General features: G+C 43.2%; 16 protein-coding genes across 16 annotated transcripts in view; 13 read left to right on the top strand and 3 right to left on the bottom strand.

Moving 5' to 3' along the window:
- Positions 1–3,730: 3,730 nt before the first annotated feature.
- Positions 3,731–8,796, top strand: LOC139339171 (zinc finger protein ZFMSA12A). Its single transcript, XM_070974666.1, has 7 exons — positions 3,731–3,883; positions 4,965–5,167; positions 5,747–5,839; positions 5,923–6,015; positions 6,142–6,252; positions 6,327–6,459; positions 6,876–8,796. The coding sequence occupies exons 1-7, from the start codon at positions 3,880–3,882 to the stop codon at positions 8,267–8,269; spliced, it is 2,031 nt and encodes a 676-aa protein (XP_070830767.1). The 5' UTR covers positions 3,731–3,879; the 3' UTR covers positions 8,270–8,796.
- A 262-nt stretch (positions 8,797–9,058) lies between these two features.
- LOC139339170 (zinc finger protein 11-like) lies at positions 9,059–14,323 on the top strand. The gene is made up of 7 exons (XM_070974665.1): positions 9,059–9,205; positions 10,080–10,282; positions 10,390–10,482; positions 10,706–10,801; positions 10,920–11,030; positions 11,139–11,268; positions 11,375–14,323. Exons 1-7 carry the CDS (start codon positions 9,193–9,195, stop codon positions 13,249–13,251), a joined length of 2,523 nt encoding a protein of 840 aa, XP_070830766.1. The 5' UTR covers positions 9,059–9,192; the 3' UTR covers positions 13,252–14,323.
- A 2,331-nt stretch (positions 14,324–16,654) lies between these two features.
- col6a1 (collagen, type VI, alpha 1) lies at positions 16,655–43,441 on the top strand. The gene is made up of 35 exons (XM_070974859.1): positions 16,655–16,901; positions 17,646–17,775; positions 18,530–18,730; positions 18,873–19,032; positions 23,402–23,515; positions 23,604–23,624; positions 24,448–24,468; positions 24,570–24,614; positions 24,717–24,770; positions 24,861–24,905; positions 25,686–25,712; positions 25,820–25,846; positions 25,974–26,018; positions 26,132–26,185; positions 26,802–26,864; positions 26,955–27,017; positions 27,104–27,157; positions 27,247–27,282; positions 27,365–27,427; positions 27,718–27,780; positions 29,349–29,411; positions 30,123–30,185; positions 30,298–30,348; positions 30,433–30,468; positions 30,661–30,723; positions 35,809–35,874; positions 37,710–37,745; positions 38,115–38,151; positions 38,364–38,372; positions 38,472–38,605; positions 38,994–39,100; positions 40,127–40,313; positions 40,426–40,597; positions 40,722–40,751; positions 41,196–43,441. Exons 1-35 carry the CDS (start codon positions 16,817–16,819, stop codon positions 41,798–41,800), a joined length of 3,030 nt encoding a protein of 1,009 aa, XP_070830960.1. The 5' UTR covers positions 16,655–16,816; the 3' UTR covers positions 41,801–43,441.
- A 4,874-nt stretch (positions 43,442–48,315) lies between these two features.
- On the top strand, positions 48,316–61,893 carry col6a2 (collagen, type VI, alpha 2). The gene is made up of 32 exons (XM_070974860.1): positions 48,316–48,494; positions 50,510–50,598; positions 50,770–50,870; positions 51,012–51,155; positions 51,737–52,099; positions 52,329–52,349; positions 52,451–52,516; positions 52,691–52,789; positions 52,909–52,935; positions 53,092–53,118; positions 53,232–53,276; positions 53,454–53,507; positions 53,599–53,661; positions 53,757–53,819; positions 54,280–54,333; positions 54,420–54,455; positions 54,538–54,600; positions 54,727–54,789; positions 54,901–54,963; positions 55,057–55,119; positions 55,212–55,262; positions 55,350–55,448; positions 55,543–55,605; positions 55,844–55,879; positions 55,981–56,026; positions 56,109–56,261; positions 56,381–56,475; positions 57,174–57,355; positions 57,463–57,641; positions 57,745–57,783; positions 59,734–60,068; positions 61,107–61,893. Exons 2-32 carry the CDS (start codon positions 50,526–50,528, stop codon positions 61,371–61,373), a joined length of 3,033 nt encoding a protein of 1,010 aa, XP_070830961.1. The 5' UTR covers positions 48,316–48,494; positions 50,510–50,525; the 3' UTR covers positions 61,374–61,893.
- Positions 61,894–63,251: 1,358 nt separating this feature from the next.
- LOC139339221 (D-serine dehydratase) lies at positions 63,252–68,372 on the top strand. The gene is made up of 11 exons (XM_070974728.1): positions 63,252–63,302; positions 64,609–64,764; positions 64,873–65,002; positions 65,179–65,329; positions 65,425–65,605; positions 66,708–66,826; positions 66,938–67,064; positions 67,315–67,377; positions 67,461–67,566; positions 67,665–67,896; positions 68,025–68,372. Exons 2-10 carry the CDS (start codon positions 64,619–64,621, stop codon positions 67,752–67,754), a joined length of 1,113 nt encoding a protein of 370 aa, XP_070830829.1. The 5' UTR covers positions 63,252–63,302; positions 64,609–64,618; the 3' UTR covers positions 67,755–67,896; positions 68,025–68,372.
- A 263-nt stretch (positions 68,373–68,635) lies between these two features.
- orc2 (origin recognition complex, subunit 2) lies at positions 68,636–72,873 on the top strand. The gene is made up of 15 exons (XM_070974240.1): positions 68,636–69,034; positions 69,171–69,326; positions 69,878–69,964; positions 70,121–70,210; positions 70,299–70,330; positions 70,444–70,501; positions 70,589–70,893; positions 70,975–71,084; positions 71,175–71,307; positions 71,449–71,545; positions 71,628–71,774; positions 71,860–72,031; positions 72,119–72,180; positions 72,279–72,397; positions 72,501–72,873. Exons 1-15 carry the CDS (start codon positions 68,965–68,967, stop codon positions 72,582–72,584), a joined length of 1,722 nt encoding a protein of 573 aa, XP_070830341.1. The 5' UTR covers positions 68,636–68,964; the 3' UTR covers positions 72,585–72,873.
- cfap410 (cilia and flagella associated protein 410) lies at positions 72,869–74,957 on the bottom strand. Its single transcript, XM_070974241.1, has 7 exons — positions 74,753–74,957; positions 74,594–74,612; positions 74,378–74,424; positions 73,995–74,224; positions 73,647–73,797; positions 73,452–73,551; positions 72,869–73,335 (listed from the first exon to the last, which is right to left on the bottom strand). Exons 1-7 carry the CDS (start codon positions 74,827–74,829, stop codon positions 73,171–73,173), a joined length of 789 nt encoding a protein of 262 aa, XP_070830342.1. The 5' UTR covers positions 74,830–74,957; the 3' UTR covers positions 72,869–73,170.
- A 236-nt stretch (positions 74,958–75,193) lies between these two features.
- rpl37a (ribosomal protein L37a) lies at positions 75,194–78,115 on the top strand. Its single transcript, XM_070974481.1, has 4 exons — positions 75,194–75,255; positions 76,044–76,172; positions 76,309–76,391; positions 77,949–78,115. The coding sequence occupies exons 1-4, from the start codon at positions 75,253–75,255 to the stop codon at positions 78,010–78,012; spliced, it is 279 nt and encodes a 92-aa protein (XP_070830582.1). The 5' UTR covers positions 75,194–75,252; the 3' UTR covers positions 78,013–78,115.
- A 1,217-nt stretch (positions 78,116–79,332) lies between these two features.
- On the top strand, positions 79,333–82,847 carry pecr (peroxisomal trans-2-enoyl-CoA reductase). Its single transcript, XM_070974611.1, has 8 exons — positions 79,333–79,467; positions 79,936–80,069; positions 80,376–80,541; positions 80,621–80,702; positions 80,790–80,886; positions 80,962–81,072; positions 81,539–81,650; positions 81,770–82,847. Exons 1-8 carry the CDS (start codon positions 79,356–79,358, stop codon positions 81,850–81,852), a joined length of 897 nt encoding a protein of 298 aa, XP_070830712.1. The 5' UTR covers positions 79,333–79,355; the 3' UTR covers positions 81,853–82,847.
- A 174-nt stretch (positions 82,848–83,021) lies between these two features.
- Positions 83,022–84,921, top strand: ndufb3 (NADH:ubiquinone oxidoreductase subunit B3). Its single transcript, XM_070973950.1, has 3 exons — positions 83,022–83,102; positions 84,461–84,589; positions 84,697–84,921. The coding sequence occupies exons 2-3, from the start codon at positions 84,462–84,464 to the stop codon at positions 84,845–84,847; spliced, it is 279 nt and encodes a 92-aa protein (XP_070830051.1). The 5' UTR covers positions 83,022–83,102; position 84,461; the 3' UTR covers positions 84,848–84,921.
- A 93-nt stretch (positions 84,922–85,014) lies between these two features.
- LOC139338698 (UDP-glucuronosyltransferase 1A1-like) lies at positions 85,015–88,623 on the bottom strand. The gene is made up of 9 exons (XM_070973946.1): positions 88,090–88,623; positions 87,220–87,283; positions 86,988–87,136; positions 86,699–86,826; positions 86,371–86,464; positions 86,082–86,207; positions 85,902–85,989; positions 85,406–85,625; positions 85,015–85,306 (listed from the first exon to the last, which is right to left on the bottom strand). The coding sequence occupies exons 1-9, from the start codon at positions 88,621–88,623 to the stop codon at positions 85,036–85,038; spliced, it is 1,674 nt and encodes a 557-aa protein (XP_070830047.1). The 3' UTR covers positions 85,015–85,035.
- A 1,494-nt stretch (positions 88,624–90,117) lies between these two features.
- Positions 90,118–94,766, top strand: LOC139339239 (uncharacterized). The gene is made up of 6 exons (XM_070974767.1): positions 90,118–90,271; positions 90,932–91,012; positions 91,151–91,617; positions 91,833–91,908; positions 92,027–92,155; positions 92,253–94,766. Exons 3-6 carry the CDS (start codon positions 91,185–91,187, stop codon positions 92,653–92,655), a joined length of 1,041 nt encoding a protein of 346 aa, XP_070830868.1. The 5' UTR covers positions 90,118–90,271; positions 90,932–91,012; positions 91,151–91,184; the 3' UTR covers positions 92,656–94,766.
- Positions 94,767–95,601: 835 nt separating this feature from the next.
- On the top strand, positions 95,602–97,267 carry LOC139338922 (C-X-C chemokine receptor type 4-like). The gene is made up of 4 exons (XM_070974273.1): positions 95,602–95,664; positions 95,759–95,967; positions 96,067–96,350; positions 96,474–97,267. The coding sequence occupies exons 1-4, from the start codon at positions 95,650–95,652 to the stop codon at positions 97,067–97,069; spliced, it is 1,104 nt and encodes a 367-aa protein (XP_070830374.1). The 5' UTR covers positions 95,602–95,649; the 3' UTR covers positions 97,070–97,267.
- Positions 97,268–102,280: 5,013 nt separating this feature from the next.
- mcm6 (minichromosome maintenance complex component 6) lies at positions 102,281–107,789 on the top strand. Its single transcript, XM_070974449.1, has 18 exons — positions 102,281–102,501; positions 102,683–102,829; positions 103,059–103,169; positions 103,314–103,401; positions 103,537–103,698; positions 103,815–103,980; positions 104,088–104,236; positions 104,366–104,516; positions 104,619–104,760; positions 104,858–104,999; positions 105,075–105,182; positions 105,532–105,687; positions 105,842–105,970; positions 106,060–106,224; positions 106,483–106,612; positions 106,709–106,954; positions 107,055–107,194; positions 107,293–107,789. Exons 1-18 carry the CDS (start codon positions 102,404–102,406, stop codon positions 107,401–107,403), a joined length of 2,541 nt encoding a protein of 846 aa, XP_070830550.1. The 5' UTR covers positions 102,281–102,403; the 3' UTR covers positions 107,404–107,789.
- Positions 107,790–107,915: 126 nt separating this feature from the next.
- LOC139338701 (uncharacterized) overlaps positions 107,916–115,076 on the top strand; it is a 147,855-nt gene continuing 140,694 nt past the window's right edge. Inside the window, exons 1-3 of the mRNA XM_070973949.1 lie at positions 107,916–107,966; positions 108,214–108,496; positions 109,023–110,324. Coding sequence (XP_070830050.1) covers positions 107,924–107,966; positions 108,214–108,496; positions 109,023–109,185 — 489 coding nt within the window. The 5' untranslated portion in view covers positions 107,916–107,923 and the 3' untranslated portion in view covers positions 109,186–110,324. The remainder of the gene's footprint in view (positions 107,967–108,213; positions 108,497–109,022; positions 110,325–115,076) is intronic.
- The window catches only part of LOC139338700 (protein lifeguard 3-like), an 8,441-nt gene continuing 3,683 nt past the window's right edge, over positions 110,319–115,076 (bottom strand). The window contains exons 3-12 of the mRNA XM_070973948.1: positions 113,728–113,795; positions 113,360–113,424; positions 113,222–113,275; positions 113,083–113,133; positions 112,958–112,997; positions 112,320–112,357; positions 112,147–112,234; positions 111,889–111,984; positions 111,751–111,804; positions 110,319–111,624 (exon numbers count right to left, since the gene is read on the bottom strand). Coding sequence (XP_070830049.1) covers positions 111,478–111,624; positions 111,751–111,804; positions 111,889–111,984; positions 112,147–112,234; positions 112,320–112,357; positions 112,958–112,997; positions 113,083–113,133; positions 113,222–113,275; positions 113,360–113,424; positions 113,728–113,795 — 701 coding nt within the window. The 3' untranslated portion in view covers positions 110,319–111,477. The remainder of the gene's footprint in view (positions 111,625–111,750; positions 111,805–111,888; positions 111,985–112,146; positions 112,235–112,319; positions 112,358–112,957; positions 112,998–113,082; positions 113,134–113,221; positions 113,276–113,359; positions 113,425–113,727; positions 113,796–115,076) is intronic.

The raw sequence follows: 115,076 nt of genomic DNA, 5'->3' as shown, positions 1-115,076 counted from the left end.
AAGTCAGATTCAAAACTGAGCAGTGTCTCTTCATTTTCTTCCATTTTAGATTTGACCTCATTACAAGGCAGGGTGCTGTTAAATCTCTGTCCCTGAGTCCATGTGTATAAAAAAAAACAGGACAGATGTGCAAACCTCTGCATTTCCACGGCTGTCTCTCCCTGTCAGTGTATTGCCCTTTAAAGCTCAAATTTGTTTATAATGCTTCCACAAACGCAGTACAATCACATAAAACCACAGAAATGTAGCCGAAATGGTCTGTGCCGATTAATGACTTCATCTATTCATTGAGGAATGTTAGTGGAGGATCACTCACAAAAAATACTACACCGCAATGCTGCTCTGTGATTAAGCACCTAAAAAAGAAAAAATCTACTGTAGTCATGGAAAAATCCAATAGTGCACAGCCATTTAAAAAAAAAAAAAAAAAAAACTAAACAAACTGGAATCTTTCACTTTTGGCATTTGTGTGTATTTTCTATTTTTAGGACGAAGCTCTTCCTTCCTCAAGATATCAGGGAATTTCATTACAGAAATGTTTTGTTTAGATTTCAGCGCTGCTGTCAAGTTAATAGTTGAGCACTGCCACATTTTCAGTTTGGAAAAAAAAATCATCAAGGGTGCCAATTTGGATTTAGCCCCAAAGAGATTTCCTCTCTCTGGTTGTCGGGGTGGTCAAATCCAACTCTGACCAGCTGGGATAGAGGGATAATCTGTGTGTAAAAAAAAAAAAAAAAAATCACTTGTTTTAATTACACACTCACAGACACACAAATGCACGCACACACTCTCTCTCTTTCTCTCTTTCACACACACATACATACAGACAGTACACATGTGGACATACATGCATTAACACAACTACCCCACACACACACACACACACACACACACACACACACACACACACACACACACCCTATGCTTTTCCCAGTCAACCTCATAATAGACAGATGCTTACTTTGAATTTAATTTCGGTTTGTGCATGAAGTGCCAGAAAAATGTGACTTGACTGAATGTGACTTGGTAATTGATCTGATTTTTTAAGCATTTGGACATGTGGCAGAGATTAAAGCTTCATCAGAGAGAGCAAACATTTTTAAAAAGATTAAAAAGGCACTATGTCTAATTACAAAATGCACCAGACCATAGTAAAACACAGCACTGTCAATGTAATGCATTACAAAATGTCTACATATAATGTGGACATGCTAAACTCTGATACAAAAGACATTTGATGAATTGCATGTTCTACGTGTGCCATTTATTCAAATGACATTTAGTTAAACGAAGGTCATGAGTCACATCAACTCTCATCATCATCATCAGTCAAAGGGGTCAGAGGGAATGTAATTAATTTTTCAACATGACAGTCTATGTGCCTTTAAATCTGTGCTTCACTAGAGTGAATTGAAAAGGGAAATATATATAAACTGCTCAGACTAAGCAATGTTTAAAGGGGAAGCAGGATGCATTCTGTTTTTGTTTTGTTTTTTCTTTTAGGAATCTGACTTTTTATGGTATGTATGGTTGTGTTTTTTACATCGAAGTCCATCTCTACCAAGAAAGAAAATAAAAGACATGAAACGTTAGGTTTTGAAAAAAGGTCCTAATTTTGGCTTAAACCCAGAGCAATACATATATAATACAAGGCAAACTTGTATTATATATATATATATATATATATATATATATATATATATACATACATACATACACATATGTGTGTGTGTGTGTGTGTGTGTGTGTGTGTGTGTGTGTGTGTGTGTGTGTGTGTGTGTGTGTATAAATATATATATTAGTGTTCATTTGAAGTCATGTTCTCAGTCACTTAGAAAATGTCCAATATTCACTTTTCTTTAAGTTCTTGTATGTTCACTAGCTTGTTGTGACACAAGGCCAACCCACTGGGTGCTACCCCAAGCCAGTAAAAATAATTTTTACCTTATGCTGAAATTTTCATTGATAAGTGTTTTACTTTTAATTTAGCTTTTCTTGGCCAAAAAATGACTTGTTTTAAGAACTTTAAAGGGTTTTCAAAAAGTAAACAGCATTTCAGAGGACTCAAACACCCAAATTTCTTTGTAAAAATACTAAGGACGTGCCCTTGTTATCAACAGTGGTCTCCTAATGGACATGCAATAAATTTAAACTGGTGACCCAGTTATTAGGAAACTTATGTACAGAGATTAAAAGTTTACTAAAAAGTACACTCAAAGTTACATTTAGCCCAGGTCTTAACTGTGGTTGTGAAATATTATCCCTGTGCTGCTGGTGGGTTGTTGGTGGTGACAAAGTAAAAACTGAGGCTGGCCTCACTAAACGGGCTGAGAATCCAAAAAACAGAAGAGTAGAGGAAATAGCCTTTTTAGGTACAAGAGGCTCCTTCTGTCAGTCACCATGCACTGCAGGGATTTACTTGGTGTCATTGGCCAACGCTGCCCAGATGGTCTGATGTGGCACGATCTAATTACTTTTCCCATGGTTCCTCTATTTCTGATGAATATTTACTGGGCCCTCTCTGTTAGAAAACCTTCACTGCCACCAACAGTGGATTTATGCATTTACAGGTCAGTCTGAGGAATGACTAAATAGTTTGTTGGCACGTAGAAAAGTTCCAGGTGATACTCTGGCTGGTTCGCAAATGGAGGGAGACAAAGGGCCGTAACAGACAACAGAGGGCAAAACAAGTTTTTGGTTACTTTAGTTGATTTTCTGTGTATATATGATTTTCCCTGCTCTGTTCTCTGTGTCAGTTTGGTTTAATCACAGGTTTTACATCAGTTGTCTTAGAGATAACAAATCAAATGTAGCCTTAAGTACATGATTTGTTATGTTTACATGTGCACAAGTATAGTTCAGTGATTGTCAAAGAGGCTTGGAAAGAGGTGGGGGGCTTAAGCAACTCTTTTAGCAACAGACTGCTGCATCCATTGTGTAAGACAAAACGCTACCCCAGGTCCTTCATCCCAACAGCTGTCAGACTATTTAACTCCAGCATCATTTAATGTGGCACTTTCCCATTTCAACGTTACAAACCTACCGTTTTTTGCACTACTGTTATTTTATGTTAATATAGGCTCACATCCATTACATCTTGTGCAATTTTTTCATCTGTGCAATAGTACAAGGACTGTATTTATTATCCATATTTGACTGGTGCAATTCAAGGTCCTTTTTATTCAACCATATTTTTCAAGTGCGATTCATCTCATGGATGGCACTGGTAGATTATTCATAATGGCAGCAGTTTCTTTATAATCTGTACGTAATGTACATATACATACATTTATTTACTTTTTTTTTTATCCTGTATCTTCTTATCTTTGATCCTTCTTTGTTACAATTTTTTAATACTTTGCTGACTGTCAGCTTAATTCCCCAGCGTGGGATTGATAGAGTCTACTTTATCTCATCTATCTCGTTTAACATTGTCTATGTGCACATTACTGCAACATTACAAATTATGCCTTCCCATGATGCTAGAGGATATGTATGTCTTTTCATGCCCCGTTTTTGTGTTACTTTTAAGTAAAATGTAATTCATTTAGTCATATTTGTTTAAATAAGTGATGGAAACTATGGAAATGAGGGATGAAATTGTATATCCTGACATATTACAGCTGTACAGTATTTGGTTGCTGCGAGTGAGCTGCCTGTAGCCGACGGTGGGTGGCGGTAAAGCAACAGAATGTTCACCGAAATACACGAAGAAGAGCCCGGAAGTGGCGTTCAGCCGCGTTTCGGAGTGGGAAGTAAACAGAGAAGTGTTGGACTGCAGGCTGGCTTCACAGTGTGATACTGCTGGAGGAAGAACATTTGAATTAGGAAACGTTCTTCTGTGTCGGTTCCACTGTCATAGCTCTTCGGGGGAATAAAATGGGTAATGTTTTGTATTTAGTTGGGGTCGTGCCTGTTTGTTTTGATGTTGTTAGCTTTGCTGCTAACATCAACTTCTCAGCTTTGACTTATCAGACTGTTCACAGTCAGAATCCTTCCTGAGGTATTTTAGTTAGACAGAACGTGAGGGGAGAGGCCATTGCACTTTCTGCGATATGTAACGTTATGTAATTTTTGATGTATAACGAACAGAAGAATGAAGTTTTCCAGTTCGAGAGAAACTTTTTGTTGTGCATCTCTAGCACCAGTCTACCCAGTATATAAACTGGTGACAACACATAAGTCGGATAACGGTAAAACAAAGACATATTAACTAACATAATAGTCACACTAACGTTAAAGTCTCTTTTTTAAGTGAGATCAAGCCAAGAAAGCAGCATTAAAACGCTAAACAAAACCCATCGACAGGCTTAGACACCTGTCACACACTGTCCTCAGTGTCCATTAATACAAACTGCTGCTGGGTCATACAGCATAGACGGTAGATGCGTGCGATACAACAAGGAACTTTGGTGAAGATTGCCTGACCTGTCTGCTCATCGTTTGTTCTCTCAGTGCAATTTTCTGCAAAAATGGAAATTAATGTCATAATGCCAGTATGTTAAACTTCAATTCAAAACAAGTATTAAAAACGATTCTTGATTCCTCTTTTGATACCAAAAAAAAGGAAATTAAAAAACTGCTCAGCACACAACATTTTGTTATTAACAGCCTGCATACGGTGCTGATCCAGAAAAGTGACTGAACTCATACCAACACATTTGTTAATGGTACAGGTACAGTAATGGTTGAGGACCAGTTCATTTTTCTCCCCGTTTCATCTGTGCAGCCTTTGGTTGAAAAGCTTTTTTTATATATATATATACCTTTGGTACTTTCAGTACTATAGAATGCATAATTAACAAAGATCATAGAATTTTTGAAGAGTGGAGTGGAGTGAAGAAGAGTCAATACTTTAACAACCTTAGTGGAAACTGTACTCTGTGGTGGTGTGGTGTGTTTCTGGTGTGACAGTGCAGTGATCTTAGCATGAAGATACTACAGTCACCTCCTCCCCCTTGCAGACGGTCCCCTGCCCCCGTCCTCGCTGAGGCTCCTGGTTCCACCCTTGCGGGTGATGTCAGCTGTCATGTGGAAGGTGGTTTGTCTGAGGAACATCAGGCATTATGGGAAAGTGGAGGAGTTTGTGTCCTTGGTAACTGAAGCCATCCCTGACATACTGACAGACAGACAGATGAGACTGCTCACTCTGGGTTTAAGAGCAAAGGTAAGAGATACAGATGTGCTGAAAAGCAATGTTTCATTTTAGGCAGATGTTTAAAAGGCATTATTGTATCACATTAAAGCTATTTTATTTTGGTGATATTTGTCCGTGGAATCAGCATTTTTATTTACGTTAGTCGAACAGTTATTTAGAATATTTAGATATCATTGCATGTAAATACTGTAAGAAACATCTATAAAGCTTTGCCTGTTTTATAATTAGTTAATTTACAGTGTGGTTGAGAAAATATCAGATTTTGTTTTTGTCTTAAAAAAATGTGCAATTTGTTACTCTCATCTAGTCTACACATTGTACTTTAATAATATATATATAGTATCACAAATTGCTGTGTTTGATGATTGTGTTGTAACCACACACACACACACACACACACACACACACACACACACACACACACACACACACACACATTTCAATGTGTAGGCAGAGAGTAATATGATCAGGTAAGAGCTGGAGTGTGAGTGTCTTGTTTGCAGTTGTTCAGTGTGGTGCTTGCAGCTCCACAGCAGAATTCTTGCGTTCCCTTACTTGTCTTTGACTCTTTCTGAATGGCTTTTCCAGATGACGTTACAGGTGTTGAGATCAGAGCAGTCAGAGGATCTCAGAGGTGTTAAAACACACTTGAACAGTCTTCTGCTATCCAGCCCAGAACAGGTGTGCGACTTTTTCAGTCACTGAACATTTGTGTGTTTATGAAGAAATCTGGTTATTTTAGGTGTGTATGTTTCATCTGACAGGTTCTTCAAGGAAATGAAGCTCCTGAAGCCAACTTTTTCAGGCTAGTTGAAAAACTCCTGGAGGACCCTCAAGGGAGAGAGCGCTTCCTCAAGGTATGTCACTGCTTTTGCCCCTTTGTTAACTTTGACATGAAAAAGAGCAGTTTCTTTGATTTTCACTTGATGCAGCAACATTAGGGTTTCGATCAGTGCTTTAGGTTGAAATTTTCCTCTTCACAGGATGTGTTTCCTGTGGAGTATGGGCCTGACTTTGACTCAGCTCTGGAGACGCTTCTTTGTGAGTTCTTCACCAGACTGGAAGAGCTGCTGCTTATACCAGACTTTAAGCAGGTAAAGAGAGCATTTCCAGAATTGGATGTCTGGGTCCAGTCCATCAAAATAATTTGTTTGTTTGTTTGATAAAGACCGCTGCGTGGATCAGTGATTCACCATCTGTGCTAGAAGAGTGCATGCAGTGTGTGTCCAAAGCAGATGACCTCAAGTTATTGCTCAGAAGCAAGGCCCACTGTGGTAAAATGGCCAAGATGGATACCAGTGGTAAGTCTGCCTGTGAGACCAGCCAAGTTTTTATAAGCACGAGTGCTGAAACAGTCAATTAATTATTAATAAATGAGTCAGTTCATCATAGAGCGGTTTATCAGGCAAAAAGACCAATCATTCGCTTGTTCCAGCTCGTCAAATGTGATTTTTTTTTTGTCTGTTTTTCTATATTTTTTTATAGAATTGTAAATTCTTTGGTTATTGGACAGTTGGCAGACAAAATTAACAGTTTTAAATTTTTCATTAATAGGAAATGGTGTAACAATTAATCAGAAAAGTAATGGTCAAATTCATCGATAATGACAATGATTTTACATTGTGGCCCCAGTGCAGATATATGAAAAACAACACCCTTTAAAAGGATGAAATGTAAACAAATAATTCTCACTATTTTAATTTCTCTTGTCAAACAGTGCCCTCTCCCTCAGAGCAGCGGCTGCTCTCATCACTGTCTCTCCCACCTTCACTGCGGGAGACAAATGCCAAAGATGTGGAAACTAACACACACGCATTTGATAAGCAAAGAGAACCTGAGGGGATTTCTCCCCAGGAGGCCGGAGATATGGGGCTACAGAATGCAGAACGGTCTTCTGAGGAGGAAACAAACCTTCTGGACAGCAGCAATGCAGAACAAATAGCAGGAGGGAAATGCTGTGACAGCGTTCCTGATGTTCACACTGTAGAGGAGTATGACGACCGAGCTTCTACCACCTGCCCAGCTCCCTCTGTGTCCACTGAGAGTCCCATGTTGTCCAGCTCTATGATTGGCCCTCCACGGCAGAGAGTTGCACACAAATGCACTCAGTGCGGAAAGTGCTTCATTTACCGCTATGAACTCCTGGAGCATCAGAGGCTACACACTGGAGAAAACCCTTACAAGTGCACTCAGTGCGGAAAGGCCTTTCGGAGGACCTCTGACCTGTCAACTCACAGGCGGACACAGTGCATAAAAGCAGCTTATATTTGCATCAAATGTGGGAATAGTTTTCAGTCTATACAGGACAGATTTAGACACCAGTGTGTTCATAGTGTCCAGAAGTTTGACTGCTCCCAGTGCGGGAAAAGCTTTAAGAAAATGCACTTGCTGGGTAAGCATGAGCTGACTCACACCCATAATCGGATCTTCAAGTGCAGACAGTGTGGGGAAGTGTACCCCAGCATGAGCGAGCTGAGATCCCACCAGAAGATTCATCCTCCCGAGCTGTCCAATCAGTGCATGCAGTGTGGGAAGTTTTTCAGCTCTGTATCCAGTTTGACAGCCCATGAGCTGCGTCACAGGCAACAGAGAACGGAGATTTGTGTGCACTGTGGCAAAGCATTCAAGAACAAACATGACCTGAATCTTCACATGCGTAGTCACACAGGCGAGAGGCCATTTCAGTGCACGTATTGCGGGAAACGTTTCTCTGTGTCAGGAAACCTGAACGTACACATCCGGACCCACACTGGAGAGAAACCGTACCTGTGCTCTGACTGTGGCAAGGCTTTTGTTTCAGCCGGGGAGCTGCAGATACACCGGCGCACCCACACCGGGGAGAAGCCACACAAGTGCACTGTATGTGGGAGAGGATTCACCATGGCAAGCAAAGTGACGCTTCATATGCGCGTTCACACCGGGGAGCGGCCTTATGTCTGCTCTGAATGTGGGAAGGGTTTTTCACGTGGCAGCGAGTTGAAAAAACATATCATGAACCACACAGGAGTCCGACCCTATGCTTGTCAGCTGTGTGCAAAGACATACACGTGCCTCAATCACCTGAAGAGACACTTGAAAACTCACAATGAAGTGCAAAACCAGTCTGTCTAAATCCATTCGTGACCATGTGGCATTTTTTCATAGGAATGTTGTATTTGTGCAGCTAGCCTGTACTGATCGTGGTGTTGACTTAATGTCACCCTCTCTTGTAAGGACTATGTTGCAAAAGTTCTTGTTTTTACTGACTGAATCCTTGTCCTGCGTTGTGAGATGTGTTCTTATTGTATCCTTTAAAATGGTTAGAGTGCAGCTTTTAAGCCTGCAATGTAAATGTCTTACGTTTGTTCTCTGAAGTCATAAAACATGTTAAAATAGTCCCTGGGAACACATACAACAACAAACAATAAATCCCATGTAGGGAATAAAAGTACCATGTACCAAGCAGAATGTGTACCTGAATCCAGCATGGAACATCCTGCAGTAGAGCAGCAGGACATCAATATTCTCTGTTTGTGGCCTGAAAACATACTAACAAATTAGACATAAAGTATAAAAGGCTCCTTGTAATCTTGGTAGGGTTTTGTTTTTTGTTTTTTTTTTTCTTTCCTAGAATTTATTAAAAAACAAATTTTCAATTCATGTGATTTAACATGTATTTTTCAAGTATTGGCTAAAAATCTTTTACTCTTACAATTATCAAGATGCTTGAAACATTTAAATAGGGATATAAGAAAATAGATGATCAAGTTTGAACGTTTTTGTAAGATGTTTTGATTTGCTCGTCCGGAGAGGCGGTGCACCTTACTTTCGGTTCATCAGGAATTGCCTTATCCGGGCTGCCCCGTGAAACAAAACGAACGTCGCTGTTACACACTTACACTGACTGGGCCAACGCTCCCCAGAATGAACAACGTGTTTCAGGAAGAAGTTGGCGCCTGAGGCCCCGTATGTGGTTAGCTAGCACGCTAACCGAAAGTATGAAAGATTCTCCACTGTAATTATTTTTCTTTCCATCGTATTCACAGAATTCCACAATGAACGACATGGGTATGTATTCGCTTGCGAAGCTCAGCATAACGGTGTATTTTTCGCTTCTTATGTGACTAGTCGATACGATAAAGCGGAGGATTAGCCCAGGCTCGACAGGCCTCGACTAATCCCTGGAACAAGAATTGTTTTTCCCAATAATAAGCCGGTTTTACTGGGCAATATCAGCGGCCTTGTCAGGAGTCTGGTAGCGTTAGCTGATAGCTAACGTTTTACCTTGGGAGAAAACAGTAATGATTCATCGTTTAAAAAACAATATTCGACGGACGAAGTTTTTTTTTTTTTTCAATTCAGCAAATGCACCACAGTTTGGGGGTCTTATCCAGACCCAGTTGCATTTAAAATAAAGTGACTAATGTTAGCTAACAGGTAGCTGTTCGCGAACGTAAACTGTCCATCGGTAACGTTACACTGCTGATGCTCACTTTAACGTTAGCTCCTTCGCCTTATCGCGGTGTGCGGTGCACTGTGACGACACCGAATGTGTTGGAGCATTTGGCGAATATCGAACTGTTTACCGCTATAAACATGCACTGAGTGTTTGCAGTCAGACGTATGTACACAAGCATGGTGCTTTAGGTAACTGCGCTGCACTGCTCCTGCATCACAGGGGTGGACACTACAAGAAAGTGACTTTGAAATGGGATGCCATTACCACTGGAGTCTATTTCCCATCCTAATAAAAAATAAGAAATATTTGCTAAAGACCTAGCATGAATGACTACTTACATATGGTTAACATTAAAACCAATCCTTGAAACATCTCTTCTTCTTTACCATCTTTAGCGTTTGACATTGTCAGGTGAACTGTGGACTTATGTACCATACATTACATTGTAGGGTTTGTTTGACCTAATCTTATTTCTCTTTGAAGAATTCAGCGTCCCCCTGTCCTCACTGGCACTCCTGGTCCCACCACTTCGGCTGATGTCAGCAGTAATGTGGGAAGTGGTACGCCAGAGGAACATTAAGTACTATGGCAAGCTGGAGGAGTTTGTGTCCATGGTAACAGATGCCGTTCCTGAACTGATGAGTAAAAGAGAGGGGAGACTGCTCTCACTGGGCTTGAGGGCCAGGGTAAGTGTGAAGTGCAGATCCACCATGTGTTTAATGAGGACTGTTCAAATGAGAGACACAAGAAAATAAATGTAATTATTAAATGAAGTCAATTAAATTTCCTCCAGACTACTCTTGAATTGTTGCGATCTGAACACCCCGAAGATCTCAAGGCTGTTGAGAGCCACCTCAACCGAATCCGATCTTCTTGCATTGAGGAGGTGAGGGTTTTTACTGTTCGGTTAACTGAAATTACTAGTTAACTAGTCCATGAATACATGAGCAGTAAGTGAATCTGCAACTGTTTTGATAAATGTTGAATCAAAAGTGTCACTACGTAACTGGTTCAGACCTCTCTACTGGCAGGAGAGGCAGTTTTATTTATTTATTTATTTAGCCTAAAATTATCTGACTGTTATGTGTTGTTTTTTTTTTCTTACCCAGACAAATGATCCTGTAATTGAAGCACCGGAGGCAAACTTCATGAAGCTGGTTCAAGGCCTCATTGAAGACACTGATGGCAGAGAACACTTCCTTAAGGTAGAATTAATATTACATTTCATGTGGTGCAGTAAATAATATGATCAGGCAAAATGGGTATACTGGGAAAACTAATATATATAAAATACTGGGTTTTTTTTTTTTTTCCATCGGGCAGAATGTGTTTCCAGTTGAGTATGGCCCAGACTTCGACACAGCACTGGAGACTCTGGTTTGTGAATTCTTCACCAGACTGGAGGAGCTGCTGCCAATACCAGATTTCAAACAGGTCTAAACTGGATTTCTGAAAGTTAAGGAAAAAAAAAGTCAGTAAATAGGACCACTTTGAAGTTGAAACTCAAAATGTGTCTTTTCTTTTGTGTGCCTCTGTGTGTAGACTGCATCCTGGATCAGTGCTGCCCCCTCTGTCCTAGAGGAGTACATGCAGTGTGTCTCAAATGGAGAGGACCTTAAATTTCTTCTCCAAAGCAAACAGTGCCACGGAAAACTGGCCAAGAATAACGTTGGTATGAAAACGATTTACATTTACTATAAACTAATCAGCACATACTGGTTCAGCTGCTGAAGAGGGAAACTGTTGTATTAACACTTCTCATCATATTTTCCCTGCAGCTCCATTTCAGTCAGACGATCTTCTCATTCCCTCTCTGTGTCTCCCTCCATCGCTGGAAGTGGCCATTGCTTCACATCCGAGTGCTTGTGATGATGAAAATAATGACGTTCCTCAGATTGTCATGTTCGATGAAGAACTGTCTACGAACCCTTCCACATCAGCTGACTTTCCTGAATCGCCGAAAAGGGCTGATATCCCACCATCCCCTCGAAGGAGGCAGCAGTCAGGGATGCATAAATGCCCCGAGTGTGACAAATGCTTCAAGCATCACTCTGTCCTCATCGAACACCAGAGGGTCCACAGTGGGTTGCAGCCTTACAACTGCTCTGAGTGTGGGAGGGCTTTCAGAACCGCCACTCTGCTGGCCGGTCACAGGCTACGGAAATGCAAAAATGCTGCTTATCTGTGCATTAAATGTGGGAACAGTTTTCCAACCTCTTTGGATAAATTCAGACACCACTGCCCAAAACGGGGCCGTAACTATGATTGCGGCCACTGCGGAAAGAGTTTTCAGAAGTCTAGCAGCTTGAAGGAACACGTGCTAACTCACGTCCAAAGCCGCTTGTTCAAGTGCAGCCATTGTGGGGTGGGCTTTTCAGGGATTGGTGACCTGAAGTACCATCAGCAGGTAGATCATGATAAGCCTTATCAGTGCAAGCAATGTGGAAAGAGCTTTATCTCCTCCAAGTGTCTGGCCAAACACCAACAACGGCATGAAGAGGTCGGTCGAATGGACACCGCCAAATTAATGAGTGGAGGTAACCATAAGAAGAGTGGCTCCACTCATCGGACTGGCTCGGCCTCCTTGTCCTCCAGGAAAACCTCTGTGAAGACTGTCTACCCACGAGGACGGGTCACACATAACTGTCCACTGTGTGGAAGAAGCTTTAAGTATCGTTTTGAATTTCTTGAACACCAGAGGTTCCACACTGCAGTGAAGCCGTACAAGTGCTCTCAGTGTGGGAAAGCTTTCCGCACAGAGGCTCACCTGTCCGGCCACAGGAAGAGAAAGTGTAAAAATGCTGCCCACATTTGCACCAAGTGCGGGTGTCATTTCAGGTCCCTGCACGAGCGGGTCAGACATCAGTGTGTCCAGCTGCTGACAAAATACGAGTGTTCTCATTGTGGAAAGACCTTCAAGATGGCCCACCTGCTAAGGAACCATCAGTTGAGCGAACACCAGCTCCCCTACAGCCCCAACCATCGCTTCAGGTGCAGATACTGTGATGAGACCTTCCCTGGCATCAGTGAGCTGAAGTACCATCAAAGAGTCGACCACGAGAAGCCCTATCAGTGTCAGGAATGTGGCAAATGTTTCCTGTCTGAAAAATGCCTGGCCAACCACGAGCTACGGCACAACGATGACCGACCCGAGAGCTGTCTGGTGTGTGGCCGCGGCTTCAGAAACCGCTACGACCTGAAGCAGCACATGCGCACTCACACAGGAGAGCGACCGTATCAGTGCACTCACTGTTCGCAGTGTTTCTCCACAGCAGGAGGACTGAGGAGTCACACCAGGGTTCACACCGGCGAGAAGCCACATGTTTGCCCAGATTGTGGCAAGGCTTTCTCCCAGATGGGTGCAATGCGCACGCACAGGCTCACCCACACTGGAGAAAGGCCATTCAAGTGCACAGTGTGTGGCAAAGGTTTTACAATGGCACACAAGGTGACAGTTCACATGCGCGTGCATACGGGAGAGCGGCCCTACGTGTGCTCTCAGTGCGGGAAAGCCTTCTCAGATGGAAGTGTGCTGAAGCAGCACATGCTGAACCACTCAGGGGTGAGACCGTACCACTGCCAGATCTGTCCCAAGACCTACACCTGTCTGAACCACCTGAGGAGGCACCTGAAAAGCCACTCCAACATGAACTGAGTCAGGCTTGCAGTCTTGAAGGCAAAATGGGGCAGAATCTTGGACAACATTTTACACACACAGAGACACTGCATTCAGCAGCTTGGCTACTAAAGCTTCAATGGACCAACTAAACCAAGAATATAAAATGAGACTGTACAGTTGCTGTTGAAATTGAGGTGAAAAGTTCAGTTTCCTCTTCACTGTAAAGTAGTCACATTAGCCAATCGTCAAGGACTGTGTGAACATTTAAAGGAATATTTTGACATTTGCATTCTGCCTCTTTGTTGCTGATAATTAGATGAGATAATTGATACTCCTGTAAATGTCTGTTATAAGATGGCACCAGGAGACTGTTAGCTTAGCTTAGCACAAATACTGGAAGCAGAAGGAAACAGCTAGCCTGGCTCTTTCCAAAGAAATTAAAAATGAGCCTAACAAAGAAAAGGTCTGGAGCATATAAAACCAGTCAATTTTACATTTCAGATTTTCCAGATTCAACAATGGTATAACATGTTGATTATTTAGCTTTTGGGGTGCTGATGGGGGGATTTTTTTTAGCCTTTGAACAGAGTCGAGTAAGCTGTTTCCACATTTCCAGTGTTTATGCTAAGGCTGATCGGTTGTTAGCTGCAGCTTCATACTGATAAGAGACAAGTATCGATGTTTTCATCTAACTCTCAGCAAGGAAGTGAATAAATGTATTTCACAAAATGTGGAACCAGAACCTTAACATCAGCACAGGCAAATGCTCCGATTCCCCACCAGGCTTCTTTTTTTTTTTTCTTTCATACATCAGTTTCTTTTGCATGAATATGTTTGAATGTTGTTCTGGGTGTTAGTTGGGTGAAATGTGTTCAGAAGCTGTAATATTGGTAAAAATATATTTTTGGAAAGGCCTCAAAAGTCATAGAAATGGAAAATATTGGATCTGTAAATACGCTGAAAGACAAAATATTGTGAGAGTGCAAAGTTTAAAAACATGGCACCTTGTATTTCAACCATGACAAAACTTTATCCCTGTAGGCCTTTTATATCCCCCACTATGGTTTGCAAACTTTGTGGATTTCAAATTAAATGACATTGGTTATACCTTGTGCACATTGACTGAATTTTTTTTAACAGGAAACCATCTGTTGACTTGCTATCAAAGTAAGGCTTCACTAGTTGGCAGCAGGTGACCGTTAACCATTTCTTCTCAGGCAGTGCAGGCCATTGATGACCACAGGTGTTGAAATTCTTTATTAGACCTATCAGATAATTTTTGCTTTGCTGCAAACTGGAACAACTGGAGACTATTCAAAAGATGTCTGAGAAGACAAGACTGATGAGGAACTAGTGCAGCCGAAGTTAATTTGGCCCATTTCCTGTCATTAACGTTAGTTGGCGTGATGCGGAATCTTGATTGGCCCACTATTTCCTGATGTTTTGGCTGCTGCTCAGCAGTATCTGAAGTGGTTTAACCCATGACAGAGAATACCTCCCCTTTCATCTGTCTGTATGGTGCTTCAGCCCAGTTTAGCTCAAACTAACATTTGATCTAGACCACCTCTGCTCTCAGGACCTTTGTATTTAATTTGGACATCAAACAGATGAAGTCATAAGTCATATCGTAACAGTCACATGTCCATGAATCTCTTCCATCTATGTGTGCTGACTTTCATGTTTTCACTGGAGAATAGAAGCTGTTACTTCACCCTCATTTTCTCCTTTGTTCCATTTTTGTGTTTCAGCTCATCCATGACCACTTATGTATTGCAGTTTTAGAATCATATTCTCTCAAACAGACCAAAATCTTTGCCATTCGCTGGGAGATCAACCCCAATGATGAATGTTGTGGTGTGTTAAATGTTGCAAGATGTTACAAACCATTAACTCTTAACAGAAAAAAGTCAGTCTGGAGACACTGGCTGCACTCAGTTTGAGTCCGTCTTTCTATCTGAGTCAGACATGCTACTAATCTTCTCCGCTGAACATCAGGATCCTGTGGAAACTCGTGCTGCAGCCTGTCTGCCAACAGGCTGTGCCCGAGACGTTATGCAGAACCTCTCCGCTTTAGGAAGCGTGTTTGTTTTTTGCATTTCTTTCAACATGTAGACCTTTATCTTGACCTTTTGTCTCCTCGGTGGGAGAGATAATGACTTCTCAGTGAGACAATTGGGTGATCTCAATCCCACCTTCCAGGACTGTAAAAAAACAGAAAATAGAAATAACACAAAGTTGCTCAAAAACAGTTCCAGCTGCTTGGCTAATGAGTGCTAATGTATTCCTGATGAAGGCTGGTATTGAGACATCTCAGAATGCATGTATCCCAATTTAAACACTGCACACAGCTGCCAAAAATCCAACAGATTTACTATGAGAGCTTGCTAATAAACACAGATCATTACCAGATGTCCCCCCCCACCGGCCCACCCCCACGCCCCCTCCTCCTCATCCCTCCTTTTCTCCCTTCTTTCTTTCTTTCCTTCCCTCCCTGCTTCTCCACAGAACTTTTTCTCCCTGAAACAGTGATCTCAGTGGAAAATCTGAGTCCAGGCCAGACCTTCCCTGCAGTCCCACACACACACACACACACACACACACACACACACACACACACACACACACACACACACACACACACACACACACACACACACACACGTATGTCCACAGCAACTGTGCAACATCCACCCCCATCAACACCTTGCCAATTGACCACTCTACGCCTACATCTCTCTGCCTCCCTCCATGGAAGCTCTTCACTACACCCTGAAACTTTTTCCAAGGTCCTCTCCAGGATGTGCCCACAAGGAGCACTAGATGGCACTGTGTCTCTTCCTGCTTCACAGGAAAAGACTGATTTTATGTTCAAGTCAGGTTCGGACGCCCAGCTGAACCAGATGTATTCAAACTCCACCCACCTCCATCTTCCACGGAAAGGGGAGACTTTTACACAAAGAGAATGCAAAATGCTTCCAAGATGTGCATCAGCTGCTTTTCATTAAGTTTGATGCAATTACTCCCGTGTGCATCTATGCACTGTTGTATCTCATGATTTTTTGGGGGGTATTACGCTTGTATTACTGAAAAGAAGAGCTCCAAAGCTGTCTCCAATTTGTCATTGTCCATGTTCTGAAATCCTTTAAACATAACCCATGGCCAGTCTCTACATGCACACTCATTACTGCAAAGCAAACAGGCAGTCTGGACACGCTGCAGCCTCTTTCACAGTCAGCAGGTTTATCGTTGATTCCAGTGTATTCATGTCCCTGTGGACCCCTTTTAAGGAAGCAGGCATATCTGGGATTTTGTGTAAACTTTCGACTCGTGCGCGTTCAAGTCTGTTCTTACTCATAGTCGCCAGAGAAAGCGCGTGAACTCCTCCTCCTCCTCCTCCTCCTCCTTCCTCACCGTGCGCTCTGGTCCTCCTCTGCGCGTTCTGGGTCTCGCCTCGGACAAACTGCGGCGGAGCGCTGGATCACCAAAAATTCGCCGATTCGGTTTAAAGTAACCGGACTTGGGGCCGGAGTGGTTCGGTGTTTGTTTTTTCAGGGAATCGGGTGTTGTACTTTTTTGGTTTTAGATTTTCTGCACTTTCACAATGGAGACTCTCAGCGGTCTCCTTGCGCTGCTGTGCGTTTTCCTGGCTGGAGCGCAAACGCAGGACCAAAGAAACAAGTTTGCGGGTAAGTTTGCTGAAAATAGTTTGTAATTTTCAAGAAAACGCACCGTGTGTTTATGGCATTATTTTGCATGTAATGTGTTCTTTCTGTGTTTGAATGTAATTGAGTGATGTTTACTGCAAGAGCTAGTCCAGATGTTCATTGTCTTTGGGATCTGTACTTAGAGCGTGTGAGAAGCATTGCAAATCAGCAGCACAGATGCGCTAATGGCTGAAAGTAAGATCAGAGGATGACAGTAGCCTAGCCCACCTTGAGCAGGCCTTTGTTTGGGCCATGGTTGTCTTAATGGGCCTTAATGGTAAGAGTTGGGTGTGACGCAGGCTGGATCTACCAGTGCTGTGGAGGCCAAAGAAGTAAATGTGGACAACAACCAAAGCAGGTGATGGTACCTCAGGCCTGTTCGACTGCCAAGATGCTGTGCAGCAGGTATAGTACAGGTGTAGAGGGATACAGCCATGTTATGGGTGCGGGCTTGCAGCTGTATAAAGGTGGATAGATCAGCCCAATGGCGCCCGGTGTGAAGCAGGGTGCTCTAAGCAGCATCATGTTGGCCTCCAGTGCTCCAGTATTGATGCTGCGCTGACATCACTTGAAATGCACTTTGGAGGCACTGGTTCATAATCACATAGATTTCACTTTGAATGTGGCATTTGGCAGTGTTATGGTTGTTTAATGGATGACATTTGCTGACAGCCATCTTGTGTTTGTTTGTTTGTTTGTTTGTTTGTTTGTTTGCTTTGTGAGCAGATTGTCCGGTTGACCTTTTCTTCGTACTGGATACATCTGAGAGTGTCGCCCTCAGACAGAAACCTCCCAACTTTTATATTGACCAGATCAAATCATTCACCAATCGCTTCATAGATGAACTCAAGAACATGTAAGACACACACACACACACACACACACACACACACACACACAAACACACACACACACACACACACATTGGTCTACGGTGATGGAAGAAGCATTCAGACCCTTTATTTCTGAAAACAGCAATAACCCAGTGGAAAGATACTCCATTACATGTCCTGCATTCAAAATCTTCCTTAAAGAGTAACTTAAGTAGTTTAACATCTGACCTTGCTGCAGTGATGTTCAGGTGTCCTCTGGGACACTGTGTCATCACTGTTGGGTTTAGTTAGGTGCATGTGCAATATGGTGCACTTCTGACTCCACCCAACCACACCCATCAGTGGACAGGAAACACTTTTTCAGCCTGGTGTTGAGTTACTCTTTAGGTAAAGGTGTATCAGATGTTAAAGTTTTCACTAAGCAGCAGAATGGCTTCTTTCTCTGTCTTGATATTAGGACTCATTATTCTGACATTATTTTAACTATTCTCTAAACTATTGGTTAGTTTAATCTATGTTGTATAAGTTTTGTATGTAAAATTGGAATCTGCCAAGTAATCAGTAACTGAAGCTGTCTGATAAATTTACAGTTGTTTAAAGTAGCAAAACGTACTTAAGTACAGTGACCTCAAAACTGTACTTAAGTGCATTACTTGAGTAAATTTACTTAGTTACATACCGTAGCTGCCTGTCTGTACCATGTTTCATATTAATGTTGTATTGACTTGATGGTTGTACTGGTACTGTACTTAATACCTCTGTCCTCGGTTTATCCAGGCGCCACCGATGTGACCGTACCCTGACTTGGAACTCAGGAGCACTGCACTACAGTGACGAAGTCATCCTCGTACGAGAGCTGAGTGACCTGGCGACTGATCGCCAGGCCCTGAAGAATGACATCAATGCCATCGACTACATCGGCAAGGGCACATATACTGACTGTGCCATCAAGAGGGGCCTTGCTGAGCTGCTCATTGGGTAACAATAACACACACACACACACACACACACACACACACACACACACACACACACACACACACACGCACTTCAACAGATTAAGTAATACGAGGATTGGTATTATTTCTGAGCCTGTGTTTGTGTGTCTGCCGGCATACAGGGGCTCCCACTACCATGAGAACAAGTACATCGTGGTGGTGACTGATGGCCATCCTATTACTGGTTACAAAGAGCCATGTGGAGGCGTGCAGGAGGCTGCTAATGAAGCCAAGCAACATGGAGTCAAAGTGTTCGCTGTCGCCATCTCACCTGACCAAGAGGTACAAAACACACACATACACACATTTGTACCTCTATAATGGTGGGCACCATCACTAGCCTAAGACGTTCCCAAGCCCCTAGCCAAGCAGCAACCTCTGGGGCCAACTCTGAAGAGCCTAAAACTGCAGTTCTTCAAATGACCACTCGAGGCTAGCTCCAAGGGTAGGTCATTCCCATATTAAAATGCCCAAATCTACAGCAGAGATAAACATGTTCACAGCCTAGTACAAAAAACAGAGTTGGCCTTTAGAGCTAATTTCAGCATTCATGACAACTGTAAGGGGGGTGAAGTTTGATATAACTCATATGTTTTAATTATATTAAGGCTTAAATTTATGCATAATTAAGGTCATGGCCACTTTGAATGACAGCTACAGCTTGGTTCCTAATCTCCACCCATGATCCACCTCTTTGCCCATTTTGGGATTAGATTAGTTAGCTTTCTCTGTGCTCTTATCATGGATTTAAAGTGGGTGGGGCTCAGTTAGGAAAAGGTGATGCCACCAAGCCACCAAGATTTATCAATGCTTGAATGAGGATCTGATGAGAGTTGTTGGGTTGTTTGGTCATGGCCCATCAAATCTGAACAAGCCACACCCCCACAGTCCTGATGAAGCAGATTAGTTTGGATTTTTTAAAAGTTATTATCGTCTTGTTTATTTGTGTTGAATAGAGAATTACTTGAGATTAGAAACAGAGATTGGGGGCTTTTTCATGATGTCTTAAAACAATATTTACAAACGCATTTGTACACTGAAGAAGCTATTGGCCAGATTAGCTGTGAAGTGATCTCTCCCTACTGTGACTCAAATTTAAGAGATGGGGGACAAAATCCCAAATTCTTGTCCAGTGCAAATATGCATTCCTGGTTAAGAAATACAAAGAAGGAATTCTCCACTAAAAAGACCATCTTCATATTAATATACCCACATCGACTATGAATCCCTAATATTAGCTACAAATTCAGAAAGAATTTTTTTCATAGAACTTTAACCTAATTCTGACTTTAACTCTAAAGTAAATTCTTAACCCTCAAACAGCCCTTTGGAGACGTGAGGACTGATGACTGTCTATGTTTAATGCTGCTGATGCTGTGAACTGAGCTCTGATACAATGCTGTACCGAAAACAAACTCAAGTTAAGTGAAAGTCAAGTACCTTAAAGTGAGATCAAGAAAAGTGAAGAGAAGGAAAGGGAAATAATTTAAAGTATAGTGAAGCACAGTGAAGAGAAATGAAATACCTTAAAGTAAAGTGAAGTACAGTAGAATGAAGTGAAGAGAACTGAGGTGAAATGAAGTGAAGAAGAGAAAAGAAATGTCAAGTAAAGTGAAGTGAAGTTACGCAACGTTAAGTGAAGCGAAATGAATTGAAGTCAAGTAAGGTGAAGTGAAGTGAAGTGAAGTGAAGTGAAGTGAAGTGAAATGAAGTGTCCAAAAAAGTTCAGTCTTCGGGCCTAAAACTAAAACTAAAGCACATATCATTAAGAGATGTCATTCATAACAAACATAAGTTGTCAGGTGTTAGTGTGGACAGAAAAGGACAGGTGACTTAAATTTCAATGTGATGCTAAGGAGGCACACTAATGCCACATTTCCACTAGCGCGGCTCAACTCGACTCGACTCGACTCTACCCGGTTGTTTTGTGTTTCCATTAGGGATAGTACCTGGTACCCGATACTATTTTTAGCACCTGCTCTGGCAAGGTTCCAAGCGAGTAGAAGCAATACTATATGTGTGACGTCAGCAGCCTGTCGGCTACTGATTGGCCAGAGAGTGTCGTCACTGGTCTGCGACGTCCAACACTGGAAAAACAATCCCGCCCCCTCCATTGTAACGCCGGGCAACAGCAACCGCTGACTTTATTCTTTATTCTCACTCGAGGGAAATGGCTGCTCGTAAAATATCACCGTGGTCCGTCGACGAGGTCGGCTCTGTTTGCGTCGCATACAAATTGACGTCATGGCAGTTTCGCGCAGCCGTGGTATGACGACCCCGCCTACGTTGAGGAGGTACTATGAAGTACTCAATTGTAATGAAACTCAGCCAAACCAAGTAGAGTAGAGTAGAACCGAGTCGAGTAGAGCTGGAACTGTGTAACGGAAATGCGCCATATATTCAGTCACTGGGTGATTGATGTATGAAGCCTCATATAGGAATAAGTGAAGGCGCTCTTCTCATAGGAAACAAGGAAAACTATCACCAGCATGGGCAGTTGCTAACTGAGATCCAATTAACTAAAAATCATCACAAGATTTCATAGTTTTTTGCTATGGGATACCCTGAAGGCTTTTCTCAGAGGCAAAATAATTTCATATACATCCCATGCTAATAAACAATGTAGAATGCGCAAAAAAGAACTAGAAAAATCAATTGCAGATGTAGACAGATCACTATCGGTAACAAATACTCCTGTCTTGTATGAAGAGAGACTTAAGACAGAACTTGACTTACTCCTCTCAACAGAAGCTGAACAACTCCTCCGTTCCCATGGATCGCTATATGAGCACGGTGACAAGCCTGGGTGCTTCCTTGCTCACCAGCTAAAAACCAGATAAGCACCCAACCAAATTATTCAGATTAGAGATGAATCGAACACGGTAGTGATTGACCCAATTAAAATTAATGCTTCATTCAAATCATTTTATTGTCATTTGTATAAATCTGAATCCCCCAGCGATGAAACCCAAATGGACGCCTTCTTTCGAAAACTAGACTTACCAGGAGTCTCACCTAATGACAATCAGACGTTGGACGCTCCCTTAACACTTCCTGAGATAAAAGAAGCAATAAACTCAATGAGTAGTGGCAAATCACCTAACCCTGATGGGGACCCCATTGAGTTTCTAAAAGATTTTCTAATTAACTGGCCCCTCTACTTCTGGAGATGTTTAACTATTCATACAGCCATGGTTCTCTACCAGCCACCTTAATGCAAGCCTCCATTTCTCTCATCCATAAAAGAGACAAGGACCCTCTAAACTATGCATCATACCAGCCAATTTCCCTCCTATCTGTAGATGTGGAAATGCTCGTGAAAATCTTAGCTCGTTGCTTGAGGCCTATTTTGCCTTTAATCATCTCGGAAGACCAAACAGAGTTCATTGGTGGGAGGCACTCCTTTTCTAATGTCAGAAGGCTTCTCTGCGTTATTCACACTCCACCCTCCCCTACAGATCCTGAGATGGCCATATCACTTGACGCCAAGAAGGCCTTCGACAGAGTAGAATGGCCCTACCTTTTCTCCTCTTTGCAGCAGTTTGGGTTTAACACTTTATTTCAAACATATTGCAAACAATAAAGATGAATATCTTACCAAGGTACCTTTACCTTTTTCAGTGCCTCCCAATCTACCTTCCTCGATTGTTTTTCAATTTTATCAATAGCATCATATCCACGTTTGTCTGGACAGGTAAACGGGCCAGGGCAAATAAATCCTTGCTCCAGAGAAAAAGATGATTGGGTGGCCTGGGATTGCCTAACCTCCTTGGGTATTATTGGGCAGCTAACATACGAAAGATTTTGCTTTGGTTCACCTCACCTCAACATAGTTGGTGCTTTTAGAGGCAAATTCATGTTCCACGTCCCTCCAGGATCTAGTATGTAGCACCCTCCCACTCTCTCTCACAAATTTCACATCCAACCCCATTGTAATTAACACATTAAAAATATGGACTCAAATCAGGAGGCGATTCGGATGGCTCTCCCTTCCCCAAAGCACACCCCTTTGTAATAATCATTTTTTTTGTACCAGCCAGGACTGACTCTCACTTCACAGCTCTGGAAAATAAAAGCCTGAGATGCCTGGGAGACTTGTACATAGGCAGACTGTTCGCTAGTTTTAACCAATTATGCTCAACATACGGACTAGGCAATACAGACTTTTTTCACTTCCTGCAACTTCACGACTTTGCAAGAACCCACTCTCTTCAGTTTCCCCAGGCTCCACCCCTCAGTGGTATAGACTTGGTGCTCCAGACTAAATCTTTGCCTAAGGGCCATGTCTCATATCGCTATAATCTCTTATCACCAACAAATGACTCAGCTGTAAATAAGAGCAGGGCCAACTGGGAAACTGAACTCCAAATAAACATTTCTGATGCTCAATGGAAAAAAGCATTGGAAGCTGTTAACTCCTCCTCTAGCTGTTCCAGACTTTCTGTTATCCAATATACAGAAAAAGAAAAATGTAACTCTCTTCAGATGTATTGTTTACTGGTACTCTGAATCAATAAAAAATTATTCTAAAAAAAAAAAGAGAGAGAGATCAGTCTCATCAGTCAGTCACATATGGTACAGAGAGCCGGTTTCTATGTCGCTGTTACTTTCAGGCTTGTGATTATGATGCTTTCATTTTGTGTTTGGCCAGGACACCAGGCTGTCAGTCATTGCCACAGACCAGAACTACAGACAGAACTTCACAGCTGCAGACGACTCCAGATCCACCAAGATAGGAACCATTCGAACCATCATTGACATGATCGTATGTATCCTCTCCTCTCCTCTTCTGCATAAACAAAAACAAACGTTTGGATGTTGAACTAACATCTGTTTTTTTCCCATCTTTTCAGACAAACGAGACAAAGGACACGGTATGTCTCTTCAAGATATATTTTTGAAAAGAAATTAATTGTTTGCTTACTACATTTACATTTAAATGAGTAGGTACATAGTAAAATTGTGCATACATAATTGTATTGCAGATCCCAAAGATAGGTTAGTTTAAGTTAAACTTAGTAGTGAGCAACAATGCTGATAAATGTCATCAATAAATTGAAAAATTGAAATGGAAGCCTTTTTTTGTATCCTGATAGTTTTCGTTACTCTTGAATTATTTTAACTGAGGGATTAATCATTATTACATCTTTTAACATCCCAACAGCAGAATTGTTCCTGTTGAATTTTGCTGATGCAGCTGGAATTAAGACAAATTCTGACAAAATGACTAGTTCTTGTTTATTTAGTGCTGTAAATCTTACTAAAATAGAGCTAGGATGTTTACAGATGTTTTTTTTTCCTCTTGATCTATCTCAGATGCTTGCTTAGTCTTGTTCTGACTGGTCTCCACTCCCATATAAATGCTGCTAAGCTCTCTCCTGCTCAGGAAACAGGAGGGGTAGGGCAAGACTGCTGCAGGAAGCTGAAATGAACACATGAGATTGCAGCGATATCCACAATCTTGTCTACTTCTGTATCTCCAACAATCTGTTCTGTGTTAAATATCGGGCATATTGGTCTGTCCTACTGTCATCTGTCAGTCAAACATGGTGATGTTTAGTTCAGGTGACACCAGTGAACATTATTATTTCAGTATTTCACTTGGGATCAGACCAGAAAACGTAGGGTCATGTTTCAAGCGTAGACAGCAGCCACCTGTCGTGCCTTGTTCATAATCTTTCTGTTCTTTTTTTCCAGTGTTGCTCTTTTGACTGCAATGTAAGTAAGCCATTTATTATCTTTATGCCTGCATGACTTCCTCTTTTGCTTTGCTTTTGAGCAATTATGTCACTGTTTGTGTTTTATTGTTTTGTCTGCAGGCTTCAGGAGGGCCTAAAGGACCTGATGGAGACATTGGTGCTAAGGTGTGATGATATGACATGAAAACATATGAATCCTTAAGTCAGACACCACATACATAAATGTACAGAACTCTACATTGTCTGCATCTTTGTGCCTCTCTGCAGGGAGAAACAGGCAGACCAGGGATGCCAGGAGAGAAAGGAGATATTGGTGACATGGTAGGTGACTCACATAATCTTTGGATTTATCATGCAGGCGCGATGGAGGTGTCATTCAAATGATTAAATATTTCTGTCTCTATGTTACAGGGCAACATTGGAGATCCTGGCCCTGTTGGTTACAGTGGAATGAAGGTAGAGTGCACTTAAGTTAACAGAGGTGATATTCTTTATACTGGAGCACAGACTAAAAGTGACCAGAGACACTTTGTAGATGTGAATCAGTGGATGTTAAAGAGTATCTCTTAGTAAGGGATGACACAACTCCATCACATTGTGTCACATTGGAATTAAATGGAGCCACATTCTTTCACCTTTTTAGGTAACTTTATTTCATTGATATTTTGAAGCTAGATTAATGAATTGACTTTGGCGCAACAGTACTGGAAGAGAAACACAGTCTCTCAGTGGCTTATGCAAAGGGTGCAGATCTTACATACACAGCCAATTTTTCCAGTGTTTTATGTATTGTTCATGTTATAGTCTTAATATAAAGATTAGTTTCTCCATACAGTTTATTTCATTGACAATTGCAGTCCAGTCGTCCTTTGTTGGAGCATTTGTCTGCAGCCTTTCTTGCATAATAATCCCATGCTGTAAGTTTATCTTTGATTTTGTCCAGATGAAACGTAACAAAAGAGCTATTAACCTCTCCATATTTGTTAGGTGATTTGTTTGATCTCTTAAACAATCTGAAAGCACTGATACACCTTTTTAGGTTCACATGAATTTTGACCTAGAAACGAACTAATGTACACTAGGAAACATTTGTAAATGTGAGTATGAAAGTATTTCTACATTTTTAATTTGTTTACTGTTGATGACTGCTGACTCTAGGTCAGATGTTAGCCGCCCTCTCACTGGTCACCTTGCTCCGTGTTATGATAACTCTGATATGTGTGTTTCTGTTTCCAGGGAGACCGTGGTGGCAGAGGAGAAAAGGTATCATCAGAACGTACAAATACAAAACATACTTAAGCAACATTTGGTATTTTCTCCAATGTGTTTTCTAATTTATGGCTGACTAAGGTTGTGTGTGTTCCCTGCAGGGTGAAAGAGGACACAAAGGCTACAAGGTGAGCTCCTCTGATCTTGAGAGGGATGTTCTCCTAACTCTGACTCCTCTGAAAGCCAATAGTTAAATTGCTCTTTGACCACTCTTTCACACACTCCTTTATCTTCTTTATCGTCTCTCTTTTTCAGGGAGACAAAGGTCAAAGGGGAATAGATGGAATCGATGGACGGAAGGTGAGTTACAGAGCCGAACGTGCAAACAGTCCAGCTCTGGATATCTGACTGTTTTTCTTTTTGCTGGTGTGATCAAGTCTTTTAAGATATGTATCTCTGCTTTTCCTCATTAGGGTGAGGCTGGTTTCCCTGGTCTTCCCGGCTGTAAAGGATCTCCCGGATCAGACGTGAGTTGCCGATGTCGATCTCAATAATCCCACCGTTATGACCTCGTCTGGAACTCCAGCCACATTAATGTCACACATCGCAGACAGTTTGAATCACAACCAGATGGACAGTCACTAAATGTTAACAGACTCTCTCAATGACATCTGCTTTGATGCCTGCAAATACACGGTCAGTCAGATGCGCAGGTGTCAGGAAACACACACATTCATTCTATTTCGGTCTCAAAAACTCTCTCTTAAACATATACACACAATCAGAGAGGCCATTTCCATTTCTGCCTGAGGCTCAGCCACATTGTTTACACATTAGCCATTAGCCAGCGTTGCATGTTTAGGAACGTCGCTGTCGGTGCGGCCCTGATCAACATCACACCCTGTGTCTGGATCCCCTGGGGCAGACAGGCTGAAATCCATGGCTCTTAATCACTGCTCCGTTTACATTCTCCTCTGTCAGTTGTTTAAATGAAGCCATATAGTCAGACTGTAAACAAACACACACACACACACAGACACACACACCTATGTGTACATGCACAGCCGCCTCCGAGCTTGAGTGTTGCGGCTTCAGCTGCTTCTGATCATGTGCTGAAACTGTGTCTGTGTTTCCTGCTTCCAGGGCATGCAGGGAGAGCCTGGACCAAAGGGAGATCCTGGTCCTTATGGATTGAAAGGAGCAAAAGTACGACATGAAAGAAAAACAACTTGTGATGTTGTGGATCTCAAATGGCGTTTCGGCCGTTTGTTATAAGACATTGTGTGTTTATTTCAGGGAGATCCTGGAAGAGACGGCGAACCAGGAAGACCTGGAAACTATGGCCCACAGGGACTTCAGGTGAATCAGTACGAATAGAAAGAAGAAAGAAAGAAGAGTATATTACAGGAAATATGATACATGTCTAAATATCTGTGTTGTGACAGGGTGAACGGGGCCCTCCTGGAAACAATGGCGACAAAGGAGAGCGTGGTGATGATGTAAGCGATAAAGCTCCTTAGAAAAACATCTATGTGCTTTGTGATCGTTCATGGGTTGTCTGATACCCTGTTATCTGTGTTTGTTTCAGGGCCCAGCGGGATCGGATGGAACTCGCGGGGAGAGAGTATATAGGATTAATATTGACTTTAGGTGTGAATATGTGACAGCTGCCAAAATATGCGTTAATGTCTTTAAAATCCTCATAGGGACAAGTTGGAGAGAAGGGGGAGCAAGGTTCCCGTGGAAACAGAGGCCCAAGAGGAGACCTGGTGAGTGATGATAAGGAGGAGGAGGAGGGATGAAGAGCAGCTCCCCTGTCACTCAGGGGCTGTCTGATCTCAGCACCTCCTCCTGAGAAATTCATGGGAAATACTGTTTGGCTTATTCATCTGCAACCACACTGACCTTCAGCAGCTCCTACTGTTTTCATATTCTCCCCACGCTAGCTCCTACTGAGCTAACGTTGTTCCAAACTTGGCTCTGTCTGCTTTACTCTTCTATTTTTACCGTCTCGAATGTGTTTAAGTTGCGTCATACATTTGTTCTTTTTCATTGCCAGGGCGAGCCAGGACCCCGTGGAGAACAGGGGAGGGAAGGCTCGACCGGCCCCAACGGAGAGCCTGTAAGACACATTCAAATACAACCACAGACACATTTACATGGACGTGCACACAGGAGCTATAGTACATATAGTACCACTGTTCATTAGCCTGTTGTGTAGAGTTTCAGGACGCGGCACAGCCCCAAGTGCGAACCACCCACTTCTCTCTCTGGCAGCAACCCTTTTTTCCTGTTGAAGAAGGGAGCTGGTGCCAGAGAGTGTGCACGCGTCCTAGTGTGCATGTGTGCGGGAGCATCCATATTTCATGTTGAGGGGGGAGTACATTGTGCATAGGCTTAAACAGAGGCAAACGTGGCTGGAGCCCCAGAGTGCTGCCCACTCCTGCATGCTCCATCTCCCCTCTCTCATTCTCAGTTGCTACTCCTCCTGGGAACATCAGCACTCACTCTTTCCCCTCTGACTCAGTTCTTCTCTCCGTCTGCTCCAGCCAAAGCCTCAGTATGGTTTCCTTAATATGGCACCAGGCAGTGTAATAATAATAATACGTTACAAGCGTTAGTTGTGGTAACCTCCGTGATGTCAGAACTTTCAATGGCTCTTTTGTGCTGCCTCCTGTCCTCATCTGAGTTGAGTGAATGGTAATTGAACTGAATAGTACAGAAAACATGGAATAACTGACATGTTGGGCCTACCTCACACACGCAGGAAAAAACTGTATCCTCACGTGCAGTAATGTGCTTCATTTGTACTGTCCAGCTAGTATACTGTGTACAGTGTACAGCACTTCATTGTACATATTTTTTGTAATAGCCTTTTTGTCCACATTAGCTTGAAATGAAGGAGTCCTCTTACTTTGTGGCAAACATTCTTATCTTTTGTCTTGCTTTGAGTCAGATAAAGGCAACAATATAGAGTCTTGCACAGGGTCTGGCGCACAATTAGGTCCGGATTGTGATTTAGCCTAGCTTAGCACAGACTGGAAAAGCCCGTCAATACATTCAAGTGTTTCGTTCCATTTCAACAATGTGCAAAGTTGGCGCAGCAGCTGGACCCAGCTGTTTGCCAGTAAATAGTCTCAACCGAAAAGCAATTTAAAAACTCCTAGGAACTACCACACTTTGTTTTCTATTTCTAAAACATGTATATCAAATGTAGAAAACACAACATGGAAGTCAGATAGCTAGATAGATGTTTGGATGGGGCTTTTTTTATGGACATGCTCAGGACGTTGAACTCGAATGAATTGACCACATACTGACATACTCTGAGCTTATTCTGGTAGTCATTTTGTGTTTAATCTGTTTAATCTTAAGATGAAAAACTGGGCACAAATAAATGAGAAGAATTACTTCCACACATTAGGCAGAACTTGAGATTGATCTAGTTGACAGATTACCAATGCCAAGGCCTCATGGGAGCTCCAGTGTAGAGTATGAACAGAACAAAATCAGTGAAGAAGTGTTGAAAAATGGCCCAAATGTGAGGTGGGACTTTGTGTTGATGACCCAAACTTTGTTTGGTGTCAAAGCCCTTTGCCAGGTTTTTTTCTTCAGCTGCGAGAGCTTTATATGGCTGTTTTTGTTGGACAAGTGTTTTAACAATGTCTCATTAATGGTGTTGTTTTCCAGGGTGAGCCTGGCAAGGCTGGGCCTCCTGGCTACAGAGGAGATGAAGGAGCACCTGGACCCGAAGTGAGTCCAACAGGACACATGGACGTTTTTTTTGTACAAACTTCCAATCAGAATTTAGCGGCTATTGAATCATACTGTGATGACAGTCAGTGGCTTGTCTTGTCACTGTTAGTCTTATCACAACACACCCACGCAGTCCTGGTGAAGCAGCTCAGCAACTGTTAAACTCTTCATAATTCATTTTCTAAAACATTTTACTATCTTATTTATCATTCATGTTTAGTGTTACAAAGTGTTACAGAGCTTTTTGAGTCTTAAACTCATAAGAAATGATATCAAAAGATTTTTTGTATTGGTCCGTATTTAGTCAGGAATATTTAATGTTACTGAGAAACACTTAAGATTTGAAGTTGTGTTTTCAGGGACTCCAGCTCCAATGTTACAGCTCCCACTGTTAACATCACTGATTTAACTCCAAAATCCACAAAAATGTGCAGTTTATCAGCTGCAATCAAAAAGCTGTTAAAACCATTACTTTAAGACCTTTGAAGTAACTGCACATTGGTAATCACCCAATCAAGGCAATCAGGTAGTAATAACATGTAACAGGCGGCAGAAACAGGCAGTTGTTCTGCTACATGTGGACTATTTTTGTTCACACACACACAACCACACACACACAATGTCTTGACAAGATCCAAATGTTTTCACCAAACATTGCCATGTTACATGTCATGTGTTTCTAATCTCTTCGTTCCTTTCAACTCGCAGGGACCCAAAGGACCGAGAGGAATAAAAGGAGCTCCGGGAGACAGAGGCCAGATGGGGGAGAGGGTGAGGGGGAGAGACAGATGTGTGCCATCCATCATATCGCCTGCCATGAGGGCTGTGTGCGTGTATGTGTATGTGCGGATTTAACTGTACGTCTGTCTCTTCTGAATGTCAGGGAGTTGATGGTGTCCAAGGAAATGGCACTTTAGGTTGTCATGGTTTCCAGGTATGTGTTGATAATGCACGCCATGTACACACAACACTTGACTCCATGTGAATGTGTGTATTCTGAACACTTTTGTCTTTTTAGGGTTATCCTGGGCCCCGCGGAGACTCCGGTGAGCCGGTAAGAATCCTCTCACATTTTCCTTTAGACTGTAGGAACCTTTAAACCAAGCTGAATTAGTTCTTCTGCCACACCTTCACATCAGCACTGAACATGAATCTCCATGTTTGAAGTTCACTGCCTGCAGTGTGAAATCGACTGTGATGCCCGTGCACCCTTTTGACCTCTTGACTTTTGCTGTGTGACCTTCAGGGTGGCAAAGGAACCCCTGGACCCAAAGGAGATGATGGAGATCCTGGCGATCCAGGCGACGATGTGAGTCAGCCTCTGACTTGTCTCCTTTCTAGAGTTGCTCCTCCTCTTGATCTCATTTTATCTCTGCTCAATCCCTTCTTGGCAGAGAGCGCTAACAGGATGTGAGTCACGGGTCTCGATTTATGGACACATTTCCATTTTTCCTTTTCTTATTGCTCTCTTTTAACACTTATATTAATAGATAAAAATGTGTTTGTTCTTTTAATTTCTGTCTTTCATTTAGTTTTTCTGATCTAGCCCCTCACATACTTCACCACTCTTCTTTTTCGGTCTACCCATCTCACGCTCACTCTCCTTCTGCTGTGCAGCTGGAAATGCTTTCTTAAGCAGATTTGAACACGTGTGTGTGTGTGTGTGTGTGTGTGTGTGTGTGTGTGTGTGTGTGTGTGTGTGTGTGTGTGTGTGTGTGCGTGTGTGTGTGTGTGTGTCTTTGGGGAGGAGAGCTATGAGCTGATGCAGCTGTGTATATGTCGTTGTCAAGGATACCAGGAAATGAGGAGAAACGATGAGTGAGCCTGTGTGTGTGTGTGTGTGTGTGTGTGTGTGTGTGTGTGTGTGTGTGTGTGTGTGTGTGTGTGTGTGTGTGTGCGCGCGTGTGTGTGTGAGATTGTGTGGCAAAGCTATATGTGTGATTGCCCGTGTCCATATAGCGTGGCAGTTTTAACACTTTAACCTCTGGTTCAATTTGGTTGTGTTTACATTGAAATTATTTCATTTCCACGGTCGGCGTTTGATGGCGTAAACATTTCTGCACATGTTTGTGCTTTTCTTTCATCCGTACATCAGTGCACCTTGACTTCTTCTTCGTCTAACTTTGTAAGCTTTGAGTTTACAGCTTCAGATCAGTTTACCACTCATCCAGACTTTGTGTTATTGTGGCACAGGGAGGGATTAGATGCAGAAATATGACTCACCCGGTCACCCCACTGTTTACTTTTCTGTTTTTTGCTTGTCCGGAGTAGTGACAGCAGCATGCAGGAAACTTCTCATAACCTCTGTAACCAATCCTACAGCTGTAATAAAGGAGCGTAATCCTCGCTTGATTATATAGTGACAAATCACCAGCTCAAAACACGCATGATGTCATGAGTCTGTTTCAAGGAAACAGTTTTGGACTCTTCACAAAAACTTGTGCGTGTTGCTTGAAGTGTGTTGCTCTCTTTCTGGACTAGTTCTCTTTCTCAAATAAAGGTAATCAATCAGTCTACAAACCAGTGCTTAAGCTTTGGAAAATGGTTGTCAGGACTCGAAAGTAAATGGGCTAAAACATATAAGATCCCTCATATAGATATGGTTTTCTAATGAGTTCCACTTTTACATTCTCTTGATATATAGTTTGATGAAATATTATTAGATAATTTGGGAAATATTCATTTTCTTGGCAAGGGTTAATTCAGAAGATTGAAGCAACACTCAGATCTGTTAATATACAGCTAGAGCCAGCAGCTGGTTAGCATAGCTTAGCATGAAGACTGGAAACCTTTGGAACCAGCTAGACTCTGTCTGAAACCCACCTGCCTGCAACTCTAAAGCTCACTGATTAACACATTATTATTTGTTTCAGCTGGTTGCTAAGCTAACCAGCTGCTATCTGTAGCCTCATATTTTATTGACAGAGTTGATGATGAATATCAATCTTTTGTTCCTTCGCTGCACTTTCGTTGTTTCTGTGTTCTCTGACAAAAGTTGAATCTAATCTAATCTAATCTAACCTAATCTAATCTTCTCATCTCATCTCATCTAACTCAAGAAAGTAAGTAAGGCCATATCCCCAAATGTGGAACAACATGTCACGAATCTTCGCTCTGCTGCTGTTCCATGGGTCAGTCCATGACCATAAGATGCCTTATTCTGTCTTTCTCAGTGGAAAAAATGAATCCATTACAATCCACTTATCCCCCAGGCATTCACCCATCTCTTTTTTCTCTTTTTAACATGCCGTTCTATCTGTTTCTCTGAACAGTCCCTCTTTTGTCCCCTCATGTTTCACACATGGACGCTCACTGTTGTGGACAGTGCAGAACAGTTACCACTTTGATTTGAAATCATGAGACATCAAACTGATTAACAACATTTTCTGGGAATCTAATGCCACAGCTTCATTGTGAGTTTTGAGCAACTGGACTTCTAATTTAAATTGTTTGAATATCTGCACACTGCTCAGGCATGTTCTTTGTTGTCTGCACTTTCTCTGGCTGGAGGGGACATGAGGTTATATAAAGGGGTGCGCCCGGTAAGATAAAGGTTGAGACAGACCTTTTGACTTTTTCACCTATTTAACTTTTGGCCTAGCACACTTTGGAATGATAATATATACATATCCAACAAGGAATGACAGCCACATCTGGCCATGTGTCCTCAAATGTGACGCCGTAAACTCAAGGTCAGGACGTATGTGTGTAATTGTATGGATGACATGGCCCATGCTCTATACATCAGAGTGTTTGAAGTTGAGAATGCAGTAATTGGAACCCTGTGTTTACATGTGCATGTGCATGTGTGTGTGTGTGTGTGTGTGTGTGTGTGTGTGTGTGTGTGTGTGTGTGTGTGTGTGTGTGCGTGTGCGTGTGCGTGTGCGTGCGTGTGCATGTGTTAAAAGCCAGGTGGTTGGCATTACCTTCTCTTCCTCTCGCTCTCTTTCATATCTGTCCACTGTAGGTAGGCAGTTGTATAGCAGCAGTGCACATCAGCTGGTTTGAGTCGGCTTCTAAGATCAAAGTTCAAAAATGATTCATTGTGACGATTTGTGACTTTACAGTACCAGCCTGCCCTCGAGCACTCACTGCATGTCATTTCTGTCTGGCATATTAAGCCGCAAATAAGTATTTATGCATCTACCAATCAGACTGCATTTGGAGCAGAGAAGAGTATGTGTGGACAAAACAATGAAGAGAATACATGCAGTTTTTCTAAAGATAAGACATTTTAAAGGGTTTAATATATGTAGAGGAGTAAATACGCTCTTTAAAACAGCTGCTGCCCTTGAATCTGCACGTCTGCAAGCCGTTCTAAAAGCCCTCTCTGGAGCAGAACCATAGTGTCTGCTCTCAATTTGCAATTTTGCATTAATTTGTAATTCTCTGCAGCTGTTTACAGTCTTCCTCAAACAAAAATGCCCACATTTGCAGTGTGTGTGTAACAGTATCTGTGGGAACGTGGAACTTAAAGATGGGATCATTTTCCTAACTTGATTTCCACTGTTAAGCTCTTTATTCTCCACACTTCTACAGTCTAGGTCATAATCTCATATCGATCAGCAGCGGGTCAGAGGGCAGCAGCTGCAGGGGCTTTGGCTGCTCTGCAGGCCAGACCTGCCCTCAGCTGAGATTTCAGATGAGTTTTGAGACTTTTGCCAGACTGACTGAATGTTTTGTGACATATACTCATGCCTTATAGCCTTTAAGAAGTTTCAGGTAAGCCTATATGATATATAGTAAAACATTTAAAATTGTGTTATTGTATCTTGTCATTTGGGGAAAAGTAAAGAGAAAATGGAAGAAGGAATTAGATAAAGATGAAATGGAATAAATAAGAAAAGAAACAAGGACAAAAAAGGAAAGGGGCAAGTGGAAAGAATTGGGAAAAAAGTAAAAAAGGCAGGAAGAAAGATGACAAAATGAACCTCTCACATGTTCAATGTAAAAATCTTGATCTGCAAAGTAACTTGGTAACTACAGCCATGAGATACATTAAAATGTTAAATTCACTCTGTAGCGTGTAGCGTTTAAAATGTAGCGTTTATAAACTCCCCCAAAATGGAAATGGTAGCTGAAAGTACCAAAGTGCCAGTACTTCAAATTTGCACCTGTGTTGCTACTCTGGAGACAATTTATTACTCTTAAAAAGTCCCCTGAAGGACTGCTGCTGTGGGATTTATTAGTGATGCATTCTTCCAATAAATGCCCAGTTTGTAGATGAGACACTTTAAACTGGACATCATCATCTGGATATTCTATCATTATTATTTCTCAATTGAACTTCAAAAAAATGGATTATATCAGTGTTTCAGTATATTGTTACTGTAATATAGATTAGATGTAATGTAAAAGAATAATTTAACTACACCATCCATCCCTAGTGAACAGTCTAATAAAACACTCTCAGTGTCACATTCTTTCCAAGACGATATCACAAGGCTCTGTATTAGGACCATTACTTTTCTCACTATATACGCCCCTATTTGCTAACATCCTCCATGAATCTTTTAATTCATGAATCTATCATCCACACTAGGCTACTGTGAGGTTTTGTCCTCAGACCTTCCAAGTAAAGCATTACAAAAGCCAAAACTAGCATAAAATACAGCAGGAAGTGTTTGAACACATAACACCAATTCAGTTTTCACTTCAGTGGCTCCCTGATCCTTCTGGGTCAGATTCAAAGAAAAATTATTTAGTACATAAAAAAAAACTCTTTGTAGATTATAACCCTTATTTGGCAGAACTCCTTAGTTTTTATATTTGTTCATGTCCAGATCACAGATCTTGTTCACCCTGAGAAAATAAATGAGCAGTCTGTAAGTAGCAAAGCTTTTCCTGCCATGCTCTGTTTCCCCTTTACTATCATCGTTATACACCTGGATATATGTCTCTAAAACACCTGAATTCTGGTGTTTCTAATTATTTACTGCAGTCGTCATTCCAGTATTTTTTATACCAGTTAAGGCACCAAACCATATTTATTGCAAAGGACTAAACAAACTCTAATCAAGCATTACAGACTGATAAGGGCTAACACTGTGCAATGCCAGTGAAAAGATTTTTGTTGACGTCTCACACTCACATGATCCTAAAGATGAGAAGACAGACAGCACAGCTGAGCCGTCCCCCCTCCAGTCATATGAAGACATACTAATTTGTAAAGCACACCTACAGGACACAAAGCTGTCATCCTGCAAATTATTGCACATTACAACCAGACAGTGATTGATGTTTACAGCGGAACATCTTCACCATAGATAATGTGTAAAACATTCTAGTTGTATGTTTAACATGTTTCCATCCTGTAGTTTGAAAAGATAGCCTATCTATTTCAGAAAAAGAAGTTTCAGCCTCTCTCTTAATCTCGATTCTTCTTTTTTCACAGAACAATCAACCAGGGCCTCCAGGAGCTAAAGGAGCCAAAGGTCACAGAGGACCTGAGGGCAGACCGGTAAGAATACCATGGAACCATGGCGTGTGCAAGCGTGCGTGCATCTGTGCGTGTTGTCTGTCTGCATGTGTGAGCAAGTTGAGACATTGGAGGGACTGCTGTCCACACATGCAATGTATGTCCAAACCATTAACCTACTGTCACTTTCAAACATAATTTTGGAGCAATTTTATTGTTTTTTTTTGTTTTGTTTTGTTTTGTTTTTTGTAAATACAGTGGACAATGTTCTTGGTTTGAAGTTATGCTGAAGATTAGCCTATTTTAGCTCAATTGAAAATTACATTTGAATCAACGTATTTATAAAGCCACTGATTTTAGTCTAAACACAGTCAGTGAGATTATATCAATTCTCAGATTACCCACAGCCACAGCGGCAGAATCAGGAGTTCCAAACAATTATGTAATTGCTCAGAATTTGCTTTCTGTCTGGTGACACTCTGGATTTGTGTTGTTGCGAAGAAATCCCCTGAAAAAAACAAAACCAATAATGTGTGTTTGTCCCTGTCTCAGTCATTTATGACATCCCCAGCCTGTCTGTGGACCTCAAGCTCATTGATTCTTATTACAAACTTAAAAAAGGAAAAAACAGGATATTTGTTGGGAACTATTTAATACACATTTTGTGCTTCAGTGAGTATTTACATCACCCGGATGGTAAATAAAGTAAACTACAGTGCCTGTGTTCATGAAAATGAAGGAATATGTCAGCCAGTACAATAGTGTGTATCACTGATGTGCTTTTAATAGCAGGATAAAAATGGAGGTCTATGTCAGGGAGGAATAAGACTTCTACTAGCATCAGTTCATTGTTGCCTCGGGTTAATTCATGGAATTTGTTGACACTGAATATTGAAACACAGAATATCTACAGATTTTTAGTAAATTGGGCTGACAAGAACAACAAGAACCCCCCGCACTGTGTATTCCTCTCCCTGTGGGCAGAGTTTGCTACTGATCCCATAGACACTCAGCAACTGTGCTAAAGTTAGCTAATCTCAACACTCGACATCAAACCGCATGTAAAGACATAAAACATGGCATCCCTTAACTCGACTCACACTATGTAGGAAAGATAATGATTCACTTTCCCTCTCACCAACTGGCAAGTGATGCCTTGTGGTATTGGATCATGTCAAAGATTGACAAAGGTTGGATCTAAATGTGAGAAGACATGTTCTCCAAGTCCTCAAACTCTATTTCACACTTTCCCCACTTTCTGTCTCTCCTCCTCCTCCTCCTCCTCCTCCTCCTCCTCCTCCTCTGTCATCTACCTCTCCTCTGGCTCTTCTGCTGCATATTTCTGTATGAACAGTTTGTGTCATGTGTTTTCTCGAGACAGTTTCTCTCGTCTACAATTAACGTTTCCTTCTCTCACTCTCTCTCCCTCGTGTGTGTTTGCCTGTGTGCACACATGCACGTTACTCTGGCGTCTTTGTTGCAGAAAAGAATGCTCTTAAACTGATTTTAATGTCTGTTAAAACAAAACAGATGGTTTTCCTGCAGCCGAGCGAAAAAACAAAATGCTGCGGCGATGAACTTTGGAAGATTCGCATGTTGTTGCAGAAAGATAGTGGCGCACACAAATGTGTGGGTGTGGATGTGGGTTCAGTGACTGAGGGATTCTGGCCTGCAGTCAAAGAAGTAATGGCTTTTCAAAGAATCACCACTTCTTTTTATTCCAGTTAAACTAAAAGCAGTCTTCCAGGACTAGCTCTGTCATCCTGAAGTCAGACCAGATAAACAGTTTTTTTTTAAAAAACAGATAAACCTAAAATCTATCATGTAGATAAATCACTCAGCCCTCCTCTTCTCACTTATTCTCCCTTTCTCTTCAGGGACCTCCTGGGCCTCCTGGACCACCAGGAACTGATGTGAGTATAAAAAAAAAATCAATCAGTCCATTTAATCTGAATCCTCGCCCCCTTTTTCGCCACAGGACAGGGTGGCTAAGCACCACAGACTTAATTCCCCCTTGAGGCTGCGCTCGGTTTGAGCCTGAAACTGATACTGTGTGTTCACTCCAAAGCCACACATCCAATTTCCTGAACACAAAAACCCGTAGCCCTTCACCGACCAGCCCTCTACGTAAAATATCACCATTTTCATGTTTTCTTTTTGCATTTTGGAGCAGCTTGAAACGGTCTAGGACCTGGCTGCATGTGTGTTGTGTTTGAAAGTTATGTAATGCGATTTAACAGGGCATTGCTGCAGTGTAACAAGTACTCCACCTCTCTCCTCAGGAATGTGAAATTCTGGATATCATCATGAAACTCTGCTGTAAGTCGAACACACACACACTTAAACACACACTCGCAGACGAAGCCACATGGACTCAATGTTAAACGCTTTGCCCTCTTCAACTCAGGCCTGATTAGCCAATCAAAACCTTGAAGTATGTTAGGGTCCTGCAGGTTATGTTGTGTTTTTTTCTGCAGTTAATTAACTTTGATTTGTTTGTTTTTTCCCATCCTCTCCTAATCACTTCACAGCTTGTTGTGGTAAGTTTGTCCTAAATCTTAAACTTAGCCATTAAAATGATTTCTTGTACTCTGTGGCTGTTGTGATCCATTGTGATTTGTTTATGTGTGTGTGTCCAGAGTGTAAGTGTGCCCCTCTGGACCTGGCGTTCATCGTTGACAGCTCAGAGAGTATTGGTTCCACAAACTTCGCTCTTGCCAAAGACTTTATCATCACAGTGATCGACAGACTGGCCAAAGACCAGCAAGTCAAGGTAATGCCCTTCTGTGAATTTATCTTGGTTTTTAACATTGACAACACTCTATTTCATATTCATCCATCGTTGCCGAGCTTATTTAGGAAAACCCACATGTGAACACTGTGGCTTGTGTTGTTTATTCAAAATTACACCAAAAACGTTGCGAAAACTGTTTTCAGAGCTGTTAGGAAATGCTGCCCTGAGGACAGACCTCAAAATAGAAAGTGTGAATGAAAGATATTGTCTCCAGTTTTGGAACTTGTTCTATGTCTCTCCAGTGACTCTCCTCTTCCAGTTTGGATGTAATTAGTCAGAATGGGTGGGACAGAAGAAAACACATGCTCGTAGACATAACACACACACACCAAAACAAACGGTCACCATGCAATGCTTTTCTTTCCAGTTTGCAGGTAATGAGTCCAGGGTGAGCGTAGTCCAGTACAGTGGATCACAAGCCCAAGAAGTTGTCCAAATGGGAACCAACGCTGTCACCCTCACCGACTTTAAACAGTGAGTTCACGTGCATGCAACCAGAGCCCTGCCTGCCCTGATTTTCCACTGGCTTGCTACTTGATTGTGTGCTGTAGTATTCTTCAGTAATGATTCAATATCACCACTGCTGCAGACTTTTGGTTTCACTGATGTGGTTTCTGGTTACAACCTTTCCATGTTTCAAGTTTGTATCAGTCCAACAGTAGTTGGAAGGAAGTCTGCAGGCTTTTAGTAATGCAATAAGCTCATAATCATCTCCAAGAACAAACTGTGCAAATCCTAATTTACTAACTCTTGACATCCAGTTAAGAAATTGCCCATCAACATTCAGCCTAGCTTAGCAAAAGGAAGTGAGCAAATGCCATTCGCTTTCTCTCCAAGAGTAACATGTAGAAGATCAAAAATCATGCCATCTGTCAATGCGATGTGGACCTGGAGCCAGGAGGCAATTAGCTTAGCCTAGCATAAAGGCTGGAAGCAGGGAGAAGCAGCTAGCCTGGCTCTCTTCAAAGTTTGAAAGTTGGCTACACCCACACCTCTAAAAATACATACCTGGAACGTTGTATCAGGTTTCATCAATCTTTACACAAACAACAATGTTGTGCATCCCTGCTAGTGTTCTCTGATTGTTTTCATAAAGATCACCATCCAACAGAAATTCTTGAACAATAAGAAGATGGCTAAATCTCTTCTTTTTAGTCTCTAATGGGTTAGCAAAGAACAGAATTTTTGAATTTTGAGCAGCATCCCACAAGATCTGTATGCTTATTTTATATATTTTGACAGAGGCTCTTTTCTCCCTGTTGCCAGTCTTTATGCTAAGCTATGCTAAAACACAACCCAGACCCATGTAACTCTAATGGACGGTAAAATAGAGCTCTCATTTCATTCTTGGCAAAGCAGCAATTCAGTGTCTTTGCAGAGAGGCTTTTTTTATTAATTGTGTATATTTAAAAAAGTATTGATTAATTATCGTGTGATGAAATTTGTGTGTGTGTGTGTGTGTGTGTGTGTGTGTGTGTGTGTGTGTGTGTGTGTGTACAGGGCAGTGAGAGACTTGCGCTGGCTGGCTGAGGCCACATACACAGGCGAGGCCCTTGAGTTTGCTCTGACCAACACAATCCAGCTGATGAAGCAAGAGAACCGAGTTGTTATCGTTCTCACTGACGGACGTTCAGATATTTCCAGGGACAAGGTTCCCCTCAACGTCCTCTGTGGTAAAAACCTCCGAGTGAGTATAATAAACCTTGATGGGTGCAGTAAACATTTGTGCCACACTCATAGACCTTTAACTGAAATACTTCAGTAACTGCTGACCTAAAAGCCTCTTTCCTCAACTCCAGGTGGGAGGTTTAGGAGTGAAGGACTACTCGGGCCGTCAGCCCAACCAGGAGCAGCTTGGGGATGTGGTTTGTAAGAGCGACCCCAAACCAGGCTTTTCCTTTGTCCTGGAAAACTTTGCCGAGCTGCTAGATGACACTTTCCTGCAGAACCTCACATCCAAAATCTGTCAAGGTAAACACATAAGTGCGCGCGCACACACACACACACACACACACACACACACACACACACACACCCATCAGTCGAATATTTTGTACCAATTAACTGACCTCACTCCTGCTGTTCTCTCATCCAGATAAGAGGTGCCCAGACTACAAGTGTCCCCGTAAGTCTGTTTTTCTTCTTCTTCAATAGTAACAGTTATGGTTCGCTCTTTTTAATATTTACCATATCTTAACACTGTTGGCCCACTTTGCCATTTATATCTTAAGTAACATTTTCCTCCCTCTCTCACTTTCTGGCTAAGTATATTAGTTTAAAGTACATTCAGATAATCAGATGCAACAAAGACATGGGAGGCACAGCGAATTAGAGTTGAAATAAGACCCGAACCTACAATTTAAACCCATAAAATGTATGAGCAAAGTGAAAAAGGTATAACTGCTATTTGGCTGTCTTTGTTTGTCTTGTTATCTCTCTAGTCTGTCATTTGCAGAACCAGCTATTGATCAGATGTGTTCATGTGTGTGTGTGTGTGTGTGTGTGTGTGTGTGTGTGTGTGTGTGTGTGTGTGTGTGTGTGTGTGTGTGTGTGTGTGTGTGTGTTGCAGTCTCTTTCTCTGAAAGTGCTGATATTTTGATGATGATGGACAGTTCGGCCAGTGTGGGACAGAAGAACTTCGAGACAAGCAAAACGTTTGTCCGCAGCTTGGCTGAGCGTTTCCTGTCTGCCGAGAGGAAGAGGGGTGTCAATGTCAGAGTGGGTCTGGCTCAGTACAGCCGAAACGCCCGCATGGAGCAGTCGCTGACTACCAATTTGACCCTCCTGTCTTATCACGCTGAGGAGGCAAACTTCCAGAACGACGGTACCAATGTGTTGGAGGCCATGGAATTTGCTGTTAGGAGTTTACGAGGCCGTGGGGACGCATCGGGAGGCAAGAAGAAGCTGGTGCTGTTCTCTGACGGCAGGTCTCAAGCCGTCACCGAGGCCGTGCTGGAGAAGCGTGTTCGTGAGGTGGCAGACGCCGGGGTGGAGCTGTTTGTCATCGCCGTTGGCAGCCAAGTCAACGAGGCCAACCTGCGCACACTGGTGAGCAGGGGCCGTCAGGATGACATCACCTACGCCCAGCGCCATCTATTCCGCGTCCCAGACTACCCCTCTCTGCTCCGCGGGGTCTTCCACCAAACCGTCTCCCGCAGGGTGTCCTTGCCCTGAACACAGGGCGCCAAAAAACCGGACCAACACGCTTTAGATTTTTAGTCCCATTATGAATATTCAGTCTCACTCATTTACCATACACTGTGTTTGGGTAAAAAAAAATATCACAAAACGACAAATGATTGTGTGGCAGGCAAATGGAAAAGTCTTCTTGAAATTTATAGGAGGCTTTATTACCCTGAGTTGGACGTCCAAGGCAGACCATCTCAGGCTGTGTACAATTTCCACCTCCTACAATGGGATCATTCAACTATAACCCAAGTGGTGGTCCTAGCCTAAACCATTTAAGAGTTTTAGAGCCAATTGTGATAGTTCACAACTGGGAGGATTTGATGCCTGGTAGCTTGAGTTCAGGGTAAAAAAGTCCCAAACGGTTGCTTCGGCCCTGGAGAGCCATCAGTAATGGCCACAACTAAACTAGATTTGTAACTTTTGAATGCATTGGGCTGATTTCTACTCAGGTATTCTGCATCCCTGCATCACTTCAGCCCTTTGGACCTGTGCTCTGATTTACTAACTAACCAGCATGGGTTGAAAATGGCTCATCAAGGCTACACTCTCCTGCCTCTCCAGGACCGGAGCTCCTGCCATTCGAAGGATCTCTGTCTAGGGTTTAATGTGGACTCATTTTTGTAGCTCTTACCACTAGTTCAAGTGGTGTCGGATTTGTGGAGTCACACTTTTACGTAACAACATAAGTGAAGCAACCGCAGCTGTGAATTGAAAACACACAAATTCTTTGGCAAGTGCTTGCTGTACTTAAATGTTTGTTAACCTGGCAAATCAACCTATAAAGCAAATTATTGTGCAATTGCAAAGCAAATCTGTTGGAAGAGCCATGACGTATTCCTAACTTGGTGAAAACTCACACTCACCTTACATCACTTTAAAACTGTATTAAATCATTAAACGTATGAGGAAAGCAGGACATGACGTCAGGCAGACACTCAAACACACCCATCAGCACTTCACCTGGTGCTAATGAAAACACAACAGCTGGACTCAACATGTGTGATTCTGTCCCAGTGTGTGTATCTGTATTTGTGTGTGTATGTGTGTGAGCACTCATTTGTGTACATCTATGACATGTATATGTGTGTGGAGGTGATTTTGTTATGTTTACTTGGACGATTGTTCCATCAACAGTGGTGCTGGGGTCACTGGTTCAGATGACAGAACCAGATGGCAGAACCAGTGAACCAGATGTGCAGGAGGGACTCCACTGTCAAATGCGCACACACACACACACACACACACACACACACACGCACACACGCACGCACGCACACACGCACACACACGCATCTTTGTTCTTCATCAGTGAATTAGGGAAACATCTGTAATGGTTGAAGGCTGGAAAAGAAATCTGATGGGACTCATGTCATGAGCCCCTCACACAAACAGAAAAGACACACACACCTCTTAGACCCCCACACCTTCAGTTCTACACCTTCAGTTTTGTTGTCATCAGTGGCCCAGAGTCACTGTGCTGTTATTATCTGTGGTGCTATTAGTCTCAGTGTATCGGCCTCTACCCATGTTCTTAAAGAAGATATTTTTACCTGAGGATACAAACCTCTAGTGTTGTAAGAGCTCCTTCAATAAAGGTTGCTACACCAAAGTGTCTCTGCTCGCCTCTGTTCATGCATCCACAGGCTTGCAATGTGTTGCTTCCTCAGCCAGTATACAAACATGCATATGATATATATTCATGCATAACTATACCTCCGAAGAGCTTACTTCATTTGCTTTGACGATAACTTTGCACACTCTTGGCATTCTCTCAATCAGCTTCATGAGGTAGTCACCAGGAATGGTTTTCAATTAACAGGTGTTTGTCAGGTGTGTGTCAAGAGTTAATTTCTGGAATTTCTTGGTTCTTTCTTGACTTACCAGTGTCAGAAACCACAAATTAACAGCACCTCAGATTAGTGTGCTTCACAGAGTTCAAGTAGCAGACACATCTCGACATCAACTACTCAGAGGAGACTGAGTGAATCAGGCCTTCATGGTCGAATTGCTGCAAAGAAACCACTTCTGAGGAAGCACAAGAAGAATTGTTTGGACCAAGAAACACAAGGAATGGATATTAGACCCGTGGAAATCTGTCCTTTGGTCTGATGAGTCCAAATTTGAGATTTCTGGCTCCACCCGCCATGTCTTTGTGAGACACAGAAAAGGTGAGCGGATGGTTTCTACATGTATGGTTCCCACCGTGAGGCATTGAAGAGGAGGTGTGATGGTGTGGGGGTGCTTTGCTGGTGACACTGTTGGTGATTTGTTTACAATTCAAGGCAAACTTAACCAGCATGGCTACCACAGCATTTTGCAGCGATATGCCATCCCATCTGGTTTGCACTTAGTGGGACCATCATTTGTTTCAACAGGACAATGACCCCAAACACACCTCCAGACTATGCAAGGGCTATTTGACCAAGAAAGAGAGTGATGGAGTGCTGCGTCAGATGACCTGGCCTCCACAATCACCTGACCTAAACCAAATTGAGATGGTTTGGGATGAGTTGGACTGCAGACTGAAGGCAAAGCAGCCAACAAGTGCTCAGCACCTGGGAACTCCTTCAAGACTGTTGGAAACCGTTCGAGGTTACTACCTCATGAAGTTGATAGAGAGCATGCCAAGAGTGTGCAAAGCTACCATCAAAGCAAATGGTGGCTACTTTGAAGAATGGAAAATATAAAACATATTCTGGCTTGTTTAACACTTTTTTGTTTACTACATAATTCCATTTGTGTTGCTTCGTAGTTTGGATGTCTTCAGTATTGATTTACAATTTAGAAAATAAAAAAAATAAAGAAAAACCATTGAATGAAAAGGTGTGTCCAACTTTTGACTGGTACTGCTGCATATATAGCTGCATATATATTTATTTATTTATTTATCTATTTATTTATAGAGAGAGACTGAACAGACTGAGTGGTGTCCTGGGATGCCCCCTTGACCCAGTGAAGATAGTGGGAGAAAGGATGAGGAAGGATCACGGTGAAAATGGCTCTTATCTTACATATAGTGAAATATAATATGGCATAGAACATAAAGTGTAATGTTCGGTGAAATGTAGTGATAAAGTATAACCTAATAAATAGTACAGCAATATAGCTCAGCATAAGTATCGAGCATAGTGTCGTATAATGTATAATGAAAATAATGATAGTAATAATAATAAGTTTATTGTAATATAGAATAATTTGCTAAATATACTATATTATATGTATTGTGTGTAGTATTATACTTACATGTTACAATAGCCACTAATAAAGATGCACAAAAATAAGTGAAAAAAGCTCTTTGTCTTTAACTAAACAGTAATTCTGTGACACATTTGAGTGCAGCAGAGACTTAAAGTGACCTTAAAGAGTCAAACCCACTGTGTCAGCAAGTAGCTGCCTGCAAAGGTGCCCTTGAGCAACACATCTCTATCAGGTCCAGGGGTAGTCTGGTAGTCTGACCTCTGACCTACCTGTTGAAGAGGGGGCAAGAGAAAAAAGAATTGCTCATTCAGGGGTCAAAGTGTATCTCTGTGAACATTTTTTGTTGTGTGCTGCTCTATCATCAGTGGGTGTACAGAAAATATAGCGTATGTAGTACACGGACATGAAAATGTTAAATTGCCTTCCTCTCTACGGCTCAAAGAGAGACACATGTTTTATATTAAATCTTCATGCTAAGACTGCAGCAGAATTTCAGTGGAACTGTCTCAGTTTGATCTTTGCTGAATGCATTCTTGTGTGTGTGTGTGTGTGTGTGTGTGTGTGTGTGTGTGTGTGTGTGTGTGTGTGTGTGTGTGTGTGTGTGTGTGTGTGTGTGTGTGAGTACATGCATGTACATACGCGCACTGTATTAGTCTGGGCTGTTTGAAACATCTCTTCCTGTGTCAAAGTAGTTTTTTAATGTCAGGAGCCAAAGCTGCACTTATCAGAGAATTCCACAGAGTCCCTGCCTGCATGTGTGCGTGTGTGTGTGTGTGTGTGTTTGTTTGTTTGTCTGTGTGCATGTGCATGGGTGTGCCCACTTGCATGGCGATGCACATTTCTGTGCATGATTTACTGCATGCGTGGATGTAAATGTGTGTGACTGGTGTGTATGCAGCTGTGTGTGTGTATGGGGGACTGTTCCTCAGAAATTTGTCTTGGCTCTTCTGTAGTTTTTCTGAAACCCAATTTCCTCCTTCCTCCTGTTTTCTGAGGCTTTAGCAATTGGACCCTCCATCTTACTCTCAGACCTCAGTGCAACCTTTTTCCACCGAAATTCACTAGTGACATAAGTTGCACACATCAGCTTGACCATGTGTGTGCATGATGTGAGCGGGACCTTGTGTGTGTGTGTGTGTGTGTGTGTGTGTATGCGTGTGTGCATGAAGCACTGAGGTAACGACTTCCAGCTGCTTTGTCTGAACAGAGTGCACATCTGGAGAGAAGGAGGGAAAAGATTCCAAAAAGAAGCAAAGGAAAAGAGGAGTAAATGTTAGCTTATCATAAGTTTAATGTGATATCCTGCTTAAACAGAGCATTAGAGATTCAGAAGCTGCACTGGAAAACATCTGGAAGAACAGTATTACTCCCATACGTACACAGACAGCCCAGACAGTGCTGTAAATAACCTGTCAAGCTGTCATTTTGTTATCTGTGCACGCTGCAGATACCCTGAACATGTATTTGCATTTGTTTACATTTGCCTGATTTGCTCTTATGTTTCCATTGCAGACTAGTCTTTGTGCATGTTTGCATATAAAGTCTATTGAGTCTTTCCTTGTATGATTTCCATGGAACAGGAGAAAAGTTACAGCGATGCTGGGAGAGTTGAGCTCTTTATGATTCTGGAACTGATTATGCAGAAATCCCCCCAGACTGAAACGGTCTTTTAGTCCATGTGAAAGAAATAAAGGGGGAAAAAATGAAAAAGTGAGAGAGCCTGTGTGAGAAAGCGGGAGACAGAGAGAGAGAGAGAGAGAGAGAGAGAGAGAGAGAGAGAGAGAGAGAGAGAGAGAGAGAGGCAGAGACTGGTTTACTCTTATTCGGGAGGGAGGTCATTCCTATTCTATGAGTCACACTTTTAAGAGACCAGAAACCCCCACCTCCCTCCACCTCCACATCTCCATCACATGCACATACACACATTCACTCCTCTCTTCTTCTCTTTTTAAGGGAAAAACCCTTCCCTGGCCAAGAGAAGAGTTTCAGAGAGTAATAACTCTGGTCAGCAGCTGCCCTTCCCCTCCTCCTCTTCCTCCTCCTCCTTTTCTTTCTCGTCTGCACTTGGTCATCACGGCAAAATGCTGACAGCTGTGTCACATCCAACCAATTCTAGACTGATTGTAGCTTGCTATACATTCAGATAAAGTCCATTTAAGCAGCATGAATGACTAAGTTAAGTGTCTATGTGTGCAAGAGCAACAATGTCTAAAGACTGAGATCTGATCCAGGTCCCCTATTTCACTGGTAAGCTTTAACCAAACGCACCCTTGATGTGATATTCTTAAACATATGGGTTCTAATCTCTCTCTCATGTCACACCAGCACCTCCCATACTCAGCTGACCCACGCCACCTCTGCATCTCCCTCTCCAAACTGACAGCCTATCATGTAACGGATCTAAAACCCTGTTCCTGACATGTCCTGTTCCTGTGTTCTAGCCTGGATAAAACATTAGTGGCAGGGTTTCTGGTTAATGCATTGGCAGCTCTGCAGGCCAAATCAGAAAATTCAAGCACTGACATGTTCAAGTGTTGATGCAGCCAACGCATGATCAGCAACGACCAAATGAAAAGAAGCATGTTTTGCAGAGTGTAGCTGTAAGTGTCTGTGCAGATGTGTGCAGACATGGTAAATCCTCTGAAGGAGAGACCTCCCACCATGTCCACCAACACTTCAACACATGCAAATAGGCAAAGGGGCAGCTGAAGCACCTATGGGTATAAACATGGTGAGCAGGCTCGGACAGTCTGTCAGTGTTTACACCAAGTATAAACTGCTCTTACTCGGCCTACTAATTGTAACCAGACCACCAGACACAAGAGACAGCCCATAGTGTGTGTTTATGAGTATGGGGGACTTAAGTCTGCTCTTTATCCTGTTGCATTTCATTCTGACTCACCACATGTGTGAGATTAACAGTCAAAACCTCCTGAATGTTCTGTCTCTGGGACATGAAAGCTCTTACTGTCCCCAGGGTTCCGCCATGTGTTCCGCTGAGGACCACATCTATAAAATTGTCATATCTTCTGATACTAAACAGGCATTACAATCTGTGGAGTTTAAGGCCATTCGGAGTGAGGGAGGGGGGGTCGTTCAAAACTCCAGCTGCGCGTTGGCATCTTATTTTACTGGTGAATGGCTATAAAACTGGTACAATAAGTCACCGGTACACGCGCGCGCACACACGAGTTCCTGCGGAGCCATGGCGCCTCCAAGCGGACAGCAGCGCCCACTGCTGGGGTGCGCCGTGCGCGCTCAGGAGGAGGGCTCAGGGCTTGTCGCTGGGGCTGGACCGGGACAGGAGAGCGAACGGACGGCTCTTCTGTGGGAAGTAAACGCGCATCCAAGGCTTTATTTCCCATTTTCTTGCTCCCGTATCCCCCGTTTCTCTCTCGGCGTTCCTTTCTGCTGAGATGAGGAGATAATCAACAGAGGATCAGCCGCTCCCGAAGTTTTGAAGTTGTTGGAAAGAGTTCGGGTAAGCAGTACTTTTACGCACAACAATGCACCAATTCCTCTGCGCGTCTCTCTATCTCCCTCTTTCCCCTTGTGTGTCTCTGCCTCTGTCTCTCTGTCCCTTTGCATGTCTTAGAAATGACTCTCACAGCAAAAACGAGCGCATTTTCTCAGCAAAACCAAATTTCTGCGCGAACATATTTTTACTACGCAAAATCCACAAATTGTATTGCTCGAGAAAAAAACCCAGGTAGAGGATGGGCATTATCAATCGTGCTGTTGTAGCTATATATTGTTTTGCACGATTTTCACCTGTGCAGTGATGAAAAGCTGAGAGACTCGCACTCACTTACTCAGTCCCCCGGCCCGAGAGAGGTAGAGGAGTGGGAACATCTGCAGGAGCGACTCCTCCGCGGCTCCCAGCTGTCTGTCCGCTAGAGGGAGCGACAGCAAAGCGTGGCTGACTATGCTGGATTATGTGCACTGAAATTGTTTTTAAGAAGGCCTAAAAAGAGTTTGAAAATATAGTTTCCCTCAGTGTAACTGGATAAAAAAAAGCTGCCAGCAGGTACGAGACGACTATTTTGACTATCTTGAAAAAAAGCAGAAGTCAACTGGTAGGATGACATTTTCCTATAAAAATTTCATTTGTAAGGGAAGCTATATATATATTTCCCTTTTGTTTTTCATTGTGAAGGTGCATATTTTCACAGTGTGCTACAGTGGACAGGTGTTGGCTGGTCCTGTGATGGACACTTGCTGCATTGAGATCTGTGGCATTGATGTAGATAATGCATAAACACTAGTGTAACTGCAGGCTTTGTTGGTATGTTTGTACTAGTTTTCAGACATAGTGTTTACTGGATGTAAGAGCAGCACCCAAAGCAAGCACTCAGGGTCCCTGAAGGCCTCATATCAAATGTGTGGTAGTTGGTTGGTTTATGGTAATTTCATTGAAAGCAGATTTTTTCTTGACTGTAGCTACGATAGTAAGGGCACAGCCTGCATGGTTACCTGTCTTGTCAAAATTTACATGCTGCATATTCCTAAATGAATTTGTCTTTCATCAAATTACAAATGAGGCTCAAAATGCAAGCGCCCCCTAATGGGTTAATCCAGCCATGACAGCCAGTGAACCCAGGTTCACTACCAGGGAAAAGAAAAGCTGTGGAGAGCAGAGACTGAGGCCTTGTGAAATGTTATACTTTAAAACCGTAATGTGAGCTTTCCTCCATCCAATCAGCACCCTGTTCTCTGTTGCAAAGTACACGGCAATGTTTGCAGAATTTTTCTTTGACTTTGACTCAAGAATTGAGGTGCTCTGTTTAGATAAGATAATTAGTTCCATTTTTAGCCTTGGACTTAGAAGTGTGGTTTGGTCAACCAGTGAGTCCTTTGAAAACCTGTATAGACTGAGTGGATCCAAATGACCTTCCTTTAGTTATGGACGTAGATTGGCCACATGTTAAGCCCTGAGTCCAGGTTGCTACCTGAATAAACCATAATGAGGCAAATGTCAGCCTAAGCTGAGATCGGTCACTTCTTCTAGCATCTGTTCTTTCCATTTCCACCATAAAACACAAGAAAGAAGAAAGAACGAAAAAGCTCACCTCATGTCATGCTTTCAAACTTATTACATAACGCCGTGGCAGCCATTTTGATCCCCAAGCAACAGTCAGTAGACTGGCCTTCACACAGTGTTAAGCTATTTTGTGGGTTAATTCTGTAGCGGTGAACTAACTCTGCTTGACAACGAGCATACGGCCTGTGGAATGATTAGAAATTTTTATATTAGTAGATTACACCACAGTAAAAGGTTATAGTGCTGTTTTTTTTTCTTTTTTTAAATAAGCACATAGTTTCTTGATTAAGTCCTTAAAATGGTCACAGGCATATTTCCAGGTTCAGTCTTTTTTCTGTATTTTCTGTCTTTTTATTTTTCACAAGTTATGTTTTTGCTTGACTGATTTTGAGAGATAAAGTGAGAAATAAAGAGATTGTTGGCTCACTTGTGTGTCCTCTGTCTCAATGTGTCAGACAGGAGAGGGGGAAGATGCTGGGGACAGAGGTCATCGTGCTCTGTCTTCTCTTTGGAGCCTTGACTCACGGCCAGCCAGAGTGCAGCAGTGAGTGCCATGAAACTGAAGCCGGGCTGCTTCACAGCCACAGTAAACTGTCATGTCAATATGTTAACACAGGTTTAGTGATATAACATAGAACATTTCCTCCTGCTGATTTAAATGCGTCGTAATTTTCTATGGAGGTTTTATATGTGTTCATGTGTGTCCTCCCTCCAGGGAAGAATGAATGTCCCATAGACGTGTACTTCACCATAGACACATCTGAGACCATCGCCCTGCAGGAGCCACCCCCTGGAGCACTTGTGGAGAGCATCAAGGTTCCTCGTTCATCTTCAGTGTTATTACTTAAAAACCTCAATACAAAAGAATTCCACTTAAGAGTGTCATCATTTCCAAATGACAGTTGACCAAGTAGGCTGCACTAACCATGGTGTGCAACATGTTGTGTCTTCCTGTAGGACTTTGCAAAGCAGTTCGTGCAGCGTTTAGAAGATGCTGAATTCAGAGGTGCTGTGAGGATCAACTGGAACATCGGTGGACTGCACTTCTCCCAAGAGCAGAGGGTGTTCAGTCGCATCGGATCAAAGGCAGATTTCATCACGGTGCGTCAGCGAAATTAGAATAAAATTCAATTTTTATTCAGTAAAAGAAGAGTCTGTCATTTTGGGAGATTTTTTTTTTTCATTTTCAAAGTATGCGTATTAGATGAGAAGATCAATATCACTCATGTCTGTCTTTTGAATATAAAGCCAGCAGCCAGTTAGCTTAGCTTAGCAGAAAGACTGGAAACAGGGAGAAGGATGAGTCCAAATGTAACAAAATCTGTCTACAGGCACCTCTAAAGCTTCCTTAACATATTATATTTCATTTGTTTAGTTCATACAAAAACTAACGTGTAAAAAATGAAACAAAACCAAGTGTGTTATGTGGCAGTTATCTGGACTGGGAGTCTTCGCTGGTCACCCGGCAACTGGTCCCAGCCAAAAAGCGCATAACTTCTGTACAGCAAGGAACTGTTTTTTCTTTTTGTATGGATTAAACATTATTGAGCTTTAGAGGTAATGATCATTCAATAAAATTACCACCAACTGATGACCATACAGTGAACCTGATATCTTTGGCTGCACTGTCTTGCTTTTCCTGATTGGTAGCCTTAACAAGTCACACTTGACACTGTTTCCAGGGAGTCAGTGGAATCCGTTACCTGGGTAAGGGCACCTACATCGACTGCGCCCTCACCAACATGACCCAGGAAATGCTGCGCTCTCCCTCCTACCCCAAGGCCCTCCGATTTGCCGTGGTCATCACCGACGGCCACGTCACTGGAAACCCTTGCGGGGGCATCAAAGTGGCAGCGGAGAGGGCTCGTGATGAGGGCATCAGGATGTTTGTCGTGGCGGCATCCAAGAACGTTGAAGAGACAGGGCTGAGGGAGATCGCCAACTCTCCAGCGACAGTATACAGGCAGGAATTCATGGCCGTGGATCTGAGCCAGGGCAGAGCCATCATACACACGGACACCATTGACCGCATCATCAAGACAATGGTAACACGCACACACACAGTCGTGTATACATAACCCTAACCTTAACACCAGTCTTCATTCTAAAATCTAATGACTTACATTGTTGGGACTTGGATCTGTCCATCCTACAATGTGACTGGATGGACAGATTTATGTCCCCACAACATAAGGAATACATGGTACACACATAGAAAGATGAAACACAATCAATGCTTCTTCTATTCACACCTTGTTTCTCTTGTCTTTGCAGAAACATTTGGCCTATGTAGAGGTAAGAATGCACACAGATGTCATAATCAGAGATATTAAGAAGATTAATGTTTCAGACTGGATCAGCACTGACTGTCTGTCTTAATTTCCTGCATAACACAGTGTTACAGTGTGTCCTGCCTGGAGACACCTGGGCCTCCCGGTCCCAAGGGCCACAGAGGACAAAAAGTGAGCAACACACGCGCACACACACGCACACACACACACACACACACACACACACACACACACACACACACATGCACGCACGCACACACACAGACGCACACAGATTAACAGAATTTGCACACTAGTCACTTTTCTCCACATAGATATTTTCTCCTTTTAACTCGTTGGCTGCAGGGAGCTAAAGGAGACAACGGTGATCCAGGTCTCAAAGGACAAAGAGGACGCCCAGGAGACCCTGGTATTGAGGGTCCCATCGGTCAGCCCGGTATCAAAGTAAGAAACTATAATTGGACCTAGCCATTGCTCACTGTTCTCTACAGTGATCTATGACGTGAATTTTGTCTGAGTTGTTTTACACATTTTGTTCTTCTCCCTTTTCTCTCTCTCTGTAGGGAGAACCAGGTCTTAAAGGCGAGAAGGTGAGGCATCACTTCCCTTTTGTGTGGATCAAGTTCATCAATGCATGATTTAAAACTGCCTTAAATCAGGAAATTTCGAATACATTTCTGGGTTTGCGGATGAATAATAATAATGATCGTACATAAAATGTCTGTTTATCCTCTGTCTGCCCACAGGGAGAAATAGGCGCTCAGGGGAAAAAGGTAGGACTTTTTTTCTATTTATGATTTATTTCATAACCATATCTGTTAATAATCATTCATTTTATCAAGCAATTGATCTTTCTCATTGGATATTGTCTTGTCTTTGTTGTTAGGGTGTGGCTGGCATCCCAGGACGCAATGGGACAGATGGACAGAAGGTAGGTCCTGAATTTTAAGAGCCAAGTTTCACTGTGCAATTCAGGGAACAAAATGCCACGTAGAATGAAATCTGATTGTATTCTGAAAAGTTCAAATTGTGGCTGTCTGATTTTGAAGTAAAGCTTTTAAGATTCTTTTGTAATGCTATTTTATCTCCGTTGTCTTCATCTTCATAGGGGAAAATTGGACGGATCGGCGCTCCCGGCTGTAAAGGAGACCCAGGCGACAGAGTATGGTGTTCAGCATGATTTAAAACACTTAATACATCCATATTATTTTGTGTTGTGGCCTATTTATGGTGTGAGACTGATGCATTTGCAGGGTCCTGATGGTCACCCTGGAGACGTCGGGGAACGCGGTCCCCCTGGAACTGACGGAGAGAAGGTATATGACCTCACCTTTATGTAAAACTGAATCCATCACCCATCCAACCTGTGGTTAATTCTGCCTGATTGTCTGTGTGTGCATGCTGTCTTCAGGGTGATTCCGGTCGTCCTGGAAGACCTGGTCCTTCCGGCCCACCTGGAGAGGCTGGACCAAAGGTAAACCTGACCACAGAGACAGGGATAGGTGCTCTTCACAGGGACAGATACTATGTCTGAGGTCATGTTAAAGAACCAGTGTGTGGGAATTAGTGGCATCTACTGGTGAGGTTGCAGATTGCAACTTACTGAATACCCCACACCGCACTCCTCTCTTTCCAAGCGTGTAGGAAGACCTATGGTGGCTGCGAAACTTGTAACTTAGCCACTATAGATACGTGGCAGTCCAACATGGTGGATTCTGTGGAAGAGGATTCACTCCTTCTGTAAATACAAAGAGTTCATTCTAAGCTAACAAAAACAACAACAATGATTCTTGATTTCAGGTGATTATATACACCAATGAAATCCAGCTTATGATCATTACATTCATTTTCTGCCATTAGATCTGCCTAAATCTTCCACACTGGTCCTTTAAATGGTGGAGGTGAAAGGTTAAACTCTGATGCTTCTTCCACAGGGAGAGAGGGGGGGTTCTGGATCACCTGGCATCCCTGGACTGAAAGGAAACCCAGTAAGGCTCATCCCCACAGAGAGAAATACATTCAAACACACTCATTTCATGCGTCATGTAGCTCACCCATGTGTTGTTTTTCTTAGGGAACCCCTGGAGCTCCTGGAGCCAAAGGCGAGCTGGTAAGAATTACACATAATCTAATGTTTCCCTTCATGCATGTATTCACTTTGTGTCAGTTTTCTAACTGGTCTTGTGTTCTAGGGGAGAAGAGGAGACTATGGGCTAAAGGGTAGTCAAGGGCCAAATGGAATTAAGGGAGACAAGGTATGAGTTAACGTACACTGTGAAACATTTCTGTGTGATGAACTTTTGATCTCGGCTCAAATTTTTTCATTCATTGAGATGCATTATTCCACCACTAGGGGCCTCAGCACTGATTTTATGTTTCAGGGTGAAATGGGGCCAGAGGGTTTGAGAGGACTTCCAGGTGAATCAGGAAACAAAGGAACAAAGGTGAAAAGAGCCATGTTATCTGATCTGTGTATGTTCATAACATACAGTCTTGAACTTTTTAATGTATCCCCTTTTGTTGCACCACTTGTCAACTTTCTCTTCTCTGAATAGGGAGACAACGGTCTGCCAGGTCCCAGGGGACCACCTGGCTCACCAGGAGACTCTGGGAGAAATGTAGGTTAAAAGTCACATTTGGGCATCATATGAAAAAGTAACTCAGAGACACATTACCTCATGTAACTTACATTAACACTGTTTATGCTATAGGGTACCAGAGGTGACCCTGGTGATGCTGGACCAAGAGGAGACCCTGGACAGGTTGGCCCGAAGGTATGTATCACTGGGCATGTGTTAGTAAGTTAGCATGTGTTTTTGGGTATGCAGCCACAGTTCTTTGTCCTGACCATGTCTTCTGTCTCCAGGGAGACCCTGGAAGACCTGGCTTTAGCTATCCCGGGTCAAGAGGACCATCGGTAAAACACACATGCACTCTGTCTCCTCGCATTTGCTATCTGAAGTGACACACTCGACTGACAAAGCTTTCCTCTGCTGTTGTACAGGGTGAGAGAGGAGAGAAGGGCAATCGTGGACCACGTGGCAGCAGAGGAGACTGTGGTCAAAAGGGTGAGCCTGGAACTAAAGGAACTCCGGGAGACCCAGTGAGTAACTCCACATAGTTGGATGTATGTTGTCACTGGATCGAAAGGTCTGTATGGTGCAGTTATACAATTCTAATTTTTCTGCCTGTAACAGGGTGAGCCAGGACCACAGGGTGAACCTGGCCTTAGAGGACCAAGAGGAGAGCTTGGGCGTGATGTAAGTATACAGTACATGAACTGCACTGTCCATCAGGGAAAACCCACAGACTTTCCTTTTCCTAGTCACTGACATAGTGCAGATGAAGCAATCATCCAGTTCAATCCAGCCAGGAAAAGCCAACCTAAGTTGATTTTTTCATATGTTTACTTGTTACCAATTAGAATTATCTGCTAGCAGTCTAAAACCAGAATGAGCTGCGAGGCAGGATGTGATATTGTGCTTTCTTCCTCTACAGGGAGATCCTGGACCTGAGGGAGATCCTGGCCTCACTGTAAGTACATGTAACCACTCTGATATCACTAGCACATCAACAGGAACACACAGAGGATTTGATGGATATTATGATATGAAATGAAATGTTGCTTCCTGCAGGAATGTGATGTCATGAACTACATCAGGGAAACATGTGGCTGCTGTGGTGAGTTTAGTTACCCCTGTGCTGCCATTCATGATCTGAAAATGCTCTGTCAGATTGTCACTGTTTGTGTTTTTGTCTGCAGACTGTGAGAAACGCTGTGGAGCCCTGGACATTGTGTTTGTGATCGACAGTTCAGAGTCAGTGGGTCTGACTAACTTCACCCTGGAGAAGAACTTTGTTATCAACACCATCAACAGGCTGGGATCCCTTGCCAAAGACCCCCAGTCAGATACAGGTATACGTGCATTTGTTCAGGCACAGGTTCCCTTGCTTTTTAAATGACTTCAGAATTAGATCGCACAATGTCAAAAAACAAAAACAGCTTTGTATTAATGCAGTTGCTTGTGTTCCCAGGCACAAGAGTTGGAGTTGTTCAGTACAGTCACAGTGGAACCTTCCAGGCCATCCGACTTGATGACCCCAAGATTGATTCACTGTCTGCTTTCAAGGTCTCGCACACAGACACAAACATCTTTGCATACAGTTTTGATGTCTATTTTTAGAGTGCAGCGGAGACTGTTCTTTTGTCTCTTTCGTCCAGATGTTTCTGAATTAATCAAAGCTGTTCTGCTGTCAGATCAAGTGTGCTGCACACATAAGGCAGATGGGAATCATCACAGTTGCATATGTGTACATGTTCCCCTCACTTTATTTCTGACATTTACCAATGTTGTACATATAATCTGGGATGCAACAGATGGTAGGTCCACCTGGCACTAATCATTACTTTGCACTACATAAAAAAAACATGAAAAGACGAAAAAGTCTTGCTAACGTAGTGAAAGCTACATACTGTATGGCTTATTCCTTTGTGCCATGGAGCTCCTTTATTGTCAACAAACCATTAAAAGCACAGTGAGTGATACCGTTCTACTGGGTGACATGTTCCTTCATGATCATGAACATGGGCACTGTGGTTTATTTTGAGTCACATACATAGACTGTCCCGCTAACTTAAATACTCATTTGGTCTATCTGAAGCCTGTATTAATGAGTTTAAGTTTTATGGATACAGTATGTGTTAAAGACTGAATGCTAATTTTACCTCTGTGTGCCTACCTCTATGTCCACACTCACTACAGAGATCCCATCACATGCCACTTCATCGTATTATACGTCTCTCACATGTTGATCTCTCATTATTCAGGATGCAGTGAAGCGACTGGAGTGGATCGCTGGAGGAACATGGACTCCATCCGCTCTGAAGTATGCCTACGACAACCTGATCAGGGACAGCCGCAGATCCAAAGCCAACGTCACTGTAGTTGTCATCACTGACGGACGCTTCGACCCCAGAGATGACGACTCTCTGCTCACCTACCTGTGCAGGTGCCTGATGCTGGGGCTGCATTTTGAGATTTAGAATAAGCATTTGTGGAGAGGAAAAAAGCTTTGTCTCATTGTTTGTATTTTTGTGTACTGGTGCATATGAGCAGTGATCCCAGTGTTGATGTGAGCGCCATCGGTATTGGAGACATGTTCGACCAGATTGAGGAGAATGAGAGTCTGAAGAGCATTGCTTGCCAGAAGGATGGTAGGGTGCTGGGCATGAGGCGCTTTGCAGATTTGGTGGCTGAGGAGTTCATCGACAAGATTGAAACCGTCCTCTGTCCAGGTACGCTAATCACAGAAACACACATTATGTACAATATGTTCATGTCGTCAAGTTGTGTTTTTTGTCATTTTTCTCTGACACTCTGCCTTTATCCTTGCTTTAGATCCTATCATCGTATGCCCTGATCTCCCTTGTAAATCAGGTAAAAATTTTGAAATATTACTTATCACTTTGTTCTCTTCTAAAATTTCAGAATTTAGGCCTGGGTAACCACCATTACTAAGGCGTCAATATGCTCCAAAGGAAATGATTGTTAGTCAAACAGCATTGGATTTCAGAGAGATGTGTACATTTTTGTATCTTTCTGAAATGGACAATCCTTTTTTCAATCCTTACACACCCTCTTCCGTCGTGCGCACTAGTGTCAGCGTTTGTTTGATTCAAAACATCAGCAGCCTTTTCGCCCCGCCTTGGTCATTCAGAACAGGTATTAACACTTCGACATGTTAAGGCAACACTTGGTACCAACTAGTTTGTTTGAAGCATACTGACGCCTTCGAGCTATGTTAAGGACTAGACATGTTGTGGCTTAAACTGACGTCATATGTCTTTTTACACAGTTGTGTGATGTTCAGTAAGGTCAACACACAACCAAACTTGCAATTTAGTGCAACTCGGTGTACCTCCAGCATCTTTGCTGGCTGTGTTGCTGCGTCGTATCTGTGGGACCCCGCCCACAATGTTATTCCGCCCACTTGTTTCAGGAGGGGGCGTCACTGCGGGCCAAGCCCCTCCCCCCTGGAAGCCACTGGCCGAGGAAGGCAGCCCCTCATTGGTCCCCACCTCTTTGGAGGGTGTGGCCAGTCTGCTGAACGGCCTGAACGAGCAGCAGTATGGGGTTGGCGTTGCAACCATGGCGTACACAGCCCAGAGAGCCAAGCTCGCCCAGGGAGAGGACAGGCAGCAGTGGACCCAGCTGTTCATCGATTCCTTCAAATATGTCTATGGAGACATTATGGGAGACCCAGAGAAAGCCTTAGGACTCTGCTAATATGCTAATATGCTAACCATGCTACCTCGCCATTGTGGACGCCAATAACTAATAAGCTTATTGCTGGACCTAGAATAGAGTTTATTAAACCTGTGGGCATTTTTTTTTTTTACTTTACGGGTGCAATATACACCTGGGCTGATGCAAAAGAAGCATGATACAAAGCTGGTCCTGTGTGAATGTTTCAGAGCAGCCTTATGTACAGTTGCTGTATATGACTCAATTCAAAATGTAGATTCATGATGCTCCCTCTCCTCATTGGATATTTCAGACTTAACGTACATGGAGCTGTTTCTGTTAGACATATGATTGGTGTCATTTCTTCCACCTTAGAGGAGGAACGTTTTCCGTTCACTTGGAAAGCAGATGTCATCCATTTGTTGGAGGCAGATTGGTCTGTAGAGCCATTCATGTTGCTCCCGTGTAGTGTACAGTGGCTCTTTGATGAGTCCTCATTTCCACTGTGAATCACATGCTCGCAGAATCACTCTGATGACATTTCTTTTGCTGTTTTGCACATATCCATGGTTACAGCCTTTAATGTGCTCTGGGAACTAGTTGGTGAAAAGGCCGTGACATGAGGAAAATATCTGGTTTTACACATGCCACAGTATACTGTATATGAGTCAGAAGTTGACAGATGTGGATGTTTGGTTTATGGACTTGGCGCTGACAGTGAAGGAACTATTGTATGTTATGTCCTTGATTGGTGCATGTTTTTTTTTGCATGTGGCTTGGCTTGTAAAGTAGGATGACTACAGGAAAATGACTGGAAAGCGGCTTTTAACCAGATGTCATGGTATCATATTAGCTCTGTGACTGCAACATGTTGATGTGAACTATGTTGTTGCGTATGTATTCATGTGTTTATAATGTTGTCTCAAGATAATAAAATTGTAGCGCTAACTAAAGAAGTCCTTTCTTGTGAGGTCACGTCTGACCTGAGAATTTTTAGGTGACAGCTGGACGGCAACTAGCATGTATGGAAGCCCACCATGTCGCAGTATATCTTTGCTGGCTTTGGCCTCTGATCATCTGTGTTCTAGCTGTAGCTCTCTGGACACCTCATTTGATTGCAAACTTTATGTGTGTCTGTTCCAGAGCCTGCTGTGGCTAGCTGTGTTCAGCGGCCAGTGGATGTGGTGTTCCTGCTGGATGGTTCTGAGAGGATGGGCCTGGAGAACCACCGCAGGGCCAAAGAGTTTATTGAGAACGTGGCTCGCCGCCTCAACCTGGCCAGTGGAAAGACGGACGAGAGGAATGCCCGCCTGGCTCTGCTGCAGTACGGCAGCTCTACAGAACACAGGGTGGAGTTCCCTCTGACACACGACCTCACAGTCATCTCTGATTCACTGGCAAGAGTGACCTACATGGACTCCTCTTCTGCTCTGGGCAGCGCTATCATCCATGCTGTCAACAATGTGGTGAATCCACAGGTATAAACAACCACTTGAATTTGTAGGCAGGTAACCTGGAAAGGAATAGCTCAACATTTTTGGAAAATTGAATACCTCTCTTATGTCTATATGAAGCTATATTAGCTCATCTTTGCATAAAGACTGGAAACAGGAAGACAAAGCTAGCCTGGCTCTCAAGTTTACTATTTAACATGTAGCATTTTTTTGTTTAATGTGTACAATAACTGAAGCATGAAATTGATAGGCTGTGGTTTTACAGTTGGGGCGTATGTCGGAGGATTGTTTATTGGCCAGATATAGTGACTTCCTGGAGTCTCTGCTGCTTGCCAGGCAACCTCAAGGTGACGACAAGACTCCAAGAACTCACTGTGAGCAGCCAAGAATGAATTCATCATATAACCCCTTGAAAATTGCAACTTTTCACACTATATTTCCTAAATATTAATGTTGTGCGTGTTAGTTAGAAGAGGTTTTACCTTTTCTCAGAGTCAGCCTACTTGTTTTTCCCTGTTTGCAGTCCTTAAGAGCCAAGCTAAGTTTAAGTTAATCGCCCGCTAGCTGTACCCTCATATGTATGATAGTCATACCGCACAGGTATGATAGTGGTATCTACCTTCTTATTTCATTCTCATCAAGATATCAAATAAGCATGTATCCCAGAACATCAAACTTTTCCCTTAAGCACAGGCCTGGAGCCAGGAGGTGATTAGCTTGGTTAAGCATAACGATTGGAAACTCAAAAATATTCTTAATAACACTTCAAAATTAACACATTGTATCTCATTTGTTTCATCTGTGCACAAACAGAAATAACAGCAATCATGTTTCATTTTGAAGTATTGCATTAGAAAAAGACTTCCTCAATTTGGCAAAAAAGTCTTTATGTTCTGACAAAACTACATCAGCTAGCTGTTAGCTATTAAGTTAATTACCGCCTGGTTCGAGCTCCATATCAACACACAGATGGTGGAGAATGGTATCGATCCTCTCACCTAACTCTTGTCAAGAAAGCAAAAAAGTGTACTCCCTTAACCCTGGATGTTGTGTTTCCAGCAGGGAGAACGCTTGGCTCGTCGTAACGCTGAGCTGGCCTTCGTGTTCATCACCGATGGCATCACAGCCAGCGAGCAGCTGGACGAGGGCGTGACCGCCATGAGGCGAGCAGAAGGTGTTCCCACGGTGATCGCCATAGGAACAGACACAGATGAAGAGGTGCTGCGGAAGGTGTCGCTAGGGGACATGTCGGCCATCTTTAGAGGAGATGATTACACCATGCTGAACAAGCCCGCATTCTTTGAGCGCTTTGTCCGCTGGATATGCTAGTGAGAAACTGTAATGCTCTACACCATAGAATTAGAATCCACAGAATGAAAGGAGGGCCAGCCCCCTTCAGCGTACACATAAACACACACAGACGCATCAGCTAGCCTCTGTGATCTTTAGCATTACTGGATATGAGGCACTGAGACCGCCATGTATCCAGTTGTCAGGGGCAAAGATTCATTTACCACAGCCAAAACAATCCACATAGGACCAGTTGGCAAATGCGCACGCACACACACACACACACACACACACACACACACACACACACACACACACACACACACACACACACACACACACACCACAACACCTTATGCAAAATAATTTGTAACTTGATTGTTCTATTCATTCTAAATCTATGGTCAGTCAGCACTTCCAACCAAAGACACTCGGATGTATCCCAGAGGAGAGGTGTGTGATTACTGAATGTGTACGAAACAAATTGTAGGCTTTATTTTGTTTGTATTGTGTACTGTTTTGATTTATTTTGAGTTCTTGCTCGCTCCCCCCCCCCCCCCCCCCCCCCGCCTCTTTCAGTCTGTCTTTACACAGTCAGTATTTACATTAAAGGTGCTAAGTTAGAAATAAAGCCATCTGAGTGGTTCTAAAAACTTTATTACATCATGTTATGCTGTAACTACTGGAGTTTGTTCAGGGGATAAATACATGCAGACATATCTTCTCCAGGGAGAAAAATATCGCACATAAATGGCCAAACACTCCACACAGGAGTCACACACACATATGCAAACAGACACATGCTGTAGTTAATTACACATGCATTGACAAAGAAGTATAAATGAAAGAAATCTGTTTACATGAAGTCCAAATAAAGTCTAATGTGGAGACCCCAATACTGGCTTTTGTGTTTGCAAGATATATAAATGTGTTGGTATGTTTTTGATCCATGTGCTATTTGTCATTAAATCACTGTGGCTCTAACCAAGGATCTTAGTTAAGACCTTATATTCTATATAGTATTACATCTGGAATTTAATATTTATCACCTCCCTATGTGGTAAAAGGAATTTGTTCTTAGATTATTTAGATCCATAGAAGAAGTTGTCCCTTTGCTGCATGTCATCAGGGTATTTGTGCATTCGGCTCCCTCTGCTGTACAGAGAAATACAAACCAGCAAGCGTTTGCAGGTTAATCTATTTTAATCTATCTAATATATCTTTTACATAATTTTGAGAGTCTACACTAGATTTTGGAAGCAAATATTATACTTTTTACTTCACTTTATTTATGTGACAGCTTTAATTATTCATTAATTTACAGAAAACCGTCAGATTCAGATTATGAATGCAAACAATAATAAATTATTGAACATCATCTCATAAAATATGATGTGTTAGTATAGATTAAAGATACCCAGCAGCATATAAAGGAGTTGAAATTACCCCCACCTTTACCAGATGTAACATTAAAATGATGTTGACATTAATTCGTCACTAATTATACTCCAATAGTGTACAGGTATTGTGAAATGGGCCATACTGCATAATGATTGCTTCAGCTTTTGGTACTTTAACATAACTTTAATGCTAATATTAATATTAATATTGAGATTCGTTTGAACGCATGACTAATAGTATTTTCATGTTGTGATGTAGAAATATCTGAACCTCATAAAATTCATGGAAACATAGCAGCCAAAGCATTTACAAAAGGCAGACATACATACTTTTATTTCATTTGTGCACATTTTTTATTGACACAGTATCTACATTATCAGTCTGTGTGCGGCTGTGGCCAGGTATCCACATTTCCATGAAGTGCTGATGCTTTGATCAGAGAAAGATGTGAACACTTGTTCCAGCGCTGCTTTCATGAATGAAGACCGCATCAGGTGACACTGTGGTCACGTGATCATAATAGCCCACATGCTCGGTGAGAGATCATCGTCGGAATTCTGTCAAACGGTAAGTCATCTCTAAAGATAAATGCCAGCTGCACACCCAGTCTATCGTGATATTCGTTGAGATATGATGCTGGTTTAATAAAGACTATTGTCAGGAGGGGCGAATCGTCTTCTTCGTGGCCTCTGACTGAAGGGACGCTGCTGTATTGTGAAACAGAATTAATAAATTAGAACAAAATTCTATTTGTGAGCCACTTTGTATTCCTGGTAAAGTACCCCGTGGCCTGTGTGTTTGGTTACCGAATTGCTTTCTTTATATCGTTAAGGCCAAAAAGAATTGAGTGGAAAGTAAACAAACATTGATGTTTAGGCCTGTTTTTGTCAGTGCAAAGGTTACTGCGTTGCATAATCTTTGGCTTCACCAGCTGTGGAACAATTATTCACACACTCCACTGAAGTACAAGTGCTCTGTAAAAGTAAATTGAGTAAAAATATGTCAGTATAAGCAGAAAAATGTACTTTAAGTATTCAAAGTAAGAAGAGTCAAATGGCTGTTTAATTGTGTATAGTAGGCAATTTTTAATGTAATTTCTCTGCATTGAATGTTTTTACTTTAAATACTTTCAGTACATTTTCATGATGTAAAAGCAGGGTTTTAGTTGGATGAGTTGGAGCTCCTCTTGAACTATTTTGCACAGGACTGCAACTAATGATTATTTTCATGATGAATTTATCTGCTGATTATTTTCTACATTAATTGGCTGATTGTCTCAAAATTAGTAGAAATAAGTTTTTAAGTAATTGGGGGGGATCCTCACATTTGAGAAGCTGGAACTGGAAATGTTTGTATAAAATGACTTAATTATTAAAATAGTTGCCATGTCATTTTTTTGTCAATTGATTAATCTACTAATCCCTTCAGCTATACTCATATATGCTGTTTGGTAGTTTGGTAGGTGCAAAGCATCATATTTTATTTGCACTTAATATGTTTCATTTGTGAAGTCACGAGTAACTAAAGTTGTCATATAAATGTAGTGAAGAAAAAAGCACAGTGTTTCCCTCTGAACTGTGGTGGAGGGGAAGTATAATGTAGCAGAAAATAGAAATACAAGTACCTCAAAATTTTACTTCAGTACAGTATTCACAGGCCTGAGCTTGAGGAAGACACACACCATGTCATGTGGAGGGAGTTTTTTGTGTTTGTATGTTTATTATCACAAGAATAGTGTCACTGTTGGACCAGAAAGCGAGTTGAAGCCAGTCATGCACAAGAATATAATTGCATGAGAAGAATCTGATGCGTGTGTGTGTGTGTGTCTGTGTGTGTGTGTGTGTGTGTGTGTGTGTGTGTGTGTGTGTGCCAGTGCTATCATTATGGAGGGAGCGACTCTCTCCACACTGTGCACCCCTGCTCTGGTGGTGGATGTGAACAAAGTGAAGAGAAATGCCCAGAGGATGATTGAGCGCTGTCAGAAGCTGGGGGTCCAGCTGCGGCCTCACATGAAGACCCACAAAACCCTGTATGAATACAAGCACACACACACACACACACACTCACACAATACATTCATCTGGGCCGGTCATATCAGGGATGCTGATAAGGTCTGTGTCTTCCTGTTCATGTGTAGTGAGTGTGCTGACATAATGACGGGTGGATCACGGAGATGCATCGTGGTTTCCACTCTGGCAGAGGCCTGTTTCTATGCCGACCATGGATTTGATGACATCCTCTATGCATACTCTCTTCCTTTTGATAAGGTTCTTTCAACTCACACTATAAAGACTTGTATTTAAAAACAAAAGATTTAATAAAGACAACTGTATGAAATAACATTTTACTTAATAACTTTGCACAATTTTAAATGGGTGTGTGTGTGTGTGTGTGTGTGTGTGTGTGTGTGTGTGTGTGTGTGTGTGTGTGTGTGTGTTCACAGGTGGAGCGCTGTGCAGCCCTGTCAGAGAGGCTGGATCTCTTCCAGGTGTTACTGGATCATCCTCAGGCTCTGGAGCAGCTCAGACAGAGACCACTGAGAGACGGTCGGCTGTGGCACGTGTGGCTGAAGCTCGACTGTGGCAACGGGAGAGGTAAACCCTCCGGGAGACCAGGACGCAGCTCATCGTCAGTGTCTGAGTTATGGAAGTCAAGCACTTGCTGATTCTCTGTTTGCTCTTTGCCATAGCTGGTGTCCTGCATTCAGAGCCTGAGGCGCTCAGATTGGCTCAGGCCATCACTGAGACGGAGGGTGTGGAGCTGACAGGAGTGTATGCTCACTGTGGGAACACCTACAACTGCAGAGGAGTGGAACAAATACAGGCTGTCGCGCAGGAAACCACTGACTTCACTCTGCAGTTCATGGAAAAGTATGACATAAGAACTAAAAAGTAGAGGCCCTTCACACCACATGTAACCCACCACAGAAAATGCTTAAAATACATGCGGCATTTTCTCTGCTGTGTACTTTTGTACATCTGTCATCAGATATCACATTCTTGTGAATGTGATATCTCAGGAATGCCTTGAAGGTGTTTCTTCAAATTTGTCATAAATGTCCACTTGGACGTAAGGATGCACTGATTAGAATTTTGTGGTCAAAGCTCACTGTGACCAGCAACATGTTTGACCATAACGCAAGAATTCATACACTAATTCTGATGAAATATCACCCAAATGTCTCAGGATAAAATGATGAAGTGATAACATTTTATATCCACAAGGTCAAAGGTCATCTTTACTATCATAATGTTCAGCAAAAAAAACACTTTTCTGTCCATCATTCATCACCATACCTCAGGAACAGAAGAGCAGATTGTGACCATATTTCACATTTGGTCAGACACTAATCTTGGGCGTCCACCTTAAAACTGTGCTGATTGTATTGATCTTCTGTGCTGCCGGGTTGAAGGGTTGAAGATGTGTGTGAAGCATCCATGTTTTACAATATGCAGCTTCTTCTTCTGTGGCACCATCCATGTCTGAAATACTGTAGTCCACCACAAGCTCATTGGTTTTGTTGATATTGAGCTTCAGTTGATTGTTGTTGCACCATGTGATGAAGCTCTCTATCAGTCCTCTAAACTTCTCTGGAAAAATAGTCTTGAAGTGAAAACAGCATGTTTCTCACCAGAATCCTACATGTCAATACAGGGAGAACTTCCATTTCGGCAAAAAATATAGTTCCCTCAAAGTCTTCACTACATAAACATGGACATAAACTACAACTTGACTGGTTTACGGAGGCAAACACTTGCATGGCTGTTTGCTAACACGTTCCACATATTAACTTTTTAAGGCAATATGTTGCTAATGTGATATCCTGAAAGTCAGATAATGCAGATTTAAGTCGGATGACTAATTGGTGGTTATGATATACTAACAGGCTTCAGCCCACAAGAAAATAAGCTATTAGATTTATTTCTTATGAAATGCTGTCTCTGTAAACTTCTCTGGTTTGTTTCCGGGCAGACTGAAGGCTGTCGGCATCACCTGTAAATCCAGCATTGGCTCCACCCCTTCCTGTAGTCACCCAGTCAAAGACATGGCGCAGCTCAGCGAGGTGCATCCGGGAAACTTCGCCTTCTATGGTGTGTATGGATGTAGATGGAGTCCATTAGTGGACCAGTCTATTTGTTCTGTTTTCTAATTTAAATCACATTCACAAATTCAGCATTGATGATAATGTTGCTGTATTTTAGACGCGCAGCAGTCTGTGATTGGCTCGTGCAGTCTGGAGGACGTTGCTGTGAGGGTTTTGACCAGAGTCATCGGACACTGTCCTCACAGGAACCAGCTCCTGATTGACTGTGGGTGGGCTGGGCTCAGGTACCTTCATCAGCATTTTGTACCCTGTTTTGTATTTGCAGAATGGACTTAATCCACTTACCATTTTAAAATGATATGATGTTTAATGATGGCAATCCTTAGCATGCTTGCATTATCTTAATGGAAGGAGTTTGGGAGCAAAATCCTTGAAGTATTATTTAATTCTATTTCCTCTCAATTGACTGATGACACTCGCTGTGGCAGCGATCTGTTGTTTTCACATTTCCTATAAACCCGTTTTTGCTCTCAGTCTAGACGGAGCTGGAAAACTTCCCACTGGATATGCTGTGATTGAGGGACACCCGAACCTCAAGTAATGATCGTCTAGTCTTGTCTCTAGTGTCAGTAGCAAACTTAAGTGTGACTCAGATTCTGATGAGACATATGTCCCTCCAGGTTGTTGTCTATGACCCAGGAGCACGGTAGGGTGGAGCCCATCTCAGGACCACTGGACTACAGCAAATACCCCCTGGGCTCTCTGCTCACACTGATCCCCTACCATGTCAGTACTGTTCAGTGTCTGATAAGGCTTAATACTGTTAATGCTTAATACTGTGGCACTCTCCTCTTGTTTGACCCTTTCTCTGTTGATTTTCACAGTCGTGTGCAACTGCGGTGATGCATCCTGTGTACCATGTGCACTCTGAGGGCCGTCTGCTGGGCAAGTGGACACCAACACGCGGGTGGTGAACAGCTGTCCAACTACGTGCTCAAGACTTGTTAGCAGACTTAAATCAGCACTAGAAGTGGCACTGGATCAGCACTGGAACAACTCAGGTCACCTGTGGTTGATTTCATAAGTCTTAAGATTTCATATATAAATAGTCAAGGGGTACTAAATAACAATAGTAGGCTACTTTTTGTAGACTTTTTCCTGAGTGGCATGTCCAGACTTTTTTGACTGGGATGGCCTAACATATATGCATCCCCTGACATATGCAGGGGATGCATATATGTTAGGCCAAATGAGTATGATGGTACAGTTTGCCAATTATCTATATGTGCCAGCTTGATGGTTAAACATGAATGATGATGCAGAGTTGTATGTGGTTTATGCATTTTACTATGAAGAGCATGGATTATGACCAGTCCATATGACACTGAAAACAAGTATGGCCCGACATATCTTTGTTATTGAGAAGGATGCTTTGCTCAGTGTGTCTTGCAGCTTTTAAGCTGGCTCCTGGTCAATAAATGATCCCTCATGATACATTTTCATGAACTAAGTGTGCAGTCTCTACCACAGGTTCTCTTGAACACTGGTGGTGGTCTCCTTTTTCTGACCAAATAAAATGGCTGTTATTCTCAATTCCTTCATTTGTCTTTATCAATAATACATTTTCGGGTTTGTCTTGCACATTTCCAAAAATAGGTGTCATAATATTGTAATTTTAACAAACTATAATGCTAATGTTGAAAGTATTAACTACTGTCTATTATTGTTAGAACTGAAATCACTGAAGTCTTTGCAGCGTGAGTGCGAACCACTGTGCGACGTGCATCACGGGAAATGTGGTTTTAACGAAGCTAACATTCTGATTGGCCACCATGTGACCTTTCACATGTCACGTGGTTTAAAACTTCAGCAGGATGGCGCGGGAAGTTGTCACACCACACAGCCTGTTTTTAGGTTCATGAAAGTTTTATTTACGTTTTCCTCAGACCAATTCCGACTCTCTCCGGTGGATGAGCGTCCTTCACAGACGTTTGGCTGCTGTTGCACTTTTCTTTTCAGACGTTTCCGCGACGCCACGCTGTCAGCTCATCTTACTCAGTCTATTGAGTAAACGAAACGTCTTTCTATCGCATGTTAACAGTGAAGAATCTTAGTAGTAGTAGTAGTAGTAGTAGTTAGCTTTTAGCTAACAAGCTTACTTACTGTCACGCGCTCCCTTTAACCATGAGTGTGTTGGAAGTGAAGTTCATTGGTGATGGCGATGCTCTGGAGCACATCGTGGACAAACAAGAGGGTATGGACATCAGTCCCCTTACTTTTCCCTAGATAGTTGTGTTAATGAGCATGTGGTCAGCTGAACTGTCTCACTAACTGCCTGCCTGCCTGCCTGCCTGTCTGTCTGTCTGTCTGTCTGTCTGTCTGTCTATAAGGTGTGCAGAGCATCAGTGGGTCCGTGCAGAAGATGGTGACGTTTAAGAGTCCAGCTGGACGACGAGCCAAGCAGGATGCAGAATGTGATGGAGATGAAAATGGAGTCCTTGATGAGCAGAACTATGTCCAAGCACTTGGGACAGACAACATAGAGGGTGAGTGAGGCGGGCAGTAGTTCTTGCACATAGCCAGTTTTTGTTCTGCTGTCATTGTGTTTTACTGAACTTTTATTCAGTCTTTCTGCAAAATGATGCCAAGCAATACCCAGCTGCCCTTTGGTGTATACTCAGTGGCCAGTTAATTAGGTACACCCAGTCAACATGAATACAGTCTAATACAACAGCTGTCCTGTCTTCATTAAGGTTATGTTTGTTTTTTGCTTTGTTGTGTTTTTGTATCTATTTCCAAGAGCTGTTGATTAACTTTATGATCATTTTGCAGTTTGTGTTGTTGTTTCGCTGAGAGATGCTTGTCAGGACACTTAGCTCACCCAATTCATATCAATGACACCAGACTGACTTTAGATACAGTATATTAACATATTTTCATGATTGGTCAGTGCTGGTATCAAAACACTACATCCAATTCCTCCTGGTACACCCTGCTTCAGCACAAGGCCATTGTGTTGCACTGCTAATCATTTCTAAAGTGATTTAGTCATTCATCATGCTCTCAGGTCTACAGGTAAATATTCTTGGTTTTACAGAAGATGAAGAGGGTATGGCCAGAGTGGCTGGAGCCTCCATTTTCACCTTTCAGAAAGTCAAGCGTGGACACAGCATGGCTCAGACTGGTGAGGGCCTCTGTTCTCTCCTTTCTGACACACACACACACACACACACACACACACACACACACACACACACACACACACAGCTGCATTTACCAGATGATTATTAGCTTGGCTTTCAGAATATTACAGACTTTGTTATGGTATTTTTATAAATAGCAAGTGAGTTGGCTCGGACTCCCGGGAGAAGCGTGACCTTCAGCATGACCCCCAATGTTGAACCCTCCACTCCCACCCGAACAGGCCGCAGTGAGTTCATCACATCATGTTTTGTGTTGTACGCAGGATGTTTTAGTGTCCGTTTACATGCAAATATCCTTCATTTCTGTCTGTCTAGACCACAAAGAAGAATGCAGGACACCACAGAGGGTAAGACTAGAAGAAAATTCTGTGCCATTTGTCTATAAGCTGTGGTTGGCTGGCTTTGCTGCAGTGTCAGAGATGTTGTCTTCTCAGTGTAACCTCTGCTTTTTGTATGACAGAGGAAGAAGGTTCAATTTGTCTCCACAACACCCCACAGGCTCAGGAAGAGAATGACGAGTGAGTTTAACATGTGACCATGGAAGTATTTTCTCTTATTCTTACAGCAGACTTAAACAATGATCTAACGCTGTTTGATACCTTCAGCTCCGAGCATCCGGTCAGATAGTGACAGTGAGCTGTCACCCTCTGACTCTGAGGAGGAGGAGGAGGATGAAGCTATAGAGGAGGAGGAGCGGAAAGTAAAGAAAGAAGACAAGGAGAACTTGAAGACTCCAAGGAAAGGTTTATCTGCAGCTCTCTACAAGACGCCCGCAAAGAAGAGCAAGAACACTTCTGAAGCCGCCAGTCAGCCCAGTATGGTGGAGGAGTATTTTGAGGCTCACGGCAGCTCAAAGGTCTTGACGTCAGACCGCACCCTGGAGCGATTACACACCCCGAAACTCGACAGGGTCAGTATAGAACAGCCAGTGTTGTAAATGGATTGAATGTGCTGTGTTCCCATGTTATTTAAGATCCTTCCGTGTTTGCAGGAGACGTTGGTCAAACTTTTGGAAGGAAAGCCGTCCTGCTACTCGGAAGAGATCCAGCAGCTCCACAGCAAACACCGAAAGCACTTTAGCAAATGGATGTTACAGTTACGGTGAGTGTGATTTGCACTTTTCCTTATTCCATGCTTTTTTTGCCACGTTTTAAATTTTTTACCGAACAAAAAGTCTCTGTGTTTGTGTAGGTTGGGATTCAGTGTGCTGGTCTACGGCTTGGGCAGCAAGAAAGCTCTGCTGGAGGATTTCCGTGTGTCTCACTTGGCTCAAGAAATCCACCTTGTGGTCAATGGATTTTTCCCTTCCATCACTCTTAAATCAGTCAGTATACACACAAAAAATCTCTAACCAATACATCAAAAATTAAACAGAATGAGCGCAGGAGTGGGCGGTGATATTCTGTCAGTGTGTTTTTCTTTGCTTTCTTTTTTCGAGCCTTATCATGCTGTGCTTTCATTGCAGATCTTAAATACTCTGACATGTGAGGTTCTAGAGCACCAGGGAAGTTTCCGCACACCCTCAGACCAGATCCAGTACATCACACAGACCCTTAAAGACAGTGAGTGTGTGTTTGTCAGTAGTCTCTGTCTTCAGCTTGTGTTTGAATTCCTGTGTTTTACAATTGAAGCATGTCCTTGCAGGCCCAGACCTCCATGTGTACCTGCTGATCCATAATATCGATGGACTGATGCTGCGAGGAGAGAAGACCCAGAGTGCACTGGGGCAGCTAGCATCCCTGCACAACCTGCACTTGGTGGCTTCTTTAGACCACATAAACGCTCCACTGGGTGGGTGTTTGTGAGTGTGTGTACTACCATGTTAATTATATTGAAATGTGTCCTCATAGCTAAATCTTCATTGCGTGTTCCCCAGTGTGGGACCAGTTCCAGCAGAGTCAGTTTAACTGGCTGTGGTGGGAGTGTGTGACGTTCCAACATTATGCCGAGGAGACATCGTATGAAAACTCTCTCCTGGTGCAGCAGACTGGTGCTCTCGCTCTGTCCTCCCTTACACATGTGCTACGCAGCTTGACACCCAATGCAAGGTACACACACACACCTTATTGCCAGAGCTGTTAATTGGCTGATGAATTGTTGAGTTCTTCATGGCTCTGGGTCTTTTCTTTCTGCAGGGGAATTTTCAAACTGCTGGTGACATTTCAGCTGGAAAACAAAGATAATCCTTCATACACAGGTACGCACATGCTCAAAACTTCAAAATGCAGTACAGATTTTTCCCCATGAATCCCATTTTGCATTATGATTGCAGTGTTTTCTTATCACTGTGCACAGGACTGTCATTCCAAGATTTTTACCAGCGCTGTCGAGAGGCGTTCTTGGTGAACTCTGACCTCACACTGAGGACTCAGCTGACTGAGTTCAGAGACCACAAACTGATCCGGACACGCAAGGTGGAGTCCTGTTTGGCTTTAGAATGCCCAGCTCTCATTCAGGGCCATCACCCTGTGCGGCCTCCAGTGTCACTCACTTACATTTATTCCCATGATTCTCCAGGGTGCAGATGGAGTGGAGTACTTGATGGTTGCTGTGGACGCGAGCACACTGATGGATTTTCTGGAGAACGAGGAGGCTGACTGAGAAGAGAAGGCTTTGGACTTACATCACTTGCACTTCGCTGACTGACTTAACCAGCAAACAGATGTTTTGCTTAAGGTTTTGGCCAAGTTAGATCTGATCAGCACAAGGCATGAGCCCAGCTTACAGGCTCTGCACGGTTGAAATGAATGGTTCAAATCTAATTATTGGTGAAATGTTCTGACTTGTCATAAATGCCCCATTGTAGCACCGTGACATTCACATCTTGTGTTTTGATACATACATTTTCAGTGACCATCTGCAATTAAAATCAACACTTGGGAGTTAACGTATTGCAATTTCATCTCTTTACTTACAGAAATAGATTTAGATTTAGCAAAACATACATTCTTTTGTTCTTACAAGGCAGGTAGGCATGCTGCTTTATCTATATTAAAAAAAAAAAAATAAAGCCAAGGAAATGATTCAGCAATGCTCCACATGTGAAAACTGTGTGACAAAAGGGAGGCAGGTCAGTGAGATTACATCATGCATGTTGCAACTAGAAGGTGACAAGTAAAAATGGGGGTTAAACATCCAAAGCAGAGGGAGGGAGAGGTTTGGCCCTGAGTGCATGCTATGAAATGTCTCAGTGCTGGACGTCAGCAGTTTTCTGTGTCTGCACTGATTCGTTCAGCATTTCTGACTCCAGGGTGTAGGTCCGGAGTCTGTTCTGAGTCGCTGTGTGTACAACTCGCAGCTCCTCTTCATCCAAATCCCTCAGCAGCAGCAGAACTGCATCCAGAGTGTGTGTCTGAAAATACAATTTAAGTGATCAATTATTGAGATTCTAATGAATATGAAAAGGTTCACGGAATATTCCAGCATTTTTTAGATTTATGGGAGCATTGTTCAGAAATGAGAGGGTACCTTTTTCAGTGATGGTTTGTTTTCTCTGGTTGAGGGAGAAGAAAGAGATGGGAACTTGTCTCTGGAGAGGGGCTTCATACCTAACTCTTCCCTGATTTTACTAAAAACAAAAATGAGAGAAATGTGGTGTTTCTAATATTCTAATTAGTTTTACAGATTGTTTTCTGCCAGTGCATGTCAATCCACAAGGCTTACTTGGTCTCCTCCATGCTGTAGTTAAGTGGGTCATTCTCTGTCTCTGCATCTGGAAGTCCATTGGTGGAAAGCTGGTTTTGGTGACTACCTGGGGGCGTGGTGAGCTCTTCACCCTCCATGAGAGCAAATGCAAGCTCATCCTCTGTCACTACTGCAAACACACACCATACACATACACTTCATTAGAATCATCACAGAAATGTTTCAGTTACTCTCATCCTCTTCTTTCAGTTCACACCAACGCTTTGCACAGTTCTGCTTCAGCTCAATGCCATCGTTTGAATGCTTTTGTTCCATTTGTGGGTGGAAGTTGCTTCAAGCACAGTCACAGCAACATTGCACGCCCACCTTGGTTGTCGAGCCTCTGCAGGCGAGGCAGGCAGCGCAGCACAGTGAGGCGATACTGGCTGGAGTCAGTTCCACAACAGGGGTTCTCAGCCAGCCACAGCACTCTGAGACGCGTCAATGGCCGCAGATGAGAGAGCTCAGAGAGTGAGGCAATCATGTTCCTCCTCAGGTAGAGCTCACACAGAGACAGACAACCAGCCAGGGGAGACAGAGACGAGATGCTGTTGACACTATGGAGAGAGAAAAAGAAAAACAGCCCAGCCAGGATTCGTCAAACATCCTAAAAGATTCAGTGCAAATGCAGCAGTATCATGTCAGGGTGAACAGTCACGTGTCTCTGTGTGTGGATGTGTCAGAGACAACAAAAAGTTAAACAGACCAACCTTAGAGTCAGCACCTCAATGTTGGCCATTTGAGAGAAGATAGAAATCTGAAAAGACGTGGTATCGGGATACGTTATATTATTGCATGCATACATGTATACAACTTCAATTAAAACAATAAAAAACGAGAGTAACAACGTCAATTCGAGCATTAATGGTGAATAAAATGTTGAGACAAATGTGATGTACTTTAGATGTTTGAACAACGTCACTTACATCAGTCAGGTTGCATCCCCTGCAAAAACAAATGTAACGTAACGTTACCAGAAGTACGACACATACAAAACAAGTTGCGTCTGTCAGCCTCGAGCATCAGCATGAAAACCAAAAGCCAACGGAATTAATTGATGCTAAATTTTTAATACTTAAGCTTACCAGCAGTTCAATTTCTTCACGCTTTCCAAGTCGGAGGCCTTAGCCTTCGCGAGAACCAGTTTCCGTGTTAGCTTCATAGCATATCAACTACTTAAGCTGCCAAGAAAGAATATTTTTAATGCACTATAAATTCACAAACAACAGCGTCCGCATACTGACAGGCTAATTGGACAAACATTTCAACTCAACATAAAGGATATTTGGCGTCCAACATCTGAACACGCATGCGCGTAACCACTAGGCGTCCTTAGTTACAGTCATTTCCTGTGTCATTACTGCATATGTTAAGGGGTTTTTTTTAATCAAAATGCAACAGCAGCAGCAGTACTAGGCAAAGGTAATTACTATTTTATACGATTTATAAGAGTATTTTTAAATTTTATGGCGTTGTACCTGCATTCTGCGAAAACTCTAAGTCCCACAATGCAGCGCGTACGACTGAGTAAATCGCGCCTGCGCGGTAAGCAATCCCTCTTTGGACCTACGTCTCCACTGAAACGATGGTAAGGCCAAAATGTCCTGCTCATAATCCGTATCAATCTGCCATGTTCTGTGCTAGAAATGACATAATCACATATCTGAACACTTTGTGGTGTCCTTTTTTGTCATACCCGAGTGCTACTTGTGTTGATCTTGTGTTCGTATCCATTACAAAAACGATGTTTTCATGTCATGTTGAGAAAGAAATGGCTGCCACCATTGCTATACTCACCGAGTCCAAGTGCCGGGCGGGTTAGTCGTATTAGCTTGCTGTGTGTGGATTCTAAATTAAAGATTCCAGTGTACAGGACCCAGTTTTTAAAACCGCGCTGAGTGGCACGATTTAACAGTTAGTCGTCTCCAAACCTTTTCCAGGGTTGTTGAATTGGTTAAGACTTGGCTAAGTGGCTAGCTTGGTAAGAGGAAGCTAGTGGAGGTTAGCTGGTTATACCACTGGTGACGGGCTCATTCAACCTAGTTCAGTGGGGCTTTTTGCAGCTTATTGGATTCAAACGTGAGTTAAATACTTGCTGTGATGTGACATGTGTTCCCTAGCACAGTCATCTGTCAAAATTGTCTTCCCAGAGCCTTATTGGCTCTGAACTAGGTTGCCTGGAGTGTATGGATATCCTGAATGGACACTGCTCAAGACACTCTCTTTAAGCCGTACAGCAACAGTACTGATAGGAGGTTCAGTGGCAGACTTGTCAGTAGTTTTTAGACAGTATGTTGGAAATTGTTGCCATTTGCACACCTGTAGTATCACTGCAGATGAAATCATTGTAACTTATTGTGTCCATATTTTCCACAGGCCAAGCGTACCAAGAAGGTGGGGATCGTTGGTAAATATGGCACGCGTTATGGCGCGTCGCTGAGGAAGATGGTGAAGAAAATTGAAATCTCCCAGCATGCCAAGTACACCTGCTCTTTCTGTGGCAAGGTAAGGACAGCCTGACCAAAAGACTGTTAATTCAAGACCTTATACTGAACAGGCACACTGCTTTCTGCATATGTACTGCACACATACGGATACCATTTTGCAACTGCTATTAATGTGCCACTTTTTGTATTTACAGACCAAGATGAAGAGGAGGGCTGTTGGTATCTGGCACTGTGGGTCCTGCAAGAAGACAGTGGCTGGAGGTGCCTGGACATACAAGTAGGTTTCTCTTTGCTTTGCTGTCTTATCATCCAGCCTCATCTGGAGACATGTAGTCACCCAAACTGAAATTGGCGCTGTGGATATGTTTATATCCGTTATAGCAAGTCACTTTGGTATTGGGGCTGCATCCCCTGCAGTTGCTAAATACAAGGACTCCACTAGCAACAGTAATATTTTTTCCCCCAGCATGGTGTAGTTCTGCCTGCTGCTGGGGCCGTATCTGGATTTGGTGGTCGTTTGATAGTAAGGCTACGTTTACACTTGGGGAAAACGCATATGTTTTCATGTGGCTTGGCCTCTCGTTTACACGCAAACAGTTTGGTTTTTTTTTTTTTTCACGGAAAAACGATCATTCTTAAAAACTCCAGGCAAAGTGGAGATTTCTGAAAATGCCGGTTATGTGTTGGCATGTAAACAGGGTTAAACGGCGTTTTAGGTTCCAAAACGTCACAACATGCGACTGAAAATACTTAACGTCATGTGAGCGACCTATGTTTACACTCGTGCCCATAGGTTTGGCATAGTTATGATGGTGCTCGACAGCTTATTAATCCAGGTACATGTAAACAACAGCATTTTTGAAAGTGATGTGTGCGCGATGTTATTTTTGAAAATGGAGGGACCAAAAAATCCGTTTTCGAAAATACCCTGCCACATGTAAACGTAGCCTAAATTGACAGGACACAGAAAGCAGTGTATTCACGGAACAGACAGGAATAAGGCTTGTTTCCCAATTTGTCATTTAAGTTCTCAGTAATGTACAAATCTTTAAATGGTAGCCGGCGATTTGCCTGTTCAGTTTGCGTAGGCAATATTGATAACTTGTGGCCAGTCATAGCACAGTTCATTACACAAACACATCAGTCTCACACAGCCAGACTGCAATATGTAAATTAAGATTTACCATACATCTTCAACCAGTTACTTGACTTGGCTCACAGACACATAGTCACCTCCCAGCCCTCAAACAAGAAACTTGTTCTCGACTATTTAGACCAGGTTTGGTTTGGTAAAAATGAAGCATGATCTAGCATCTGACCTTTCCAGAGCAGCTGTCATATTTCTCAGTTTAGCCCTGGAAGTGTTACGGTTGTCCGATTAGATGGCGAAAACTGTACATTTAGTGAAAAGGCTGATTGAAATAACATAGCTATGGCCTTGGCAAATGACAGTATGAAAAATTGTAATTGGATGGCTTTGCGAATTGACTACAAAACACCTAAAATCAACATTATTCTATTGCACAATGTCAGAAAACAACAAAGCAATTTCACAGGGCTTTAAAATAAAGCACTACTCATTTCAGAAAGTAAATGACAAGCACAATATTTGTCATCAGTTTTTTTTCTCAAGATTTTCATTTCCAATAATAAATACATAATAAAATAACAATAATAAATCTTGCGTGAAGTAACACCCAAGTTTTCGTGACACCATTTTTCTAAGTTAAGGAATGACAAACTTGCTGTGGTCATGGAAATGGTGGCTGAGAAGTTGGGATTATTCATTAATATGCATACACCAATTTTAATTGTTTTGTTTTGTCTTTCACAGCACAACTTCCGCTGTCACAGTCAAGTCCGCAATCAGGAGACTGAAGGAACTGAAGGACCAGTAAACCAAGTGCGATGATCACTGGTGGATTTGGGACTTTGTTTTCTATAATTTAACCGACCTGGACATGGCCTCAACATCCAAAAATAAAGCGGTCTGGAGCGGAATTCTTTGTCTTTGTACATCTGTTTTATAATGTAGCAGTCAAATCTAAACTGGTGGGTCATAACTACAAGAAAATTCCTCACCAAACCTGCATGAGTGAGAAGGGTGCACCATCAAAAGTCCATGTACACTAGTACAAGTTGTGATGCTGCAACATTAGAAAGGGGTTCTGCATTTTCTTGGCAGTAAACATATGTTTTCTTTTTTCAGTTTTATTGGGTGTTCCCACTCTGATAATGGAGTTGATAAGCAATGAAGCCTTGTAGTGGTTTCTCCCTCACTCTGTCACAGAGTTACCTGTTAGACTCTCCAGCAAGTTAAGGAATAACAGCTGATTGCAGCAGCAAGTGAAAATATTTCAATGGATCAACAAGCCAACATGTGCTTGAAATTATAAATAATCACTTGATAAACTTTAGACAGATGTAATAATGGCTGTATTCCATGTAGCTGCAGGTATTGTCCATCCTGATTCACTGTCATGAGGAGTGTACTTAATTGTCAATGCAATGACCAGTCAGAAAGTCTGCCATGACAAAGGTCTAACTGTAAGGAGTCAGCATTTGAAGTACCATAGATATTGTATATTTCTGAGTGGAGTTTCATACTGTCTTTTTCATAGACTTCAGATGCTTTGAGACCAGAACAACTCAGTTCAATCATTGATAGCGCTTGCAGGGTATAGTATATAAATACATGATACTACAAATATCAGGCATACATCCAAACAAAACAACAGTAAGGTAAATAGAATAAACAACTTGAAGACAATATAGAGGGATATTGACCAACAATGTTTCAGTTATGGTATTCAGTTTTATCAATCTATTTTTAATTCATTCTTTAAATAAATAACGGTTTACCTCCCAGTTTTCTAGTTTTATGATTAACATCACTGGTAAGATTGATAATGACACACATCTCATTGTCTGTATGATTATAAAAATATAATAAAATGCCTTTTACAAGACATTTAAAGACCTGAAATCTTGGTTAAAGGCTTCACTTATTTCTCAGCCGTCTTAAATATCCTGACACAACTTACAATTGAAGTTAAGAATAATATGTCAGAATTGACTATTCATAATGCAATATTTTACACATTTATTGTATGAACAGGTGAAGTCTGTGGATGAATAATTCCTGAAGCGAGCAGTGTTGTCATGACTGCAGACGTCTGCTGCCGTAAAACGTACAGCAGGGGGCGCTCGCAAGTTCCCTCAGCAGGCTCAAGAAACAAGTATGGCGGCGTCCAGTGTTTTCAGACCGGGCTTGTTCAACCACAAAGTTGCAATAGTAACGGGTGGAGGGACCGGTATCGGTAAAGCCATCTCAGCGGAGCTGCTGGAGCTGGGTGAGTGAGGCGGTGTTGTGGGTGAAGAGACATTTTTCTGTTTACAATTTGAAGTGAGCTGCGGCTGACTGACAACATGGGCCAAGTAAACTTTAACACAGTTGAAGTGCGATTCAAACCCGACTGTCAGACCAGCTAAGGCCTGTATGTGTGTGGCACTACTGACGGGCCACAATGCTTGGTTACTGTTATTAAAATCAAGAGTGTGGTTAAAAACGTTCACAGTTTGTGGAAATGTAGCTAAAAAACATGCTGAGGTCACAGAATGTGAGGGGTCACATCATTTGGTGCAACACCCCCTCAGACTTCAGTAACATGAGGCTCATTTCACCCACCGAGTCAAGCCAAGATATAAAAATATTTAGCACACATTTAGTGACTTGTGGTGATCACGTAACTAAATAAAAACTATTTGCTTACATTAATTGCATCTTAACGTGAGTCAGTGACGAACTACTTTGTGTCCAGGTTGCAATGTGGTGATCTCCAGCAGGAAGACAGAGAGGTTGGAGGCAGCTGCTCAGGAGATGAGACAAAAAATCCCTCCCTCCAGTCCTGCCAGTGTCACTCCTGTACAATGTAACATCCGAAACGAGGATGAGGTGAGCCTACACCAGGGGTGGGCAACCTGTTCCACAAAGGGCCGCTGTGGCTGCAGGTCTTCTTTCCAACCAAGCAGCAGCACACCAGACTTGACTCATTCAATCAACTGATCTCACTCTTCAGACAGCTGATTGGTCAAACTGTGAGCTCTTGCTTGGTTGGAATGAAGACCTGCAGCCACAGCGGCCCTTTGTGGAACATGTTGCCCACCCCTGGCCTACACACACCTTCAGCTTCTGAGACCGCTTTGTGTTGTCACTGCACGGTCGCCAGGTGTCATTGTGGCATCTTGTTTTGTGCGGCAGGTGAAGGCCCTTGTATCGTCTGTGCTGAAGCAGCACGGCAGGATAGACTTCCTGGTGAACAATGGAGGAGGTCAGTTCAGCAGCCCAGCAGAGCACATGTCCTCTAAAGGATGGAAAGCTGTGATAGACACCAATCTGACTGGAACCTTTCACTGCTGCCAGCAGGGTAAGATGCCCCTAACGTTAGGTTAGGTCAGGGTCTGTTTGTGAAAGCCGCCAGTGTGACTTTGCTGCTCTGTCCACAGTCTACACTGCGTGGATGAAACAGCACGGGGGTGTGATCGTCAACATCATCGTTGACATGTGGAAAGGCTTCCCAGGCATGGCGTAAGCACCACCACCTACCAATTTCATACACGAATTTACAGCTCACACACTCTCCTGCTGTTTGTGAATATGCTCTCTGCCTGACAGCCACACAGGGGCAGCGAGGGCAGCAGTGGACAACTTAACAAAGAGCCTGGCCATCGAGTGGGCAGCCTCAGGAGTGCGAGTCAACTCTGTCGCACCTGTAAGTACAGGTCATGAGTTCATGCAGGATCAGTGTTTTAATGATGCAGTCATTTCAAGTCTTGTCTGATTGCAGGGCACAATCTTTTCCAAAACTGCGATGGAGAACTACAAGGAGCTTGGGCCACATCTCTTCAAGATGTCTGCTCTATTCAGCCCTGCAAAGAGGCTGGGAGTACCAGAGGAGGTGTGCAACTATGCAGCGACACCCACAATACCTTGAGCAGCAGGCACTGCCGTGTTATATTTAAAAAGTCTTTGAACCATGTGTTGCCGTGTTCTTGGAAGTGCATACATATGTAGAACATTGTGAAAATGTCAGTTTATAGGATTTTCATGTTCCCAATTCAATGCATCCAAAGTTATACCATGCCAATATAAACACACAAACATCTGTTATCAGTGTCACAGTATATTTAAGAAAATTGAATTGTTTCATATGCATCACATCCAGCTACAGCTGCAATACGTGTCAGATGATATTTCGAAATGATCTGATATAGTAGAAGAACAGTGGGTGTCATGAGGCGGGCAGTCCAGCCCTTTCAATACTCTGAGAGCAATTGATACAGAGTACCTGCTGTACTTCTGTGGCTTTGTTGCAGTGTGACAGGCAGTACATATTTATTGATTTATTTACTGTCTCTGTTCAGATCTCATCAGCAGTGTGTTTCCTGCTCTCTCCTGCTGCCTCCTACATTTCTGGAACCACCCTGAGAGTTGATGCAGGACAGAGTCTGTACCGCTCCATGTGGGAGATACCCAGTACGTGCATCTTGCTAACACACCCACATACAGTATATCTGTCTTGACAGTATACTATGTACTATACAATATACTACACAGTACAGTGAATTCCTGTGGTGTTTTGTGTTTGTCTCTAGACCACAGTGCATGGCCTGAAGCTCCACAGGGGGAGAATCTGGATGCTTTGAAGGAACTGCTCAACAAACAAAGCAAACTCTAATTCACTGGCTGAGTCTGAGCCCATTCACACACATGTACACACACACACACACACACACACGCTTGGCCAACAAGCATCATGGACATTGAGCTGAACAGGCACCATAATTGCTGTCCTGACACCATGGTAGCCTTGTTATAAGATGAGGTGATTTATTACGAATCATGTACATAATTGTATGGAATTAATTGCAGGGTGAGTGAATGAGTTGAGACAGAAACTGTCAAAATGCATGAAGAATGTATTTTTCTATTCCTTTTGTTGGTAAATACACATAAAGTGCTTTTTACAGATATGACAAAGAGTTCAACAAATGGAGATAAAAGTTGGAAACAACAGCAAATAAAGACAAAACAATAAATATAAATATTTAAGAAATACTGTATTGATGATTTTAAATTTGTTCTGGTATAGTGTCTCTAAGGTAGTTTATAAGTCAGGAGCTACAATGTAAAAAACAAGGTCATCTTTTAGTCAGTTTTTAGTCTGTACCTTGCTCTGGGCTCCTACAATGATGACAGGGGACAACTTGTTTTCACTGTGGCCTGATGTGGAGAAATCTGTCTACTTTATGATTTTTACATAGTCTCCTCTTCGTAACTGGTTCTACCTGGTTGTTGCGAACACACACAGTGTCATTGTTACTATTAACATCTTAATAAAACGTGTTAAGAACATCTTTGTAAAACATATCATGGTAAGATTTTCTTTATCTTCAATGTTTAAATTGAAAAAGACAAAGTTCTTTGTTAGTAATATTAAACGCTTTGAATAATAAATGACTAATGAAATGTTTTTAGTAGTCATTAAATCCATATAATGTGGATGTGAAACTTATCTTTTAAAACAGTCTACCAGCAGGCTGATAGTTGAGTAAGTATTAACATTATGATAGAATTTCGTGATCCCCTGTAATCCTGAACCGTAATAAATATTTACAGCATGTGTATAGATTAATAAGAACTGTACATGAGTAAAAATGTGTTTCATTTAGCAAAAAAAAAAAAAAAAAGGTTACAGATTACATAAATGGAGAAACGAATAGTGCAACAAGAAAATTATCTATCGTTGTACTTGCATGGATGTATTAAATTGGTGTACTGCTAATATTTTGGTTTACCCTTTACAAAAGTGTCAAAATGCCCCCTTTAGGAATTTTGTCCCGTATGCTGTGCCGTAATTGTGCCGTAAACCAACATTAACTGTCGCAACCCTGAGTACGGCAACAGAGGTCACAACAAAACGTTCAGGTACAGTGGTATTTTAAATATCTTACATTTCTGGTGCACATGTCGTTGCTCTTTCATAGTGGCTGACCACGGTGTATTTACACATATGAATGTGTAGGTAATGCATCTCAGAACAAATGCTTTATTTATCTATCGAGAGCTAGCTAACGCAATGCTATCCCAGGAAACGAGTCTGCCTTCTCTACACGGCGGTTTGTCTCCACTTTACTTACTCAACAATTGGATTCATTATGCACGAAATACATATTTATTTATAATTAGACAGTTTAGATAAGTTATCACTGACGATGATAGTGTTAAGGTGGCCAGTCACTGATAACGTAAGGAAAGTGACAAATGTTCAATAGCGTTTACCACCACTGAGCTCCAGCAGGTTAACGTCAGCAGGCAGCGAGAAGCTTTTAACATTAACAATTTAACATTTAACACTTTAGTTTTAAATTCATCAACATCATTGTGCCAGAGCTTGTCTGTCAGTTAGTGTGGACGCATGTTTTCATCAAATTTATAAATAAAAACACTAATGTTACACATTATTATGTGGCTTGTATTAAGATATACGATGCTATTACCAAAATTTAGGCTTTCTTCTCGGCAGTTTGGAAGTTTAAAGTCAATGATATCTCTGTATGATGTGATGTTAGTGGTTGTAACTAGGTGTGTTATAGATAACTTTGTTTACAGAATAGCTTGGTGTAGCTTTTGTGCAGGCACTTAGATTTAGGGCCAACCTGTGAGTTATTTTAGAGAAGAATCATCTCATTTACAGTTTGTGGCATCAATCAGAGATAAATTTTGCATTTTTTTTTTAAACCTTTTATTTTATTTCATCAAGGCCTTTGTACAGAGTAATTTACATGGACAAGACAGAAATCAGCAGCAGCTTTGCTCAAAATGAAAACAAAGTAGACCAAGAGGGACAGTTTGATCACCAAAACTTTGTTAGTTTGCCTCCACAGTAGAAATCTTTGATCCAAGTTACATTTCTGGACTAAAAAAAGAGGAAAACTAAAGAGGTAATCAGTTGCAGGTTGCAATCTATGTTGAGGTTCAGGTATAGAAATGCAGCTTGTGAAACAGTTCAGTAAAACTTTACTGTTCATCGGGGGAAATGTGTTTCATCCTGGATTGAAGAGCCTTTGTGGATTATAAACATGTGTCATGTGTATATGCATGTCACATATTTTCACTTTGTTGTAACTCCGAGAAACATTGTGGCTAGTTTCTGTGACTTCAAGCACAAGTAAAGATGTATCCAAAACAAATGCTAATATGAAAGGCACAACGTGAGGTGTCTACCAGCAAGCTCAGGGGTCATTACCATTAAAAACCCCTACATATATCTGTATCTGTTTCAGTATGGGAGGTGACCACGGCCACAGCAAGATCTCCATGCCAGACTGGCGGCAGTGGAAGACAGAGGGAACACCATTGGAGTTCACAGAGAAGAGGCTGGCAGCCAGGGGCCTCAAGGATCCATGGGCACGGTCAGTATTTATACCTATGAGATATATGGAGCTGATATTTTCACAGTTCTTATTCCTGACCCTTCTCCCTGTCTTCCTGTCCTGTTGCTGTCACTCTCCCTCTGCAGTAACGAGGCTTGGAGATACTCAGGCGGCTTCGCTCGTGCCGTGACTCTGTCTGATGTGCTACTGAGAGGATTCAAGTGGGGCTTTGCTGCCTTTACTGTTGCTCTGGCTGTAGAGTACACTCTGTTCCCACCAAAGAAAGGTGGCCACTAATGCTCATCACTGTTCAAGCCCAGACCAGTCTAATAATAATCTGTATTTTCTGTTATTAAATGTTTTTCTGATCACCTCATGGCTTCTGTTATTCTTCTTACTCCTGATTACAATGACAATGATTAGCTTGTAATCTGCCTTCACAAACAGTGTTGTTGCTGACATAAAGGTGCAAACGTAGCGCCGGTTTAGTCCTGCTTCCTCTTCCTGCTCAGTTTCCGGAAGCATAGTTTCAAGCATTTTACTGTCACTATTACAAACATCAGCACTACAGTAGCCAGTAGCGCTATTACATCCAAGCAGAAGTACTGGATCCAGTTGAGGTCATGGACAGCAGCCCGGAGATGTTTTGCCCCTTTGTGCCGCATCACAAATTCTGTCCAGTACACTGAAAGGTCGAGTGGGTCAGTTGGTCGGTCTTTATGGAGAGCTGACAGCTTCTGCATATTCTCTTTATGCCTGCACATAAGTTGAGGAATACAACATGGAAGTGAAGCAGATATTTTGAAAAGCAGATTCCCAACGAGAGTCACATCGTGAGCGCTCGGACCCCCTCACCTGGTGTCATTGATGATGTCATTCAGCCCCTGAAGAAGGCTCTCCGTGGTGATCGAAACAATATCCAGCACGACTCCCGCGCCTTTGCTCGCAAACCTCTGTGCGTTGTCTGGCTGGTCCCCAGCAATTGGCACCATCACCATGGGAACGGCGTGACACAGTCCCTCAAAGAGACCATGTGAGCCAGCATGAGTGATAAAAGCCCGAGCTCCAGGATGTGCTAACACACAACACGCACAAAGACGCCAAACATTATGCATCTGCCAGCCCCCTTGTTAACAACATGACCAAAATGCATCCCCCTTATTAGCCTGCCATCCCCTCCTCTCCATAGATATACAAAGATACAGTTTTTACTTCAGGGTTGGGGTTAGTGTGAAAATTTGTCCTTGTTTGGGCCATCTCCCTGTTAAAAAATAAAAAACTACCAGCTCCTATTATGGTATGTAACACATAATTGGTCAGTTTTGGCAAGCGTGCCAGCAGGTTTACTGACCCAGTAGATCATTTTGAGGCACCCATTCCATTATCTTCACATTTTCTGGGACACTGTCAGGAACCTGCCCAGTGTACCTCCATATTACCTAACAAAAGAAGGGTCATTTAGTGCTTTTTAATGGTTGCATTGATTTGAAATGCATTTGCATGTACGTTCACATTGTGTATATTCCTGTACCTTCTGTGGAATCTGTCTGAAGGCTTCTAGGAAGACCAAGGTTATCTCTTCTGGCATTTCTGACACCATGCTGCCCAGAGTGAACACTATAAACCCATGTTTTCCTGACACCCAGGGCTCCAAATCCTGCAAACTCACACACAGAGTTGGGTCAGGCATTCACCTCTCTTTTTGTATCTCTATGTCTCCCTGCATTGGAAGCAGTGAGATAAAGTGAGGAGAAAGTTAAAGAAAATTGACATGTTTAATGTTTTTTCATCAAAAGAAAAAAGAAAAAAAGGGGCCTTACTTCAGGCAGAGGATTTTTCACGTTGCAGTTGATTCCACCAACTAGTACTATATTAGGCATGAGAGGGCGCGGGACCTCCAGTACGAAGTCATACCTGTTTAAACACAGTATCATGATATTTCTGTGAATATGAGACAAAGAATCTAGGATCTTCTTTTCTCCCAGTTTGATTTAGTGGCATGGAATGGCAGTAAAAAAGTACCCTTTTAATATATTCTTCCCTCGTTTATTAGTATATAAATATGTGTGTGAGAACTTGTGCACACGGCAGTCTAGGCTGACCTATATTCATCTCACTGATATCTCATACAACCTTTGTACATGTTACCTCAGCAGCCAAATAGCAGAGTCTGACAGCACTTCAGCTATGCCCACCTCCTCTCCCAGGAACTGATAGGCTATGTGGTCAAAGTGCCAGTACAGCAGTCGGCATAGCAGCGGCTCCAGTAGAGCCACCTGTAGAGGCATCATGAAATAATAAACAATTTCACAAAGGAAGGTGATTATGCTTCTCAAAATATCTGAAGCTTGTGGTTTTATTTTACAGAATAAAAACACAGCCACCCCTCAGGCCATGCTCGTGCCCGTGCGTACAGCGTATGGTTATGAGTGCTCACCAAAGTGTTGAAAGTCCTCTCCTTGAAGTTCATTTTATCGATGTATCCGGTGAAGAATCGAGGCACAAATGAAGGCGGGGAGGGGCAGCCTGCAGACTTCATATCCAACGCACATGGAATCCCCCTCAGCAGATTAATAGTGGGGATGCCTGAAAATGATTTAGCAAAGAACGGTGAGGAAAAACGTGCAGACGTGTAAGAACACAAACAGTCCAAGTGTGGCAGAACTCACCCAATTTCCGAGCTATTAATGAGCCTGTGGGCACCATGGGGTCTGTTAAGACAGCATCAAAGCCCTGCAGAATGAAGATTTACAAAGGGGAAATAGGAGAAAGGGGTGAATCTTGAACAGTGAGTGCGAATCAATCATCTTTTCTCCTGCGTCACACATTCATGCATTGATTGTGCAGAAGACAGCGAGCATGTGCACAGATGAGACAGCTCGCTGTTTTTGCATCAACAAACCATCCATCTATTACACAGTGGAAAGCAAGTTCTTCACTCTACTCCACCTTCAGAAGATTATATTGTACCTTTTACTCCACTATGTCTATCTGATAGCACACACACAAACATTTCAAAAACAAATGCTGTACTTTTCACTCCGCTCCATTTGACAGCTTTCTTTGGTTCAGATTATTAATATAAAATATTATAAATTAGGTATAATCAATGTATGAATTGTTATATGTTATTACAGATTTGTTACCCAGCAGTATTTTAAGTAGTAGCTCCACCTCAACTATCTACAACAGTAAAATACTACTTACACATTGTTGCATCAGTATTACCTTTCTAATAATGTCATATTTATCAATATATCAGTCACAAGGTACTTTCACATTTTTGCAGTGCTTTCATATAAGTAAAAGAAGTGAATACTCCCTCTACCGCTGTCCCATCCTCAGTAGATATATGGCTTCTGCACAATAACATGAACACTTCACACCAGCAACAGCCCCAGGAAGTAGTTCTCAGTTCTAGCCACAGTCGGAGCTAATGCCTCACAAATTTAGTAGAAAGTGCAAAACTCTGATATTGAAATTCAATGGATTTCACAGCTGATCCTGATGTTGTGTTCAGCCTCTGTATTTGTACTCACCTGCTGTGCCAGGTGTGAGATGACACTTTCATTGAACAGCAGGCTTTCTGCAGTGCTGTGAATTATGCCTGCAATTTTCTGGGCTTGAGCGTATCGTGTCTTTATCTTCTCTGTGAAAGACTGCGTCGATTTTTGCATGAAGTCCTTGTGTGAGGCCATGACAGAATCCATATAAGCCCTCTCATAAGGAACAGGGTAGGTCACAGTGTCATAGTGTTTCCCTGGACCCATCCGCATGCTGATCTCAGGTATCACCACGGTGACTCGGTGGCCACGCCGCCCCATTTCTTGGGCAAGGGCCTTTACACCCACCCAGTGACTGCCATCCATGGGCACCACCAGTAAGTTGCCCAAGAAACCTGAAGAGGTGGTATTGCTTGCAGGAATGGTGTTGGTTGCTTCAGCCTCCTCTGTCCTCACCTCCTTCTCTGGCCTGGAGTTTTTGGCCACAGATCCCCTGGTTTTGTCTGCCGCACCAATCACCTGCGCGTTCATGCATAGCAGCAGAGACACAAGCACTGCTGCCTTCCACATTGTTCTCTGTCCCCTGTGTCTTCAGCTCACTGAAGCCCCGAGGTCCTGTCTCTGTTCTTTGCATGCCCCCGTAAACCCCTCCCCCCTCCCCACCCACCTCCATGCTCTGTTTGAGTGGCTGACATTCCCCTGTGAATTACCAGAGTTGTGTTCAAAGTCCCCACTTGAACAATAGCAACCGTTTCAATGCTCATTGCAATTTTGTGCTATCCACTCATGAGAGAATGTACACAGTCACATCTGATACTGCACCTGGAGGACTGCGGAAAGGTTCAGTGGAGGAAACGGCAGTGTTTTGTGGAGGAGTAGGAGACAGTTGGGATTTCTGGCAGAACATCGCCAGTTGTCATGTGGCTTCAGGCCAGTGATGACCCTGATGAAGGCCACAAGCCAAACTGAGCTGTTCTGACAATGAAGTTGCTCTTTATATAACAAGTTTTGTTGGAGTTCAGACCTCTTCCATTGGCAGACAGCTGTGTTTATATGCATTGTAGTAATCCCAGTATTCTCTGCTTTTGATGGGTATCAGGAATGCCCTTTTAAGTTACAGTCTCAATCTGTAAATAATGCAGTGATAACTTAATAGTAGCTCCATTGGTCTAATCTCAGTTACCACCAGTAATATTTAACTTGAGCATGAATCCATATGTTCATCCATGGTCCCAAACTCCATGACACAAGACGTTATATCTAGTAATATACAGTTTAAACCCATTTACTGGCTCTCCATTGTTGTACAATCCTGTCTACACAAGATGGAACTGAGGATTTGTAATATAACACCCGTGCCAGTCAAGCCTGTTTCTCTAGATTTCTCTTCCAAGGTGTTAGAACATGAGATATCTGCAAGTGTGGATTAGCAACCAGCACTTCTGGTAATTTGATCAGTTGTAATATTGTTTGGAAATTTCCACAACTGAAGTACAACATGAAGTAGGCCCAGACATTTTGACTTCCATAGTAGGAAAATCACAGAAGTAACTAACAGGCCTCATTAATGATGGCTCTGTTCTGTTGAAGTGTCTCAGCGAGCCATGACATGCACAAGGATGTGCACCAAGAACCTGAAACTCAAGCAGCTAAATGCAAAATCAGCCATTCTTAATTTTATCATTAATACCTGTACTTTTTCAGCTGTGTAATGACAACCAGTCTGCAGGCATACTGTGCTCACGTAATCTAAGGTGGACCAGGTAGTATCCCAGTCTGTCAATGATGTTTATTACATGTAAGATATGTTGTCTGAATTACATAGAAAGTGGAGGAAGAAAGTGATCTCTTTTTTTTTCTTTTTTTTTTTTTAAAGGTCATTTTCCTTTTTAATTTGGAACTTAACCTTTATTTAACCAACAACACTCTCCTGAAATTACATTCTGGCCAAGATGGAAGCACAGAGCTTGCGTTTCACCGGTGGACACCGTATATCACTGTCACGGTGAAGCTGTTGTATTACAGCAGGTGGCGGTAATGCAACACAAATGGATGCCAACCGCCATAAATCACCAAAGAAGAAGAACAACAACTAGTCCTCTCTCGCCGCGCGCGTATCTTAAACTGGTTTCTCCTCGAGCCTGTCGTGTCTGCTCAAGCTCAACAAAACAAACCGAGGTTCGCGAGCTCCCTGGGGCGCGAGGCAGTATGTGAACAAGTAAGCGCTTCGCTGTGTGCTCTTTTTAGCTGTTAGCAGTAAAAACAGGCCTGAACATGTCAAAACACGTTAACTGTGAGCGAACTGAGACGAAGTAAGTTTTAGAGCCACAACTTATCTTAAACAGCGGGCGACCGTCTCTCCACGGATGTCGGCTAAAGTCTGTTGTTGTTTTGTTGTATTGTTGTTTATTTTAGTCTGGGTAGCAGAGCCGGGATGCTAAAATTAGCTAAAGACGAGTCGGGTATGTTTAAACACAACGTCAGATCACCACCAACACGGGTCGGTGGTCCCTGGTTCAGCTGTATTACTGTTTCGAGTTCACGAAGTTTTTGAATGTTCAGCACTAACATGGCAGCTAAAACAATACGCATCGTCAGGGCTCTCCATCATTAGCGTTAACGTTACATGTCCTTGAGGTGTTGTCTTCTGGAGAGGGCCTGTGTAAAAGCCTGGTGTCAGATTTTTATCATCACTTGATATTGTGCTGACATACAGCGTCGTCTATGTGCACTGTACTTGGCTGACATCGATTGTACGTGTAGGGTGAACAGAGTGATGTGAAAGGAACAAGGCTGTCAAAGATCAGGTAGAAGCATGAGCAAGATCATGTTTCTCATACTGTGCTGTGTTTTTGGCCTTTTCACTGATTGTCTTCAGGCCTGTGACTGACAGCTGGTGCGAGGCAGATGGCTGGGAGTCATTCATTCATACATCGTCCATAAGAGTCGAATATTATAGGTAAGACTGTGTGACAACTTTCTAAAAAGTTTACATCCTGTAACTTGAGTTGAATTATGAAATAAATGAGTACACCCATAATGTAGTATGATTTATAGATGCTTTATCACAGGTAGTCATTGTTGCTGTTTCTTGCAGCTCATTTGAGTATTGTCTGAAGTGGGAAAGACCCATGAATACCCGACGCACCTCTAAGAAGAGCCCCCCGGGAAGCCCCAACCCAGAAGAAGAAGTTATCCAGCGTAGGTTTAGGGGTAGGAGGCAGAGAGCGGGGCTAAGGAAGACCAAAGCCAGTGACAGTGTAGCGTGTACAGATGAAGGGAGGGGCCGTGACATCATCGACATCATCAACAGCACACATGGCGCTAAACATGTTGCCGAAGAGGATGAAGGAAAGTTTGTCAAGGTGGCCGATGAAGGAGTGGAACAGTCAGATGAAGACTGTTCCTCCGTTTCCAGCAGCATAGCTTCTGGTCCTTCCCTCCATTACAGTGTCTCTCCCAAGAAACCGAAGCCCCTGCAGGGCGTCTGCTCAGCCTGCCGGAAACTCTACCAGAAGGCAAAGAAGATGAAAGCACCAATTAAAAATAAACTCCTCGACAATGGTGAGACAATGTAACGTCTGTGTCGGGTAATTGGGTCGCTGCTACAGCAATGTCTGTTTTGTTTTTTCACAAAGCCTGCATCATTACCAGTTTCTCTTCTGTGCTTTGAGGCTGAATAACTTCCACGTTTACACGGTCTCTGCTCATCAGTTGGAGGAGGTGACTGCTTGCTGTGATCCGGCAGGCTCAGCCCCGTTTTCTGCTTTGTTCTTCAGATCCCAAGTCCCTGACATGTGACCAGTGGGTCCTGATGAAGAACTGGAGGCCGCGGAGGCTGCCTAATGCGAGGGGGTAAGACTGTCTGTGCGTGTGGTGCGAGAACGGCTGCTGGCTTCAAGGTGGAGCGCCAGTAGCTACGCAGATTGATGTGCTGCAAGGTGATTATAACCGCACCTCTCTGTTTTGTCAGGAGGCTTTTGACCCACGTACAGCTGGTCAAGAAAAGGCTTCAGATCAAGAACAAGGCAAAGCAAACTGTGGAGCGTGCGGGAGAGGGGGGGCCATCAGCCTGCTCCAGGCCACACTCGTTCCTTCAGAGGTAAACTCACACAACACACAATGCCTGCAGGAGCGAAGCGGATCAGATGTCTGTTTACATGAGAAAAGACCTGAACGTGCTGCGTTTTTTGTTTCAGGAACCTTCAACAGCGTCTCAGAGCTCCAGTGAAAAAGGAGAGGAAGAAGAACAGGAGGAAGAGGACAAGAGATGATTCTCAGGGTCCTCGTGTTGCCAAGCAGCAGCGTCTCCACAGCAACGGTCACCCCCGACACATCGGTATCGGCTGGACTGAAAACGACGGCCTTCACCCAGCCAGCGGTCACAGTCCTGGTTTTGAAGGGTGTAGGGAGCAAGAAATTGGTGATCCAGCAGACGCAGATCGCACTGCCGAGTTTTTTCCCTCTGCGCCCATTCAGGAAACCACCGAGACGAAAGGGGCCGCACACAGTCAGAGAGCACAGAAGAAGACATGCGGATTCAGAGACTTGCTTGCCCAGTTGCGCGGCAACAGCAGCATGATTGTCAGAGAAACGCGTTAGATGTGACTGGACTTTTTTTTTTTTTTAAGGTGAAGTTTAATTGTTACAGTGCTAAGTGTTCGAGTGCTGATGTGGCTTTTACGTGTAACGTTTTTGTTGATCTTCAGCCTGGCTGTTATTCCTGTTCTGAGTATCAGTCTGTAAATACTTTTTGTCATTTATCTGGAGTTGTATACATATTTATTGGAGTCATAGCTGCACATCTGAGTTCATTCCCAAGTCCTGCTGCAGTTCGTCACGCTTGCATGCTATTTATTTTTTGTCGAAGTTCAAAATTGCATTTAAAGTTTCATACAAGATAACTGAATGTTTATGTGTTGCTTTATTGAATTGTTTACATTAATGCTGTTTTAACTGGACAGTTGAAGTCAGAAGTTTACATACACCTTTGGCAAATACATTTAAACTCTGTTTTTCACAATTCCTGACATTTAAACATTCCCTGTCTTAGGTCAGTTTGGATCACCACTTTACTTTAAGAGTGTGAGATGTCTCTGTGAGATTTATTTCACCTTTTGTCTCTTTCATGGAGTTCCCAGTAGAGAAGAAGTTGACATTCACTGAGTATTTGGTGGTATTGCCTTTAAATTAAGTTGGGTCAGACATTTCGGCAAACCTTCCACAAGCTCCTGAGTTTCTGGAATTTTGGCCCTTTACTTCAGACAGAACTGCTTTAGCAGAGTCGGGTGTGTAGGCCTGCTTGTTTGCATGTGCTTTTTCAGTTCTGCCCATAAGATTTCTATTTGATTGAGATCAGGGCTTGTACCAGTACCTTGACATTGGTGACCTCAAGCCTCTTTGCCACAACATTGAAAGTCTGCTTGTGGTCATTGTTCTACTGTGATACAGATACTGTTGTACTTGTTTCCTCCTGCATCTTCAAAAGGTTCTTTGCTGTACTTTATGCTCCAAAGTACGTCCGTCTCTCGAAGACAAAACTTGTCTCCTTCCTGAGCGCTATGTTGGCTACGTGCTCCTGTGATGTTTATACTTGTCTACTATTGTTTGTACGGAGGAATGAGTTTCCTTCAAACATTTGGACATTGCTCCTAAGGATGAGCCAGACTCGTTGGTTTTTGGCAGATTTGTTTTGATTTTCCCGTGATGGCACACAAAGAGGCACCGAGTTTGAAGTTATGTGTTAAAATACATCCTCAGGTCCGCCTCCAACTGACTCCAATGATCAGAAGCTTCTGAAATTTTCCGTGCCGTGAAGGCACCGTCAAATGAGTGGAAGCAAATGTCTGACCTGGTGGCTTTGTGTTATGCTAAATTATAAGTCAAATAATTTCCAAACAGAAAGGATTTGTTTATTTAGACACCTTGTTTGTAGTACTGTAATGTAATATGCACTGAAAGACCCTTCCTTCAAGAGGCCACATGATGGCGCTACTTCATCAATGACCCAGCCCACAGTATGTCAGCCCTGTGCTCTGAGTGTGCCTTAGTACAGAACACTGACCTGTCACAGCCGCTGTAATCAGTGCCATTAACAGTTAGTCTGTTAGTGTCCCAGTGCACCAGTAATCACGATAACGAGCTCCGGATCCTGTGCATCTAATTGGACTGCAGCCTGGAGTTAATGCAGTATTTACACCTGTGTTTTCTCCAATCAAGATGTTTGCTTTAAAAAGAAAAGCTCAGCAGCACAACCCTGATTTATGCTGTTAGTATAGGCGTCTGTTCCAAGAGGCATGTTTACCAAGTCATCTGGTGACTGTGCTCAGGATAAACCACGAACACATCTTTTTACATCGCTGTTCACCCTTTGAGGGGGTTTACACAGCAGTGTTATTTTTGAGATGTCTCTGCTGATAGCAGGGAAGGTGGAGGAAGGGTGGGGAAAATGAGAAAAAGAGATAAGAGACTGAGGGTCCAGTGCTGGAGGTTTGACAGTGTTTATTCGTGGGTGTGTTGCTGTTTTCTTATGGGATTAATGTGTTGGGAGAGGATGGAGAGTCACAGTCAGAAGTGCCAGTTCAAAGCCAGGAAGTGTGTCTGCTCAGCAGCCCGGCCTCACACATGGACGAGAGTGTAGACTTTAATGATTATCAGTTAGCACATCATTTACAATGAAATGTCATTAAAATTGACTTACTTACTTACTTACTTACTATAATTGAATTTCAAGCTGGAATCACATTTAACATGTAATCTTTCCACTGCCAGATGTTTACAGTGAGAACAAACTGAAGCTCACAGCATTAGATGCTCTGATTGGTCAGACTCAGCACAGCAGCTGGTCAATTGCAGCTCCTTCATTTAAACTGATCGGTTTATTCACTTATTCTGTTAAACACTTTCAAAATCCAGGTTCACACTCCATAACGAGGGACTGCAGAGGGATGTGCCCCTGCACGCGTTGGTGTTGAAACATTAGTTACTCCGCTCTCAGAGAGGTGACACACTCGTATCACAAACGCACATCCATGGTCCATTAACAGTGAAAGCCTGGCAGCAACAGAACTGATACTCATCTCCCACTCGCTTGCAGAACACCACATTCCTTCTCCTCCACCTGCCTCTCGGTCTGCCTCTCATGCATGTTCACAAATACATCAGCTTGCAGGCATGGTGTAAGACAGTGACGCAAACACAGCAAATATGTTCACACTCGGTGAGAGCTGAAAGCTGCTGCTGCTTGTCCTCATTTAACAGAGCATGGAGGCTGGAGACGTGCTGTCTCTCTCTCACATGCACACTACGCATTGTCTGATTCTCATCGGCAGTCCTTCCTATTGCCAATAGACCCCCTGATTATCGCAAACCAGAGGTCTCAGGGCCAAAACAATTCAAGCAGTGCACTCACACACAACACGGCTTCCTGTGAGAGAATCACTATCAGCACCTGACACCTCGAAAACAGGAAAAACGTTCCAGCAGGAACACAGATGTGTTGGAGTGTTTGGAGGAGGAGCGTGAACACAACTATAAAACCCCTGCAGACAGAAATCTCCACTTCACTCAGCTGAGAGGAGAGGGAGCACCTCCGACATGTCATACTATGAGGTGAGGTGGTTCATGATGTGCAGTCACAGATGTGTGTTCAGGATGTTGCTCTTTCCTCCCTCATCTAACATCATCTAACATCTTCCATCTGCAGCATATTATCTTGGAGTACGACTACAATGACACAGGCTCGGGTTCTGGTTCTGGTGACCTGGGGGTGGATCTGGAGGAGCCCTGTGATGTGGAGCACATCATGACCGCTGATCTCCGGCAGGTCTTCCTGCCTGTGGTCTACGCCCTCATCTTCACCCTGGGCATCACAGGAAACGGTCTGGTCGTCATAGTGCTGGGCTGCCAGCGCAGGTGAGAGAACAGGTGCAGGGTTGGTGGTTGATAAGCTTCTAGTGAGTCTCTCACCGATAGGCTTCATGATTGGACTCGCTCTCCTGTGTTTGGCTACAGGTCAAAGTGCAGCCTCACAGACCGGTATCGCCTCCACCTGTCAGCTGCTGATCTCCTCTTTGTTCTGGCGCTGCCGTTCTGGGCCGTGGACGCGGCCATGGCTGATTGGCGCTTCGGAGCGGCCACCTGCGTTGGTGTGCATGTTATCTACACGGTCAACCTGTACGGCAGCGTGCTCATCCTGGCCTTCATCAGCCTGGACCGCTACCTGGCAGTGGTCCGAGCCACGGACACCAACACCGGGGGGCTGAGGCAGCTGCTGGCGCACAGACTGGTGTATGTGGGTGAGTGTCTGAACGCTGATTTGCTTTGTGTTGGCGCTTTTCCACCTCGCAACTCTTCTCTGATCTTCTTTCTACCACCTTCCCCTCACAGTCTCTCACTTCTTTCACCTCCTCTCCCTGCAGGTGCCTGGTTGCCTGCTGGCCTCCTGGCGGTCCCCGACTTGGTGTTTGCCCGGACTCAGGAAGGAGGAGAAGGGGCCACTCTGTGCCAGCGGTTCTACCCAGAGGACAGAGCTCCTCTCTGGGTTGCAGTCTTCCACCTGCAGCTGGTCCTGGTGGGTCTGGTGATCCCAGGCCTGGTCCTCCTGGTGTGCTACTGCGTCATCGTCACCAGGCTGACACGAGGCCCTCTGGGGGGCCAGAGGCAGAAAAGGCGAGCAGTGAGGACCACCATCGCGCTGGTTCTGTGCTTCTTTGTGTGCTGGCTGCCGTATGGGGTGGGCATCTCTGTGGATGCAATGCTGCGCCTGGAGGTCCTGCCCCGCAGCTGCAGCCTGGAGGCCATCCTGAGCGTGTGGCTGGCGGTGGCCGAGCCCATGGCTTTCGCACACTGCTGCCTGAACCCGCTGCTGTACGCCTTCCTGGGGGCCGGGTTCAAGAGCTCGGCCCGAAGAGCCCTCACACTGAGCCGAGCCTCCAGTTTAAAGGTTTTACCACGAAGACGCCACGGGGCCTCCACGACCACAGAGTCCGAGTCCTCCAGTTTACATTCCAGCTAGTGTTTGCTTGTGCTGTACATATGTGTATATACTGTGTGCATACTGTATATATGTGTGTGTGTGAGGACGTTTATGCTAAGTGTCTGAGAGAATGAGGAGCAGTCTGCTGGCCCATGACTTGTCTTCTCTTGTAAATACTGTTATCAGGTTTGTTTGGTGCTGCTGTGTTTGTTGTATCCTGTTTGTAATAAACTCTCTAAAATAACCAGATTTGTGAGCGTGTCTTCTCTTCTTGGTTTGTGCTTCCGGAGTGAAACAGTGTGAATTCCCGGCTCGCTCTTCAATCACTCAACCACAGCACTGACTCTCCTTCTCAGGGGCTGACACAGATCTTATTATGACCCAAATAATTCAGAGTGTACAAAGTTAGCTAATGAGATGGAAAATGAAGATGAAGGCATTTCAGCTTTATCACAGAAAACACATTGGAAAGGGACAGGAAAGGTAGGAAGAGCAACAAGCCCCAGTCAAATCTATGTGTCTCATGGTTTAATTGTCAGCCCACAGTTGCCAACTATTGTCCAAGGCTGGAAATTGCGTTTTGGTGTGAGGTGGTGGTGTACAGATAAAGATTGTTTGATAAAAGTGTTGAAACCAGTGGGCGTTCTCCTTATCTTCGCTATCTTCAGCTTGTCTCCCTTTGTAATGATTCATAATCAGCCCCCTGAAGCCACTGATCCAGAGCGTTTCACAGCTCTTTCAAGAAATGAAACTTTTTCAAATGTGACGTGTGACGGCCAGGTGTATCTGAGTCACGCTTGTGTGTATGTGTCCATGTTTTTGGGGTGCGTGTTAGATTTATGTTGATGATATAAACAGTTTGCTTCTTCTACGTGAGAAAGAAGGGAGCACGAAGGGGACAGGAGGTCCATTTTCCAGTGCGCACACACATACGCGCACAAAGTGCTTCCCACATACATGTACCTACTTCCACTTGGAAGTGGGAGAAACAGAAGCTGGAAGTTTACTGTGTCCTGTTTCCTGGAGCGATGAAGAGGAGAGTTGTGAGAGAGAGACGAAAAGGAAGAACACAGTAAGTCAGCACAACAATGAAGAGCTGACTGTGCGAGTGACTGTCTGATCACTGTAACTGTATCCTGTCATGTGCATATGTAGCTTTGTAGATACAGAAATGTGTGTGGAATCATCACATTCACAGCCAGCGTAGGGAAGCAACTCACCTATGCCCTTTCCATACTGATTTGACCTCTCTCTCTCTCTCTCTCTCTCTCTCTCTCTCTCTCTCTCTCTCTCTCTCTCTCTCTCTCTCTTTCTCCCTCTTTCACACACACACAATTACAGGGACACACACTTCTATTCATAGTGTATTCAAAACAGGAAACACTTCCTGCAGCTCATTTTAGGAAAAACAAGCAGCTAAAACAATCAAACACCCGAGCAGCTCTGCACTCACCAACACAGAGAGCTGCTACAAAGTCAATCAGTTTAACGCGAAGGAGAGATGCTGAAGGACGTCATGAATAACACGCTGATCTTTAAAGTGTCAAAAGTCACAATGATGCTCGCTCTTTGTATGTAATAATATCATGACCTGTTTATAGATTCATTGATTTTCCAATCTCTTTTCAAGTGTTGATTGTCAGTTGTGTTTTCATTAGCTATGCACCCTCAGTCTTGACCTTCAAAACAGAAGTCACCATCACTCATTAACCTCCAGTCATGTCAGCCATTCTATCTAGTGTCATGGCTCTGGGTCGATGAAGGTCAGTCCACTTTGGTCCAGACTGGGACATCCCATCATCCACTGGTTGAAGTGCCATGAAATGGTCTCCAGAGGATGAATCCTAATGACTTTAGAGATCCCCTAACTTTTCTTCTAGTGCCACCATATTTGTGATTTACCACACACATTGTGTTGCCTTTAGGAGTTGTAACAACGTGTGTGAGCTCTTAGCTTTCCTTCTGCAATCAGGCCAAAATTTCAACATGTCCAAAACTTTGGCTTATGACCAAAATCCTGCAAAATCAGTGATATTCACAGCCTCAGCTGTACAGCCGGCCTTCAGGAAGGTGTTTACCACATATCATTCAACGTACAGTAGTTACATCTGCAGAGCCGGTTCTGTTCTGATCTGACTTATTAAATACGATTTTTTCTTAAAAAAAAAAAAAAGACGAAGAAACAAAGAAAAATGTTTGCGACCTGCAACTTTCACAGGATAATTCACAGCTCATTTTATGTTAGAAACCAGTCGTATGTTTGTGCTGTAATCCAATGACAGTTCAGAATGATCACATGTATTAGCATAGTCACGTGTTTTTGTTGTTTTGCTTCGTACTCCATCATATTAATACAAGTTTAAATGAAACTCAGCAAGGTTGACTTTCAGATGTGTTTCCACCCACATGCATGGATCATCACTGTCAATATTTGGTTCCAACATTTTCCAATCAATACTCTAATCAGTACTGTCTGAAATCTAAGACCCACAGACATCAGCAGATACTTTGGATCCCTGTTTAGCTCCACCATTTGCTCCTCTTGCTTGTTTTAGGGGACTTTTTGCCTTCAGTCTGCTTCTCTACAAGTGAAACGTGCTTAGCTGGGCCGAGGTCCACTTAATGACTTTTCCACTCAAGAGTATGACATTGTTTGGCCAGAAAGGGCTCTTTGCTTGTCTGTTGAGTATGTTTTACATAATTGTCCTGCCTGCATTGTCCTAAAATCGCGTACCCTCTGTACTGTACTGTGAATAAAAGGGCTAAGAGCCATGCTCTGCTTCACCCAGTGTGGATGTGAATACCCATGAACTTGTATTCAAACCTCACTGCGCCACCAAAACAATGAAAATGTGTCAGCGTGTGAATACAAATAGCTGCTGTACACAAGGAAATGACTCTCTTTAATTCATCTTTTCTCTCTTCTCTTATATCCTCATATCCTGCTCACAAGAGCAAACAGTTGCAACAAATCTGACACCATCATAGTTTTCATCCCATACACAAGCTGTTTTGATGCCTAGTGTAAGACTACTCACAATACAGTGTTAGAGGGTTACTACTGAGTTTAATCTGTGTGGTTGGATTAATGGTATTACCAGAATGTTTCTGTACTTAAATACATTTTTGAGATGCTTTTATGCTGCTTATGCATCTACTTCATTGCATTACATTTATCGTATTTTAATTCTTGTGTGTGTGTGTGTGTGTGTGTGTGTGTGTGTGTGTGTGTGTGTGTGTGTGTGTGTGTGTGCGCGCGCCTGCATGAGTGTGTGTTTGCCTACAGATGGTCAGGTTCCCTCATATTCAGACAGGCTGAGTTTCCTGCTGCTGAACAATCGTGGGAAAACCAGAGGTCAAGACAAAAGGAGAAATAAAGTGGGAGAAAAAGGCTGGTCTGCGTCCAAATGGCCTGCAATAACTTCCTGCTTTGTTCCTGGTGGATTAATACAATGTGACAGGTGAAACCAATAGCCTGCCGGGAGTGTTTGTATTGACCTCAGCAGGTGGAGACGTGAGAATGATGTGGGAGCAGAAATAGAAATTAAAGGAATAATAGAGTGTTCAGTGTTGGTTGGTCACAGGTGGTCCTGGGACTGAACCCTGCAGAGGATGACTGCATGCGTTTTGTGTGAGTTTGGATGCTCTTCCTCTTTTCTACTCTAAAGACAGATATTCAACCTTCCATTGCCCTTGAGCAAGACATTGACCTCTGACTTCCAAACTTGAGTTAGCTGCACTGAACTGCCTCTGAACAGTTCAGATTTCTTTTACCCAGTTCATGAAGATGTTATTTATATATCTACAACTCTGATCTAAATGAGTATTTGCACAGATAATCCTGGTGACAGCAGAAAGTTTGATTGTACTTCAGCCAGTATAACTACCTGTATGGTGCACTGCTCTGTGTAACACACAGCCTCCTCCAGTGGTCACTCAAAGTCACTACATTGCATGCTCAGTGACTCCTGGGTCAGGTTGTGTCCTGCCATAAGCTTCATGGAACATTGTGCAGAATACCAAGAAATTTATTTCAGATGATCATCAGCTCAGCTTCCTCCTACTGTAAATGAAAAGTGCTGAGACAGACAAGAGATCGGACACCTGGGAACAGAGTGTTCTTTGGACCTAGAACACACAGAATACAGATGATATTAACTCTTCACGTGATACTAAACTCAAACGCTGTCTTTTGAATATCAAACATTCAGTCCCCAAAGGCTCGCAAATTGCTGCAGGTTAGTAGCCTCATTCTTCATCCTCAATATGTATTCGTACAGGCCGCAGTAAACTGTCACATGGTGCATGCACTGATTAAACGGAGCAAAAAAATATGTTGGTCCATGGCCTTTTAGGGCTTCCGTAACTGATAGCAGAGAAACAGATAATGCTTTTTCTTTGCTCACAAAATCTATAGTTGGCCATGAACCCATGGTAACCACAGCTGCTGTTCTACTTGTCTAGATGTGTAGACAGACCAGGCAAGTTCGAGCTGCAATATGGTCACCCCTCACTGGCTTCCCATCCACCAACACTGGGGTGGATGAATACTTCTCTCCATGTACAGCCCAGGTGTTAGTAATTGTAGTAACTGTACCTTCAGTTCAGGCTGAACTGAGACAAACTTAATGAGTGCTCATCGCCCCACAGTGGCCACACTGAGGAACTACAACACGACATGGCACCCGTGGCTCTCACACATTGTCGATAGTGATGTTACACAAAGACTTCTACATGATGATAATAATGGATACACTGACTTTAACCCTGTATTATGCATGTATTATGAACATAACAACTGCCTGTTTTATTATGATGCTGTTATGATTATTATAATGTCAAACTTAATGTATTATTAAGAAATATATTGTTAGGATGAGAGAAAGTTATCTGACCAGGTTCACATTGATATTGTGAGCAGTCATGAACAATGATAAGTTACTTTTAGCAAAACCGGAAACGGCACTGGTTATTATCCTTGTCTACATTATGTCTCCTTTATGTCAAGTTAATTTGATGTTGACAAAGACACGCGCAAAGGCCTCGAGAACAGACGAGAACTTCTTTCTCCTCTTCACCATTTTTTCACGCTGAACTTTATTGGTTTTAAACAGGAAGCGAGCCGCGGGAAAGAGCAGACAGACTTTGCGTCAGTTGCTTCTGATTGGCTACACACCAGAGAACGTTTGCACGGCTTCACCGATTGGTCGGAAGCGGCGCGCCAAAGATCACGTGTCACTCTTTTCGCGCGAAACTGTTGCTCTGTTGTGAGGACTTGAGCGTGCTGCCTGTGTCTGTCCGGGAAGCAGCGGTTCGGAGCTCAATATCGCAGAACTTCTTGAATCTTGAGTCGCAGTTTGACGGTGTTTCAGCATGGATGTTGCTTCAGCGACCGCGGAGAATGCCGCAGAGGTGGTGAAGGACGAGTTGGCTGAAAAATGCCAGAAGTTATTCCAGGCTTTCTTGGAGGAGTAAGTCACTGAACAGGCTTCATTATATTGTTGTCGGCCGAAACGCGGTGCGCACGAGTTGATCGCTTGATCGCTCTCATTTTTAAGGGGTTCTTTATCCGTAACTATGAGGATCCAATGCGGTGTTGATCTTCTGCTGGCCAAGTGTTATATTTCATTATTTTTCCCTATCCGTGTGCAGGTTCCAGACCGGGGATGGAGAGGTGAAGTATGTCCGGGAGGCCGAGGAGCTGATCCGGCCTGAGAGGAACACCCTGCTGGTGAGCTTCACAGACCTGGAGGGCTTCAACCAGGAGCTGGCCACCACCATCCAGGAGGAGTACTACAGGTGAGCTAACCTCAGGAGCCCCAATTCATGAGCACTGTGTTACTTTACAGCCTCAGTTTGATCTCTAATCACAATGCTAAAGAGAGCCACTCACTGTAATGTGGTTTCACCAGTGCAGCTTAGGCAGCACACATATTATCCTCACTGTGCTGGTGAGTGAGCAAGCAGCAGACACATGAACAGCCCCAGACAAGCAGAAGTGGATTAACATGAAAGAGTCTGTTTTCAGAGTTTACCCCTTCCTGTGTCGGGCTGTGCGCAACTTTGCTCGGGATCATGGGAATGTTCCTCTCAACAAGGAGTTCTACGTCGCCCTCGAGGATCTGCCCACCAGACACAAGTAAGACACTCACCAAACCTATAAATTATGTGCTGGTCTGTAAGACTGTTCATTCATTTTGGCTTTAAATTACATACCTGTTTAATTTGTTTAAAAATAGAGAGCAAGATATCAAATATGACCCTTTTCCTGGTTGCCATGTAGGATCCGTGAGCTGTCGTCCATGCGTATTGGCAGCCTGGTGAAGATCAGTGGTCAGGTGGTGAGGACACACCCAGTACACCCTGAACTGGTAAGATGTCCTGCAGTCAACACACCAAATGCACCAAAATTGCTAAAGAAAAATCAACGAAATCAAGGCTGTGATGTGTGGACATTGATGTCTGTTTGCAGCTTGATCATTATCATGACTTCTCTGTGCTTGCAGGTGAGTGGCACCTTCCAGTGCATGGACTGCCAGGCAGTGATCAAAGACGTCCCACAGCAGTTCAAATACTCCCCGCCAACCATCTGCAGAAACCCCGTCTGCAACAACCGCTCCCGCTTCCACCTCGACACACACAAATCCAAGTTCATCGACTTCCAGAAGGTAACTGAGGGAGGCGGTGTGTGTGTTTGTGTATTTCTGCATGCATAGATTTCAGGGGTCCTGATGACAGCTTAAGCCTGAAGGTGTCTGATTGAGTCTGAACTCTGTGCATTCAGGTGCGCATCCAGGAGACACAGGCGGAGCTGCCCCGTGGTTCAATCCCACGCTCCCTGGAGATCATCCTGAGGGCCGAGGCTGTGGAGACCGCTCAGGCTGGAGACCGCTGTGACTTCACCGGGACCCTCATTGTTGTGCCGGATGTCTCTCAGCTCCGCACTCCAGGTGTGGGTTTGACCTTAGGTTGAGATGTAGTGTGAAAGCAAGAAAGTACTAGAACAAATGTGTTTTTTAATGCTGCTTGACTGACAGTATGGGTGCCCCCCCTCCAGGTGTGCGAGCAGAGACCAGTACCCGTGTAGCCGGAGGACCCCAGGGCTTTGAGTCTGAGGGTTTGAGAGGGCTGAAAGCTCTGGGAGTCAGAGAGCTTTCATACAGACTGTCCTTCTTGGCCTGCAATGTGGCCCCGACCAACCCACGAGTAAGAGACACACACTAGCAAGCTAACAATGAATGCATCTCCATAGTCATCTCACCCAAGCCAAAGAAGCAGATAAAGCTCCAAACATGCCTGGTGTTCACTTACAAGTGCACGGTTTCTGTTGTGCAGTTTGGCGGGAAGGAATTGCGGGAGGAGGAGCAGACTGCAGAAAGCATCAAGAGCCAGATGACGGAGAAGGAGTGGGAGAAAGTGTTCGAGATGAGCCAAGACAAGAACTTGTACCACAACCTGTGCACCAGCCTCTTCCCCACCATCCACGGTCAGTGCTCGAATCGTTACTCAGCATTTTCTCTGACCAGGAAAGCTTTGTGCGAGTGTGTTTGAGCTGGGGGTTTCTGGTTAAATGTGACTGACTCTGCAGGCAATGACGAGGTGAAGCGCGGCATCCTGCTGATGCTGTTCGGAGGCGTTCCCAAGACAACCATGGAGGGAACCTCGCTGAGAGGAGACATCAACGTCTGCATCGTCGGAGACCCCAGTACTGCCAAGAGCCAGTTTCTCAAGTATGTAACTCAGCATAGACACATTCCCTGTAACCAGGTAGACATTGTAATCCATTCAGTGTAGGACTGAATGAATAATTTAAACGTGTGTGTGCAGGCACGTGGAGGAGTTCAGCCCCAGAGCAGTGTACACCAGCGGCAAGGCCAGCAGCGCCGCCGGTCTGACCGCAGCCGTGGTCAGAGACGAGGAGTCCCACGAGTTTGTCATTGAGGCCGGAGCTCTGATGCTGGCTGACAACGTGAGTGTCAGGAGTCACAAACAGAGGATGTTCTGAAGTGTGTTTGGTGGTACTGATGGCAGTGCGTTCCCGCAGGGCGTGTGCTGCATTGATGAGTTCGACAAGATGGACCTGAAGGACCAGGTGGCCATCCATGAAGCCATGGAGCAGCAGACCATCAGCATCACCAAGGCTGGAGTCAAGGTAACGGCAGGCAGAGCAGCGTGAGCTCAACCTTGAAATGATGCACATTGTGAAATTCAGGACTCACGGCTGTGCTCTTCAGGATCATGACTTCAGACAGTTTCAGAAATTCCTCCAGCTGAGGTTTATTTACTCAATTGTGGTAAAAACTAAATCAAGCAAAATACCTATTGTATGTCTTCTAATACATTTTCTACCTTATTTTGGTCAAAAGAAACTCAACATTTCTACGACATGATGCACAAATACAGCTAAAACAGCTTGAACTTGCTTTTATGATTCAGTTTCTATGAGCCGCGGGCTGTCAGTCCTCTCTGCAGCAGAATGACTCTGCCTCCGTCTCCTCCAGGCCACCCTGAACGCCCGCACGTCCATCCTGGCTGCCGCCAACCCTGTCGGTGGGCGCTACGACCGCAGCAAGAGTCTGAAGCAGAACGTCAACCTGACCGCCCCCATCATGAGCCGCTTCGACCTCTTCTTCATCCTGGTGGACGACTGCAATGAGGTATGCGTGTAGTCTGTGCATTTGTTCCTGCGCTGATTATTAAATGAACCTCCTTTGTTTACCTTCATATGGCTCTTGCATGCTATAACACTCCAAGGTTCCCGACCAGGACTCTGACCTCGTCTAAAGCTGTGTGTGTGTATGTGCATCCCAGGTGACGGACTATGCCATCGCCAGACGCATCGTGGACCTGCACTCCCGCATAGAGGAATCTGTGGACAGACTGTACTCGCTGGACGAGATCCGCAGATACCTGCTCTTTGCAAGGCAGTTCAAACCAAAGGTGCGCGTCTGCCTGCGCCGATGGCGTGTCCACATCAGGTTTGACCGCGTGTGCTCTTGTGATTCGTATTAACCCACGTGCGTCTGCAGATCTCCAGCGAATCGGAAGAGTTCATCGTCGAGCAGTACAAGCGTCTGCGTCAGCGCGACGGCTCTGGAGGTGTGTCCAAGTCTGCCTGGAGGATAACGGTGCGGCAGCTGGAGAGCATGATCCGCCTCTCAGAGGGCATGGCGCGCATGCACTGCTGTGACGAGGTGGGCGCCACTAATCATTTCCTATTCAGCTCGCACGAGAGGTGCACAGGGATGTTTGGAGGCTAAAAGTTTGACACATGGGATGCAGGAAAATGTGATCAAACCTCAAAATCTAACAAGCTCAGAATACAATTATCACACAATCACATCTTATTCTTTACAACGTCATATTTTTCAGTGACAATGAACTAATGTAACGACTCACAAGTGTATCACACGATCCCGTGTTGACCTTTGCCTTTCTCTGTGTGTCCTCAGGTGCAGCCCAAACATGTCAAGGAAGCCTTCCGTCTCCTGAACAAATCTATCATCAGGGTGGAGACGCCTGACATCAACCTGGAGCAGGAAGATGAGCTGGAGGAGGAGGAGGAGCAACAGCAGGAGGATGGTACTGACACACAAACACACAGTCAGAGACAAATATACACACAAACATATGCGTTGTGTAGTTTATCTTCTGGCATTATCCCACGCAAACTTGTAGGAAACGCCATCCCGAACGGAGTGAATGGTGTAAATGGCCACGTTAATGGCATCGATGGGCATGTCAACGGGCATGTCAACGGGCACGTCAATGGGCATGTCAACGGGCATGTCAACGGGCATGTCAACGGTGTGAATGGACACGCCGAGTCTGGCAGCCAGCCCAAACCGTCTCTCCGCCTGTCCTTCCCCGAGTACAGACGCATCTCCAACCTGCTGGTCCTGCATCTGCGCAGGGTAGAGGAGGGTAAGACGTCCCCCTTCATACCGCTGAGACGTTTCTACAATTGTTGTTTTTTTTTCTCATGTCATGCAGTCTGACTTTTTCATTGATGCCTGTCTTGCAGCTGAGGAAGAGGAGGAGCTGAAGAGAAGTGCGGTGGTCAACTGGTATCTGCAGGAGATTGAGTCGGAGATCGACTCCGAGGAGGAGCTGGTCAATAAGAAGGGTCTGATAGAGAAGGTCATCCACAGGCTGGTGCACTATGTGAGTCTGCCCTCTCCAAAAATCTGATCACTGATTTCAGATCAGCAGACAAAGATGAGTGTGGACATAGCTGACGGTGTGCGTGTGTTTCCCCACAGGATCACATCCTCATCGAGCTGTCTCAGGCGGGGCTGAAGGGCTCAGAGTCAGCAAGCACGGACGAAGAGGGTGTTCTGGTTGTCAATCCCAACTACATCCTGGAAGATTAATCTCCTCCCAACGCTCATATGTAACACATACATAATAGTAGCACTGGAGATGTTTTCAGACTTGTTTTGTGAGTTTATCACCTCTGTTGTACAGACGATTCTGCAGCTCTATAAGGAAAAAAAAAAAAAAAAAAAAATCTTAGGTGAAACTGACTTTTGTAAATATGCTGCTCTTTTCCCTCCAGTTGTTTGCTGGCTTCTGTCTATTCGCCTCTCAGTTTAGGGAGCCGCCCTGAACTGTGTGATTGCTGTTTATCCATAACTGTATATTAGAGGCATACTTTACAGCTGACTTGCCTCCATGTGTTCAACGTATTATACGTCTTTTGTAAAATTATGACATGATGTTAATGAAAATGTTGGTTCAATAAATAAAATGTTGATATAAACACAAACCCGCTGCATGTCAGTGTCTTCACGGTGTTTCTTAGAAGCGCTACACCGCTGTTGTCCAGTAGGTGGCAGCAGACACGTGATTAAAATGCAACTGCGCATGCTCGACGGACATTATTCAACAAACATGGCGGCACCCTGCAGGACAGTAGTTAGGACAGCACTGAAAGGTAAAACAAGTGTTTTAAAATTATACTTCCTCTATAACGTCCCGCAGCACCTTAGTTACTTCGCCAAGCCCGTGACTATGTCATTTATGTAAATAACGTCATAAAGTGTTATTATTGCCAAACTTGGGACAACATGGTGACTTCCTTGTTTTTATATGACGTTCACCAGAGCCAGCCCTGATATTGACCTCCTCGCGGAGGGACAGAAGTCACATTATTGACAAATAAAGGTCTTTTTATTCCTTAGGCATGTACTTGGTTCCCAGCCGGTGGCTCCTCACGCAGAGCGGCCAAAGCCCGGCAGTGTCTAAGTGTTTGCGGCTGCATGCTGCGCGGTGTTGGCCGGTTCATGTCTGTCCTGCTGCCTCCCTGTGCAGCTCCAGGACGGAGCTACAGAGCAGCACCCAGCCACACCGCACAGCCGAGAGGAGGGCCGGGGAGGCAGAGGAGGAGGAGGAAGAACCAGAGGGTCCTGAATACATACCCAAGAGAAAGGCGAAGAACCCCATGAAGAAGATTGGCTATGCCTGGTGAGTCTCTTCACTCCTGTCCACTCTGAGTGTCTTAACAGGAGGACTAAAAGATTTGTAGAAAAGCAGTGAGCAAAAACACCGTAAACTACTCTGAGTGTGCCTCGATGAATATGTCAGGTTTTAGAGTGTAGCAGAAGTATCAGCAGTTGAAGTAGCTGATGTAGTACATACTGCAGTAGTACCGTCTCAGCATCAGTAGCAGTTGTAGTGGTAAAACATTCCCAGATAACACAATTTCTTACATTAAACATTACAAAGATCGTTGTCTTCTGTCACAAACTCTACATCAAATTTGCCACAAAAACCGATCCCTTCTTAAATCACAACTCGAGTCCTGCAAAATAATGGAAATCGCTGTACAGTGAGCATTACTATATGAAATAGACTTCCCGTCCTCTGTAGGGAGACGTAAACCTGTTTCTATGACTAATGATAATGTACCTGAATGTAACTGTGCACATAGAGATCTGTCACTTTAAGTTGAACTCAGCTTGCACCAAAGTTATTTTTCATGCCCCTCCAGGATGATAGGCCTCCCCACTGGTATCATCACCTTCCTCTTGGCTAAGAGACAAGTGGACAAGAACCGACTGAAGCAGCTGAAGATTCGACAGAGGATGAAACAGTCAAATGAGGGAGAATATGAAGGAAGTCGCTACCGTCCTGCTGGTGTTAAACTGGACTGATAATGTAATTAGTAAGGCTACTGTGATGTGCACCATATCCTGAACATCAGGATGACTGCTGCTCTACAGCCCAAAGACTGAGCACAGAGATGTCAGCTTCATTTTGAAACAGCTCTTTGAAGACACGCAGAACTGGGTCATCATCTCCTCTTTAGGCTGGTGCAGGAAATCTGAAAAGGAACGTGTTTGTGATCAAGCCTTTAAAAAGGACAGATTTGATTTGTCTTGCTCATGAACAAAGATGGATCATATAGGATTGACCGCTTCATTGAATCTGAATGATCACGTTTGTATGAGCCCCGATGTTCCACAAATGTAATTGAGGAAATAAATGTAAATGTTTATTTATAAATTTGTGAATATGGAAACAAGAATCATTGCTGGTACAGCTCCATATGAACCACATCAAAACTCACAAATACAAATGATATGAAAAGGCTAACAGACATTCCTCATCATTGATATGTATATTTACAAAGCCCACACTCACTGTCTGTGCTGCACATTCAAAAAATTTGCCTTAGTTGTTTTGAGTCGAGGGTTTTATGTAACTTTGTTTGGATCTACACTCAAGATAAATACAAACATGTGTGGAGGACCAGCTGGGTGTGGCTGTTCCTCTCAGAAACGCTCCACATTAGCTGGAACTCACCGACTTTCAGGAATTTTCCAGTAATTTAACACCGTGGCACTGATTGTGTCATGGACAAAATCCACCCAGCTGGCACTCAGTGCCTGACCAAATCTGACTAACAAGAATATATAAACAGGCACATGTATAACAATACTATAAAAGCTTATGGAGTACTGAACATGTACTTCTTTAAGTTAAAAAATGGATGTCAGAAACATTGTGAAGGCACAGTAGGGATATAAAAGACAGCAACGCATGTAGTAAAGAACATTAGTGAGTACAGTATGAACCCATGATAGCAGACCTGAGGCTGTAACTAGGTGTACTCAGCTGCATCCAGGAGCAGACAGATCATCCACCAAAATATCAATACTGCCAATACTAGTGTCAATAGGATCAGTATCAAATATGACGTCATTTACCATTAAGCTGTTTTTCCTTCTAACGTGCATATAACTAAAGCAATAATTGAGTATTTTGAGAAGAATGCTGATTCTTGCCGAGAGTTAGATGAGATGATCAATCCCAGTCTGACATCTGGACGGTGAATATAAAGTTAGCACAGTTAGTTTAGCATTAAGACTGGAAACAGGAGGAAACAGTCGGCCTGGCTCTGACTAAAAGTAACAAAAACTTACGAATAGCACCTCTAACGCTCTTTAACATATACTGCCTTGTTTGTTTAATCTCTACAACCACCTTAGTATAAAAATGACTCCAGTGGAGACTTCAGGAAGTTACTGCTGGAGGCCAAGAAAAAGTCACACATGTAACATCCATAAAAGCACCACCTGATGTTTTTTTATGGATTAAACAAACAAGATATAATGTGTGAAACTGTGAATTTTAGGCAAATTGTTTTACCCTCAGTCAAAGCCAGGCTAGCTAGACTCTCCGTGTCCCTGTTTCCAATCTGCATGTGAAGCTAAGCTAAGCTGCTGCTGGCTGCTGGTGTTTTATCTAATGGACAGACACGTGAGCAGTATCTAACTCTGGCCAAGAAGGCAAAGAAGTGTGTTTTCCAAAATGTGGAACTATTCCTTTAGGTACACAGCAAATACGAATAAGAAATGGCTAATATCTGAGAAATTATTCAGTGAGAAAATGAATTTAGAAGTAGCCCATTAAAGATTCCTTCACTCCATTAATCATGACAGCTGTCCTGCCCGCCCACGCTGTACTTCGAAGCCAACCAGAGAGCTGACTTAGCTGATTAGAACAAACAGATTTGCCTTTTTCCTCAACATTTACATAGACGTGACCCAGTTGATGTGTAGCAGTACATTTACATGCAGTGAAAAATGTTCAGACACTGTCTGCCTTAACTTAAGTCCAGCAAGAGTGAATACATGCTGCAGCTGGCATTCCAGTGTCTATAGATACCTGCAGCATTTATATTGTAGTATTAATATATATATATATATTTAACCTCTTGTAAGTTGCTTAATGCACATATAGACAAATATTGACCTCAGAAAAAGTGCATTTCTTTTGCATAGGTTGACCCTATACTATGACAAAACCTCAAATTCAGCCCTTCCCTGGAGTGCATCATGATTTTAGAAATCTATTCTGATTGTGACTGAAAACAGAGCAAAGATTTAAAAAGCATGGCTTGTTTTGGTTGACCAACAGTGGTCGTGAGCCCTTGGGTTGACTTATTTGGAAGCACCGATAATTTGCAGCAGGAAAAGGAAGATCTGGATGATGTCGACGTAGATGGAGAGCGCGGCGAACACGTACTCCTCTGGGCCGATGGAGTGCTTCCTGTTTCCTATCAGAAGCTGCGTGTGGTACGCTAAGAACTGCAAGACACACAAGAAGCATTCAGAATGACGCTGTCAAGCATTCTGTGAGAGCGTGATGCATAAAGTCACACTACAACTGTGAAAAATGACATATACAGACACCATCAAAAATGAAATACTCACCATCGTGAAGACTATGGCTCCCATCGCTGCGTAAAGCATGTGAAGCCAGTAAATCTGCAAGAACAGACAGCCATTACAATGATGGCAACTTGAAAAGGTGTGCTGTCAGGGTTTTCGTTCACATCAGCCTGAACTCACATATTTGAAGGACAGCACGATGGTTGTAATGATGCCAGTCACAAATACTACGATCCCAAGGACACAGAAGAGGCCCTGGCACTTGGTGAAATCCACCTAGAAAGAGAAACCACCAACAGCCTCTTTAATACACGTGTGACCGCACAAACACAAAGAAGCCATTTGAAGAGGTTAAGCACTCGCACACACGCACACACACACACACACACACACACACACACACACACACACACACACACACACACACACACACTCTACCTTTGTCTGGAAGCAGAAGACGGTGACAACGATGCAGACGACGGCAGTGATACCCAGGGCGAGAAACACTGCTTTGGTGTCATAGTAGCTAAACAAAGAGCAACACACAGTTAACTGAGGGAAACGGACCGGATATTTCTGTACTTCATCTGGACTGTACAAGCTTATTATACCTGGAAATGGATCCAGTCATGTAGGACAAAGCCAGGGTCTGTAAAACAAATGAAAAGTTCTGTTTGTCCTTCAAAAATGCAGTTACGTCACAACATTTGAGGGACAAAATAACCATTCTGTCACTGACCAAAACATCTCTGATTATAAGATGTGAAAAGACTGAAATACATGCAGATAAAAAGGGGATGGTCCCTATAAATAACTAATAATACACAATATGTAACATATATTGCAGTGCTAAAGACCTTTCCCAAGCTGTAATGTCAAGTGTATTGAAGTTAAGAGAGGGGGAAAAACAACTGGAACAGAGTGGACCGAGGCTTACGCAAAATCTAACATGTAGAAGTGACACCTACAGAAACCGAACAACCTCTACTGACGGACAAAACTGTTCCATGAAGTAATGCGTGGAGGCGCTTTGTGCACAGAGCTGATAAAACACAGATATAGAAGCAACATATCAAAGGCATTATGCAAACACAGCATAAGTCAAGTGTGGTGACTCACTGCTTCGCTCTAGTATCAAAGTCAAACCTCGAGACAGCTTCCGTATTTTAGTATAAGAACAGACTTGATTCAAGTCCAGGAAACTGTCATTATGTGTCTCTATTTCCTCAAGTCAAGTCATTTGGCTTACAAAGGTGAACAGCAGGATGACGTTCCATGGGAACTTCCTCCTACAAAGAGAGAGGAACATTAGACGCTGATTTATAAATATTCTTTGCACAAATGTTCTTTGTGAGACTCAGCAATCACACTCACCGCGGGCCCTTACAGCAGACCAGCACAAGGTGGGTGACGATGTACACAGCGCTAAGACAACAACATTAATATTACTTTATTTAGATTCCTATAAAAGCACATGACTGTAAAGGTGACGTGATCACAGAGTGAGACTTACTATGATGCCCAGTAGATAGCTGTGTTCCTCTGTACGAAATATCTGACAGGTTCGCTGTGAGAAACAGAGGCACGGTCAACAGCGTGACACACACATAGACACAAACAGGCACGCAAAACACACATGCTGTGTACTCACACAAAGGTGAATACAGCCACAATGGCTGTGGTGACAAGCAGCTGAGATGCCAAAATCAGGTACACCTGAAAAACACATGCAGACAAAAAGGGAGTTTCAAGCCATTCAGTCCATCCTAAGCCAGCACCGGCCGCAGTTTGGGTCTCACTTCTCATTCTGCATTCAGCAACACTTCACCGTGTACGGAAATATCACATCAGCGTATATAAATATACATTCCTGACAACCATCTGGGTTTTCCAAATATTCAGAGGATTCAAGTCTCAGAAAAACATGAGCGTAGTTCTGTGGCTCATATCTAATGATAATACATGACAGACACAAGCTGGGGCTAATCCAGTGTGGTTTGTCTGACAAGTGTGTTTTACCTTTCTGATGAAGGCATGGCGAATGCTCATACTGTCCCAACCGCTGCCGCTCGCCGCAAACTCATCGCCTTCAGCAAACAGAAACATGAGTAGTGACCACAATGAGCACAGGAAACATGTCATCTCTCACCAATGAAGCGTCAGTGAAAAGGCGTTATGCTGTAAATTCAAAGTTTGAAGTGATTGTTCCATATTTTGGAAGAAATGCAAATGATGACTCTATATTTAAGGATTGAATAATATTACTTGAATGCATCATACTGTTCTAAAAAAGTATACCCAGTATTAAGGCTCAGTTTGTTTAAAAAAAGACTTAAACCTTTTGGAAAACTTGGCTTATTCCTTTTCTTACAGAGTGCGAGATGAGAAGATTGATACGACTGTCATGAAGCTACAGACAGAAGACGATTATCTCAGCTCTGTCCAAAGGTAGAAAATCTGCCTACCACCACCTTTGATTCAGTTTGTTTAAAAATATATAAAAAAAACAGCGACATATATAAAAAAGACTTATGGTTTTATGGTAGCTTACTTGCAAACTAGTGTGTTTACTCTTCAGTTTTTGTAAGAGATAAGATATAACTAATCCTAATAAACATATATATATATATATGTACATTCTGTACAAAAGGAGGAGAAAAAAGTGGATGCAGCAGTCTGTTGCTGAAGGAGCTGCTTAGGGCCCCCACTGTCTCATGCCGGGGGTGAGAGGGGTCGTCCATGCTTACTGTCAGCCTAGCTAATATCTTCCTCTCACCCACCTCCTCAATGGGGTCCAGAGGGCAGTCCAGGACAGAGCCAGCTCTCCTGACCAGTCTTTTTCTGTCCCTCTCAGAGCTTCCACAGCCCCAGCAGACCACTGCGTAGAAAATAGCAGATGCCACCACAGGGTCATAAAATGTGTCCTACATCCTCCAAGGGACCTCAGTCTTCTGAGCAGATGGAGACGAATTTGCACTCGCCCACGATCTCAATGTCCAAACCCTGATTGTCCACGGGTGTAGTCTGTGGCACCTTCCTGCAGAAGTCTATCACCATCTCCTTTGTCTTGCTGGTGTTTATGTGCAGGTACTTCAGTTCACACCAGTGTACAAAGTTGGTTACGACCTCCCTGTTTTCCAGTTCCTTCCCCCATGATACACGTTCAACGATGGCTGTATCACCTGAGAACGTCTGGAGGTAACAGCTGTCAGTGTTGTGTCTGAAGTCCAATGTGTAGAGGATGAAGAAGAAAGGAGAGAGCGCTGTCCCCAGTGGAGCCCCCGTGCTGCAAACTACCACATCGGACACACAGTCACAAAGCCTCACATACTGTGGTCTGTTGATGAGGTCATCGATGGTCCACGCTG

Source organism: Chaetodon trifascialis, chromosome 11, assembly GCF_039877785.1.
Source record: "Chaetodon trifascialis isolate fChaTrf1 chromosome 11, fChaTrf1.hap1, whole genome shotgun sequence".
In the NCBI taxonomy this organism is placed as follows: domain Eukaryota; kingdom Metazoa; phylum Chordata; class Actinopteri; order Chaetodontiformes; family Chaetodontidae; genus Chaetodon; species Chaetodon trifascialis.
This window is presented reverse-complemented; position numbering and strand designations above follow the sequence as displayed.

Coding starts and splice junctions, on each gene's coding strand:
- LOC139339171 (XM_070974666.1), top strand. Junction 5,168..5,746: donor CTCTGGGTTTAAGAGCAAAG/GTAAGAGATACA, acceptor TGGCTTTTCCAG/ATGACGTTACAGGTGTTGAG. Junction 6,253..6,326: donor TTATACCAGACTTTAAGCAG/GTAAAGAGAGCA, acceptor TGTTTGATAAAG/ACCGCTGCGTGGATCAGTGA.
- LOC139339170 (XM_070974665.1), top strand. Junction 10,283..10,389: donor CACTGGGCTTGAGGGCCAGG/GTAAGTGTGAAG, acceptor AATTTCCTCCAG/ACTACTCTTGAATTGTTGCG. Junction 11,269..11,374: donor ACTGGCCAAGAATAACGTTG/GTATGAAAACGA, acceptor TTTTCCCTGCAG/CTCCATTTCAGTCAGACGAT.
- col6a1 (XM_070974859.1), top strand. CDS start 16,817: ATGGAGACTCTCAGCGGTCTCCTTGCGCTGCTGTGCGTTTTCCTGGCT. Junction 18,731..18,872: donor CTTGCTGAGCTGCTCATTGG/GTAACAATAACA, acceptor GCCGGCATACAG/GGGCTCCCACTACCATGAGA. Junction 23,625..24,447: donor CAAACGAGACAAAGGACACG/GTATGTCTCTTC, acceptor CTTTTTTTCCAG/TGTTGCTCTTTTGACTGCAA.
- col6a2 (XM_070974860.1), top strand. CDS start 50,526: ATGCTGGGGACAGAGGTCATCGTGCTCTGTCTTCTCTTTGGAGCCTTG. Junction 50,871..51,011: donor CACTTGTGGAGAGCATCAAG/GTTCCTCGTTCA, acceptor GTCTTCCTGTAG/GACTTTGCAAAGCAGTTCGT. Junction 56,476..57,173: donor ATTCACTGTCTGCTTTCAAG/GTCTCGCACACA, acceptor CTCATTATTCAG/GATGCAGTGAAGCGACTGGA.
- LOC139339221 (XM_070974728.1), top strand. CDS start 64,619: ATGGAGGGAGCGACTCTCTCCACACTGTGCACCCCTGCTCTGGTGGTG. Junction 64,765..64,872: donor ATGAAGACCCACAAAACCCT/GTATGAATACAA, acceptor GTTCATGTGTAG/TGAGTGTGCTGACATAATGA. Junction 65,606..66,707: donor ACTCTGCAGTTCATGGAAAA/GTATGACATAAG, acceptor GTTTCCGGGCAG/ACTGAAGGCTGTCGGCATCA.
- orc2 (XM_070974240.1), top strand. CDS start 68,965: ATGAGTGTGTTGGAAGTGAAGTTCATTGGTGATGGCGATGCTCTGGAG. Junction 70,502..70,588: donor GCTCAGGAAGAGAATGACGA/GTGAGTTTAACA, acceptor TGATACCTTCAG/CTCCGAGCATCCGGTCAGAT. Junction 71,546..71,627: donor CACACAGACCCTTAAAGACA/GTGAGTGTGTGT, acceptor ATGTCCTTGCAG/GCCCAGACCTCCATGTGTAC.
- cfap410 (XM_070974241.1), bottom strand. CDS start 74,829: ATGAAGCTAACACGGAAACTGGTTCTCGCGAAGGCTAAGGCCTCCGAC. Junction 73,798..73,994: donor GCAGAGGCTCGACAACCAAG/GTGGGCGTGCAA, acceptor GTGTGTTTGCAG/TAGTGACAGAGGATGAGCTT. Junction 73,336..73,451: donor ACAAACCATCACTGAAAAAG/GTACCCTCTCAT, acceptor TTGTATTTTCAG/ACACACACTCTGGATGCAGT.
- rpl37a (XM_070974481.1), top strand. Junction 76,173..76,308: donor CCTGCTCTTTCTGTGGCAAG/GTAAGGACAGCC, acceptor TTGTATTTACAG/ACCAAGATGAAGAGGAGGGC. Junction 76,392..77,948: donor GGAGGTGCCTGGACATACAA/GTAGGTTTCTCT, acceptor TGTCTTTCACAG/CACAACTTCCGCTGTCACAG.
- pecr (XM_070974611.1), top strand. CDS start 79,356: ATGGCGGCGTCCAGTGTTTTCAGACCGGGCTTGTTCAACCACAAAGTT. Junction 80,542..80,620: donor CTTTCACTGCTGCCAGCAGG/GTAAGATGCCCC, acceptor CTCTGTCCACAG/TCTACACTGCGTGGATGAAA. Junction 81,651..81,769: donor CTCCATGTGGGAGATACCCA/GTACGTGCATCT, acceptor GTTTGTCTCTAG/ACCACAGTGCATGGCCTGAA.
- ndufb3 (XM_070973950.1), top strand. CDS start 84,462: ATGGGAGGTGACCACGGCCACAGCAAGATCTCCATGCCAGACTGGCGG. Junction 84,590..84,696: donor CTCAAGGATCCATGGGCACG/GTCAGTATTTAT, acceptor CTCCCTCTGCAG/TAACGAGGCTTGGAGATACT.
- LOC139338698 (XM_070973946.1), bottom strand. CDS start 88,623: ATGTGGAAGGCAGCAGTGCTTGTGTCTCTGCTGCTATGCATGAACGCG. Junction 86,827..86,987: donor AGAGGACTTTCAACACTTTG/GTGAGCACTCAT, acceptor ATGCCTCTACAG/GTGGCTCTACTGGAGCCGCT. Junction 85,990..86,081: donor TCAGACAGATTCCACAGAAG/GTACAGGAATAT, acceptor TTCTTTTGTTAG/GTAATATGGAGGTACACTGG.
- LOC139339239 (XM_070974767.1), top strand. CDS start 91,185: ATGAATACCCGACGCACCTCTAAGAAGAGCCCCCCGGGAAGCCCCAAC. Junction 91,618..91,832: donor AAATAAACTCCTCGACAATG/GTGAGACAATGT, acceptor TTTGTTCTTCAG/ATCCCAAGTCCCTGACATGT. Junction 91,909..92,026: donor AGGCTGCCTAATGCGAGGGG/GTAAGACTGTCT, acceptor CTGTTTTGTCAG/GAGGCTTTTGACCCACGTAC.
- LOC139338922 (XM_070974273.1), top strand. Junction 95,968..96,066: donor GTGCTGGGCTGCCAGCGCAG/GTGAGAGAACAG, acceptor GTTTGGCTACAG/GTCAAAGTGCAGCCTCACAG. Junction 96,351..96,473: donor GCACAGACTGGTGTATGTGG/GTGAGTGTCTGA, acceptor CTCTCCCTGCAG/GTGCCTGGTTGCCTGCTGGC.
- mcm6 (XM_070974449.1), top strand. CDS start 102,404: ATGGATGTTGCTTCAGCGACCGCGGAGAATGCCGCAGAGGTGGTGAAG. Junction 102,502..102,682: donor TTCCAGGCTTTCTTGGAGGA/GTAAGTCACTGA, acceptor ATCCGTGTGCAG/GTTCCAGACCGGGGATGGAG. Junction 104,761..104,857: donor GCCAAGAGCCAGTTTCTCAA/GTATGTAACTCA, acceptor GTGTGTGTGCAG/GCACGTGGAGGAGTTCAGCC.